At 34.8% G+C, this 124,561-nt stretch overlaps 5 protein-coding genes across 6 annotated transcripts; 3 read left to right on the top strand and 2 right to left on the bottom strand.

Moving 5' to 3' along the window:
• Positions 1-14,835: 14,835 nt before the first annotated feature.
• Positions 14,836-25,389, bottom strand: LOC113494119 (protein CASC3-like). 2 transcript variants are annotated; one of them, XM_026872270.1, is made up of 3 exons: positions 25,069-25,379; positions 24,728-24,805; positions 14,836-15,129 (listed from the first exon to the last, which is right to left on the bottom strand). In XM_026872270.1, the coding sequence occupies exons 1-3, from the start codon at positions 25,156-25,158 to the stop codon at positions 15,025-15,027; spliced, it is 273 nt and encodes a 90-aa protein (XP_026728071.1). In that variant the 5' UTR covers positions 25,159-25,379; the 3' UTR covers positions 14,836-15,024. The 2 variants fall into 2 exon arrangements, with proteins under 2 accessions (XP_026728071.1, XP_026728072.1); XM_026872271.1 differs by lacking the exon at positions 14,836-15,129 and adding an exon at positions 18,994-19,786 and having other exon boundaries at positions 25,069-25,389.
• A 424-nt stretch (positions 25,390-25,813) lies between these two features.
• On the top strand, positions 25,814-28,606 carry LOC113494118. The gene is made up of 5 exons (XM_026872269.1): positions 25,814-25,965; positions 26,048-26,161; positions 26,654-26,741; positions 27,150-27,236; positions 27,628-28,606. The coding sequence occupies exons 1-5, from the start codon at positions 25,958-25,960 to the stop codon at positions 27,697-27,699; spliced, it is 369 nt and encodes a 122-aa protein (XP_026728070.1). The 5' UTR covers positions 25,814-25,957; the 3' UTR covers positions 27,700-28,606.
• Positions 28,607-29,570: 964 nt separating this feature from the next.
• Positions 29,571-89,380, bottom strand: LOC113494117 (uncharacterized peptidase C1-like protein F26E4.3). The gene is made up of 9 exons (XM_026872268.1): positions 89,129-89,380; positions 66,546-66,688; positions 65,604-65,781; positions 42,384-42,556; positions 38,398-38,578; positions 34,514-34,648; positions 34,041-34,237; positions 32,146-32,285; positions 29,571-31,581 (listed from the first exon to the last, which is right to left on the bottom strand). The coding sequence occupies exons 1-9, from the start codon at positions 89,137-89,139 to the stop codon at positions 31,444-31,446; spliced, it is 1,296 nt and encodes a 431-aa protein (XP_026728069.1). The 5' UTR covers positions 89,140-89,380; the 3' UTR covers positions 29,571-31,443.
• A 22,454-nt stretch (positions 89,381-111,834) lies between these two features.
• On the top strand, positions 111,835-120,223 carry LOC113494114 (caspase-1-like). The gene is made up of 5 exons (XM_026872265.1): positions 111,835-112,740; positions 113,932-114,110; positions 117,437-117,591; positions 118,644-119,030; positions 119,522-120,223. The coding sequence occupies exons 1-5, from the start codon at positions 112,119-112,121 to the stop codon at positions 119,703-119,705; spliced, it is 1,527 nt and encodes a 508-aa protein (XP_026728066.1). The 5' UTR covers positions 111,835-112,118; the 3' UTR covers positions 119,706-120,223.
• Positions 120,041-122,100, top strand: LOC113493878. Its single transcript, XM_026871910.1, has 2 exons — positions 120,041-120,074; positions 121,026-122,100. The coding sequence occupies exons 1-2, from the start codon at positions 120,041-120,043 to the stop codon at positions 121,901-121,903; spliced, it is 912 nt and encodes a 303-aa protein (XP_026727711.1). The 3' UTR covers positions 121,904-122,100.
• The last annotated feature ends 2,461 nt before the right edge of the window (positions 122,101-124,561 follow it).

The raw sequence follows: 124,561 nt of genomic DNA, 5'->3' as shown, positions 1-124,561 counted from the left end.
TACGAAATTTCATAATTAGGTTATAACAACTTTGTGGTTCAAAAACTTTTTGCTCAACATGTTACTGTGGATTTAATTTGTTCAATTTGTTAAACGTTATTTGTTTATTCAGGCCTTTGTTCAATGTTTTGATATATTCGCTAACATTTGTTACTGTATGTGATATGAATTTGTGGTTATAAAGTTTCGGGGAATTTATTGCTGTGACTATTTCGAGCCATATTCGTGTAATGTGAATTTAGAAGTTATAGTTCAGTTTTATTTAATTGTGGTTTAAAGATAATTAATGTGGATGGGTTGTGTTTTGTTTGTGTACTTTGGACTGTTTTGTTGTAATTAGCGAGGTCTGTTTTTTTGTTTACATTACTCCATTTTTTATGCTGATTGGGGAATGAAGTGGTTCTCTTAATGTGGAGAAGGATTAACGATTTTTATTTAAATAGTTTGAAAAAGCTAGTTTGGAGATTTTGGTGACAAATTATGAACTACGGTTTCTTCATATCAATTTCCAGTTTTACGATATTTAATTGATGACTCCTTAACTGTTTGGCTCAAATAAAACTTTGGAAGACAATGCGAAATCGATTTTTATATAGTCAATTGTCCAATGTTCATAGTTGCAACAGACTAACTTTGAGAGCATGCAAAAAGGATAGATGTGTTTCAAAGAATCGTAAACCACTACAAACTTTCGATAAACACCTTATTTCGTTTAAATAAGAGTTTATTTCTTCCCGTTACTTCACTATTAAAATGTTGACGAGTTAAGCTAAAGTTGACCTAAGTCCTGACAGTTCAACCCGTTAGCAAAAATGTTAAGCGAGGAAAGGTACGTTTTCGTTGCCTCACGACTAGTCGGAGCTAGCTTCTGCGACAGTATTTTATAATTGTTTATTAAAAAAAATGGATTCAATTCACACACACCTAAGAAAATGCCAAACAGTATGACAGTTCAAGTGGCATGTTGGTCTAGTAGTAAGAGTTTAAAAAAAAAAACAAACATCCGACTTCAAATAAAAAACTATTAAGATAAACGTGATTACATGTTTAAGGCCCAAATGACAGGTATTTTACTTCAAATGGATAAATATTATAATTAACAATATCGGATTATCCAGTCCAAAGTACTGAGGTGACAAACATAAAAGAACTACGAATTGACAACGTCTTCGTTTTTCAAGTTGGTTGGTAAGGGACATAGCTCTACGCCGTGTAGAGCACCCTGCCACAGCTGCAAATCTTACTAGAAGAGACATCTCTGGGATGTAGAGTATCATGTCGCCACAACAACTGCAACTTTCACAAGTGATATGCCAGACGCAACTACGATCGGTCGTCATCACAGAAACTTACCTTAAGGAAGGGTTAGTAACTGTGGTTATATAAATACTAAAGGTCGAATGTCTGGCGTCAAGTGACATTCATAGGGTGACGCATTCCTGAATGTCACTGGCAGTTTATTAGTTTCAGGTTTAAGTGGAAATACCTGACTCTGTTTTTAATTTGTAAAGGTGAGAATAGAATGGAGTTTTATGTTTAGTATATTGTGATAGAAATTGGTTCGTTCCGGACTATTTCTTATTAATTTTTAAGATTCGCAGTTTATTTTTTAGGTCATATTTTAGAAATGAATTTTTGTTATCACTTGTCCTATATAGCCATATGCACGGGTAACAATATCTTAACTCATCTTACGTACGAACGGCACTTATGTAAGTGGTCTTCTGAAATGTCTGACTTTTAATTTGACTCAACATTGCACTTGACAATGAATGAAATATCACATGAGGGTATCATTTTGACTGATTGTTTTAGAAAAACTGTTGCTTTTAGAATTTTTAGCAGTAACAAAATATCTAGTCAAAATATCCTCAATCTATAAGATTCTTTAAGATGATAAGGTTTAATAAACTTGTCTTTCTTTCCTGCCTTCAAATATCTCTTGTTTGTTGGTTGGCCCACGAAGCTTTTTTTCATGAATTCGAAGACGGTGACTGGATTTGATCCAGCGACTCTTGATTTGGCAGCCATTGGTCATACCATTTGGCTATCGCTGTTGTGAAGGGTAAAAGTCGATATAACTTACTAAAAATATTTCACAGAAAAAGGATCAAAATAACCTGGCCAGTAATTTCGGGAAACGATAAATTTTTGTTCAAACTACGACTCTCGACCCCTGTTACAACCCCTTTTTAATTCATAGCGGCTTTCCTACAAATATAGGGGAGCATCTATATTTAGTCCGCTTGAATAATCCTTTTGAAAACAGAAAAAATATTTGAAAATACAGTTTTTTGGATATTTTCTTGAAAATCTATCGAGATATAATCGAGTTCAGTTTCGATAAGAATAGCATGTGGCGTTCGACAAAAACGTCATTAGGTAAGGCCTTGTTGCAGACTTTGTAAAGTCACGCCAATAAGTCCTTTAAAGCAGTTGACAACGCAAGCAAGCAATGACAGTGACCAAAAACCCAGGGAAATACAAAAAAAAATAAGACCAGTCAGTTAAAAATATGGTATAAGATACAAATAATTCTTGCCTTAGGCAGTTAGTTTGATTGGACATACTCTTTTTTAAAGGCATAACAATACCTCTAAAAGCAAATAGCTTCTATTGCAGTTGTAAAAGTGAGACAACATACTACACTGCGAACAGCAGCGTCACTCTTTCTCAGCTGCAACGGTATTACTATAATGATGGTTGAATGATGGCCTCTAAGCTGTCTTTTTTTTAAAGCTACATTTAGGTACAAGTTACAGAGACAAAGACACCCAAACATAGAGAAAGCAGTCGCGAATCACACAGAATGCTTGTCCTACGCGGAGATACAAGAAGACAGAATGTCTACAATTAAGCTGTCGACATGAACATTGATTGTATGTGATGTTGTCCGCATTTATTTATTTATTATTTATAATTAGTTGCTTATTATCAAAATTAACGATTAGCGTATTGTCTAAGGAAATTATTAGACTATAACTGCTAATTAGTTGGTCGTTGTATATGTCTGCCTTTACTGCATGAATGATTTAGATAATAGTTGAACATAAATTAGGTACTACATATATTATTGACATGATATAGGTTTCGTTTTCGGATCACATTTATGGGCAAAATATAGACTTTACGGGGAATCAATCACAGGTAAAGCTACGCTCGATATGGTTGGTCCGTAGATGGTTGACCATCTTTGTCAAAACGAGTTCCTCCGTGTTTCGGAGGGCAAGTTAAATTGTGGGTAATTTATTCATACACCTTTGGCAGTCGTTTCAGGTAGTAAGAAGCTTTAAAGTCTAACAACCAGTCTAACTAAGGGGTATCATGTTGCCCGGGCAACTGGGTTCAGAAGATCTGGTATGCAGTCGCACCTTGTAAAACACTGGTATTTAGCTGAATCCGGTTAGACTGGAAGCCGTTCCCAACATATGTAGTTGGGAAAATGCTAGGCCGATGATAGACTTTACGGTTAACAATGCTGCGATGAATTTATTAGGCATGCAGCATGTTTGTGCGGATTCATAATTATTTTATTAGACCAATGGTATTAATTTATTATTTATTCACAAACCAAGTATATAATCATTTGATTTCAGTTTACTCACGTGTATTTATCGGGAAAGCTCGACTAGTTTCGACCGAACCGCGACCTTGCCGCTGCCAACAATAATCGTGTGATCTCTATAAATACGCATGAGTAAATCATTATCAAATAATCATTTTATATACTTTAATTATCAATTTGTTTATTTACAATTTAACAGAGTTAAATATTTACAGTACAATCATTAGCTATATACAAAAAAAAATAAACAATAATTAAATCAAGGCATCAAAAAATTTATCGGCATCGCTGCCGGCTGAGAGTGTGCCCGAAAGGCTGACAGCATTGCCACGTTGAACGGCGATTATCAATGATCCTATATCTTCTATTACAAGTACAGGAGTAAAAAGTTTGTGGTCCAAGGTAGCAGTTGCACTCTAATAAATCAAATGAATGAGATCTTAAATTGTAAAAGCCTTTATTCTTCATGTAAGTAATAAGTCTGGGATTATTTATGCAAGTGACATGGATTTTTGTGAAGACCCCCGCGAAACAAGGATCAAATTCCTTAATGCGGGAGTTGTTTTAATTTTTAAAAGAATTAAATAATGTTTTTCGTAGTTCGGCAGTTTAGACATATAAGTAACATCTAAACAAACATTCGCATATTAAGTTTATTTTCTGTTCATAAATAAACCATACAAACATTGCAAATAAATATCTTTTATCTTTATACAGTGATCTTGATCAAAAAAGTCTTATGACGACAAACAACAGTTATTTTTTAATCGATTTAAAAGCCATTCAAATCTTTCATGGCGATGCTATTAACATCACTAAAATACACCCTTCAAACTACAGCATCAATGCATCACCTTATTTATAACTTGCAGACTTGTCTAATAAAAGCTCATTTTCGCCGCAACAATCACGCTGTGGTTGTCTCTGTCCAACTTGTTGGTTAAGTGTTGCTATCTCGCTCCGTCACTAGTAGCTGATCAAGCTTTTCTCGATTCGATACAGGTGCAGTTTGTAGTATATGTAAAATTATTGTATGCTTACAAGTCTTTTTGATAAAGTGTATTAATAACGAAATCCTATTACTGAGACATCGCTATCTGTCCGTCCGTCCATTACCAGGCTATATCTCATGAACCGTAATATCTAGAAAGTTGACTTTTCAAGTTTTCCGAGGTATTGTATTATAAATGATGGTACATCAAAAACAGGATTGAATTTAACATTGCTTTTTAGTCACGCTGTATTTATATACTGAGTTTAAATAAAAAAAAGCGTAAAAATATAGCTAACCATTTTTAAGCACATGAAAGAATGAATGAATGAAATATAGTATCTCGCCTTCGGACTTACATAGGCATATTTTGTAATACATCTTTATCTGAAATCTTACCATATACTGTGCTCTGCGGTTGACCTTGCGTAACTATGATGGATCAAGTTTTTATCTCTCGCTGCTCCTGCGTCACGCCTGACGGGTTCCGTATCTTATTTTATTTGTAAGCACTTGTTACATACCTTTGACTATTTGAGGCGACACTTTTATGGCACTTGCCGTACTTAACGATGGAACTAGCAAAAAGGGCATTGATATGAATAGATATATTGTAAGGATAATTAGGTGGATATAATAATGTTAAACTTATAAATAATTGATGTTTATTGGTCTTCTATTTCCTTTATTAAATCTATGTTATGTTAGTAATAAAGCACCTATACATAGATATTATATAAATTGAAAAGGCTATGTCATGTTGAAATAACACTTTATACATGCATATGAATATAGGTATATTCAGAAAATATATAAAAAAATCCTTAATATTTTTTTAGTCCGTCTGACAACCTGTCTGTTCCGAAATGGCTGGACCGTTTTTCACGGACTTTATTAGCATAAAACACTTGAATGTTTGACATACCTTTAAAACCATCTCTACAAACGTTCAAACATGGTTTGAGTCGTCCCAAAAACCTAAGTGTTTGACTCAATAATGTTTGATGTCTCAGAGGCGCTGTGCCCGGCAAAAAATCAGCTAGTTAATTTTCACAGCAAGAAGTTTCCAAACAAACTGTTCAACATCGAATTATATTTTATTATAAAATGGTCTATGACAGATGTAGGTCGAGGGTCAGAACGGTACAAAATTAATGCCTTACTTACCACTTAATGTTACTTAAATTGTAAAAGCGAGACAGCGCTATAGACGGCATAGAGCGGCATCTCTTTCCCACACCTTGAATGATATAACTTTAAACGGTTTTGGTAAGTCGGAAAAGTTTGAGAAATGTTTCCAAAGTTTTATTAAATAAGTACAAGGAATAACATTGTTTATCCTTGTTAACAAAATCTTTATGCTTCAGGAAGATAATTTTATTTTGTTTAGAAGAAATTTGCAATTAATGAGGCGTTTGTAATGGATAGGTAAGGAAATAAATCTATTTAAATATTTTTCGAAGTTTTTAGTAGAAAATACTTTGATTATTATCATATTGAAGAAATATTATCGTGGGCATGGAAGAGAGACCCTGTTTCATCATCATCAGGGAAGACTTCTAGAATAGACTTCTAGTTTAGGTAACCTTCTCGGACCTCCTCAACCCAGTTACCTGGGCAACACAATACCCCTTAGTTAGACTGGTCAGACTTTCTAGCTTCTAACTACCCGTAACGACTGTCAAAGATGTATGCATAACAGCCGGGATCCACAATTGAACATGCCTTCGGAAACACGGAGGAACTCGTTGTGACGAATGGTCACCCATCCACAGACCGACCGTGTCAAGGGTAGCTTAACCTATGATCGACCGATTTGTGCAGTTGAAGCTTAGCCACGAGCTATCATGCATCCAGAAGTGAAATAATGAGTTGGTCTAAACTGAATACTTAGTCATTTCATATCGAAGGAGCGGCGGCTGGCAGCGTTTTTATATCACAAATAATTTTGAAACTTATCTTCCTTAATAAAAAGGTCATAGTCATTTGAAGACAGGAGACGCCCGGGGTTGAATGAGCTTTATAGCAACTCGCAGCGCTTTTTTCAGCCACTGTTGTGAAGACTGATCTTTATTGTTAAAATGACTGCACTGACAGCCAAGAGATAAAAGATCACCACGCCAAACCCACCGCGCACGACGTGTCGTGGGTTAGAACCCTGCGTAGTACAAGAATATGTGTGATTTACGAATTGAACTTGCATGTTTTGATAGTAACTGTCGTGAGAATGATTCATTATTAAATGATGTGAGATGCGCGGCCGCTGACGTCAGTTCAACTCGCGATCCCGCCGCGTCTGCTCATGATTAAGGACTCCGGTTGGGTCCGAAACTAGTCGGGCTACCCCGATAAATACGCGTGAGTAAACCGTTACATCATTTAATAATGAACTTGCATGTGACTATTTTTTGCGACACAAGGATTAATTTATTTAGCGGTTAAATAAATTAATCAATGTGGTGCGGATTTTATCTTTAAAAAAATTAGCTACCTTGTTAGTCTATCTGTAGGTTAAATGCAATTGAAACAATAGCTTAATATGAAAACATTAAAATAAAGCTCACGTTGTCACGTATTAGCCTATGTAATTATGTTATATTACATAATTATTTAAAGTAGCTCCGTAGTTTTTAAATCCGCTCAGCAATCACGAAAGCTTAATTTAACTAATATTCTAAATACCATTTTTTTTGTTTTGAGTGTTATTTTTTTACCTGTTTACACTTAAATGGCTTCACAAATTTTGATGAAGGTTCATCAAATTTTGGCTTCATTTTATTTGACTGCGTTGAAAAAGGGGTTTTAAAGTTATATAACCGCGAGCGAAGCCAACACAAAAAAAGCTATGTAAGTGTAATATAATTTATCGATTGCTTAAAATCTATTTGCCATTTTATTTTTCAAAAATAATGGCTTTAATGTATTAATTTGTTAATAATTTAAAAACAGACAGATATTATTTTATAATCCAGATCCATTTTAATTTAGTACCTACCTTTAATTCTAAATCGCACAATCGCAGTCGCAATGCCTCAAAAAAATTAATTGTCCCGTTCTAAATTCTTTACTTATTGATCTAAATAAAATAATATACTCAACAATAAATTCCAAAAAAGTATTAATAGGTATATTTAATAACACCGTGAAATAATAACTTATTTCTAACTTCTTAATATCAAATTCTAATTCCACCATTAAAGAAATATTTTCACTTAAGCTCATTAGCAACTTGGCTTCTAAATAATATTATTATGGTAAAATAGTTGCGAACACGCTACCTCATAAACAACTAAACAACTTAAATAATTATTTACAATGTTTATAAACGCAATCTTGGATAAATCGAATGAGTCCTGCAGAGGGGAAAGGGATGGCTATATACGTTTTGTTGTAAGAGTAAAAGAGATGGCAAAAATGCATATGTCACAGAGTATATTAATAGTGTAGGCAAATATTGTTATTTGGTCGCTAGTTTTGGTTGTAAATGGTTGATTTTGTGATAAATATATAAATGTTTTTTTTTTTATGCCAGTAGAAGTTTATTTTATTAAAATATGTAGTGTATATATTATGTATTCACATGGAATTCCATATATTTTTAACTATAAACGCTTAATTTTATTGGAAGTAATTCAGAGGCAATTTTTGATAAGATCAATAAAGGTTTCTGTAAAAGTTAAAACGAAAGGACTTAATAAAAGTTATTTTTTATTTATTCAACTATTAACTTGAATTAAATACAAAAATCTGTACCGTAACAAAAGAAAATCGTGGTTATAAATAAACACTCGTTCAAAACAGCAGATTTATAAAAATGTCTTAATCCCATAAGTCTGAATTACTCACACCACTTCATTTTGAATCTAAACGCCAAATTAATGTCACCTAGAAGCGCCATTACCCATAGCTTCTTCCAAAACATTTAATTAACACGCATCATTACCCTTTTAAAAACAAAACAAAAAAAATGTCGCGTCTGTCATTCTAATGAATACTCTATGGTATAAGGGCGGGAAAACATTTAGTGCCCTGCCTGGCTTCGCGCCTTGCGGACGTCGGGTCGTCATCTTGTATTCTCGGAAATCGAACGCCGCGTTTGACATTTCGTGTTTTTTTTTTTAATAATTTGCGAAAAAAATAGTAATTGCATTGCAGCCATTTTGGATTTTTGGTGATTGAACTATTTGGCTTGGGGATTATTTGTTCGTGTTTTTGTATTGAATGTGTGGACATCAGTGAATTTGGATTATATGGTTTATTATTAATGGTAAGTCTGTTTGTCATATACATAATAGCAATTATGATGAAAAAATATTAATATCCAGTCATGTATGGTAAAATAATAGATTTTATTTGCGGCGTTCTGTAGACTAGATTCCGTTCTAGGATAATTAAGTAGTCGAAATTCTAGGATTATCTTGATGATAATTATGTCATCTTAATTTAAGCTATAATTACATATCCTAGTTGTCAGAAATTTTATTTTAATTGATAATTAATTGGGAACATAAAATCATCAATATTGCTTGATAACAATTTATCTAAAAAATAATTATTCTATTCGAAATTGGGTCATTAAACACGTAATCAAAATTGATTTATTTTACATTAGGTTTTACTGCGTGCGTAGCATTTTAACCTAACAAATCACAATATGTTTTACATATCTTTAGTTTTTGTAGCAATTACTGGCCCTTGGCAGGGCAAAGTTCTCCCTTAGATCATCCGCTCTGTCCGGTCTATTGTTTTTCCTTCCATTTTTTTGTACATTAATCTACAATATTGATAATATGGTTTCTATACCCAATTGGTAAAAACAATGCCCTCTTACTAATGCTCGCTATCGCATTTATACTTCAACATTTAAAAAGCAAAATCTCATGAACGATAATACCTAGATAGATGATGATAGTCCTAGATGATGATTTCACCGTATATCAAGTAAAGAAACATCGTAATTAAGCAACTTTGGTATAACAGGTGACTATTTATTTACTATCTTTTGGTATTATTAAGCCTGAACCTTAGTTCACGCATCTGATTCGTACTGCACCGGTTTTTGATGCACCTGTATACTATTAGGTCTATCATGTATACGTTTGGTGTAATGACGAAAGTAGATTGTGTGATGCTATATGTATAGGTATATAGAAAGGCAGAGTATTACATAGAAATAGGATAAAAGTTTAAAAAAATTATGTTTACTAAATATTAAAATAAATAGTAAGTATGTAAGTAGATAATGTCAACTAATAGTGAATTAGCGGCAGTAAAAAACTTTATTATTCATTTCAATGTGCCTAATATTTGAATAGCCTTAGATTTCATAGAACAAAGAATGTTATTGATATTTGTTTAAAACCATAAATATATAAAGATATCTCCAATTCTATCTATAATGTACGGTATACGTAGCGATTAGTGTACTTTCGTGTTAAGAGATGGCGCTGGGTGTCTTAAAGGTGTGAGTAAAAGAAGTTTAATGATTGAGGTACAAAAATATGGCATTGATTTATTGAGTTGTAAATATAAGGTATGATCCGGTCATAGTTTTATACCTGCCAAATAGCGACAATATTTTGCTAACTTTACAAAGAAGCGCAAAGTCCTTTGACTTCTCTAATACCTATAATTGGGCATACTTAGTTCTATATCTATATCTATCTATAATTGAACAATATAGCCTTCATAACATAACAATAACTAAATAAGCTCAACCTTAGCTTAAAGAAGCCAAAAAAAAAAACAAACCTTAAACCAAGAACATAATAAATCCAACCCATAAACACATCATGACCATTGTCAACCATTTTGCACTACTGCGGTACTATCGGCCATATGTATACGGCGATAACTAACGCAACTAAATTAATGACGTCACAAAGGTCAGTGATACAAGCTGTATGACCTCGTAAAGGTCGTGTCTCCATACGTAAGGGTAGGTGTACATGAGAGGTGTATGAAGGATTGCAACGCATTGCCATACACCGACACAAAAACGAGGATACCGTAGCACGGCGGTTCAGGTTTAGTCAGTAAAAGTCTGACACTACCCATTTCCTCCCCCGAGGGAGTGGGTGTCCATGAGGATTCCCCCGCCTTAATAAAAAAAAAGGTGTACATGAGAGTTTGATTCTGGACTCGGTAACTAACAGTGGTTATTAAATGATGTAACGGTTTACTCACGCGTATTTATCGGGGTAGCCCGACTAGTTTCGGACCCAACCGGAGTCCTTAATCATGAGCAGACGCGGCGGGATCGCGAGTCGAAGCGCGATCCCGCCGCGAGTCGAGTCGAGCCGATAAATACGCGTGAGTAAACCGTTACATCATTTAATAATGAATCATTCTCACGACAGTTACTATCAAAATACTAAGAGTGGTGTTTCAAAATCTAGGAAGGAAGTAGTAAAACCGGTGGAGTACGAGTGGGACTCGATGCGTGTAGGTTTCGGTACAAGTAAATTTGTTAAGAAAAGGAATCGGTTTGAAAACAAACAAATTCTGATGATAGGTAACCTGAAATTTATTTGTTTTAAATCGATTAAACAAATTTCAATTCATCTACCTTATAAAACCGTTGCATACTTACTTAATAGTTGTACAGATATGCATAATTTGACTATCCAGCTATAACAGTTCCTGAGATACAGCCTATTGACGAACTGACTTACAAATAAAAAGACAACGAAGCCAATCTTCCAGATTCCGTTTTAATCCAAACTCTAAAGACAGGATAAAACTATGTAATATTTCTTGCGTTTTATTGAATAGAGTAAGTGGATATAGTTAAGATGATGGCTGATGGTTATTCCATAAACTTATGCCCCCCATGTAAATGCACCTTAACAAATACCTATTCAAACGATATATTCGTAACACTATCCTGTATGCTAACACGATTCATCATACGATCACGATGTATCAAAGCCATTGTGTACAAAAATACGGTAATATTGACATAGAAAATAATACTTGTGGATTGACTGTTGGTTGACAGTTATGGCTGTATTAATTTATTGATTTGGTATTTCTTTAAGGGTTTACGGTACTGAACCTTATTATTAAAGCTTTGATATTTGTTTGTCTGTCTATCACTGAGTTTCATTTCATGATCCGTGTTAGTTAGCGAGTTCGTTTTTTATACGTAATTTATTTTTTTGCCGCGCCGCAATATGGTATGTTATCTTAAACTAAAAATAAAAGATCGACGTTAAGCAATGGTTGTTACGGTTATAGATTTGTCACCCAACCGACTTAATTTTTAGCCTTTTTATACAGGACTCTCGGTGTCTGAGTCGCACTTGACTGGTATTTATAATTGAAGCCAAATCGGGCAAAGACAGTGTTTTCTGTAAATAGGATTTTTATCCTATGCACATAACATATTATTTGAAATGAATTTTTTACTATTATTTGAAAGATGCAAATGATCGCTCTTACCTTCCTTCGCTCTGTTCCAGCAGACTATATATTAGACATTAAATCAATAGTCATGTCCTCCAATTTACCGTAAAGAAATAACAAAGTCCATGTCAAAATACATCCAAATAAAACACCAACTAATTTCATAAAAAAAAACACATTGAAAATCTCAATTTCACACCAGTATCAAGCATCCTTAACGATGGTGTAATCAACCCCTTATTCCGGAATCAAAAATCACAAACTTAAGGGCAACACCTATACATAATTTGTCACACACCGCGCGGTTTCACAAGACCTTAAATCAACTTTCCCTTAACCCTAGAAAGATAATCATATTGTGACGTACGTTAAAGATAATCATGCGTAAAATTGACGCATGTGTTTTATCGGTCTGTATATCGAGGTTTATTTATTAATTTGAATAGATATTAAGTTTTATTATATTTACACTTACATACTAATAATAAATTCAACAAACTATTTATTTATGTTTATTTATTTATTAAAAAAAAACAAAAACTCAAAATTTCTTCTATAAAGTAACAAAACTTTTAAACATTCTCTCTTTTACAAAAATAAACTTATTTTGTACTTTAAAAACAGTCATGTTGTATTATAAAATAAGTAATTAGCTTAACTTATACATAATAGAAACAAATTATACTTATTAGTCAGTCAGAAACAACTTTGGCACATATCAATATTATGCTCTCGACAAATAACTTTTTTGCATTTTTTGCACGATGCATTTGCCTTTCGCCTTATTTTAGAGGGGCAGTAAGTACAGTAAGTACGTTTTTTCGTTACTGGCTCTTCAGTACTGTCATCTGATGTACCAGGCACTTCATTTGGCAAAATATTAGAGATATTATCGCGCAAATATCTCTTCAAAGTAGGAGCTTCTAAACGCTTACGCATAAACGATGACGTCAGGCTCATGTAAAGGTTTCTCATAAATTTTTTGCGACTTTGAACCTTTTCTCCCTTGCTACTGACATTATGGCTGTATATAATAAAAGAATTTATGCAGGCAATGTTTATCATTCCGTACAATAATGCCATAGGCCACCTATTCGTCTTCCTACTGCAGGTCATCACAGAACACATTTGGTCTAGCGTGTCCACTCCGCCTTTAGTTTGATTATAATACATAACCATTTGCGGTTTACCGGTACTTTCGTTGATAGAAGCATCCTCATCACAAGATGATAATAAGTATACCATCTTAGCTGGCTTCGGTTTATATGAGACGAGAGTAAGGGGTCCGTCAAAACAAAACATCGATGTTCCCACTGGCCTGGAGCGACTGTTTTTCAGTACTTCCGGTATCTCGCGTTTGTTTGATCGCACGGTTCCCACAATGGTTAACTTATACGGTTCTTGTAGTAAGTTTTTTGCCAAAGGGATTGAGGTGAACCAATTGTCACACGTAATATTACGACAACTACCGTGCACAGGCTTTGATAACTCCTTCACGTAGTATTCACCGAGTGGTACTCCGTTGGTCTGTGTTCCTCTTCCCAAATAAGGCATTCCATTTATCATATACTTTGTACCACTGTCACACATCATGAGGATTTTTATTCCATACTTACTTGGCTTGTTTGGGATATACATCCTAAACGGACACCGTCCTCTAAAACCAAGTAACTGTTCATCTATGGTCAAATGAGCCCCTGGAGTGTAATTTTGTATGCACTGATGGATAAAGAGATCCCATATTTTTCTAACAGGAGTAAATACATCGTTTTCTCGAAGTGTGGGCCGTATACTTTTGTCATCCATTCTAAGACATCGTATCAAAAAATCAAAACGATCACGACTCATTACAGAGACGTACACCATTGACAAAGATCGATCAAAGAGGTCATCTGTGGACATGTGGTTATCTTTTCTCACTGCTGTCATTACCAGAATACCAAAGAAAGCATAGATTTCATCTTCATTCGTGTCACGAAATGTAGCACCTGTCATAGATTCCCGACGTTTCAATGATATCTCAGCATTTGTCCATTTTACAATTTCCGAAATTATCTCATCAGTAAAAAATAGTTTGAAGCATAAAAGTGGGTCATATATATTGCGGCACATACGCGTCGGACCTCTTTGAGATCTGACAATGTTCAGTGCAGAGACTCGGCTACGCCTCGTGGACTTTGAAGTTGACCAACAATGTTTATTCTTACCTCTAATAGTCCTCTGTGGCAAGGTCAAGATTTTGTTAGAAGCCAATGAAGAACCTGGTTGTTCAATAACATTTTGTTCGTCTAATATTTCACTACCGCTTGACGTTGGCTGCACTTCATGTACCTCATCTATAAACGCTTCTTCTGTATCGCTCTGGACGTCATCTTCACTTACGTGATCTGATATTTCACTGTCAGAATCCTCACCAACAAGCTCGTCATCGCTTTGCAGAAGAGCAGAGAGGATATGCTCATCGTCTAAAGAACTACCCATTTTATTATATATTAGTCACGATATCTATAACAAGAAAATATATATATAATAAGTTATCACGTAAGTAGAACATGAAATAACAATATAATTATCGTATGAGTTAAATCTTAAAAGTCACGTAAAAGATAATCATGCGTCATTTTGACTCACGCGGTCGTTATAGTTCAAAATCAGTGACACTTACCGCATTGACAAGCACGCCTCACGGGAGCTCCAAGCGGCGACTGAGATGTCCTAAACGCACAGCGACGGATTCGCGCTATTTAGAAAGAGAGAGCAATATTTCAAGAATGCATGCGTCAATTTTACGCAGACTATCTTTCTAGGGTTAACAAGATAAAAGAAAAAATACATATCCAATGTTTTTAGGAAATCTATTTGACGGGCTAAACAGTTCTGTCAAATACTCTATTCAACAGCATTGTCTAGACGTTCAAGCATTTTGAATCACCATATATAGAAACCGCACGGGCTGGTTCTATGAGGCCCAGGAGAGAGAATCGTAGAAGGATTTGGGGGAGGCCTTGGCCCAACAGTGGGACACAGTGGGCGAGATAAAAAGAAATATAGGATTGAATAGTTACCTCGCAGCAGTTCTATCGTCGTGCTCGTAGAAGGTCCCTCTCTTTGGGATGTACTGAGGGTTGCTCCTGTCCTCGTCATCGTCTACTCGACGTTCGGCCTCCTGAAATTATATAACATACAATTTAGTAAGAACACTAAACATATAAATGTACTATTGACAAACGTATGACTCATATAACTTCCTCTCATCACTTTGTAATGTTCCAAGTAAGGGACTTCCCCGTTTAAAGAATTACGACTAACGATTGGCTCTCAACAAGTACATGAAGTATCAATATTATTCATGCAAATTGCATAATAAAAGTATGCATATTAAATGCGTAATACAAGGGCATTGATGTCACAATACAATACAAATATCGTACCGTGTGAATATAGGCTAACAATGCTCGCAACGATTTCTAAAATTAGAATTATGATATGTCAGGAAACATTTACAGGGCTTTTATTACAAGGCATTAAAGTCCAATTTCATTATACTTTTTAGCTCTGATAGACAGGCATAGTACTTGGTTGAATTGCTTGTAGTAGCTCTAAAACCAGGACTTTCGGCGATGTGGAAGCGAGATGACGATACTGGTACTGTAGAGCATTGTCCTGCTTCCACATTAACAACAGTCAAGTTATAATAGCTCAGATTAGTGACACTACAATGAAAGTCAAACAAGTTGATACAAAAGTGAACCTTAATGCCTTGTATTAAAAGACATGTGATCGCAAATAGAGCTCAGATGAATAGTTTTGGGAATAACTTAGATAACAAATAAAACAAGCATAAAATTATCATGGCATTTAGATCAACATTTATCAATAAACTATTCTGTTAAGGAATTCATAGAATCTAAAATGCGTGGGAGATCCGGTAGCCCTCTCATTTTAAACGTCGGCATTGACCCAGGTACCATTCACAGGTATTAATGTATGCGAAAATAACATCATAGTATATTTGTTGCATTAACTTAGAAAGAAATAAAAGGACACAATATACTCGTATGCATATTGTATACTAACTAGCTGTTACCCACGGGTCCACCCGCTACATGATTCCATGGAAACAGAAAATCAGGATAAAAAACTATCCTATAAGTTAATCCTGGTTATAAACTATCCGTGTACCAAGTTTCGTCTAAATCCGTTCAGTGGTTTTTGCGTGAAAGAGGAATAATCATCCATACATCCATACAAACTTTCGCATTTATAATATTAGTAAGATATGGAGTAAGATAGTTACTTCAATTCTATAGCTAGAGCCAAATCTCCCTATTTAGTAAGTACAAAAGGACTGGTTCCCAAAGTTTAAGGGAGAAGCAATAGTTATAATAGAATAACAGTTGGAGCAAAGATAACTGGTCATACAGCCGTTGTTGAATGGACATCTCTATTCTATAGCGTAGTCTATTCACCTCTTGTTTAAACTAGCTTTTGCTACCGGCTTTGCCTTTGTTGATGTCGGGAATTAGGGCGAATAGTACCACATGTCGCCTTTTAAGTTTTAATATATTAGTTGAGGATAAGTTATGAAAGTGTAAATAGATACCTACAGACCAATTTTACTGTTAGTATGTTTATAATATACCGGTCACTTTACAATGACTACGAAGTACCTAGATGACTTACATAAGGCATGCATAATTCTAGATAATCTTCAAATTTCGAGAAAATTGAATAGGTTAGAATAAAAAAAAAAACAAGATGATCGGATATCATGGTTCCGATAAACTTTTAAAACGAATCCAAAGAAGAAACGTGCGTACAACGTATTTTTCATTCATTCATAGTCATTTTAAACTTTCCTTATTCGATCAAGACAAAACAATATAAAAATAGAGATAAAAAACTTAAACAGTAACGGTAAACTAATAAGCCAGCACAGTTAGTTAAATGTAGAACAAATACACAGGCAAAAAGATAATAAACGGATTCAACCAAAGACCGAATATGACTGAGACATCGTTGGTCTAGTGGTTAATGGTTCTGGCTACGAAGGTCGATGGTTCGATCAGCAACGAGGACATATATTTTTGTGGTTTGTCGTGTCTGGTTGTATTTTTTTAAGGAGGAATCTTTAGATAACTTCTCGGGGGGAGGGGGAAGCGGGCAGTATCAGATCTTGCTAGACTGCCTAAACCTAGACTGCCGTTCAACGTGTCTCGCGTTTGGCCAGTACGTGGCAATGCATTACAATAGTCACGCAACAGATTCTAACACCTATTTTTGATCTCATAGCGTCTAAGTCTCTAAAACTTAAGCGTCCAAACAGTCGTCTTTAATAAGGGAAGGAAGAAAAATTTCCCTTGGCTGCTTAATGTCTTCATAATAATCAAGAGGAATGAAGAGACGAAACACATTTTAGAACTTCGCTTAGTCATTTTTGCATTCGGGAAAAAATACGTCGTCGAGAATCGGAAACTTGCGTTGCCTCGTTCAAAAAAGCTTAAGGAGATACGCAGATGCGAAAGAGGATTGAATAATAAGGATGTTAAGAATTAATAGTTACGTTACGAGGGGAAACCAGTGCCCTTCAATAGTCAGGTGCCCGCGAATGGCACATGTCTCAAAATGCGAGCCGAAACGAGGTAATAATAAGTTTCGCACGTGGTAATCGTTAACCCCAGTTTTGTATTCACAATTTTTAGTGTAAGTATGGATATAACTGGTTTTAACGTCCTTTTATATGACGAGTTATCTGTTATGTTTTAATTTGGGCACTTAGAGTTCTAAATGTCACAGTATTTTACAGTTGGGACAAACATTACTGTGAATTTATATAGCGAAATTCAGTAATGATTGAATGAAGGACTCTGGATTCCGGCAAGTGTAACATCAATCGCACGTTAATAATTATTCCTGATTTCCAAACTTATGAGCGGGTTTACTTGTGTTGCTTGTGATACATTTAAAACCCTTGAAATAGGTCAAGCTTAAATTCAGCGTGGGTTTAAGTTAAAATCAATTTCAGGTCTTTTATGATGCCACGTCAGGTTTTTGAGAAAGTGTAAACACGTTGATATTTTTAAGAATCTTTGTATTACAAACTGGCATAGTAGTCGGGCATTCTATACGCATGAATAAATCAACTTAAGTCATTCTTTCGCACGCACTATTAACACTTTCCCTTTACTTAGTATTATCAACCGATCGTTGCAACGGTACTTGGATTAAGATGTGTGTGTATATTTATCCTACAACTGCAACCATATTTTTAGATTTAGACTTAGCATTAGAGGAAATTGGAGTAAAAAAAAACTAAAGGCTGTCTTCTTTTTGGTTTCATTCAATACTTCTAGTCTCAGAATTTAGATTACAAAAAGGTAGAATTTTAAGCTATTTTATAATAATGCATTTTGAATAAGGGTAGCAACACTTACAACATAGCACAGCATCAATATACAGATTCCCGTTACAATTCTCAGTAGCAAATCCAGCTTTGCTAAAACAGTCCTTATATCCACAACATTAAGATTAAAATTATTTACTTCGATAACTTCACGGGTAATTTAATCGAAACTGTTTCAGTGGTTTAATGCAATAAACAGACTTTGTACACTTTCTGATTCAACAAATTAATGGTTATGATATCAAAGTGTATATTTGTATAATTAATTATTATAAATAACTATAGGTCAGATACAAATTAGTAGTCATCTCAACGCAACTTTGCGCCAATCGTTGTGTGTGGATAACCCTTGTAATATACAGTGATGTTGTACTAATACAAGTTTTATTTTTATGTCACTGTCAAACAAATTAAATCTTCTGTAACAACCGTACGCACACATAACGGCGCGCGCAGAGACGAGTAAAATAACTAATTTGTATTTCGTCTGCCAAACTGCTTAACAGTTTTATCATCAGGTAATTTATATCTTATATAAATAGGGGAATAGGGGTTCATTTTTATAATTGTTCCTAATTATAAAAATGAACTATATATCATATCATCTCAGCCTATCGCCGTCCACTGCTGAACGTAGGCCTCCCCCAAAGAGCGCCAACCTTCCCTAATATCATATATCTTTAATTTATATTAAAATTTCGTATGTTGTACCGATTAGATATAAGTTACTGATCTTGATCATAAGTTGTTTTATGTGTCTATGAGTAGTGTAATTGGTTTTTACCGTTCTATTCTATTCAATAAATAAATAAAAATGAACCCCTATTCCCCTTGATCTCAGCATCACGAGTGACACGAATGGCACGACCGATTTCGCTAATTCTTTTTTTTTTTTTTTATTGTCAAGTTGGTGGGTTGGTTGGTTGGTTATCATGAAAGAAAATAACTAGCGCAAAAAAGGATCGAAAATTTTAGAATACTAAACCATCGTATTAAGTAATCCTGACTTATGTTACGATAGTGATTTATTGGATTCACCTCCGCCTCAAATAATATAAAGTCACCGAGAACGAGACCTACGAATTCACGCGGGTGAAACCGCGGGGCGCAGCTAGTATTACACCTATATATTTTTTTAAAGATACATCTAAGTAAATGATATCTAGGAATGTTTACAGAGATATAAGATTCTGAAGTGAAGATCTTTAAGATTGAAGACGCTTAAAAATAATAGAGAATGATTCATATACTAAGGTATAAGTAATCCTTCATATTGGTCAGTTTTTGTAGCTGAATCATTTGAATATCTGTATAAGAGTATCTGGACTCCCTTAGTTGACAACTTGTTTGTTTCTTTCTAGTATACACCGCATAGATCAAAGAGCATTGGTAATGAGGTAGTCGCGTGCAAGCAGCTAGTCTGCAATGAAAATAATATTTTAACATTTTCAATCAATCAATCAATCAATAACTTTATTGCATTCCATAATGTGTACAAAGCTGGTAGGTAAAATTAAAAGAAACAATTATGGACCCTGTCGGGCACAGCAAAATTAGTTTTTTTAGAGGAGAGGATGAAGAGCGCTTTTTAACATTTTAATATTAAAATCAAGGAAGAGAATCTTACTTTTACATATTTAATGTAGATTTATTTTATTTTAATTATTTATTACTTTTTTACTATTAATCTTTATTACATATTTATATATTATTAGTTTATACTATATACATTCTATATTATATATAAATCTTTATTCATTGTTTTATATACTATATGTATTTTTTATTAACTAAATAGTAAGTATATAATTATACATTAAAGATATGGCACGGTAAGTGAGGTAAATATATTAATGTATTAAGTATTGCTTGTTTGTAGTTAGAATTTTATTTGAAGTATTCGTCGATTGTGTAGTAGCTTCTATCTAAGAGAAATCGCTTCAGTTTATTGCTAAATATATTGTTTGATTCTGTATTTTTTATGTATTCTGGTAAATTATTATAGATTTTAATGGACGTAACAAACGCACTAGAGGAGTGCATCTTTAATCGTGAAGTTGGTAGATTGAGTCGATTTCCATGTCGAAGTTTATATTTTGTTTGAATGTCTTCTCTTTTATTGTAGAATTGAGGGTATCTTCTTACAAAATTACAAATTTCAAATATATAGAGACAGGGCAGAGTTAAGATGTTTAGTTCTTTGAAGTGTGGTTTACATGAGTCGGTGTCTTCGATGTTAGTAAGTATTCTTATAAGTTTTTTCTGTATTGTAAAGAGTAAAGGTGCGTCTGTACTGTTACCCCACAATATTATTCCATATTTAAGCCAAGCGAACGCGTACGCATAGTATGTTACCATTGCTGTTTTGAGGTCTGTAGTTTTCTTTATTTCTCTGAGAGCATATGCAAATTTAGATAACTTACTTTTTAATTTCTGTATGTGAGGTTTCCAGTCAATATGCGTATCTATATCTAGGCCTAAAAGGGTGAATTTATTTACTATTTCTAATTTCGATCCTTTGTATTCAAAATTAATATTTATGGGGTTTTTTTGTCGCGGGTGAAAAGCAATTATTTTTGTTTTATTAAAGTTAATTTCGAGGTTGTGTTCGTTCATCCAAAATGTTGTGGTGTCAAGTAAAGATGTTAGTGTTTGGTTTAAATTATGGTTATTACTACATGATGTTAGAATAGAGACGTCATCGGCAAATAATACGCTCTTTTCGTTTATGTGATTAGGGAGATCATTAATGTAGACTAAGAACAGTAGGCATCCTATGACACTTCCCTGCGGTATGGAGGCGTTTACGGGTATGTTTTGTGATCTGATTTGTTCAATATGTTGAGTTTGTGTATTGTAGTGTTCTATTTCAACGACTTGTTCTCTGTTTTTTAAATATGATGTAAACCAGTCATGACTTTTCCCGCGGATACCTATGTTGTAGAGTTTATTTAATAAAATATCAAATTGTACTTTATCATAAGCTTTGGTCATGTCTAGTAGTAGTCCAATAGCATAATTTTTATTATCAATAATTTTTAGTGCTTCTTGGATATACTTGTAGACAGCCAAAACAGTGGATCGGTTCTTGCGAAATCCATTTTGGCTGTCATTGAATACACTATATTTTTCGCAAAATGCATAAACGCGGTTACACATGACTTTTTCAAATATTTTTGATGCCGTTGGTAGTAGTGCAATTGGACGGTAATTGTTCGGGTCTGTTTTATCGTTTTTCTTGAAAATGGGTTTAATGAGCGCCTTTTTGAGTAGGTCAGGAAAAATACCTTGTTCAAAGGATTGGTTTATGAGTATATAAAATGGCAAGGTTAGTTCATTAGCGCACTGTTTTATTAGACTGGGTGGGAATTCGTCAATTCCGTGGCTGTTTTTGTTCTTCAAGTTTTTGATAATTATATGTTTTGATTTCGAGATAAATGTATCTGGTATCTTTTTGTAATTAAAAGGTTCGGCTGCATTATTATTATACTGGGTTTTAGCAGAAATAAAATATAGGTCATAATTAAAATAAATATTAAAAAAAAGAAAAGAAAGACATGATTTCAGTAAAGATGTGTTTTTTAAGAAACGCAATTTAGAATATTTTTTTTCTTTTTCTCCATTCCATTTCTGTATTCATATCAGATGCGTACCAAATATATGACATAATGTCTCTATGGATTGACATAAACGTTTTATTGCTGTAGTACTCGTAAACGTATTGCATAAACACACATGATTCATATACAAAATACATAAGTAATCAAACCAACTGTGTGTGTGGTTATAATCAGCAACAAAAGATTATAAACACCATCAGATATCAAGTTCCAAATACTTTATGGAGACAGTACAGGTTATGATTTTTTTTTTAATTAATACTGACACAAATCAGAATCTGCTACTAGAATCTAGTATAAGTTGGTGAATATCAGAAACGAAAACGTTTCAAACATTTCTGATAGACATCATTCTGCTCTATAGCACACATATTCTCCACAATATTATCATTAGACACTACTGTAGTACATATTATTTTCCGAAGAATCACGCAGTTGTTTGACATTTGAAGGAAAAGCCTCGCAAAGCACTAAGGTGCAATTTTTTTATTTTTTGTAAGAAATCATGCTAGCATTGCAATTCGAAATTTATTCATATTTATAAACTTTTTATCCAAAATGGTTAAAAGCGGACTTTTAGTTGTTTATATTTATAGATTATCGAATAACTTGACCCCTCCAATTCAGGTGCAATATTTATCAATATTATTGTAGGATCATTTAATAATCATTGTTAGAATATTCTAAACACTATTTTACACATATGTGTAAAATAATAATATGGTATTGAGGTAAATCCCGTAAACTGGAAGCCTGAAGAGAGATAAAGAAAGAGAGAGAGAGAGAGAGACAGAAAGGGTAAAAAAATATTGTTTAATGACGGTTTCCTCTCGCGTTTTAATAACCAACCGTCAAAAATCCTTCATCATAAACTCACGCCCTCCTAATTATGAATCCGTTCAACGAAAGTCACTACAATGAATTAGTAGATTTTTTACTTAAAGTCTAGTTTTCACAAAAAATAGTCTAAACTTTATTTTAATTAAATAAAAATGCTCTGCAATGTGTGCTTAGGTAATTATTTTGGTATTAAAGTATGTGTAACCACTAAATTATTCAGTCTCTGAAAAATATGTAGACCGTAAAAAATTAACAAAAAACCTAGACTACAATTACTTTTACTTTTTTATAATGGAGGTTGATGTTTCAAATGTAGGTCAGACTAATATTTATTTAATTATTTATTTTGAACAGTCAGAAGCAATATCAAACTAAACTTGGTTCAATGGTTGAATTACTTTCCTTCTGCATACAATTTTAAATATTACTTGACCTGATGAATTTAAAAAGAAATTTGATTGATTTCATTGCAGAGCTAGCCAGTTAGGCTGAAGCAATGGGGGACAACTGGAGGGATAGAAGAGAGGTGTTAAACCTGCAGTTGGACACTAATAACTAAAAAAAATAATGAATAAATAAACACTTGTAGTAAACAGCCACTGCTGATCATTTGCGTAAGAAATTAACCACATATTAATATTATTAATTTAATAGTACTAAATCATTTGCTTAATTAACCTGATTTATAATATTTGAATGTACATTTTTGCTAGGTCAGTGGCGGGATTATTATCTAGTCAGATATGTATGATGCTAGCTTGGGAAAACAGAATATTTAAAGTAAGGACAGGGAGACCTTTGGCACTAGTGGGTTACTTGAGCGAGCTTACTTTTACACACTTAGGTTCCAAATGGGACCATTGTGTATATTCTCAAATCTATCAGTGGGAATTTACATATAAGGCTAGAACTAAAATTAACACCAGCTGACGGAGAGACTTTTTGTACTTTAAATTCCAATAAAATTCATACAAGTATTTGTATCAATCTTAAAACATACTTTTCACAATAATATAGAAATCAATCCACAATTACAAGTAAAATCACACATCAATCATTATTCAGCCAAACAAACAGTTGAATTGACAACATCCTATATTTAAAGTTGGTGGTCAATGCCCAGTGTATGGTTGACGAGAGTTCATAAAAAAAAAAAATTTAGAGTGTTTTTTTTTTTGTTAATCTTTAACAAGTCATGTATATTACAGTAGCCAATTTGGGTTTTTGTATTGTATTTGAGTAGATAAATAAATAAATAATACAAGTTACATGATGACTTAAAAGTGCTAAGTTCTTATAGTTTGACCTACTTTTGATTCATTGTTTTCAATATGTAATGTGACATAATGTAATGCTATGCAGGTGTTAGGAAAGTTCAGGTCAAGATCAAATTGATGATTTTGTAGACGTTGCAAACATTCGGTTAATTTTAGTTTTTCTTATTGGAATTTTGGTATTGATTTGGTGTTGATAGTGACAGGTTTTGTTATTGTTTTTATATTTTAACTGACTGTTTGCAACTGAAAACTACCAGTCCTAAAAAATCTGAACATCCCAATATTGTAAATGTATGGTTTAAGTAATTAAATACACTAATGGTTAACAGAAATAGCAAGTAATTATATAAGTGTTTAATTAATTTGTAAATTGTAGAATTTGATTTGATATTAAATAAAGTTAAAGCGAGCTATTTATATTATTTGAAGAAAAATATGTCTTGTTTTAAGACTAAAACTTTATTATAGTTGGAAAACTGTTGTAAAATCGAGTATTTACTGTAATATATATATCTAATATCACTTTTTCTTATAATAATTATTTCAAGTAAATACTAAATACAGTTTTTCAAAGTAGGGTATATTGAAAACTTATCAAAGAGTTCACAAGAAAAGAGTATTTACCTTATTTTCAGGATCCTGGTCAGAATGTTCGGAGTCACTGCCCTGCGAGTCGTAATCAGACTCCTGCTGCCCTCCATCCTGCAAACACCCTTCCACTTTAAGCAACTGCATTTTACACACAACAAAACTCTTTTGTTTACAACTACGTGGCGGTAACGTTTCTAAAATTAAAGTCTAAACACATCGGCGGCGTTTCAGTGAGTGGTGCCCAATTCGTGACCTCAATATAACTAAAAGAAATGGACATTCCGTCACGCGAACCGCCCGAGAGAAAGTGAGCCGTAATACTTTTTAGCGCCAAAACGAAAGTTTACTCTATTGTGGGTAGCCTCTGTACTTACGTTCACGGAGTTATTGAGCTCGATCTCTTGCGATGCGTCCGAATACTCTCCGGAATCTTCATGTTCTCGTCTCCTAGTCACGGACGTCATATCGGCGTCCTCTCTCGTTACCTGAAGTACTTCCAGTTTGACGGCTTAATTATATTCTTAACGGATAAAATGCAGCGTAATCGCGCTCGTTATACCGTCGCTAATAAGAAATCCCCTCTCGTTTTACGAAAAATGAAATGAAAGAACGTCAAAACAAGGGGAATCTAGCGGCCATAAAAAAAGCTACGTTTCGTTGTATAATGTGCTAATTCTGGTAACCGACATTATTGTAAAACACCTGTTTAGTTACAAACGTATTTGAGAATAAAACAAAAAAATAATCAAAACTTCAATGTCTTATTTCTTTAAACTATATTAGAATAGTTCAACAGACGCTATTGTAACTAAATTATTATTTTCAAATATCTCACACGTTTTGTATAAAAGTAAGCTCTCAAAACGCAACAATAAGCTGGCAGCACTACGAGATTAACGTCAATGTTATGAAATTCTCGACATGATAAGCGAACTAAAATTATCCCTAAAACAGAAACAAATTATCGATGTAGCTCTCATATTATTGGAATGCGTGTGAATTGTTAATGCTTTTTACACAATACGGCTCATTGATTTATTGGAGGTCGAAAACGTCGTTTTGAATTTCTGAATACAAAATCAATATAAAACGTCGTTCTCATGTTGTTCCCTTGTACAATCTGTGGTGTTTTGATTTGTTGTCAGGAAATGTCACTATGTATGTCAGTTCAGATGAAAGTTACCAAGTATTCAATTTGCTGTAATTAAATCTTAAAATCCAATAAGAAAATAGCTATATCACAAGAAACAGCTGTATAACACAATGGAGAGGTACAAATAATTATAATGATAAACAAAAACCAATCTAACCTCAAAATATGTTTACTATTTTCACTTTTTATAATATTTACAGTTCAAGTTCTTCAGCCACTGATGATGCGAAAACAGTGCAATTACTTGCTAAAGGTATAATGGAGATGTATGAGCCACCACTAACTACAATAAATACTCATCTAAAGGAATTAACGTGAGTATCTGAGGAAAAAACAATAAAGTAGGTCATTGAACTGCTGAAAAATGTTTTGTAATAAGAATCCAATAATATTCTTAATTTGCTTAGTGTTACTATAGATCAAAAATTAATTTAGTCTTTATACTAACATAATTCAAACCTGTTTTGCATTTTCAAAAAGACTGAGTCTTATGAATTAAATAATACTATATCTTATCTTTAAGTGTCCCTCTGAAGTTCAGAAAGCATAATAAAAAACGCAATATTTCATACATATAACAAGGAAATTAAATATCTGACAAAACCCCATATGCAAATTACTTGTTATCAAATGAAGAAACAGTTTACTCACGCATATTTAACAGTATTCAACCAATTCGGACCCAACCAGACTCTTTAACAATGATCTGATGACGTTACAAGTCCAACTGAGACGTAAACCGATGCATCATTTAATAATGAATCATTCTCCCTATAATTACTCTAATAAACATTTGTATATTACAGAGAAAAGCAAGAAGCAGTCCAAGGGATGTTAACATCGGAAAGACGGAGACTTGAAGACCTACAGAATGATGTCATGCTTGATGCTTTGGTAATTAGTAATTTTGTTATTATACATAGAAGTGTATATCATCCCCTAGCTAATGCCACTGATTAAGTAACTTCTATCAATATTAAATCCTTAAAAAAAAAAACTTGTGTTGTATGGAACTTATTCCCTATCACAAATGGGTATCACAAATGTAAATATAACTGTAATGTAACACACTTCTAAATTGATAAGTTAATAAAATAGATTGTGGTTCATCATCATCATCATCGCATCACAGTCCACTGCTGGACATAGGCCTCTCATATTGCAGACCACTGAGCTCAATCTTCAGCTCTCGTGAAATCCCTGCCTGCTGCCTTTCTAAAATCATCCCCCCACATGGCTCCTAGACCGAGATTATAGTATGCAAAAAAAGGTGAGTAAATGATAGAATTACTTTTGTTTCAGTTGGCGGACATAGCCACAAACAGAGAGAAGTTAGTTACCATATCAAATTCCATGATGTCACTACACAAGAGGGTTCAGAGTTTACAGGTGATTATGAAAAAAAGCTTCTATACTCATACAAATTTACATCAAACTTTGATTCGCGGGTATATTCACAAACAAACGAATCACATGCTTAAGGATACCCAGATTCAGAACAAGCATTTGTGGTTCACACAAATGTTTGTCCTACTTGGGGATCGGACCCTCGACACGACGCGCACGATGGGTGATTTAGGTGTGGTGACCTCAACCACTTGACTATCCTTGCAGTCAAATTATCAATACAATTTAATAATATAATACTAGTTTATAAATGTTCGACTGCTAGACACAGCCCTTTTCCCATATAGGGAATGTTTAAGCATCAATTATGCTAGCTCTCTGTGGGTTTGGCTGGCAGATTGTGTAAACTTAAAATCAAAATTTTATTTTTCAGACAAGAGCAGCGAATATAGAAAAGGTAGCTAAAACAAAAGCCACAAGCAGACCTGGATCATCAAGCAGTTAGTGTTGCCACTAATTTTCTTGGCACTGAGCTGGCAACACTGTCAATGACACTACAAAATGACGTCATCAAGGGTATTTGTACTTTATCAGGCAGTAATTTTTAAGTGTCTTTTTGTCTCTACATTCCTTTCAAGTGATGGATATAGAATAGCACTTGGGTCTTTGAAGTATGATTTATTCATAAATGTGTTGATATGTTAATATTCAACCATTGCCTGTACTCTCTAAAGCAGGAATATTGTTATTGTGCAAGCGAGAAGCCACTATACGTAATGTAACACCGTATCTCGCTTCCACACTGAGCTCTTACTAGAGTCGAGTTCCTTAAGCTTAGTACTGTCAAGGCATCATAACCAGACCCGTCTCTAGCTCATGTGGAGCCCGTGTGCAAATACCATAGCTCCCCTAGCAAGCGCACTTTCAAAATGAAATGGGTGCAAAGTACAAATGAAATTTGTACGGCCGCTTAAGGGTAAGGACTCCATGTTAATATGGATCATTTATCCTAAAACCACCAGATGAACTATCACAGCACATTAAGTCACATCTCCAGATGCTAAACAAAATCTATGAAAACTGGAGTACTTTTTACGTTGGTCGTAAAGCGCGGTGGGAAAGCAAACGTATTTCTTTTCCTGTAATCTATTTCTAAGCCCCCAACGCTGCAAGTCCGACTGGCACTTAACAATTTATTTGCCATTCATATAATTTTGATGCCTGATAGTCATAGCAATGAACTCGTTTGTACAACTTTCGGTATTGTTTACCGACTAATGTCGTCAAAGATATTATCCATTGTATTCACTATACTCATACAAATATGACTGTTTCTTATGAATTCTTGTATCCTTTAATTTTGTTATGTAGTCAGTAGTATTGTTGAATATTTAAAACTATGTTTTATCTTATCTTGTTTTTTTTTTATATATTTGTAATGAATTAATGCAAATTAGAAGTATAAAGTTCTCGTCAAGGGCAGCGTAGGACCCACATACGTTTATTTCTATCTAAGCTTTAATTCATAACAAAGTTAAAAATCTTTTATATACCTATATAAATAGCTACTTAGATCTTTGTAGTGACGTAAAAGCTAGAAAATTAACAGCAATTTAAAGTTGAGTTGCTGTATCGACTAATGAGAATGTGGTCTTTAAGTCATCTGTGTTCTTGTTATGAAAATTATCTTCATAATTTGGTCTCAACTTAATTAAAATTGAGAAAGCGAGAGAGCACACTAAACAACGGATAGCGCTGTCTTGCTTTCACACGTGCAACAATCAATCTTGATAAGGTAGTGGTAGTCCCCCAGGATTCGATAATGTCCCAAATATTTCGTAGTCAGTACAATATGTGCTTACATGTCTGTTTAATTCGCTATCTTATTATACCACCGATAAGGTTGATATTCTTATAACACCTTTCCAACATTCCAAGTATATAATTTTTACTATATCTCTGCCTGTTTGAGAGTCTTATCAATTATAAGAGTGTATATTCAATTCAAGTCATCTTTGCGCGCGGCGCTATGTGTGTGTAACCCTTGTATGTATACAGTGCCGTTGTGTACTAACACAGCATTCATTTGTGTGTCACTCTCACACACATTGAAGCTTCAATAATAAACAATCGCTGTCAATCGCACGCACGCATAGCAACGCGCGCATAGATGAGATTAACTATATGTTTTATAGTTACTTAATTATTATTAATCAGAGTGAAAGATAGGAAGAAAAAAAACACCTATTATATTTAATTTTAAACTTTATTCACTTAAATTACAGTAAATCGTAAGTACTATTTAATAATAAATATTATATTTTACTTAATTAATAATAACAATTTTAAATACTAGTTATAGTACGGCTAGAACCATTTGGCAACTATTTTGTTTTTGTAAATGGCAACTGTATGTAGCGTCATTAAAACCTGATAGAATTATTAGGTTTTAAAAGAAGGTAATGATTACGTATTTTCTACTATTGTTGTTGATATTATTTTACATGGCAACACTGCTGATATTAAGTCGCAATACTACGTAAAGCCCAGTGTAAGAATGAAACTGTTTAAAAAATGTCGTGTTTAATAGAAGATCTACGAGTTCATAAAAATCTGACAACAAATGCTTAAAATAATATGTATCCTTATTATTCACCTACGATTTGAAAAATGAAATAATTGTGCTTTTTTTCAAAAATGTTATGATTAAAGAGGTTTAATACCTATTTATGAAGTTCCTGTTGACATTCCAGATTTATTTTTAGAAATAAACTCTATTACAAAGCCCTTAAAGAGCAAAATCGATTGGTAATTGAATAATCATCCAGATTTTTGACTGAACGATTCTGCGCAAACAATTTTACACTTTAATTCTTCAGCAATAGAGTTTACTTTTAAACTTGAATCCTTCAAATATTTCATATTGAATAAAATGTTACCTATTTATTTGTTATCTAAATTATTATTAATACAATTATTGTCTATAAGCATAATCTGAGATGATAACTTAATCTAAAGTTTAAATGTGCCTAAGACTAGTTAGATTTCTTTAAGTAACTTATTTAAGTGTCCATATCTAAGCATGGCAGTAAAGATTCACAAAAAAAATGTATTTACTGTACAATAAATATGAATAAATGAAAATAAAAGCATTATTTTTTTGGAATTTTAGTTTTTTTTTCTATATTTTTAAAAGTTACTTTTATAACGTGGCAACACTGATTTGATACTTTGACAGAAGCTGTCATTTTATTTCTTTGTTTTTACAACAGCTATGTCATTAAGTGCGATTTTTTAATTGTTACTTTTATATTTGTGTATGTTTTATAATTTATATAAAAATATAATTTTAATCTCTTAATACCTAATCGGTCGGAGATCGTACTCTAAGTAATTTATTAAAATCATTCGATTTTGATTAACGAAGATATTTACACTGCCCATTCATTACAGGCACTTTGCGTACTAACCATACGTATATCAATAGGTTTATGTAAATACTGAACAGTTGTCATAATTGTGTATTTTTGAAGAAAGATATCGAAGAAACATCGAATACGATTCTTTTTTCTTTCATCTCTTAACGTCAAAAAAGTAAAAGTGACGACACTTATCGGTACTCTTTACTGACAAGTGACGTTTTTACGTTCCACATCCATATGTTTCACCATCTTTGATGCGATTTACTTAGCAATATTAACTCAAAAAAGTATTCAATATTTTTAAAAATCCACCTGACGGACTAATTACTTTTTCTATACTCTATACAGTGTGTACTTCAACATGATATGTAGGGTAAAGAGGAAGGCACGATGGCAAGACATCTACTGGGTCCATTTTTACTGAAGTTCTACTAAATGCTACGCTTATGAAACTCTACTTCCATTGTCAAAGCGAGATGGCACTCTACAATATGTACGTATCGCTCTTACAACAGAAATCCTTGAAGAAATCATAGCAAGCTACTGATATAAATTCCTTATTAATTTATTTAAGACAACATGAAAGACTACAGCTATATCCATCTGCAGTAACTATAATTTAGTTTACAAAAAGCCAATTATAAGTCTACACTTTTAGACACAACGTAGTTTATATAAATGTGAACACACACGTCTGCAATGATCTATTTATCTCATAAATATTTTCGTTAACCAAAATCCCTGGTACTGTTCAATAGTATGTACCCTCTGTTGGTTTTCACCAGTTTGGTGGTCACACAAAGAGGGAAGACCAGGTGGGTCCTGTGTTATTTGCGGAGGTAAGCTTCTGTGACGTCACTCAGGACGGTGACGACAAACCGCTCGATGTCAGACTCGTTCTCGCCGCGGGCGATGCGGAAGTAACCGTTTTCACCCCATTCGGTACCCCAGCTGTTGGCGACAATCTGTGGAGATGGAAATTAAACTATTAGTAATGGGATTTTGGTAGATGGTCTGTTAAGGTATTAGTATATGTTTCCCTTTTATCCACAAGTAATAAAGACTTATAAGATAATCTGGTCAAATAATTAATTAATTAAATAATGTTTGAAGATAAATAAATTTATAATCGGGATGTACGTGGCCAGAAATCCTAAAAGATAAGAGAGTCGCGGCTGTTATTCATACATCCTTGGTAATCGTTAAAGGTAGTCAAATTTAGAAAGTCTGTCAACCAGTGTAACTAAAAACACTGGTACTTAGATGAATCTTAGACTGGAAGCCGACCCCAACATAGTTGTGAAAAGGTTAGGATGATGATGAATTCTATGAAGGATTGCAACGCATTGCCATACACCGACACAAAAACGCGGATGACGTAGCACGGCGGTTCAGGTTTGGTCAGTAAAAGTCTGACACTACCCATTTCCTCCCCCGAGGGAGTGAGTGTCCATGAGGATACCCCGCCTTAACAAAACAAAAACAAGGATGATGATGAATGCGGGAGTCGTTTGAAGAAATATCCTTACCCAATATTTCTGTCCATTCTCTTCTCCCCATCCAACGATCCTGACGCTGTGGAGTCCCTTCAGCTCGTTGTTCCCGAACCTCGTGCGGCGGTAGATACCATCGCGGTAGTGGAAGAAATCTTGGTACACTGTCATGACGGCTGAAAGAAGAAAAAGTTTCTTTGAATATACATTTCAGAGACTTCCCAAAAATCTGTTACCCCTTACAGCTTCTTCACATTTTAAAAAGGTACATATTTAACAAATTGCGCATCTATGTATAAGTTTTTCTCATTGGTGCATAAATTGGTTTCCAAATCTCAATGCTAAATTGTGGGTTCCGGCTGTTATCATACATCTTTGACAGTAGCTACGGGTAGTCAGAAGCTAGAAAGACCGACAACCAGTCTAACTAAGAGATGTTGGACTGCCCTATGTACCTACCAACCTACTCACACAATTATATTTTTTCTATTTACTTTGTCTTGTTTATACACTACCAATGCGTAATAGAATCGCAATAAAGAATGTTAAATATTTACCGCATTCGTGACATACTGGTCATGTTTATCAGTATGAATTGCAGGTTTAGGATAAGTCCTGAACACTGTAAGCTATTAAGAATGTCTTGTAAATATAATATACTGAGATAAGGATAAGTAGGCAACTCATTTTAAAAAGACATGCCACGTCATGTTAGTTCTTTAAATAAGTCTGAATGAGAGAGCCTGTGCAATATCATATCGCTTTAGCGTAGTCACACCTCCAAATATATGAAAACTCTAAATCTATGGAAAGGCCATGATTTTTCAACAAAATAGTGAGACTTTTTTTCTGAAATTAGCTCAAAGTTTATGCAAATGCGCAAAGATTGCGTTGGCAACGTTCACTAAGGACATCTTTGTGGAGATCAGGCCTCAACTTAGTGTATTGCTATCAATTTTATTTGAGCAAACAGCAAAAGAGGCGAATGATGTGACCCTGGCTTGTCAAATTAATGCACTCCAGCAATTCGTCGTATAATACACATCAATAATATCATCTATAACTTGGCAACACAAACCTTGAGCCTATTTTTTTACTCTTAAAACACAACGACCTCATTCATACAGATAAAAAATAATGATTAATCATGAGCACTTAAAAATTATCATTAGGACCCACTGTGCTTTGATTTTCTTATCTTAACAAACAAGGATCTATTATTTGCTAAAGTAGAGGTTGATAACAACATTAACAACACAAGGTCGTAAAGATAAAAATAGTTTATAATCTGTTACGATTGAAATCAGTGTCATGACTATTTTTCATTATAATCAGCTTTTGTAGTTAATTCCGGGTCTATTTTCTTCTAAAAGTGTATATGAGTGTGTTTTTGTTTTAAGGCAAAATTTCTAAATCACACCGTATTCGCGCTTTTTTTTATAAATTATGTTTAATGTCCAAAATAATATTGTTTAATAATTAATTTTACTAAGTTAATTATTAACTATTATTATTATAATTAACTTGAAATTTCTAAACCAAATAAGTAATGGCTAAACCAAAGTTTAACGTTTTTATGCACCCTGTATTTTTTTCATATAGCTCTTTAAGGGATCCTCTAAAAAGGGTTAAAAAACCAACATTTTTAACAATGAAAATATACAAACAACATTAAAAGAAAATCTTGATGATTTTTTTATGACCAAATGATAGCTATTTCTCGTAAAGTAAAAAAAGATTAAACAAAATCGGTCCATCCATTCCGAAGTTGTAAGATAAAAAACATAAAAAACTCCCCCTTTTTTAAATCGATAGAAACAATTGGTTACCAATAAATACTCTGTTTTTTTTAAACGTATTTTATTTTCAATGCCTTCCATAAATTCTAGCCATCCTAAACTTCCTCATTAAAAGCCAAATAAAATACCAACCTTGCACAGGCCCTGACTGCATAATATCGTACATGATATCGTGTTCCTTGATGAGCCTGCCGGGGGGTCCGACCTTGTACCTCGACGTCCTCTGTGGCACGATAGGTCTACATCCATCAGTCACCAGACTACCGCGCTTATTGAATGGGCAACGAGTGATCTTGGCTTCGTAAGGGAAGCATTCTTCGTCAACCAGCCTGGGGATTGAAAAATAAATGTTAGATTTTCATGTGTTTTTTTAATACTTTGCAAAAGATATTTTTTTAGAATCCTCTTCAATCTATTGTTTTGCCTAAAAGAGGATTTTGACACTTTGATTTTAATGCTTGCAATTTACCAAACGCAAAAAGAAATGAATTTAGGGATTTCGTTGGAGTTAATACCAAAACGCGTATCTAATAGATCTTTAAGTTTTAATGATAGTCTTCAATATAAATATATTTCAGGCTAAAAAAAGGTTTTGTTTTACTTACCCGTGGTTTTTAGCGAAGATCCAGGCAGTATCGATGTTACCCCCGCGACATCCTTGCTGGTACCTCACGTTACAAGACAACAGGGTTTGGGGACTGAGAATCACTTTCTCAGCTCCATTCGACTGAATTGCAAATCTGAGGACAAATATCTTGGTTTAAAACTTGCTTTTTTTCGAATCACACGGAAAGCGTTTTATTCTTATAACGCTAGGAGATCATTTTCAATTCAAGTCTTTTTTTGCCATACACATGTTCATGATATAGTTTTCATTCGTGTGTTACTGTCACTCGAATTAAAACTCCCATATCAAACAATCTCAAAAATTAAATGCGCTAATAGCCGGCATTGCCGGCAAGTTTGGCACTAAGCCAAACCCACCGTGCGACGTGTGGCAGGTTTGATCCCGCCTAGGACTAGCGCAAGCATTTGATCCCCGAACTTTCGTAACAGTCTTAGTGTGTGCCAAAAAGATTAGATTCCCTAAATAGGGGAAAATTTACTATAGAAAAATTAACACAGTCACTCATAGCGCTCGACACTCATATGAGTAGACCTAATTGCTTACAAATTAAATGGTCACAGTACACCTACAGATTTGATAAGCATTATTTTGTCCTTTGCGGGGATCAAAATCCTGTGGTGAATGGTTGGGAAGCAAAAGATTCGGCTATCCGCGCATCCGACTTCCCAAGTATTCCAAGAGGCAACAAAAAAGAATCTTTGATACACGACGTCGCTTATTTATCAGGCAGTTCTAAACTCCAGACGCTTGCAAAGAATGTGGTAACAAGATATGACAATAAAAGGAACGAAATAACGCATAATATGCATTTTATCTCACGGTCTTAGACGCTGGTTCTAAAAGTATTAGGACGATATACGAAAATGATTACCTTTAAAGTGTAGGATTGGGGTTCTAATCTTGTTTTCTATACCTGCTCCATACATAAATGTTATTAACAAAATTCGTGAAAACCCGAGAACAGTGCAGCTAATTGATAATGTCTAGTTAGTTCAGTAGTTTTAGTGTATTAGAGTACTGTGTATTAATCCAGTTTACAAACGATCTGTGTACCAATTTTCGTCTAAATCCGATCAGTGGTTTTTGCGTGAAAGAGTAACAAACATTCATTCATCCATCCATGCATAAAAACTTCCATGTTTATAATATTAGTAGGATAGCCTTCCTCAATAATGTCTATGTAGGGAACACTGAAATCGTTCAAATCGGATCCCCGCATACTAAAGATTAACGCATGGTCTACCTAACATTGAAATAATTGTTCAAATCGGATCTTGATTCTTGAATTTTTTTTTTTGTTATTTCTATATATTTACAAGTTAAAAAACAAAAAATAATTAAATTTATTAAATCAAAGCATCAAAAAATTCATCGGCATCGCTGCCGGCTGGGAGTGTGCCCAAAAGGCTTCTTGAAATTAGCGCTTCCGAAACAAACTCTTCAGCTTTATAATCATAGAATAGATTCCCAAGACGTTTTAAAACTTTGAGAAACAATCTCTAGACAGCCACTCGACCACATTCTATAAAGATTCGCTACACAAGCGGGTTGTCATCATCGCACATTAAATTATCATGTAGTTAAGCTTTGGTTTGCAAATTAACTTTATAGAACTCTTATTACTCGTTTTATACATAACTAGCTGTTGCCCGCGACTTTGCCCGTTAGAAGATATTAGTTAGGAATTTTTGAAGTAAGCCTTCGAAGATGAATATTTTTCCCCGTTTTTGCCACATTTTCCATTGTATCTTCGCTCCTATTAGTTGCAGCGTGATGTTATATAGCCTAAAACCTTTCTCGATGAATGGTCTATTGACCACAAAAAGAATTTTTCTATTTGAACCAGCAGTTCCTGAGATTAGCGCGGTCAAGCAAACAAACTCTTCAGCTTTATAATATTAGTATAGATGACAGAGATAAGTTGATTACAAAGATTGTGTTTAGAACATTTTTGCTCTTACTAAGTTTGATGGAAATTAATCTTTAAGTAACTAAGGTTTCTGGTTTCTTCAAGGACAGCTGGTATTATGACTATTTATGAAGTGCATTAGAAACGGTTTGTTCATTGTAACTTGACTTGAAATAAGTGGAGGCATTTTTTAAAGTTCCGTGCCAGTTTAAACGATACCCTATTTCTATGGTTCCGCTGTCTGTCTATCTGTCTGTGTTTATTATAAACCGCGATAGGTAAACAGTTAAAACATTCACAGATTTTAACAGACGACGTATTTCTGTCCGCATAATTTATTATTTAACAACAAAAATCAAAATTGAGGTTAAGCAACCTATGGATCGATCATAAATTTGATATATTATGATCCTTTTTTGGACCTACTCCTATTCCTCAGCATATTTGTACCGATACCTTCCGTGCTGCAAATCCAACTTGCTCTTTTTAATTTTGATTCCAAATGCTTCCATTTCAGATACAACCCTCCAGATTGCTTTATCCAGAATCAGCCAGTTGTTATCGAAGATACCTATCTCACGTCTCCACTGACTGATTTTGTCTCTTTTTTACCTACCTACCTGTGCCAAATTTTAGCAGGGAGTTCAAATACCGGTTTTCGTTGTAACCTGGTGTCTTTTGTTTTTCGCGGGAACGCAAACCAAGTATCCTTTGTCCGACGGCTATTCCTCTATAGGTACTTCGTCATGTCGTTGGAAACTATTATCTATACTATTATCCAACGACATGGAGACGTTCTATCACACAGTATTTCATTAGTCGCTTGGAAAATGAAATCTGAAGACTATTGTGTCAAAAATCAAAAGTCGGTTATTCAAATTATCGATTCACTGCGGTTATAGCTTAGCCACGAGCTCTTTTTTTAATAAACCAGCACATTTCTCAAATTGCACAACACGAATAGAGTTAGAAAACAAAAGAATAAAAAACAACGAACTCTTTAGTCGCGTTGCGTCTACCTGGCAGGCCTCGAGATGAGGGCTCTTTACTTATTTTTAGCTTCAGCTCACGTTTGCATAAAGAAATAAGTTTCAAGTATCATTCTTGTACTGCAACTTACCACGCCCTCTCAAACTAAGACTATAGCGGTTGTGGAAGCGAGACGGCAGGTTACATAGTGTATCGTTGTCTCGCTTCAACAATCGCGGCCATCTTACTTCAAGATTTCGTGGTAAACTTGGTCATGTCAACATTCCTGTGGGTCGTTTTAGTTTTAATTGGCTGTCAATCTTGGAATTGTAATTTGATTAGTTTTTGTTTTTGTGTTAAGTTAGGTTTAGGGTTTTGTTATTGTTAATTGTATGGGAGGTTATCAATGGTTATCGTATTACGTTTCTTGGGAACTTAAAGCGTTAATTTTTTTTGCTTTAAGAATTTCTGGAATTGGTATACCGATCTACTCGAAAATGTTAAAAAACCACCGTGGAAAAAGGAAGAAGATATTTAATTTGACAATCGCAAAGATCATTCCTTGGCCTTAACTTATAGCCCCCAATATCATAAATTTCATTTTAAGTAAGTGCTTTTAATCTTCATAACTTTTTAATGATGTGAAAAAATACATATTTTAAGAAACCTGTCTAACGGACTACTTAGATTATTTTTAGTCAAATACCGTATCGGTTTCCACAGGTATAAGCATTTTGATATTATAACAAGTTTAGGATTTCTTTTCTAAAAAAAAAAGCTCCCCACTAAGCAATTTAATCCTTGTATCGCGGGGTTTTTCACAAACATACAACTCACATGCACAATGACACCCAGACTCAGAACAAGCATTCTTGGATCACACAAATGCTTGTCCTACGCGGGGATCGAGCCCGCGACACGACGCGCTCTGTGTTTTGGATTGGTGACCTCAACCACTCGGCTATCCGTCTTTTAAAACTTACCTATCGGATACGATAGTCGCAAGTGACACGGCCCAGTCGGAGCCACACCAGCCCTGGTCCACGATAGGTGAGATGTAGTCCTTCCAGTGGGTCCTGGCGTCAAACTGAGGAGGGTATGCGATCTCCTTGTCCAAGTTGATAGGCCCAAGACGAGCGGTCTCGCGGCTAAGTGGGAGCGTTCCTGTAATTAAAGATTGCTATTTAGAAAATTGAACGGTTGTGTGTAATTCGTTTAATTTAATTTAATTATTTTTAATTATAAAGGGGTGAAGGGTAGGCGATACGACGTTCAATAGGGATGATGTCATATTTTTTGCAGTGTCATTCTTGTAGTTTTTTGTATAATAATGGATACGTATTTTTAATTTGTCCCGTAAACATAAATTGACCAAATTACAGTGAATGAAACTTACGCGTGACGTCACGATTGAGTATAAATTTTACCATAATATATCGTTATGTCACAAACCTCCTCTCCTAAACTTTAAAGCAGTTAATCTTTGTCAATTCTAGTTTGTCAAGTCTAAAAATACGTGTCTAATTCTTTTCAATTATCTAACTGAGAGACTGATTTTTTATTTTTATACCCAGTCATCATCCCTATTAGTGCTACTTTGAAGCCTAGTTTGAATAAATGAATTTCGATTTTGATTTTTTGAAAGGAATACGTGTACAAGACATGCTAGAGGGAGTTGGGATGGCTGGATTGACAGATTCCCATACCAGTCGTATTTATACATCGTAGCTACTTCAGGCTATGTCTATTCTTTTATATAACAGGGGTGGATGGCGCCTGATAGATGCCCCATCACATTGAAGAGTTTGTTCTCAACAAGGCCTCTGCATGTTGGACCTGTCCTTGCGCACGCATTAAAAAATGACCGGTTCTCTTCTCATGCGATTATCCCGTGAAAATAAAGAGATACAAATGACAATATATTTGTCCGCTTTCTAAGAATACAGTAAAATTCCGTCCACAAAACAAACAATTGAATTCGTATACAGTCCTTTTGCGCAAGTGTACCAAATTGCAAATATATGCAACCTGCATACAATACATTACTAATACACTTAAATAAATCACTGTATGTATGTTTGTATGCTGTATCCGAAGTTAAATAAATCAATGGGCCGTCGTATTAAATAAATTTGCTTCGGTAATGAGACATTTACGTGACAGAATGTTAACAATTCTCTTTTTAAATTTGATATTTTTTGTCTTGATCTGAGTATGCAGATTTATAGAGTCCCGAAAATAAGGTAGCTTAAAATGAATAAGTGTAATTATGTTTATTCTTACTTATGTAGTTTAAAAACATTAAGCAGTTGACAGCTGTTATTCTTGACACTTGACAAAACCTAAGTCCACTAATAGATGTAAAATTTTTCAAATCAAACAGCGAAATTATTTTTATCATTACTTAATAAAAAAAATATATAATCAAAAGAGTAGCAAATTCAATCCTTGTATCGCATTTTCTGAAACATTCAAGTCACTTACACAAAGACCCATACATGAATAGCACACATCATTGTTCTGCGAGGGGATCGAACCAACGACACGTCTCGCGCACAGCTGCAGTGACCTCAACCACTCGGCTATCCGTGCAATTTCACCGTGATCTTGCCAGCTAGACTCGCACTTTCGCCTTTGTTAATCTGTCTAGATCGGTCTACTTTCCCAGACTGAATGGGCCTTTAATCTTAATGCTTTTGTTTGCACTGTCGAGCGACTGAATTCGATTGTATTTGGATTAGCGGAGTTAAACGCAAACCGTTGTTATGTTTTAAATGGAGAGCAATTCGCAAAAAAGCATACAGTTTCGGAGATATGGTGTTGTTGATTTTTATTGGAATTTTACTGGTTTGTTTTGTTATAGGTACTTAATGGATAAAAACAGAATCCTACTGCTCTGGTCGGTCCGTTAGTGTGTCAACATGAATCGTGAATCGTGATCGCAAGATAATTGTTTTTTTTTGTAATGTAATGTAATAACAACAAATACTAAAAATAAAGGACGAGGTTAAGCAACGGTTGTTACGGTTATGATATTATTGGGTGACAAATACATTTGTGCGTAAAGTGTTTGTACGTAACCTTCAGTGTGACGAATCTGACTCGCACTTGACCGGTTTTAATAAGGGTTTGAATGGTACGTTCTTTTATTACGCTTTTTCGTTAAAAAAACGCTTAATTCGTTTTAAAATCCAAGATAATGAACCCATCTGGAAATAATTAGAAAATAAAATATCAAATGTGATCTACGAAAAAACAATACTCAAAATATAGTCACTTCTAGATCTTGCACTTTAACGTCAATAGGAGTTTTCGTTAAAACAAAAATTCTCAACCATTGTATACTCTTACAAAAACATTTAATACGCTATCATGATAAATACAAAAATAAATGGACAATTTATGATGCGATTAAGTAGTATCAGCCTAAAGAACAGCCTGATTCACGATCTAATAAATCTTCAGGACAGGGATCCTTAATCAGTTTTTATGAGGGGCCGTTTAATACTTTTTGTTTTGTCATAAACTTCCAAATGCACCCACATCAATATGCTAATTGGTAATGTCGGCCAAGTGTTGAGGATACCTGCTTTTTTTCTTTTTCTGGCAGAGGTTTTAATATGCAAAAATATTTCTTTGGCAAAAATTTTGGGTAGTAAAAGTTTAGTATAATGAGTATATGGTTATTTTTTGTCCAGTATTGTGGTTGTGGACATGTTATATTTAAATAGTGACTTAAAATTTTAAGTCTTTAATGTCTGAATATTAAAACAGTATGGCAGTATTGGAAGCAAAATCCTGTTCTTCAATTGACATTAAACAATTTCAGAATCTTTGGAAAAACGTCTTTAAGTTTATGTAGGTACACTTAAAATAAATACTTAAAACAAAAACAATAATTATAATAAGGCATCACCAAAAAGGTTTCAAGTGAAAACCGAACGCATTCTTTTATCAAATTCTTAAGAAAAAAAAAACTGTTGCAAACCTCTGTATTATAAATGATTAAACCAAATGTAAATTCACTGCCCACAGCATTTAAGTGTGATTTATTATGTCAGAGTAATTTAGACCTAATGTCCGTTACATAAGAGTATCATACGGAAGTTGGTGACGAATGATATTCTCCATTTAGATTGTCAGTTATTTTAATGAATCTGTATTGGATGCTGTCTCGTTTAATTGAGACGTAAATAATACTATTTATAAATTTTGTTGTTGCGAGTTTTTTTACATCAATGGTATAAATAGCTTATAAGGAGGAGCTTGTGGCTAAGCTACTTCATCTTTTTATTTATTATCTCTACTAATATTATAAACGCGAAAGTAACACTGTCTGTCTGTCTGTCTGTTACGCTTTCACGTCAAAACCACTGAACTTATTTTAATGACATTTGGTACAGAGATAGAGATGACCTTGAGAAAGAACATAGGATAGTTTATATCCCGGAGTTTTGAAGAGTTCTCTTGGAGACGCGGGCGAAGAGCTAGTTATTTAATATTTTAAACATTGTTTAATACCAATTAAACAAAAAACATACATTTTATAAACCTACCAAACTGTTATGACAGTTTGAAGGCGGGTTACGTGGCGTTACAACTGCACTAGTTGATCGATCACAGGTTAAGCTACGCTTGAAACGGACGGTCGCAGGAAGGGTGACCATCTATGTCATAATGGGTTACAGCTTGAGTCCTTAGGGAGGAGTAAAGAGTAGAGGAATCAGGATGCTGTCCATGGTCCAGTATTAATTGATTTTGTCTATAAAGATAGTCGAGTGCCAGAGGTTACCAAGTCAGACCTAGCTCTAGATATCTTGGGCTTGCTTCACGGGGCCGGACAAGTATTTCATCTGTTTGTTTGATCAAATTCGTGTTGTGAATCTCGGTGCGTTTTACATATAATTTGAATATAAAATCCACCGCAACAGGTAAATGCCTTAATATAGAAGGTTTTAAACTTTCTTACCTAATTTATAAATGAGGCCGTCTTTGAGCTTTTTGCCGTGGAACTGTGAGTAGTTAGCAGCTCGCCATCCGAATCGCGACTGCCTCATCCCGTGCAGGACATCTTCGCTCATGATGCACGGGTCCTGGTCGCACTGCCAGTAGTTGTCACCGTTGGGTGGTTGAACGCATTCACTGTGGACAAGAGTCAGGTTGAAAATTGTATTTAAAACTTTGGGGTAACTGTTTTACCGACGGAGTTTCGAGCTCTGTCAGTAAAACAGGAACAAATATTTGTCGTAATTTGCCAGTGTTTTTCATATCGGTAGACAGAGAGTAGAGCAAAATAAATGGAAAAATATGATCTTGAAGTCTCGTTACTATTTTAAGTTATTCACATAAAATAGAATCTAGTTTATTTAATTTAAAATTGTAATACCCGGTTTTTCTATAGCTCATAAATACAAAGAGTTAGTTAGTATTTGTCTGTCATCATCATCAGCTTAGCCTTTTCCCAACTATGTAGGTGTCGGTTTCCAGTCTAACCGGTTACAGCTAGGTACCTAGTATTTTACAAGGAGCGACTGCCAATCTGACCTCCTCAACCCTGTTACCAGGGCAACACGATACCCCTTAGTTAGACTGGTGGTCAGATTTTCAAGCTTCTGACTACCTGTAACAAATACAGCCGGGCCACACAATATCGTGACTTCTGAATCACAGAAGACCTCGTTGAGACCTAAACACCACCCATCTACGAACCACCGGTATCAATCGCTGCTTAACCTCTGTTCAATTTGTGCAGTAGCTTAGCCACGAGCTCCTCATCAATTTGCTCTGGCCACGTATAGACAGACGTAAAATATAAACAGCAAGTACATAAGTACTTTAACATATTACAATGTATGATCATGAATGGCCCATGTGCGGTACAATTTAGATTCATCTGACAATAAAAGCTATATTTATCCGTCATTCAATACTGGTGACATCATTAGGTAAGTCTCGGCCTAGTAACAAATGAAGATCAGTAAAACCGAATGTAGTAAAGACTTTTTTTTAAACGGCAGCACTGGGTCCCAATTATGCTATTTTTAATTGGCGATGAATGAAAGCACACAATAATTTGATGATTAGTACGGGGGTACTCACTATCAATACAATTAATTTCCAATTATTGTGTTGTCAAAATCCTGAGGATAGGAATAGTGTCAAATTTAATCCAATTGCCATTAATTCATCGGCAATTTTAAATAGCGGGATTATGGTCCAGAATTAATGCATGTGTCGTTCTTTTTACTTACATTCAAGTCAGATTAGGAAATGCTTTCGTGAATCAGATAAATGTTTGTGTTACGAAGGGATTCTTCAACGCATAATTTAATTCAAAGTTACCGTGATTAGAAGACTAGTCTGTTTTTAGGCTCAAAGAATTAACAAGTGAAAGTTGTAGAATTCCTACTAATATTATAAAGGAGAAAATTTGTATGTATGGATGTTTATTCCTCTTTTACGCTAAACTACTGAACGGATTCAGATGAAACTTGGTACACAGATAGTTTATAACCTGGATTAACATATAGGAAGAAGTAGGTAAGTTAACCCGACTTTATGATCCCGTGGGATCATTTTCGATCTGCAACGGACAACAGCTAGTATATTATTACTTTAAGTATTACTAACATCACATAAATAATTTCAAATTACTCATAAACCTTCTGTCTTCATTAACAAGTGCTAGTCTAGGGACGTGACATATCGAGGTCGATACTCGATAATGACATTGTTTATCGATCGTAGGCGTCTGTTTATCGATACCTCAGCATCATACTTCTATATGGTGATAATTAAACGAATGATGAATTATGTTCAATGATACTTGCGTGTTTTCTTATTGTTCTGTTTTATTGATGTAACGCACTTCGGTTTTATGTGATTTTAATCGAGATATTATACAGCCTACGGATTTCTGAATATGGTGTTCGATTATAAGAGTGATTTAGATTTAGATCATTACTCATAGGTGTGATGTAACTGGCGCCTCACAGTAAACTCGAGAAATGGTTATTACACATGATTTTCAAGCTTCCGTACTCAAAGGGAGAAAGGGAAAGGGAGAGGGGGCATGGTGTCTCTCTGTTTGCCCGTCTATGACCAAGCTGTTTCCCGGGAGCTAGTGAACTAGTCAGACAAAAACTAGGAGAAATTTAAATCGAGACAAGACTGCCGTGCTTTTTTTTTGACCCAGTTGAAATCCCCATGGACTTCTTTCGCTCTGGGGAAGGCATGGCGTGCCGGACTCCTTCCGACTAAAACACCGGAATTGCAGCCCGATTTTGGGCAGAAGCATTATGGCCACAGGCCATGCATGATGAGTCACAATAATATTGTAAATGCAGACTTTTTCTTTTATTAACTCAAAACCTACTTTAAAAAAACGGCGAAACTACGAGCAACAGCTGTTAGTCAATAGTTTTAAGATTAAAGATAGGTTTAGCCGTCTCAAAGGCAGTATACCATTAAAATATTAGAATCCTTGAATCTGACGCCTTGTTGCTAAGGCAAAAGTCATTGACATGTTTCTTAATAATTTACGACGTATTTTACTGTCAATGTAATGGATTTTATTGCTATAATAATGTATTGTTTTCTAAGTACATGTTTAGCTTGACTCGAAAATGGCATATGCTATGTGTGAAATGATTGATTTAATATATTATGAACTGTCATTCCCATCTGTGAAGAATATTGGAGTCGGTGGAGATTCATTGGCACTTGACTATTTATTACTATTTATTATTATGTTAAGACTAAGTTCTTCTTAATAATATTGTAAAATCACTTGACCATTTTTTTCTTGAGCTTTTTTCGTCATTTTATTTTGACGCGTGGCGTTTCACAAACATTAAATTCATATTCATGCATCCAGGGCCCCGATTCGGATATATTACAATGGCGGTTGAATTAATGGCAATTGCATTAAATTTGAAATTATTCCTATTCTCTTAAGCATTTTGGAAATACAATGATTGGAAGTTAATTGTAGGTATTGACCTTTATTTATTTTACCTGGACGGTATACTACGTACCGTCCCGTATTCAATTTACAATTATTGTGCAGAAAAATGCTTAAGAGAATACGAAAATTGTCACTTTAAGCCAAATTTCATTCATTCATCGGCCGTTGTAAATAGCAGAATTGGGGCCCAGACTCAGGACGAGCATTCAAGGGTCACAAAAACGATAATCCTTCGCGAATTTCATTTCAATCGGTTCAGCGGTTCAAGTGTGAAAGCGACACAAACAGAGATACTTTTGCGTTTATAATAATACTAGCAGTTGCCCGCGACGTCGTCCGCGTGGTTGTAAGATATAAGTTATGACACCTTGGGTTACAATATCGCAATTTTCTTACGGAACCCTAATATTTTTGAAATAAATTATAGCCTATGTTCAGCGGGGATAATGTTGCTTCTCAACCGTGTAAGATTTTTTCAAATCGGACCTGTAGTTTCGAAGCCTATTCGTGTCAAACAAACAAACAAATATTTCCTCTTTATTATATTAGTATAGATTTAGTATGGATTATTCTCCTTAAGAATTCTAATACAATAAAATTGTTATATTTTCATGTAGCAACATTCCCAGTGTATTATTGATGCACATACTAATTGATGTTGTTAAGGTCTTTTAGCAGTTTGACATCATCTCAGCGGTGACATTTGATCCGCAAAGAATCCTTGAGCCCAGTTAGTGAAACTGAAAACTGATCGGAGTTCTCAGAACTACTAATGGCTTTATCAAGAGGTTTACGAAAATCAACTTTAATGTTATGTGGTTAGAGTCTTATTTCAAAAAATAGAAAGTACTTAAGAAAATTATGTCAGTTTCGTTGTGAAAGAAAGAGGAATACAAGGGGTATAGTGGTGTCTCTCTTGCACGATTACAAGAGTCTTAAGGGTTGGTCAAGGTCGAATGCTTTAAGGTGCGTTGCTAGGCCGTTGGTAAAACCTTTTGGAAAATACCGCCTTAAACTAAAAAAAAATAGAAGAAAAAGATGGCCTTGTTTATTAATCATAAGGTATAATATTATAATGAGAAAAAGTTACAAAATTTTTCTATAACTTTTTTCTCGTGCATGTTTATCGTGATAACCTACATATGTATGTATTGCAAAGCGTTAGCTACCTCCACATCAAATTTCATCAAAATCTGTCCAGCCGTTTGAGCGTGAACAATCAACAAACGCACTAACATACATTCGCATTTACATTAATAGTGGCATTATATTGTCAAGAACAATAATTAAACATTCAATTATAACAGAAACGTTTATAAGTTAAATAAAATAAATAGCAATTTTCTGAACTAAATTACCAGTAATTACTGAATGAGGAAGCAGTTATAAATACTGTAATTAAAGCTAGTTTTTAATTATCATTACAATAAGTTGTTTGTCTATTTATTTACAGTAAAAATGCCGCTTTTTATAGGAGAACTAGCTGAACCAGCAAACGTTGTTTTGCCTAATAAATTATTTCTAGTTGTATGTATTTTCAATGCCACATTATAAAAAAATTTCGTCCTATAATTTTTTTTTAATGTGATCAACCCTTAACTCTTAGGGGTATGAATAATAGATGTTAGTCGATTCAAATTCAATGAATACGCGAATAAAATTTGGTAAAAATCGGTTAAGCAGTTTCGGAGGAGCACGGTAACTAACATCGTGACACGGGAATTCTATATATTAGAGAGATAGTTAGAGGCAAAATAAATGGAACAGTTTTTTATTAACACGTAGTTTATTCATTTTCTTCAATGTTACGAAAAGAAGTTTTAAATCTTATTTTTGTAACTTTTTTGGTCCGAGTTTTTTCAGAATTTATGACTGTTTTAAGACATTAGATGGTTTCTAACGTTACACGTTTTTGCGTAAGTTCAGTATCCGTTACAGCTAAAAACTTCTAAAGTAAAAAAAAATAGTTACAAAAAGCTAAAGGTCTTTGACCGCCGTTTGATCTAAGTTCTGTCTAGACTAACGAATTTTATTGTACAACAAAAGCTATTTAACAAAGGCAGACTTAGTGTGATATGACTGGCCTGTTGGTCTAGTGGCTAGCGGCCCTGACTTCTATACCGGAGGTCGTGAGTTCGATTCCCAAACAGGACAAATGTTTGTGTGATAAGCACGATTATTTGTTCTGTGTCTAGATGTAATTTATCTTGTGAAACCCGTGACTTTAGAATTAAATTCCTGAGTACGGAAGTCGTTTTGAGGACAATTCCGATGTTTAAACTAATTTGTTTCACAATCCCAATATTAAGTTGCTACATTTTGTTATTCTTCTTTCACGTCTAAACCACTGAACAGCTTTTAATGAAATTTGGTACAGAGATAGAGTGGACCTTGAGAAAGAACATAGGATAGTTTTTATCCCGGACTTTTGAAGAGTTCTTTTGGAAACGCGATATAACCGACCTCGACGCGGGCGAAGCCGCGGGCGAAAGCTAGTAGTAGATATGAGTGTGTTAATGGACTTTAATTGTCGAATGTAGTTCACGGTGTAATTCCTTTAAGATATTTTTTCTTTATTCAGTTGGATTTGTGATTATAATTATAAAAAAAAACAAAATGCAACACAAGTTTATTGATCATTGTTAAAATATATATTATTTTCTAAAAACGAACACGATTTCTACATTAAATAAACGTTAATAGAAACATTCGTTTTTTTAATTATTTGTGAAATTTGACACAAATGTTTATTTTTATTTAAAAAAAAATAAGGATTTTTTAATTTTGTCTTCAAAATGGCATGTCTAGAATTCTAAATTAAATAAAACTGTATTTTGTCTTGTCGCAAAATACATAATCATTCAACATAATGAAAATAGATATCAAAAACTAATATTAAATGCAAAATGAGTCATAATTATTTATACCTAAGGTTAAGCATTCGTTCATCGATCTGGTTTTAATAAAAACATATTTATGAGTTAGATATTCACGTTATTTATTGCCTATTTAGACAGCCATATCGTTCGAAAACAGGTGTTCAAACGGGAACTGAACTGGTATTTAGTCATCAGAAACTGTAGAATGACTATGACATATGTATTATGTATGTTACAATGTCAATAATATTTTTTTTGTTGGACGTAGGTCTTTTTAAACATGGACAATGTTCTGAGTTATATATCTGAAATTTTAATTCAAGGTAAGTAGGTATTGCATAAGGAGAAAAAACATCCAGGTAAAAGTGGGAATGGGCTAGTCACGTCGCACGAATGCAGCCTGACCGTTGGGCAAAAATCGTCACCCTCTGGACGCCGGAGGAAGGACATCGTCGACGAGGTCGTCTGCGACGAAGGTGGTGTGACGATCTAGTCAAATAGGTACGCGGGGCGCATGTGGCCAGAAATCGCAAAGGATAGAAAGGTTTGGAAGAGAAAGGGGGAGGCCTTTGCCCAGCTGTGGGATCCAAAACAGGCTATAAAAATTACGTATTTTTCCCTCACGAATAAACTGAAATAGGTTACGAACCCGAATTGACTGATTCTTATGCTATAAACAGGTGAGAAAGGAGCCTACTTTTATAATTAAATACATTTGTCAAGAATAGTTCATCAGTTTTTGAAAGCTTGTTCTGAGTCACTGGGTGCTATAAGTGACTGGAATGTTTGTGAAGCCCCCGCGATGAGGGAATAGTTTTTTTTTTCAAAAATATTCTATTCAGTTTAAATTATGATTATGTTGAATTGAAAACAGTGAAAATACTATATTCTCTCGAATCAGGATTATTGCCTGTGAAAGTGAGATGCCAATACGTGCATTGTATATCTCCGTCTCTCAAAACGCATCAATTCTGCTCATACTAAACACAATTTAGGCAAAAGATGACCTCATCAGTCCTTTCAAGTACCAATTTAACTATATTTCCAAAGCCTAGCCCAGTCTAGATTCTCTTCAATTATAAAAGTCCGGACAAACACATCCAATGAGTTCTATAGTTAATTTCCGGTAGCTAATGTGTCTGAAGGTAATTGTGAACTAAATTAACTATATGTTACTGAGGTCAGTAGGAAGAAGCGCAGAAATCAATTTACTGTAAGAATACTAGATTTTAATTGTATGTCCTTGTTATTGATGGTCACAAGATGTATATGGACTAGATATGCATTCGTAGATGCAAAAGTAGGTAGCTGATATTAGTAACGTCACTAATCTAGACGACTTTAAGTATTTTGTTGCCGTAAGAAATTTCATTGAAACATACGATCAGAGAGGTTGGAGCAGACGAGTCCTAGAATGGAGACCGCGGCTCGGCAACCGTAAGGTAGGACGCCCGCCCGCCAGGTGGACCGATGACCTGAGAAAGGTCGCTGGAGGGGACTGGATGCGGAAGGCGGAGGACCCGGTGTTGTGGCGTAAATTGGGAGAGGCCTATGTCCAGCAGTGGACTATGATTGGCTGATTGAATGAAAAAATACGATCAGATGTCATTAATGTTAAATGTATTATATAATAATATCATCATTGGCCTAGCCTTATCCCAACTATGTTGGGGTCGGCTACCAGTCTAACCGGTTTCAGCTAAGTACCAGTGTTTTACAAGGAGCGACTGCCTATCTGACCTCCTCAACCCAGTTACCTAGGCAACACGATACCCCTTGGCTAAACTGGTTGTCAGACTTTTCAAGTTTCTGACTACCTGTATCGACTGTCAAAGATGTAGGAATAACAGCCGGGACCCACAATTTAACGTGCCTTCCGAAACACGGAGGAAATTGTTATGACAAAGATGGTCACCCATCTACGGACCAACCGCGTCAAGCATAGCTTAACCTGTGATCGTTTCACTTATGCGGTTATAGCTTAGCCACGAGCTCCTCGTCGTATTATATAATAATATATGGATATATAAGCGTCTTCCTCCCAAGGGAAACCTCAAAAGTCTTTTTTCCAGATGGGAAATTATCGAATGACTCCTTGCGCTTTGGGCTGAGCGGAAGGGGCTGTCAGATCCACTGACTAAAAAGCCCCCCAAGTTCCTACCGTTGCCCTTCGAGCAAGTCATGGTAAACCTTTCAGACACTACCGCTGCCATGGAAGGAACCAACCCCTTTTTAATGGAAAAAAGTCCTGCAACGAAATAGTCGCAAGTTGAAAAACTTTATCAATTACAATGAATGACGCGTATTCTTTAAATTCGACTTTGAGACTGAGAGTCTATGTGCATGTGACTTGAATGTTTGCGAAAACCCCGCGACATAAAGAATTACTGTAGGATATAAATTATCAGAAATAAAAGGATTAAGCCAACATTTGCCATATAGATACGTCGAAAGTTGTGCCAACAGTCCAATATTGGAACCAATATCGGCGAAGCTTTGTGTAGGTATGTCAGACATCTGACGTAACTTGTCAATCAGCTGACATTGTGACTGTTGCCGGTAGTCGAATTGAATAAATAAACAGTATTAACATTATTGTTGATTTATTAAACAGATTCGAAGAATAGTAGGTATCGTATGTACATTGTTGGTAATATCCTACTAATATTATAAACGCGGCAGTTTGTATGTATGGATGTTTGTTCCTCTGTCACGTAAAAACCACTGAACGGATTTAGATGAAATTTGGTGCACACATAGTTTATAACCAGGATTGTTTTTATCCGGATTTTATGTTCCCGTGGAATCATTTTAGATTTGTAGCGAGCTTGCCCGCGGGCGACATACGCGTTAGATTTATTAGAACGAAGTTCCTCCTTTTTCATAAATCGCTTCATTTAACTTTGAATTTAATTGTTATGTATAAACAAGTAGGTTAAAAGTTTTAAATCGCTTGTTTTTGTCTTCAAATGTGTTCAAATTTGAAATTGCTCAATTTTTTTTAGAATATTTGTGAAAAACAACAAAATACACACGCAAACAATCTTAATCTCGGTAAACAAATATTTATTTACAACGATGACGTATCAAGTTAAATAGAAGTCCTTCGAAATAATCAAAGCTCAATTAGAAATGATGTCACTGTCAGTGACATTAAGAAACTTGATCAACTCCAATGATGTATATAATTATAATTATATTATTTCCACACAAGTTCAAATAAATCTAAATTTCCCAAGACGCCAAAAAAACAAAAAATGACACGAAAAAAAATTAGGTTGACAGAATTTTTTTTTTTTTGTTATTTATGCATACTTATTACTTACCTTTTTTATCAGAACCTAATTTTTTTTACAAGTTAATTTAATTATAATAATAAATAAAGATAACAAACATAAATAGATATGTCTCAATAAAATTTATTTTAACCGTTTACAAAAAAATCTTCGTAAAATAAATAATAGGCAAATATTTCAGAAACTCACGTCTTTTTTAATAATTTATGTATTTGCTAAATAATGGAGACATATATTCGTATTACAATTTTGTTTTGTAGGACATGAGTGTTGACAGCCCGAAGCGTATAATGTGGGCGATCAAATAGCAAATAGCACTAGAAATACTCGGATTATAGATAATTCTACTTTGCCCTATATTATTAAAATAAAAACATAAACGAACAAATAATTCAATTAAAACATTAGTAGAAAAATAGCTTTTCAAGCTGAATGTTCCGTACAAATAATAAATAAATAAATAAATGCGGACAACATCATGACATTTTGCAACCGAGCGCCTAGAGTCATCTTGGTAACGTTTAAAAAGTGCCTGGGAAACGGCCTAATTGATATAAAATCTTTTTTTTATTTTGATATTGAAATAAGTCAATTTGAGGCTCTATTTTTGACTAGATATAATATTGATCAACGTCTAACTTTATTTAGTATTTATTGTTATATAGGTACCAGAAACGAATCTGTGAAAATTCCAACTGTCTTGCTATCACAGTTTTGGGATACAGCTTTGTGAGAGTAGGAAAGACAGCGGAGCGCCTAATTTCGTTTTACGGAATCCTAAAAAATGTCAGGCGGTAATACAAGTGTCAAATTGAAATAAACAAAAACTAGATTCAAGGAATATTGTGAAGAAACATGAAAGTGAACAAAAGTAGCTATAAGAAAGAAAAAATACATCTCAAGTCTTTACAGTGACAAAAAGTCGACAAGCGTTACAGGGTTGGCACACATTTTTGATAAGAATTCCAATTTCATTCATAAATTATCTGTGTGTAGTACGAAGTTAAAAAAAATGGAAAAAATAAATAAATTTCGGAACATTCACTTTACCTGTCTTTCGTCTTATTAGTATGAGCTAAATAATTAGCTAAATATAAAGTCTATTTATTTCGAAAACTAGGTGAACGTTTTTTCTATCAAATGAAAAACATATTTGTATTCTTAAATGCAAGACTAATAATTTTCTTAAATTGATTTATTTAAATTTTGAGGTCAAGCGGTCAACCCTAGCTTACAAGAAATTCGTACTGAAAAATATAATAAAAAGAATAAACGTCAATTTTTCTAGAACACCGTCCAATTTATAATGCTCGGCAGTGTATTTATAATAAAAAGATCGTTGACTCTTTGTGGTGACAACAAGTGTACGAAAATATAACATTATTTAAGAGTTCTGAATTCAAATCGCCAGGTGTAAATTTATTAGCTTAACTATTCCACTTTTGACTATGACATATTTATATTGTGTATAGAATAAAATAATAAATATTTAAATGTCTGTCAAAATTGTTTTTGTCTATAATTTATCATGTTTCGGACTAAACCTGTGGCTTCAAACTAATATTTATAATTATACCTTTGTTCTTCTCCATGTTTCTGCGCTTCGGAAAATATTCAAAAGATCTGGATTTGCTTAATTAAAAACATAGGGACAGCTCGTATAGGCGAGTGGTCCCCAAGATCCCTGCGTAGGAAAGGCATTCGTGTGATCTATAAATGCTTGTTCTGGTGTCTTGAAAAAAAAGGTATCGTCAAATACTAGCGGGATATTAGAGGCTTATAGACTTTTAAACCATTCCAGCATTAAGGAATTAATTCTTGTATCGCAGAGGTTTCACAAACATTCAAGTCACATGCACAAAGACACCCAGAATCAGAACAAACATACGTGGATCACGGAAATGCTTGTCCTACGCGTGGATCGAACCCGCGACACGTTGCGTTCAGCTATCTGTGCAGTCACTGCAGTCAGTAATAAAATTCCACGATACTTAGAATACCGCGAATAAAACCATGGGAACAAGATAGTATGTAATAAATCCCTCATAATTACCATACAAATTAAGTTCGGAAAATTATCATCATAAACATATTATATGATCATTATTGCAATATTTCTCTATTCAATATTTAAATTAATGCGATCTCAAAAGATTTGAATTTTGCGCCATGACGTTTTGAAAGGACTTTTGTTATTTAAATTTAACACATGAAATACAAGTGTATAGAACACATGAAAACAAATTGGAGTGAATGTAAGTTTAATACCCAACAGATTGTAGAGGTCTAAAAATTACATTATTTCAGTTGCCATTAAAATAGCCGTCAGATAGCCGAGTGGTTAAAGTCACCACGCCAAACCCACAATGCGCGTCGAGTTGCGGCTTCGATCCTCGCGTAGGACAAGCATTTCATATGATTCGTAAATGCTTGTTCTGAGTCTGGGTGTCTTTTTTGAATGTTTTGTGTGATTTGTAATTTTGTGAAACCTCCCACGACATAAGGATTGAACTCTATACTTGCGGGAGGCGTTTTTTTAATAGTTCCATTTTCATCTTTTGGATTCGGAGCCCTTAAAACTTAATTTTGCGTTTTTAACGATCGTCGAAAGGTTAATACGAGTATAGGATTATATTACTCATACCTATGACTAACAATGTGTAAACGCAATAATTATTATTCACCTTATTGTGTCACAAAAATGACGTTATATTTACGCAACAATGATTAATGTTGCGCGTGCGCACATCGACAATTTAGTGACGATTTGAATGTCACTGTTAATTTCGTACAGTGATGGGCGTACAAGGCTGAATTTATCGATAGAAATTTCGATCTATCGAATTTAGCTAGATCATTTCTTTTGACAATGATATATCGTAAAGCGTTGTCAAGTATATAAAAATTCAAGTCAATTTACTACGTTTTTGTATTTTTAATCAGTGTTAAAGTTCGGTGAAATGTCGCTTCTCTACTTAAACTGTATTTGTTTATTTAACTTGAAAAGTAATAACAGATTTAAAAAATCTAAATACCCACGTTTTTAAATGCCACTCCAATAAAATTTTATCAAAATCTGTCCAGCCGTTTTGAGAGTTGCATTGATTGTAAGACTGTTAACCTTTTTTGAGTAAGTCTAGAGTCCATTTGTTTAGTAGCCGTCTAAACAAATGGAGTATAAGACTTATTAGTAAAGCCTTTGAATTTATTTGCTCTTTGATAATCCATAGTAAATAATAGCATTGTTCCTCCAAATAAGTCTATCTTTCTATCTAATAAGCCAGTATTGTCTCACTGTAGGTCAAAGTCCTCTATTTATCTAGGTTTTGCTACTGAACCCGTTTCTATGGTTTTGTAGATAAAGAGTAAAATTAAACCCTATTACTGAGGCACCGCTGTCTGGTACACCGTCTGTCACGCTGTATCTCATGAACCGTGGTAGCTTATCAGTTGAAATTATCACAGATGACGTATCTCACAGTTTGTAAAGACATACATTTGATAGGTGACCGATTAAGAGAAAATTTTGTTTTCTTTTTCGTACGGAAAAACTGATTTTAAAACGTCACACTAATATACAAATGCGAAAGTACCTACGTCAGTAAGTTTGTATGCGTGTTTACCCTTGTCTCTAGCCTCTTCACGTCTAAACGGCTGAATCGATTTCGATGAAATTTGACATGGAGCTGACACCTTTTTTTTTTTTCCTGGGAAATCCTCATGGACTTTCTCCGCCCTGGGGAAGGCGGAGAGCTGAGAGGTGTGCCGGACTCCTACCGGCTAAAACCACCGGAGTGCTTCACCCTTCCCTTGTAACTGATTAACACATATCCAACTTCGTTAAAAGAGGGTTATGTTTTAGCCTAACCGTTGTAACCAGAATCTAGGCAAGTGAAGTTACGGGCAACAACTAGTGTTAGTATAAATCTATAGTAATAATATACTACTTATCTACTCGATTAAATAATTCTGAATCGATAAACATATCGATTTTTATTTATCGTTTAAACCAAACTGTTAACTTGTCAGTTAGCCAACTAACTGTCTCATTAACTGTGAGTTACTGACATATTCATTTGACACACATTAGTCCGTTATTAACACTAAATTTCTCTTTGTAACAGTTGATTATAATAGTAAAAAAACTTGTGAAAACCGGCTAAGTGCGAGTCGGACTTGCGAGACTTACGGTCCGGTATAAATAGGCTAATGATAAACAAATCGGTGTGGGGAACATAATGTACCCTTAAAATTATTTGTTATGATCCAAATTTATGGCCGTAATAAACGTTGCTTAACCTTGACGACCTTTTTTTTAGCGGCAGCATACATCGTATCATCGGTCAAAAATGTGATTGATGACCTTTTTTTATTAAGCCTATATGTATGAAACCGCCAATCTCGCGAATCAGACTCGCACTTGACCGATTTTTTAACTTAGTCAACAATTAATTTATTATCAGAAATGCATCTGCTAGACAGGCATTTGATAAATAGGCCGCAGGTGATATAAATAGGTCAGTTAAGAGTGATGGGGTAAATGAAAGATGTTTGCCTAACTATTCAGGTCACGGCAACTTTCATTTTGATTGATTTGTTGCATACATCTTTGGTGACACCTAAAATACGTAATTAGATACTTATCAAAACTTTAACATTATAATAAAAAAGAAACGACACCGCATCAAGGACTTCAATCCTCATGTCGCGGGGGTTAAAAAACATTCAAGTCACATAAACCTTCGTGTCGCAGAAACACCCATGTGCCCAAACTCTGGACACAGATTACTAAATAGTTACTACATAACTCTGCACAAGCATTCGTGGATCACACAAATGTTTGTCCTACGCGGGGATCGAACCCGCGACACATCGCGATCTGTGATTCCAACTCCTACAGGATAGAGTCTAGAGTCTGTTGCCTCCTGTTCTATATGTTTAATTGAGTCAAAAATGGAAGTATCTGTAACATAACTTAAATGTCACAATATTTTTTTGTTCTGTTTCCTATCCCTAGAAATCAGCACGCTTTCAAAATTGCCACAACAACCAGTCGACACCATAGATTAAAATTAAGAAGACTTTTTATAGCAACAACCAACATCCTTGCGATACAAATCTCGGTCAAAACTGGCTTTACATAAAAATATGACATGACAAACAAACCCAACCTATGACGTCATTGGTCATGACTACCCAGGCGCCATCGCGACACCATGAGATTATTGTCAAATCCCCATTAATTCTTATTAACCCTGACATGCTTAGAAGTGGCAATTTTTAGGGTTCCATAGTTAAAAGATAAAAGCCAAATTATTAAGTGTTAGCTGTCTCTCTATACGTCCGGAATCTGTTTCTCATGAAGCTTGATAGACAGTAGATTTTTTTTAAAGATGGCTTAAGTATGACGGTAAAAGGTGACAAATTTGTACGAATGTATTTGTCACCCAACCGATTTGTAATATCTGCCTATTTACAATTTGATACAGAACCCTCAGCATCGCGAGTCCGACTCGCACGTGACCGGTTTTTTTATTTGGTTTTTATTTATTTATTTGTTTATAATGTTACACAGCTTCCGTGTTATATCTGTGACTGTTGTCATGGGCATAATCATATATGTTAATGTGTTTATTGTTATGCGCATGGGCATAAGTGTTAATGGTTATAGAATATAATTCGATTATGGTTTTTCCTTTTTCTATGTGGGTGGGTGGCCTTCGAATCGTTATTGTTCTTTGACAGACCGCTGGTATTTTTTAACCTAAGACGCAAAAACAGAGGTGTTTTACAAATTTGACGTGACTGAAATTTGGAGCATCATAGCTCCTGAACGGATTGACCGATTTCAATTAAGTTTGTTTTTTTCGTGTTAATTTAGTGAGTATTTTTAGACATGTTTGATTAAAATCGGTCCAGCTATTTAAAAATTGTTTCGGGTAATAGTATGCACGGTCGGAGTTTTATTACTTTTAATTTTTTTCTTGTATCAAAAAGGTCATAGTCGGTAAAAAGGTTTTTTTGTGGTTTAACAATGGAATTCTTATGACTATTCACTTCATCGAGAGATGCAGCATCTAGTGTCAGACTCTTATCGTGGTTGAGTTACCTAAAACGCCATGCAACGTCTCCCGAGTTTGGCCGTAGTGCGTAGCAATGCAGTTTATCACGAACAAGGAGTCTTATAGACCGAAAGGTATGTAAAACCAAACATGCCTCTACTCTTTATCTTGTTTTTTGGTTTTATTTTCTCTCTCTCGGTTTTTGATTCGATTTTGTTTCTTTCTCTATCTAGAAAGCTCTTGCTTAATTGCCTAGACATTGTTTATTGAAACATCTTTATATTAAAAATAATTAGAAGAGTTAAAGGGCGCAGATTTCGTTTTTCAAAAATTTTATAACGTCTTAAAGCAAATCGTAAAAAAATCGTTCAGATTTGTACCCATAAAAACTATTAAAAAAATACAGAATTTGAAATATGGTTGAAACAGGTCACTGGCGAATTTAATAATCAGACTAATTAAGAAAAATAATTTATTGATTTCATAGAATAGTTTAATTTCTAATCATAATTTATATTTTTGTTTTCTGAACTGCTGATAATTTTATTAAGATTAAATATTTTTTATAGTTTTGCTCGTAAATTAGAAATATGCTAAATTAAATTATGTTAAGTTTTATATCCTTTGCGACGCCAAAACGCTACGTAATACTTAATTAATTTAATTATTAAAATTTTAAATTAGGTGTACATTTTAGTCCCGGTCAGTGGAAATAAATAGGATACTTATTCTACAAAAAAATAAGTTTTTTTCGGCAAAAAGATTTCCAAAAAATATTAGTTATATACTTCTTCTTTTATTTCATAAAAAAGGGATACAGTGACTTAAATTCTCGTGTGACGTCACTTACCAGTACGCTTTTTACTAGCAAGTGATGTTACTAGCCACACTACCATATTTACGAGCTTTTTGTCTTCCTTTTTAAAGAATGATAAAAAGGACAACGTGTTGAATATCTTTGGAAATCTGTTTGACGGCCTAAACAGATTTACTGCCGATTTTTCAATTGCCAAATAACTTTAATTTGACGAATATGTTCGACATTTTGACAACTTTAATATACAAATTGTGACAAACGGCCATATTTATTTCTCAGGTGGAATAGAAGTTAAGTAACCGATAGTGGAGACCACGTTTAGGCAAACGTAGTGTAGGACGCCCTGCAGCACGATGGACCGATGATTTGAAGAAGGTGGCTGGCAGCGGATGGATGCGGGCTGCCCAGGACCGGGATGGTTGGCGCTCTTTGGGGGAGGCCTACGTTCAGCAGTGGACGGCGATAGGCTGAGATGATGATGAACTGATGGTTGAAAACCCGGCCCTTAGTGAAAGACCTTATTGTAACGTTATGAATATTTCAGTAACCACGTGATTCCCCGCCGTAACCGAGTCAATATAAATCAGTTAACAGTACAATCACGTTCTTCTTGATTGCACAATATGGGTTTCGCCCAAGATTTATACCTTTACTCGCTCATGGGTATTTCTTACTATTACGTCCTGTGCGCGATTGTGGATTATGAAATACATAGTAGCTGTTGCGATAGGGCCCACCCGCTAAAATAAAAAAAGTTGCCAATGATATATGAAATCAGGAAAAAAACTATCCTATGTGTTAATTCTTTTGGTTTTGGTTATTAACTATCTCTGTACCAAGATTTTTTAAACTGTTCTGCTTGTAAGAGATTTATGCACACGTTTGTAAACGCGAAAGATTGCATATTTCGCGTTTATAATAGTAGTAAGATGTGTAGAATTCATGTGAACTCGGATTAATTTGAAGCTTTGCTTGAAATGAGTTCGAAGCTTGTTGGGCGATTCCAAGGTTCAAAATTTTGACAAATACCCTAAATATGGGTTATGTTTTGACACGAAACTAGCTTTTTTGTTACAGCAGCAACAGAAGTATATCATGCGTTAAAATTTAAATTGTCTATTTATCACAGTTCATGAGATACAGTATAGTAACAGACGGACAGACAGAGCTTCCCCTTAGTTACGTCACTCTAAGCCCTACCCTTCTTCTCCAAGTTAATATAATTTTAAACGTACCATATTATTAGTCTTCTTGAATCAACTAGAACTTAAACAATTCAATCAATCAACATATAACAGATCAATAATGTATTAATCAAAATTAATGATAATAATTATATTTAGAAACATCAATTTCTTATAAGGAATAATTGTTAATCCTTAATTATAAATAATTATGTTCCATTTTATCAATACATTCACATAAATCATTTTAATTGCATACGTTTATATTTAAAATGGCAAAGTGATTTCGATCTTATAGGTATTTTAAAATGAAGATGTGTTAATGATATAGTTTTTAAGGTCAGACGTTGGTCTATTGTAACGGACTTATTGATATACAACTAGTTGTTACCCGCGGGCCCGCCCGCTACAAATTGAAAATGACGGGACATAAAATCGGGTTATAAGCTATCCTACTTAAAAACCATATGTGTAAAAAGTTTCGTCTTTTTTCAGTGGTTTTTGCAAGGTGATGGGCTCCTTTTTCCGCACGTAGACTCCAAGTCGGCCCATTGTGCGTCAGGTGGCTTTGGGAGGCTGTCAGTCCAGCCATCCCAACTCCCTTCAGAAGCGCAAAAGTCTCCTGGGACGTTCTGTGACGGAGCTCGGTGTACCGAGGATCCCTGACCGCGGTTTTTGCATGACAGACGAACAACTATCCATACATCCATTCATATAAACTTTCGCATTTTTAATATTAGTACGATCGACTAAGAAAATCAAAGACTTTGACCACTATCTTATCATCTAGCATGTGTTATCCAAACGTTTCAGATAAAACAAATTCACTACAACGCACATTCATGAAAACAATAACAATGATATAAATAAACAATAGATAAAGTAACATTCTTTTATTCTTAGCGTCTGTTTCACAATCTCTGATTAGCCGCTATCTGGCAGACAAATTGTAAAATGTGACATTCTTTGTATGGAAAAATCTGTCAAGTAATTTAACGGGAACTTACGTGGCGATTGTGAAACAGGCCTTTAATCTCCTTAAAAATGTATCGTAATTTCCATATTCAAAACGTTACTCATATGTCACGTCACGCGACAGTGACATTTTGGCAAACGAAACGATTACACCTTCGCGAAAACAATGTGATTGCATCACGATAACTCGGCGCATATTTTTAAAGTTTGTCATTTGTTTAATGTGCTAGACAGAATGTCAAATAATGTCGGCCTAGAGTTGGTAGGATTCTCACCGTGTCATACATTAAAAGCCGCGCGCCGTAAATTAAAATAAGAGAAAAATTTATAGATTAAAAAAATCTGAACACCCACGTTTTGTAAAGTTACTCCATTCAAATTTCGTCAAAATCGGTCCAACCATTTTTATAGTTGTAAATTGCATTGTCATCCGGTTTGAATCTACCCTGAAAATGTCAGCCTGCTCGCATATCAGGAAGCGCCTCAAAATTGAGTTACAAAAATCCAACCGGAACGACAAACAAACAAGAAAGTGAGTGTATCTTTGCAAGAAACTTGAGGAAAATATTGAAAAGAACAATTTTAATGATGTTTTCAAAACGTCAACAGATATAAGAATGACAGCCTATCAGAAGAAAGAGCCTTATAATAGTAAGGGTCCATTTTTCCTCTTACGGAAATGGATCCCGAAAAATGCTTCAAAGGGAGTCATAAGCTACTACTTACTGTATCAGAAAGTATTTGAAGCGTCCCAAAACGATGTCATAAGCATGTTCACGGAAACCGCAAAGTTGAAAACAAATCAATACAACCAATACTACGATTGGAATTTATTGAATTGATATAACATTGACACAATTTTTTAACAATCTCTGTTATGCGATATTAATATTGACATTGTTTTATTGCAGGAACGGCAACTGCCGATTGACGTCAATTCTTTGGTCGTTGTATGTGATGATGTCATACATATTCTTTCTCCTTTTCATTCTTCTTTTTTAAACGACTCCTGGTCAGGTCATATTCAGCACGGGGCGAAACACTCACGGTCAAATCAATAAGCTCCAATTATTATGGCAAAATGCATAGAATTCAAAATTGGAACAGAGTGTCAAAATTGATCCAATTTCCATTAATTCATCGGCTATTGTAAATACTTGTGTCGCGGGGGTTTTACGAACATTGAAATCACGTGCACAAAGACACTAAGACTCAGGACAAGCATTTGTGTAAAATAACTAAAATAAGTACATGAACTCTTGTCCTACGCGAGGATCGAACCCGCGACACGTCGCGCACAGGTTTGGTTTGGTGATCTCAACTGCTTGGCTATGCGCAGTTAATTTTGGGCATATTCTGCGCTTCACTTTATCCCGAATTTTTTCCCATTCATTACGTTGTATTAGACAATAACTCTGTCTACGCTAACGGAAAACACGGCCGCGTTGTTATAATCGACCCCCGCCTACTTGGCAACACTTCTTAATGTAACGTGGGATAATGCCCTGTTAACACCTAGACTCGACATGCTTGTTAAATTAACTGAAAAGCTTAGTGAGGGACCTATTCTAAAGAATTGTGGGGATTAGTAATTATGTATTTAAAAGTAAAGGTTCTTTTTGTCTCGAGTTTTTTTTTTGGATTCTTTAACGAAAATACCGCATTTCTACCGGACTACGAGTAGGTTGTTAATTGCCATTGAAGATATTAAAATAATAAAAACTGCATTTAATGTCACTCAGGAAGAATGTGGTTATCATCCTAGCCTTTTCCCAACTATTTTGGGGTCGGCTTCCAGTCTAACCAGATTCAGCTAAGTCCTGAATGTGACCTCCTCAACTCGGTTACCTGGGCAACACAATACCCCTGGTTGTCAGACTTTCTTGCTTCTGACTACCAGTACCTAGCGACTATCAAAGATGTATGAATATTAGCCGGGTCCCACAATTTTACGTGCCTTGCGAAACACTGAGGAACTCGTTCTGACAAAGATGGTCACCCATCTCCGGACCGATCGCACCAAGCATAGCTTAACTGATAGTGATCGATTCAGTTATGCAATTATAGCTTAGCCACGAGCTCCTCAAGACGAGGAACAAACAAAAGACAGACGAGTTGAGAACTTCTTTTTTGAAGTTGTTTAGAAACTACCCACCTATTTAAATCATCGATAGCTTTAGACATGACTATGAAGCCCGCACCTAGGGTATGGCGGCCTGCCAGCACTAGCCCACCTGGGTCACATCTAAATATAAACACATAACTACGTGCAGTTACACTCATTGTAAGCTGTCATAATTGCATTATGGATGGCGGGATTGACGATTTATAATAGACCCAGTTCTCTTCAATTAATCCCCAACGCAATAAGAGGGTTTTTGTAAGTTGCCGTGTCAGACGTGTCTGTCTACTACTCTATTCGTCTGTCTGTGGCACCATAGCTCCTGACCGGAGTAAGTGATTTATTTTTTTTATGTTTAATTAAAATTGGTGGTCCTTTAAATGTTGCAGGGTTTTGATTTTTTTCGATTTGGTCATGGTTTAAACTCTATCAACCCTCCAGAATTCTAGCTAGCTGTCCTGTCTTAGTCAATTTGTCACCTACCTATTTAATTGTATGGAAAGGTGTTATTAATTACGTGGTTATCATATTAAATGCCTGATTGTACCTTGTTTCCAAAGTTAAGACAGAAAACAGTTGAAGTTTTTCTAACATTTATATTCTTAATCCGTGCTTCTTCGGGCTTCTTGCCAGAGCCAGATGGACGAGGAACACTGCCTCAATTTGTAATTCACTCACGTTCTACATCTGTGGACTCACTTTCTATTTACTGTATTTTGTTATAGTAAATACATTTATTTTTACAAAAAAACTTGGAAACGGATCTTTTTTTAATAACTTATTTAAACTTTTATATACAATGGAGTATTTCACAAAATCTTAGAATATAAATCTGTATGTATAGTCCGTCAGAGAGATACCAAAAAAAATTGAAGACGTATTTTTCATTTTATCACAAATCATTAAAACGTAAGGAAGATAAGAAGCACTTAAGTTTGATAGTGGGGGTTAAAACATCACTTGCAAGTAAAAGCGTACTGGTAAGTGACAAAGGCAGGGTAAAGGCTTCCCTTCTCTTGCTAATCAAGTTCGCATTCGACCAATTTTATTCAACAGCTTAACGGCTCACTTAGACGATGCGAGAAACACCATGCAAGTTGCAATACATTGAACGGATGCGCAGCTCGGGTATATAACGTAATATAAATTTAATAGATAATAAATAATAATAAATGCGGACAACATCACATACATTGTTCTGAACCCAAAGTAAGTTGCTAAAGCACTTGTGTTATGGAATCCAGATACAACGAAGGTACCACAAACACCCAGACCCGAGACAATGTACAATGTGATTTTTTACATTGTCCCGACCGGGGATCGAACCCGGGACCTCAGAGCTAGCTACACCTTGAAACCGGTGCGTACGCCACTCGACCACGGAGGTCGTCTATCAATGTAGGTATATGATCGCCAGAAATGTACTACAACTTGCGGGATATTTCCCGCGTCGTCTAAATGGGCCCTAATTCGTAACGGTAGCATTGGAACCCAATATAAAGAGATGTGGTCGTCATATCTATTGCAAGTATCGTGTTACTACTTTCTCAGAACATGGTCTACGTATTAAAGTAATATTGATATGGCTGTAGGAGCGGGACAGCGCTATATACGGTGTAGAGCGCCATCTCTCTCCCACACCCGCGATAACAACACACTTTTAGACGCGGTAAGCTGCCAGTTGACTTTCATTACAAGGTCGGTATATTAATTATTAATACTCTTTATAGGTTTTTATAGATATCTAGATATTTTAAAAATAAAATCTTGATCTAGAACTGCGAGGTTCGCCGAGTGGTTGAGTTACCACGCCATACCCACTTTGCGCGATCGATCGCGGGTTCGATCCTTGAGAAGGACAAGCATTTGTGTGATCCACGAATGCTTGTTCTGAGTCTGGGTGTCTTTGTGCATGTTAATTGTATATGTACAGACAGAAGACAGAAAAGACAGACAGTTTTTAATCTTTGGTAACGCAAACCTAAAAAACTATTTAAAAACCAAAACCAGGTATAAAATGTTCTAATTTCAAATCCTCATTTTAAATAAGAACTAGCAACACCTGCTACTACAAAATTTATTACCTGTTGACAAAATAAAAATGACAAAAACTACTAACCTATATAATCAAACGGCTTTAAAATTGGATTATGATTAAGCCGTGATTCATGGTGTAATGTGGAACAAAAACATCGTTTATTTTGAAAAAATATCTTAAGTATCAACACCAGAAATAAGGTTATTTACACGAGATGAGAATAATGTGAGAATTGAGATACATTGCTGGCCATGGTACATCACTTTTGAAACCAGAACCGCGTAGCTCCGCAATGGATTGCAAATCGCGTATTATCGCTGGCGCCTTTTTAATTAGCCCTAATTTTTTGTGACAAACGTTAATTCTTGTTTACGTTGTGTAAATTTTACTGCTGAGAGTCGTTTGTGCGTGTAGCTATTAAATTGTTTTGAATGGGACTCTTTGGATTAACTGCTAGACGTGTTGGCTAGAAATCAGAACTTTTTAATTGTAGTGTCAATATTTTTTACGATAGGAATGTTTCTATCAGAATCTGTGACAATTCAGTCATCATTTTTGATATAAAGGGCGGTATTTGTTGCTTTCGCAGTTTTTTTTATTGGGTTGATTTAAAAATATCTCCATAGATCAGCCTAATTAAAGGTTACTAGAGAGATCCGAGGATTTGCGAATCTCCTCCTTAAAATATTTGACGTAACGATTTGCCGTCGCGTATTACTCGACTAGCCTCCGACCCAATCGCAGTTCTTAATTTTGTGACAGCAGCATTAGCTGTTAAACTCCATATTCGAACCATTTCGACTTCCACGATCAAGATTATGATGATAAAGTAAATTAAAAAACAACTCACCACACATGACAGTCTTTAATGACGGTGTCGCCTGGAAAATAGTACTTTTTCTCGTGCTTGCAGGCGTTATATAGCGGCTTGGAGGGCACCTCACCGAGGCACACTTGAGGGTAGTCGGGACAACAGTCATCGTGACCTCTCGTCCTGTTGCAGAACTGGTCGCAGTAGCATTTGCTGTCTGAAAGAGGATGGACGTGTGTGAAAATTGATTGACGGTATTTGGCAGTATGGTGTCGACTGTGGGTGACAAGACTGACAAGTATTGTCTATATTATGAATATACAATTTCAAATCCTCATGTGATAGGTTGAGTCCTTATCGGTAACAACACAACATACATTGTTCTGAACCCAAAGTTGCTAAAGCACTTGTGTTATGGAATTCAGATACAACGAAGTTACCACAAACACCCAGACCCGAGACAATGAAGAAATATAAATTTTTACATTGACCCGACCGAGGATCGAACCCTGGATCTCTGAGCTAGCGACACCTTGATACCGATGCGTACGCCACTCGAACTTTCTCTTAGAAAGTGTATGGCAAATAAGTCTTTTTCGCCCGGAATTTTCTTAAAAGAATGTCATTGTCTCCAACCTGCATGATCCTCTTTAACAACTCCTACACTTACTTATTTAATTCTTATGTCGCGAGGGTTTCACAAACATTCAAGTCAGGTGCACAAAGACACTCAGATTCAGAAGAAGCATTCGCGGATCACAGAAACTTGGACTATCCGGGGATCGAACCCGCGACACTGGGTTTCTCCCGAAATTTACCTTAATACCCTGAATCCTATAATGATCCATTGTTAGGATTTTAGGACTATGACTGTATATTTTTGGTACATTTGCGGTGTGATAAAATACTTAACAATTAGTATCTACTGCGAAGCATAACCGTTGCCATTTTCCCGTCAATTTCTTTATGCCCCTGACTCACCAAGAATCCTATGTGAGCAGGCGTCCTGCCTGTCCTTGCAACACGTGTTGGAGATACCGCAGTATGGTCCGGGTGGTAGGTCCGGACCTGAGTAGCAGAGACTTAAGCCCACCGTCCCGCAGAACAGGAGCACGATTTGTAATCTGTAACAAAGGTGATAGAAAATTAGTTTGCTATCAGACGTCAACAAATTCCGAACACCACGCTGCGTTCCAAAACTGGGTTTATAGACGTCGGCAGAAGGCTGCCAGGATAAAATGGGTTTGGGTGGGTCATGTCAGCGGCATGGAGAGTGAGTGACCGCTGGGCTAAAGTCACCACTCTATGGGAGCCAGCGGATGGACGGCGTCGCCGTGGGAGGCCTAGGAAGCGGTGGCGAGACGATCTTAACGCTTACCGCGCGGGCTGGTTCCATGAGGCCCAGAATAGAGAATCGTGGAAGGATTTGGGGAAGGCCTTTGTCCAACTGTGGGACACAGTGGGATAGATAAAAAAAAATCAGACGTCACACAATATAATATGGATTCTTGAATGGATTGGAAATTTGAATGTTTGTCCGTGACGTTGCCGCGTCGGCAGCTTAGATGGTTAAGCCTGTGTGATTAACGAGAAGACGCAAGATCGTTCCCTGTCTCGTTTACGATTTTTCAATGTATTATTTGTATTTAGCTGCAAACATAATTCTGCTTCACAGCGCTTTCTATGTATCCAATAATAGTGAATCGGAAATTATTTTTTAATTAAAGTGGTAAAGTCATTTCAGTTTTGTGTTATTGAGTCCGTCTGAATATTATTATTAAAACCGTCCCTGTTTTCATCGATGTTTAAACAATATAATGGTTTCGTATTTGTTATTTAAAAATAAGACAATTTTTAGCGAATTACTTTATATAGTTTAGCAGTTTTAAATTAAGTTTTTTTTTTAATCTTCTTTTTTCATAATCCCTGTATTTTAGAGGTATTTCCTTTTTTGAGACCAAGAGACTAGAAAAAATCGCCATAGCTGCCAGTTATAATAGAAACAACACCGCTTGCCCGTTATCAAGAACATTTGTATAAATGGGTCGTGGTACTTCATATTATGTTCAATGACTATTAACAGACGTGGCATTTGGCATAAAAGTGTTGTAATGAAACTGTTTTAAAAATAAATGGCTTATATATTAATAATCGTATTTGGATCATACTTCCATTCAAAAATGTTATAATTGCTTGTAATTGTTTTTTAATTGTAATAACAGCCGGGACCCACAATTCAATGTGCCTTCCGAAACATGGAGGAACTCGTTATGACAAAGATGGTCACCCATCTACGGACTATACTGCATAAATGTTCCAGTATCCACTCTGTAATTACATAATCTTTGATCAAGTTTACGATTTATAAATTGCTCGAATCGTGGTTAATATTGTAGTGTTTTTCATTTGTTTTTGTTATTAAACCATTAAATCTCCTTCGTGTTTTATAGTTTAGCGTGAGTGAGATTGTTTTGAAGATTCTATATGAACTTTCATTATTAAATGATGCAATGGAATAAATACGTTATATATAGCGTCTTTATTTGAATTATACGACTAGATTCGGATCCTTGACATTTAATAATACAGGTACCTACTAGTAATTGTTTTACAAAATGTATCAGAAGCAAGTTAATATTTTTGGAGCGTACGTTTTTAAATATACTATCACGAAAGATGTCTCTTTTTTACGAATCTGTATCTGAAAGTGTAAAAACGGGACAAGTACCTATATCTCCCGACTGTATCTCATGAGCTGATACTCAGATAGTAAAATTTTCTTTAAAATATAAAAAAAAATGAAAAACCTAATTTAATAAAAAATTAATTTATATCATACAACGTTGATTCAACGAAAAGTACTTAACAAATTGTTGTTAAAGATTCACCGGCTTTTAAATTTGTCTCGGGATTAAAAAGTCTGCCAGTAAAAAATATTCATAATTGAATGTAGTTCATACTATAACAAATAAGGGCTACGGCTAAACTAAGTTGAGCCGCTCTGTGCGCCTTTGGCTGCCAACAGATATACAAACTATACATATTCGTTAACATGTCACTAACAAAAGCATTATGTTAAGTGGGTTAGCACATTTTCAATGTTTACATAATGACAATAACGGTTTAGTGGAAACAGAAATAAGTTGTAAAGACAAGAGGTTGTTTTATGTGTTTCTATACAATTGTGGCCCTCAGAGTCTAAAGTATTGAAAACGTAGTTGTGTTAATTGATTTCAAAAGCCTTCACATTTTGGAATAAATAAGTACATTCATATTATTTATATCTGATTCTGTGCCTAATCAGACCTAATGAAAGTTTTTTAAGACTCGTATTTCAAGAAAACTGGAAATTTAAAAGTTGAAAACACACACAACCCATGTAAATAAAATAGTTGATTAATTAAACTATTATTCTATAGTATAACTATTATTTGACGACCTCCGTGGTCGAGTGGCGTACGCACCGGTTTCAAGGTGTCGCTAGCTCTGAGGTCCCGGGTTCGATCCCCGGTTGGGTCAATGTAAAAATTCACATTTCTACATTGTCTCGGGTCTGGGTGTTTGTGGTACCTTCGTTGTATCTGAATTCCATAACACAAGTGCTTCAGCAACTTACTTTGGGTTCAGAACAATGTATGTGATGTTGTCCGCATTTATTTATTTATTATTCATATTTGAATAGTGAACGAAAAATGTTATTAATTGTAAAAAACTTTTAAGTGCACCGTTTACTAATACAGCGCTGTCAACATCTGTCACAGAATAAGACTTAAGTAATTAATAAAAGCTGGCAACAATAAATATTACAGCTGGCAACAAAGACGTAAATTGCTGAAAAAAAACAAAAGACCGTGCGAAAACGGTCAAACAATTTATTTTGTTCACACGTCATTTATCTTTCAAGTAATTACGGACTTGAATTTTAGGTTAATTACCTATTACTCTTATAATAATTTGTCATTAGTCTTAATAACCTAATTCATATGTTTATATTGTCTGGGAACATATTATTATAGGTCTATCCAAAAACATAAATTTTATCCGTTAAATATTGTGTCATTTTATTAATCGGTGCTCATTTAGTTTTTTTTTTATTTGCATTAATCGGATCATTCTGCCATTAAATTTTATATGTCAGCAATCAAAATGTCAGATGCTACACAAGTAAAATCTAATTAGTTTTAAGTAATTATGACGGATTAGTACTCAGCATTAAACTGAATTAAAAAACCGGTTATGGTAAAGCAATCTAGTGATTGAATTAATTATTACATAACTGACCTTTATTAAGCGTCTAATCCTCGATAATATGGCTGCACACATATCTACATATAAAATACATTTACGCGTATACAAACGTCTCTCTGGCTATGACCTCAATTTTATATTATTTTATTTCATTTGACAACATTTACTGAATATTAATAGATATATCAATAAAATATATCATCACTATTAACAAGAAACAATAATTATAAAATGTAATTCCATTCGCATTTTGAAAATTAGTTAGAACCACATGAATTTTGATTATTTTCGTCTACTTTTAAACTGCAAGACTGGCTTGTGACACAATAATAAAAAAAAAACTGTAGGTGGCTGAATGAACGATATAATTTTAAACTTGGAGCTTCTTCGGTTGGCGCCAAATTTCATCAATAACTGTCATGTGTTTGTGATTGAGCAAGAGCGAAGTAAGACTGATTTATGAAGCTTCGAAGAGTAAGACACACTTATTGTACGCTACGTCATAGCGTTCACTTTACTATGAAGGCATGGTAAGTCACAATATACGTTGGATTATTTAGCAAGTTTTGGAAAAAAATTATTTTCTTGTCTTATTAATTACGCAATTTCAGATATTTAAATTTATTTACTAAGTGTTTCCTCTATTCAAAAATTCGTAACTTTAATTCTTTGGTATTACTAAATAATATCAAAACCCACTAACAGCTTAAGCCAAGTTCAACGAAATACAAAAACTGTGCAAGTCCGAAAAATGTACAAATATGGTGTCATGTGTTGCCAGTATGTCAACACAGAATTATATAGCTACCCACAACTCACAAGCTTTGCCCTTGTCTCAAGTTCCTAACAAAGCCTTAACAAACAGAAAATAAATCATTCGTTCATTTAACGTCGATTTCCATACAAAATTTACGATACTCAACTTTGACAACTTTAGAAGTGCGGTTGCGAAAATCACTTTACTTTAACGAAAGTATTGACAGGTGATAACTTTGAGTGTTTATGTTAGTTTGTGTTTTTCATGTCGCGTGTTTTCATTAGCATAATGTGAAGGGATAAAGGTCTTTTGTTTTGAATGCCAGAGGACTGTTTTAGTTAGATATGTGTGGCGAAATGGGACCAAAGACTAAGGTCTAAAGTTCTAAACATTATAGTAGAACGGGCCAATGCAAAGAGCTCCTATGCCAAAGCAAGCATTATATCCTTGATATAATTCCATACTTCATACTTATGTTCTCTCTAGCTTTCCGCCCGCGTCGAGGTCAGTTATTTATTTATTTATCATGGAAGACTTACAGCTAAAGTAAACATAATAAGAACAGTTTGTGAGACTGACAGCCAATTAAAAGTCTTCACTTCTACAGAACAGATTGATAAAGTGTGTGTGAACAACACAATACAATACAGCCACCAAGAAGAAACAGGATAACAATCAAACTTGACTTAATACAGTTCAAGCAAAATCCCAGAATTAAAAGTCCATTATACAAAACTTAAGTCAAAAAGCTAAGGCTCATGCACTTTCTGGCCGAGAATACACTTGTCACGAAAGGATCAAAGTCATATTGTCTGCACATGTTATTAAAATTATTACTTGCACGCACTATAAATGAGTTTTGCCTATAATTCGTAGAGGAAAATGGAACGCACGTTATATCGCGTTTCCAAGAGAATTCTTCAAAAGTCCGGGATAAAAACTATCCTGTGTTCTTTCTCAAGGTCAATTCTATCTCTGTACCAAATTTCATTAAAATCTGTTCAGTGGTTTAGACGAGAAAGCGTAACAGACAGACAGACAGAGTTACTTTCGCATTTATAATATTAGCAGGGATTCTGAAATACGCGACAATGTAAGTATGAAATGTGGTGAAATTCAGAAATCACTAGAGAAATAATCAGATTTCATTTTTTTAAAGTCAATGCAATTAATTTTAAAAAATCGCTTTTATACATATTCCAAAATAACGTCTTTAGTTTTCAATAATATCCGGTCAAACCTCTTTTTTAATTTACATTTCCATGGCCACAAAAACTATCCTATTTCAATGGTCAATGTCATATGACATAATATAAGACTACCTTTTTGTGACGTCACTTGCCATTACTATAATTATCATATCAGTGTTAATTGCTTAACAAGATATTAAGATCTACGGTAAGGTAAGGTTGTATAATAATAGATTACTTTTTAACTGTATGTGTGGATGTAGAGTTAAAAAATCTACTTCTACTCTACTAATATATAAAGAGAAGAGTTTGTTTGTTTGAACGCGCTAATCTCAGGAAGAAATGGTTCAAATTAAAAAAATCTTTCTTGTTGAATAGAGCATTCATCGACGAAGGTTTTAGGCTATATACCATCACGCCGCGACTAATAGGAGCGAAGATACAATGGAAAATGTGGAAAAAACAGGGAAAATTATTTTCTTCGAGGGATTTCATTTAATAATTCCTAACTTATATCTTCTAACCACGCGGACGAAGTCGCAGGCAACCCTAGTAAGTGGATATGTACCGCACAAATAGGCTAAAGATAAAGAAATTAGTGGGCCTTCAAATTTTATCCATTTCTTTTTTTTAAGACAAAATCCTCTCCCGCTTTAAGGAATTTAATCCTTGTGCCTGCATACACAAAAATTTTAGTCACATGAGCAAAGACAACTGGACTCACAAGTGTAGTTTGCTCCAATCCGAAAGTTCGAATAACATGACATACTCATTTTTTATATATTTTTCTGTGGGTACTTACAAACTCCATCGGATCTCCCAGTAATATTATAACGGAGATCGTTTTTATCACAATTTCACATAAAAATTATAATCATTTGACCTGCCCTTAGAGTTTCTCATGACTGAAAAGTCAAGAGAAAAGTATAAAATATTTTATAGCTAAGCAGCCATATAAACATTAAAAACATGAATAGATTTTATGTGATACACCCGTAATCGTACTTTCTTTCACTGGCACAGCTTACACTGGCTTTGACACAAGTCATATTTCTCCGATCTAATGCTGTCGAAACACTTACTTGTCGAGAATCAATATTTTTCCAATAAGTATGTTTTTTTCTGATCAAAAGAAATGAAATTGTTTAATACACCTGCTCAATCTTTCAAAGCGTGTGATGTGCTAGTTTATATGGAAAAAGTCTAGAAAAGGTCTTGTCTCTTATCCAGTTTTATCAGCCTAGCACCGTCCAAAAAAAAAACTTTAACCCAAGAGACTTTACCATGCTGGTGGAAATATCGGTTATCATTATATTCCAGACAACGTTTATGGAATATGATGAGCTACTACTTACTCCTACGAACCTTGCTAGCCTTGTAAATATACATATCTTTAATTACTCCCGCATTAAGTAAAGAAATCCTTGTATCGGGGTTTCACAAACATGCCATGTGCACAAAGACACATTAGGGATAAGCATTCGTGGATCTCACAAATGCTTGTCCTACGCAGGGATTGAATTCTTATTAATTCGTAAGACGTCGGGCACAATGGGTTTGGCGTGGTGATCTAAACCACTAGGTCACAAATTACTTTAAGAAAACCAACCTTAGTTCTAAGATAGCTTAGGAATGCTACTGCCCTTGTGGCCTAAATGATAATTTGAAATGAAGCTGCACTATCTCGTGAGTCATTCACACATGTTTAGGTCAAATAGTCCCAAATGTTTAACTGGTATCGTCACTTTTACAGACCACGTCTTATCTAAATTATCGTTTAACGCTGCTTGCTGATCTTACTTTGTAAACAGTCCTCCTTGACCAAGGGCTTTCGAAGAGCTAAGATTTTTTCTAAAATAAATGCCTTTTCGGAACATTTGGACTGAATGCACGGATGGTTGAGGTCACCACGTCAAACCCGCTAAGCGCAACCTGGTGCGGCTTCGGTGTAGGATAAACATTTGTGTGATCCACGAATGCCTGTCCTGTATCAGGGTGCCTTTGTGCATGTTTCTTGAACGTGTGTGAACTCCCTGCTTAAAGTGGGAGTAGTTTTTTTTTTTAATTACCTAGTAATCTGCAACCGGATGTATAAATTTCGTTTATCTATGAAAAGTGTAATTTTAATTGTATTACAAAAAGCTTACTTAACTTAAAAACGTATTTCTTGGCAATTGGAATAAGAATATTGAAGCCGAGCTCCACTAAAAGAGGTTCTAAACAGCTGGGATAGTTATAGAAAAAATAACAGTTTCCAAATTACATATCTTCATTACTCATTGGCGACATTCTAGATAGTAAGACTTCTGAGTTTCATTTTTTTATATCAGTACATCTATTTTTGAATTTTGATATTTAAAAATTATTGCTCAAATTCCATTCATTCTCTTTACTTAGACGTCTTATTTTTCTTTTCAACTGCCCTTTTAATTTCTACCTACCAACGGAGTCTTATATTAAAAGATTCTACCTCATTGTAATTCAATCTGTATCTTCAAAAACATTTGAACTAGAAACGTGTGGATCATACAAAATAGAAAATACCAAGAAAAGTAGAATCCAATTAGACCTCCTTGTATACGAGGAATACATTCAATCTCCAGCAATTTAAATATATAGTTCCTAGGTGTAAAGGCCAGTGGTTTCCAGGAACGCATGCTGACCTAAATAGCAGATTGATTCTAGGGATCTCAAATGAACGCCAAGGTAATTATATCGGCCATTTCCTTTGTACAGTTAGGAACAAAATACAATAAAACGCAGAGGACTCTTGTTATAAGACAAGCATTACTACTGCTTGATGCAAGTTTCTACATGAAGCAAATGAATACCACTTAGCTTGGTTCGTCGCAGAGAAATGAATTTCGAAATGTTAAAAAAAATGATACTAGCTGCTGTCACATGGTACAAATTGAGAATGATCCCACGGGAACGTATTATCAGGATAAAAACTATCCTGTGTGTTAATCCAGATTACAAACTATCTGTATACGAAATTTCGTAAAAATCCGTTCATTGGTTTTTGCGTGAAAGAGTAACAAATATCCATCCATACTTATAAAGTTTCGCTTTTATAATATTTGTAGGATTGGTGTTGTTATTTTTCAATTGAATTCTGGTGTTTAAACCATTTATGTCATTTTTGCATTATCTTGTAGTTGTTCATCACATTTATATCTGACTGTACAATGTCATTTGACGTACATTGCGGATTAATAACATACTTTATTGATGTGTTTATTTATACAAATGGAGTAATGTATAGTGCCAATTTTGTTCAGAATATCGATTGCACATTACTTCTTCTATTTTTAAATCTTATATTATTATCCAAATCTTGTATTACGAGTACTAGACATCTGATGGACATACTTATGTATTTATTTATTTGTAATTATTTAATACAGGAAATATAAAACTTATGTCAGTACATTGTATGCCTTAACTTGTCCTGAGAAACAAACCCATGACCAGTCCAGTTAACCAGTCAGTACTAGAACATCATGCCAGTCAAAAGACAGACCCGAATCCAGGTCAGATATTATTACAATAGTACTATAAAAGCAGTTCCATATTTTATTTAAACCCGCTGCCACATATCCTCGTTACATCAACTCCCTTTACTTCCAACAAATCAATAAACCATAACTGAAAGCTTTCGAAATCGCTATTTATCAATATTAAGGGCCGATCCCAATCTCATTCAGTCAAGTTAAATTGAACGTTATTATAATATATTACAGTTCCAATTGGATTGCAATTGATTTGCATATGAAGTGCACTTTTGATAGATGGGGATATTAAAATAGATGGGAATAGGGGTCTACCACGCTCTTAACGTCTGTAGCGGTTGTGAGAGCGAGATAGCACGATATACTTCGTAGAGCGACATCTCTCTTTCACAACTAAAATAATCTTGCGTTAAGAGGTGTTTCAGCCTCTGTGATTGAAGATGCCGATGGTTTAGAGATGTAGGGCTTATAACATGGCTCGTAGCAAAAGCATAACTAATAATGCTATATAGACTTTCTATCTTAAATATGTGCTAAGTTTATGCAGTTAGAATCTCTTTGAATATATTATAGATATTTTACAAGGTGTTTTAAAATCATATTGCGATAATGTTTTGTATCCTTTTTTAGTAGTTTAGTTCAACAACTTTCACACAACGCCATCTAGTCTCAAACCAAGTATAACTTGTATTACAACTGATAAAATACTTATATATTTCTAAATACATACATAATATACACAAATTACACCCAGACACAGAACTAATGATCGGTGCTCATCATACAAACATTTGTCTCGGGTGGGAATCGAACTCACGACATCTGGTATGGCAGTTAGGGTCACCAACCAAAAGACCGTCTATTGTGTATGTAAGGGAAGATTTCGAGTGGCCGTCATTTCACTTTCAATATGTTTTTAAGAAGGCATTTTTGGAGCTAATTTCTGGTAAATTACGTCAAAAAAGGCATTATTACACAAGCAACAGCCAGAATTACTATAGGTTAGGTTAATGCCATGCGCTAATAATTGACTATTCTATCTGTCTACTATCTGTTTCTGAAAAAAAAACTAACCTACATTTTATTCAATTATTCAATTGCTTTTGTAGTATCTACTCCAAATACTACATACATGGTATAATTTGGCATTTCATTTCCACTGACCCAAATTTTTGAAGGTAAAAACGTAATATTTGTGTTATCCAAATACGTATGTGTTTCTAGTTATTAGTTTTATTTACACAGCTGTAGATTAATAAGGTGATTCGTTGTTACGTTTTTTTACTTAGCTGAAACTTATTATACCAGCCTATAGACGTCCCCCCGTACATAAGGAATAACATTGATCACCAGGCTACTTCAATAAAGCTTCTGAGTCAAACTTGATGATATTTTTCCCACGTTTTTATACACTCACTTTTCTTCTTTGTTGGTTTGTCGTTCCGGTTGGATTTTTGCAACTCAATTTTGAGGCACTTCCGATAAGCTATCAGGCTGAAATTTTTAGGGTAGCTTCAAACCCGATGACGACGTAATTTATAACTATAAAAACGGTTGGACTTGATTTTGATAAAATTTGAATGGAGTGACCCGAATGACGAAAACGGTGGGTTTTAGATTATTTTAATCTATTAATTTTATGAGATATAATGAAAGCTATTTCACTTTAAATGATATAAGAATCAGCAAAATCTGTTTATCCAGACCGAAGTTCTGAGGTGCCAAACAAAATACATACGAATTGAGAACCCCTTGTTTGAGGTCAGTTGAAACAAAATACGCTTCGTAATTTTGAATGCCGCAACTGGACACCGAACCCCGCTATCTCAGGTCTAATTCTAGAGAACACATCAATAAATCGTTGTCAACTGTATGTAGACTAAACAAACGCTCGACTAAACGGATATCTTTGTAAATATTTACTTGTCACATTTTTCAGGCATTGTCTTACAAATTAAGATTATTATTGAGCACCACTGTTTGTACGCAACAAATAAATAGCAATGTTTCTGAGAATTATGTGAAATTCTAATTAAATCGGATTGTTTATTTTCAAGTTTCCAAGCTTACATATTTCAAGACAAAAAAGAAACGAACCTGCATCGTGTATTAGGTATGGAAAGGAAACGAAAACCTTCATGACGAAAAAAGGGGCCTTTTGGTGCTAAGGAATCCATAACCTGCAATTCTGACTAAAATTAAACTAAAATTATTTTTCCACTTCATGCTATTTTCCGAAAGGCTGTATGCATTAACCACCTTAGCATAAAAAAGTAATACGTAGTAACCATAGATATTTTTATAAACAAATTGCCTTAATCTCTGTTTCTGTTTACATTGTCTATGGCATCCTTGTTACGATATCTGATAACGCATGGCAGCTGTTATTGCTGCAATCGACCTTGGAATTCCATCTTCAATTACTATTAGTTGTTCTCAATTAGAGTTCTATTTCTGTTACTATGGCAACAGGGTGTTACTAGAAGGTTCTTTAAATCTGTGATTTGTTTTTTATGGAAAAATGGCGAGAGAGATTTTGGGCCAATTGTAGATTATTTGTTCTTTTTTAAAGTTAGTCAATTTTTTTTTAATTATAATTCAATTAAAATACAATTCTGTCTATTACTCGCCTGTGCTCATTAGATGTTACAATACTCCAAACGCCAACAGTAATTTTAACGCCCCAATTGTATTGAACCGACAAGTCAAAGTTAGGGCACTTGTTGAAAAGGAGACCTAAATAATAATGTCGGGACTCTCTAAAGGAAAATCGACGGCTATCTAGTTCAAAATATCGCAGCCCATGAGAAGTGGAAGAATGTGTAAGTAATATTTTTCCCAATTTTGAGACATTTTAACCTAGAAATAACCCTAAACACAAAATTTATCTGTTATCACCTTAAAACCTTAAATTCAATAACAATGAGAGCTAAAACCATTCATATTATAAAAGTATTCAAAACAAGCTATAAAAATGAAAGTGTATTTAATTTAATTCAACGATCAGACACGTCAAGACAGCCGATATAATTTAATTATCTGTCAACATGAAAAAATGGCGGACGCCAGTTCTTGGCGCCACCATTACCGCGCATGCGCGTTTAATCCGTCTTAAAGGACCGGTTTAAATACAGAAAGGATTTTTTTAGGTTAGTAAAAGTGGTGGAGTATGGTCGGTAACGAAGGTATTATTATGTAGTTATTATGTATTTCTAATTTCGTAGAAAACTTCTTTAAGAAATAAGCAGAATAGTACAACTTCTAAAAATAATAGTACTGTATTTTTTTTATTTAATATTTATATCCTGGTTCTTAGTCAGAATCGAGGCCCTGGTTTGTGTTTCAGCCCCGCTACTAAGTTATTATACTAAAACGCTTGCATTTTCAGAGTTTCCAAAGGGTAAAACGGAACCCTATTTCTAAGGCTATCCGACAGATAAAGTATTTCGGCTAAGGCCTAAGATATAACAACACATCGAGATGAAATATTGAGCAACGGTGTAACGGTCAATTTTTTGGTATGCAAGAGTGTTTTGTCACAATATACTCAGTGTCGTATTATCCATAAGGCACTTTAGGCTAGTGCCTAGGGGCCCACTATGACCAGGGGCCCACCACCAGAGAAGGTATCTTAAAAAAAGCTCGATAAATTTTTCACTGCATGGAAACACTTGAACGACAACACTTTAACTTGAACCAAGGGGGCCCCCACTCCCTTATTGCCTCCCTGGGCCCCTAGATCCGGCCCTGAACATACTTGTTTATCTTTGGCTCATTTTGTTACGTACCCTCAGAATCACGAGTCTGAATTGTTTTTTTTTTTAAACTTTAGTTTTCGTAAAATATTTGCGATTTTGTTTCTGACTCTACAAACGTGTCTCAGTAAAGAATCTGTAACAGTTTATTTTAATTTAAGGCATTCATTTGAAGACGCTTAAATCTTATTCGTTTTTGCTATAAATAACACACTTTCTCTTTCAAGGAGGGAGTTGTGTATTTTTGTACTTATATTTAGGAATCAAAGAAAACAAGATGCCTGATTTCTTTGTTAATATTCCTTATGGATACAGAAACCTACGTACAAGATAGCGAGATATTAGAAGTATAGATCAGTACGCAACATTTATGTGGCGACGTGAATCGGGTTCAATCCCCGCCTTGGACAAGCATTTGTGTAATCCTCAAACTCTTTAGCTGAATCTGGGAGTTTTAATTTCATGTTTGTGAAACGCCCCGCTATATAGGGATTTAAGTACCGGCCAAATTGATTTTTTTTTAATGTACAATTATAGATAAAGAGCAAAGGAAGAAATATGGGTGGGTTTTAGCTATATAGTCTGATACTCCTTTCCGCTCGACTCGAAGCGGGAGGAATCATTTGAAGATTTCCGATCCGGACAAAATGCTATTTGTATATTGATTTATTTTTATTTAATACTAGCTGTTGCCCGCGACTTCGTCCCGCGTGGTTAGAAGATATAAGTTATGATTTATATCTGCCCTGTTTTTCCACATTTTCCATTGTATCTTTGCTCCTATTAGTTGCGGCGTGATGATTTAAAGCCTAAAACCTTCCTCGATGAATGATCTATTGAACACAAAATATTTTTTCAATTTGAACCAGTAGTTCCTGAGATTAGCGTGTTCAAACAAACTCTTCAGCTTTATATATTAGTATAGATTGATTCTTAATGCTAGCCTATAATAATTATTCAACGCACGATTAATTGAATACAGGTTTTAAACTTATTAGCGGGTAACAGCGATTCTAAACAGAAGTTTGCAATCTCGTAAAAAATAACCTGTTTCCTTGAATTGACATTTACGATATGAAGTGATGAATTGTGTGATAAAGTCTTGTTTTTTTTTCTATAATTATTATGTTCTATGCTTAAGTGTTTATGTTGTGAACACGTTGTCATTTCAGTTCTTAATAAAAAAAAATTCTAATGTTATAAAGAGGTACCTATAGTAAATTTGTGTTATTTTTGGGGTAGTCTCAGGAACAACTGAACCGATTTTGAGTTTTTTTTTTTATTAATGGAAATATATGTTGTTTTGTGAGTGTCTTAGACCATTCATTATACGACAAATACGACCCAACGAGTTAGGACTAGTTTCAAATATTTTTAGCTGGTCAGAATACCAAGTGCGTAGTACAAAAGAATAAAAAAAGATTGAGACAATTTTGCTCTTACAAAGTCACTGACAAAAAGGAAAAAAAATCAAATGAACATAAACTCTAAAATAAACATTGGATTCTATCATATCACCGGCCATGAGTAATCTAGATTAAAGGATAGTCCTATTGTATACGAAAAGAGCTTGTTTGGACAGTGGAATTATTAGATATAAGCTGGTGTTACTATTACTCAAATCTTTTACGTAAGTCTCAAAAAAAATAAGATTGCGTTACCATGACGTATCACCCGAATGACGCGTCTACACACGCCACGTCACTCTATTGGAATTTAGTTCGTAATACACAAATAGCAAAATAACTGTCTCCATATTCAAATTATATGTCTAATCTATGCAAAAAGGTTTGCGAATAGGTATACCACTTTTTCGTTCAAAATATCAAGGACTCTTTCTTTGTATTGAGCAATATGCATGACTAATGCTTGCGCGTGAGTCTTAAAACAGTTGAATAGAAATATATAGAAGAACTATGTGTTCTTTTTGATACTATAAAATGGAATGCAATATATAATTCTAGATCAAGAGCATGTTTGAGAAGTGCACTTACCGCTATGGCTCAAAATATGGCAGCCGAATACAGACAGGGTGTTAAACAGCGCCTTGCTTTACAAACCGCATTTAAGCAAGTGAGTGCAAGATTTAACTGTTTCACCTTACAATCAGATTGCGAGATCTTTTCATTTGTACGCATACTGTGAGTGATGGGTAGGTAGCTAACAATCCGACCAGGCCAGGGGGTTTTTTAGGGACTAGCCCGCCACACATGCCCGTCATTGCAACTCCTGTAAGCCAGGATCTACAATAAAACCAACGAAAACTACTGAAACACTTAAGTTAGGTGTGTCCCAGGGGGCACAATTAACTGCCTTCGAACCCACAACTAAATTAATCAGCGGGTTTGTCAGAAAGGGTTACATGGCCCCAGAACTCAATGGGCATAGGAAGGAACATGGGTGGATTTTAACTGTGGTTTTTGTCAGTAAAAGTCTGACGTTTTCTTCCGCTAAACCAGGCAAAGGAAGGTATATGGTTGGGCTTTAGTCAGTAGAAGTCTGACTCTCTCTTCCGCTCAACCAAATGCGAGGAGTGAGAATAACTTTGTTTTCAAGCACTTTTTAGTCAACAATTAAAGTTAAAAAAGTTATTTAAATAGGATTTCCTTCAATTTTTATCTTGATTTTAAGGCTAAATTACACATTGTTTATGATTTTAATTTAAACATTTAAAACGATAACGATCCAAACAAAACTATCAACTTTTATTTATTTGTTTTTTTTTACGAGTTAAATTTAAATAAAATGATTCAACAATGACATCACTCGGATACACAAATAAAAGTAATAAAATAATTTTAATGTTATCTATGGTACGAATTGAGAACCGTGAAATTTTTTGTTAACATTCCTAACATAGCCATGTTTTATTCGCTAGAACAATACGTAGGACAATAAATAGGAAATATTATGATTGTTATCTAGACATACATTAAAAAAAAAATATTAAAATATTTTCGGAACTGATAGTGTCTGTTTTTTTTTTGGTTCCGTATCCAATGAGTAAAACGGAATCCGATCGAGGTTTTGCAAGGATAAAACAAAATAGGGAATTTGTCACTGAACCGATTTCTTTATCATTACCTTTTTTACGGAAACTTCAGAGTCACGACCCCGACTTGCACTTGGCCGGTATATTGGCGTCTTTTCAAGCCCATAAAAATAATCTCACTACAATTAAAAACACGAGTGAAAAGAAACTATTCCAAGTCACAAAATTTAAAAAAATACTTCGCATAATACGTCTTTTAGTATCATAATAAAAAAAGAGTAGAATAATATTATTAAACTATAAATCTAATATGAAATAGGTCAAGTGTTTTTGTATCTGTGGCACCGTGTTCGATCTGACATATTTATTTTTATTTCTATTCGATCAAATCGTTTAGATACAAATATAGGTCACATTTTACCGGCCAGTGTTATCAATAGGTTTGATTCTTAACAATTGTTTTTTCTATTGTTTTTTTTACGACCTATTGTATGCTATTGACAGTAAATTTGTCTATCATCAATTCTAGAAGAAGATCCACTTTCCAGTTTCTGATTGAACTGAAATTTATCAAGAATTCGTGTAATAATGAAATAGGGAATTTTATTCCGTGGCCTAAGTAACTAAAATGACATCATGATTGTGACGTCATAATATACCCCCTTCTGAACTTTAATTTATTTTATTTAATAAGTTATAAAATTCTCATTTAAAGATAGCTAAGAAACAAAAAAGTTACTTCGATAACGAGACAATAGACATTGATATTCTGCAAAGATATACAATTCGATCAAAAATATTTATAACAATGTGTCTCAAATCGTATTTTAGGGTCAATCCCCATTGAAAGAGAAGCGACGAGTAATGGCCACGAGCACAAAGGATTTGTTTTTTTAACGACGTCTCTAAAAGCAGAAACCTTCTGTTTCACTGGACTTTTGACGATATTAGGTGACTTTTGTGCTTCGCCTAGAGTTCATACTGTAACGTTTTAAAAGTGTCTGGAAAACGGCCTGTTTAAACAAAACTTTTGATTTTTTGATTTTGATTTGAGTCGCTAGAAAGCTCTTGCATCCTTGCGACATTACAAACACGCTGCCGACCGCCGCTCTTTCAGTGTGAATCGACCATAAGGCTGCGTTTCCAGCACACATGTGCGAGGATGCGTAATGAGGGATGTGTTTGGCAAAGAAACAATCATCATCATCATCTCAGCGTATAGCTGTCCACTGATGGACAAAGAACAAATAGAACTGCTTTATTTATTATGGCCTCGGTCAGCACAGCTCTGGTGGAAACGCAGCCTTATAGTACATCCTGCGCAGCTAAAACCGGAATACAAAAGGACTTTCACTCTTTTAAACGAACTCGCTAAAATCCTTGGTTTTTGTGTGTGGAAGAATGGGTTATACGAATTGCAAACACCGGTTGATATAAAGATGGTGTGTGACTGAATTCAAATTTCTTCGACTTTAAATCTTGGTTAAAGAAATTTATATTGTGTTAAAAATATATGCAGGTACATAAATATGAAATTGGGTCCATGCAAATAAGAGATTGGTAAAACAACAGTTCACCGAGAGTCCACCAATTTATTTTTTGCTAGAGTGATGCTAATTCATGGGCGACATTTTTTTGACATCAGATGCAAGAGAAAAATTCAAATGTTTTTCTTTTAAGTAACTTTTGAAAACCTATCTTAAAATAATTTGTGTGTGAAAATTACAGTGCTTTTACGACTCCGCGAAAATATATTAAGATTTGTCGCACTAAAGACTAGTAACACACCACCCGAAGCGACAGGAAAAACCGGGTTTCGTCATATCAGCCAGGATTCCTCTGCCCACCTGAGAGCCTAACACCAAACCATAAAGTGAAACAAAGGCAGGTGTGAAAGGGAGACAACGCTATTCACGATGTATCGTGCTGTCTCGCTCTTCTACAAATCTTAGAGGCAAAGGCACGTCTCTATACTGCCCACCTGATTTATTTATTCAGATAAGTCTTGCGACAAAATCTAGAATGAACGTGAGATATAAAATGAATGAATTTGTTTCAAATAACTTCGATATTTATCAATGAAGGTGTCAACTGCTACGCCTGTCTCTCTATATCTGTCAAATATAGATAGAAACTGGTTTAAACTGGTATTTATGCAGAAGTAACCTGTCATTTTGTTGCATTAATTATATTAGTTGAAATATAAAACGGATTTTTATAAAAAAATAATAATTGACTTTTCATTTGAAAAAAAAATATAACTCACATTATAAATGCGAAAGTATGTTTGAAAATATGGTGTGGAGATGAGAGCTGACACCTTGGGATTAACACTAGTTTTATCAGAACTCCTTAAAAGAGGGAAATGCTTTTGCAGCAATACTGACAACCAGGCGGCTTAGTAGTCGATACGCCCGCCTCGGGCGAAATAATGGATTTTAATTTTGAATTTTCTTTTTAGTTGGACACGATTCGCCAGCTGTTAAATTTGTCTCGGGCGAATCGACTACTAAACCTCCAGGCAGGCAAAGCCACGAGCAAAAAAGAAAAACAACAAGTTTAAATATCGATACGCGGTGACGTCATATGTGATTCCTGGCAAAATAATACCCACAAACAATTCGGAATTTGAAATTGAGTTGTGAATAAAAGAATTCAAAACAACATAAGCTCCTATTGTTTAGATTTTAAACGTTTGTTTTCGTGTTCCCTTTGCCATGGCCTCGTTTCAAAACAAATAAGAAATATATCAAAGATACATTTGAGTATTATATTTCATAGGGATCAATAAATAATACGTAGAGGAATGTATTTTAAAAACATCGTTGTAACCAAACAAACACGCTTTGAGTTTGAAATAAGAATAGTGATGACCCTGTGACTTATTTCGACGTTACAGCTGTCAAATGGCTTATTTATGTATAAAAACATAAAAGTGGACAGGTATTATATCATTACGTTGTTTTTAAATTAGTCGTTTACTTTGTTTACAAGACGTGCTTTATCCCTAGAGCTGTAAGTTTTAAGGCGCTCATTCATTAATTTGATTTGTTTAATTTACAGACTTCGTCAAAGTTTCAATAAATATAGTCACAAAATAATACTATAATATGTAAATTAAAATGGCGTTAGTAGTAGCTACAACATGAAAAAAATCACTTATTAAAATTCTATATTACATAAGAGTTAAGCGCAAAAAATCCAAGATAAATACATAGGCACTTAAGCACTTGAAATTACAATTTAAATTCGTAAACGTCAATGACCCTTCACAAATAAATCCTCTTTGCATACAAATCAGAGTGTTTGGCTGATAAATGAAGACTCTTTGCCATTAAAATCGATACAGCGGAACATGAGTTTAAAAGTTTATTTGTCTAGACCACGCATTATCCGCTGCCTGAATTACGATTGATAAAAAGAATAGCTATGGCGCCAAGTCCGTTTTTAATCTGTGATTTAAAAAGGATATCTGTCAAACTGTTCGATACTTGTCAATGACATAAAAATACATTATCTAATTTTAAAAACATGATTTGATATTCGAATAGAGAACAACTAATCCGATAAGATTTTGCATGACATATAACTACTTTGATCAATTAATTAGAAAAATATATATATATTTTTAATATTCTTCAATTCTGGTGATTGCTTTTTTCTTACCTCTTAGTCTATTATATTTTTCTTTGACAGTGAGAGTTTAGCACATAACAAAGATTTAAAAAAAAAACAATTTATTCTTCTGGGCTGAACATAATCACTACACTCTTCCGCGTATTTAGTTGCTAAGAGAAAGGTGCAAAGATTCAATAAGTTCTAAATAGGTCAGCATTTCCAATCAGTGAGGACTCGAAGCAAACGATAATACAGCTTATCTCCCGACTTGTGTTGTTAAACCCAATGGAGGGGAACACTGACCTTTTGTAAACGTAACTCTGGTTTAATTTGAAATAACGTTAACTTATCGCGATTTCGTCCTTAGAGTTCAACAAACAGACGCTTAGATGGACAAGTTTGATATCGGGGTGACGCAGACAAAGACTGCAATCAAGCTTAGTGTACACTTATGTAAAAAAGCGGACAGCACCCGTTTCGTTTTCACCAAACTCAAAAATAAATACATAAATTAGAATACAAAAAAGAGGGTTAAAATGTATCTTTTAGTTTCAAAATAAATTGAAATAATATTCTAGTAGTAATCTATAAACTATAAAACTTATTATTAATTTGGCATAAAGTATTTGGTCGCCGCGTCGTGATCCGTTTAAAAAAAACCTGTCAACTGTCATTGAGAACAGTTTGCCGCCAAAAAGTAAAATTATCAAGGGGTTTATAAAACAAAATCTTCTATTTCTAACCTATCCCGATTATGGTAGATATATATTATTAAAATATTATCCTTCTCTGTAGTAAATCCTTCGAAGTATTTAAATAGATCATATTATTTTGCATAACGTCAAGGTACGTTGACGTGTCACGTCAGAATCGCCTATTGTAATGTTAATTTCGGTAATGGCTGAAAATAAATATTCTTACGACGCATCCTTCTTTGTTATCTAGATTTAAAGGTTGTTTAAACAAATAATTTTAATACTATTTAAATAAGTTCAATTTTAATGTGATGCCTTGACGTAATTATTTTATGTAGATAGGTACGTATTTATCACTTTATTAATTATTATGCTCCACTTAAACTAAAAAAAATAGTGAATCGATGTTTGTTCAGAATAAAAATACGTCACAATATCTAGTATTTTTTGGCAAATTATACTTCTAAAGAACTGCCAACTAAAATTTATAGCGCATTTTAAATTTAGGCCGATATCATTTTAAAACATATTTTAGAACCATAGGATCATACTGAAACCGATGACTATAGACCAGTGGCAGTTAGGTTTTCTATTATATTATAAAGATATAAAAAATATTTCTTTACATTGAGATGCAGACAAATAAACGGATTAAAAAAAATGCCTTCAATTTATGAAAAAAAATATTACTCGCTCTTCTTTGCGCCACATGCCTAAGTGAAACGATTCTAAAATTCAACGCGGAATAAGGAGGATGATCAAGGCTACTAAGTAGATAAATAGCTCTAATTGAGCTATCTCAATAAGTACGCCTGAATAAACTGTTATTAAATAAATATGTAATAGGTATATATTTTCTTTTTATTTCTGGTATTCAAGATTTTAGTGTTGTTGTCATCTTTAAAGTCTCTGTCTTGATGATGCAAATAAAATGTAATGTCATTTTAGCTGATTGTTAATTAATCATAATTACTTTAAGTAACATTATAGAGACGAGCATTCTAGTTGTGTATTGAAGAGCACTTACATATATCAATAACACAAGCCGACAAAACTTTCCTTTAAAAACAATCAATTTCACAATTTATCTATTCCACCTTGTATATCAACAAAACATCTGATTTTACATAAAAAAGAAAGATTTTATCAATTAATTTGACGTTTCTTTGTTTTTACTGTCTGTATTAACAGCTGTTACTATGAAACTGTCGCTATTGTATGAGCGAGATAGAGCTAGTCGTATGTATAGCGCTGTCTCGCTTTTCATCGATAGTGACATTGTGTTAACTGATCGTGGCACAGGCAAGAGTTTCTCAATGTCAAAAATATATTGTTTGTTTATGTGTGAATACAATAGTTATCTGTAATATCGTTTTGTAATGTTATCTTCGATAAGAAGCTATTAAGAGATAGTCTTTGATATTACGCTTGCTTCCGCTGTGATTAATTGTAACTACTTAAAATTCCTCACATTAAAACAATTCTTATTTATGTTTATTGCGTAATTAGAAGTATTTAATATCGATTCTCGGGATTGATTGTAATTAAAAGTCGGTAATTTCCCAACTTGTCAATCTAAAGATATCGACACATTTTTTTTTTAAATTCATGTTTCGAACACTGTTTGAAAAATTGAGCCACAATATAAAGACGACTTTTGTTTTTTTCAACACTCGTAATTATATATGTATCACAGTTAACAGATTTTTAAAGTTTATTCTTACTCATTAAAAATCTGTACAATCGTCAAACTCCCTGCTAAATATTTAATTTCTGATCAGCCAGGCTGGATATAGAAGCTGATTCCAATTACAGACCTTATCGCTTATTTAAAAAACCCAAATAGTAGGAAATAACTAGCAGTCTGTACATGGATTTTCCAAATAGAAATAAAAAAATTGACAATATGAATAAACGTAAATTCAAATTTTAAAAAAAATATTTTATTTTGTCCACATTAGTTTTAAACAGGAGGTCCACTGATCGTAATCACTCCTTTGAGAAAAGTGGAAAATCGGATATTCAATATCGTTATTTTGCGTAATAATCGTTTTAATTTTACATAAAAAAATACTTACTTCTTGGTTGTAATTATTAAGTGCTTAAACGAAAATATATAAAGGTCCTTAATCTCGTTAAATCTTTAAAAAAAGGTCGACGTCTTAAATTTGGATAATGGGCAGTGGCTGTCTGGGAATGTTTTTTTTTTAATTGTTATACCATTGGAGCCGCGGATAAAAACCAATTTATTTGATGACGATTGTGACTATATTCAACAATCGATCACATTATTTTTGGCTTCACATTGCTATGCGAGACGATAATAGTTGACCTACCGTTGTTGTATTTTTAAATCTGAATAAGGGTCATATTTTTTATATGTGTTCATTTGTTTTAATTTTTTTTGGGTAGTTAGGAAGTCGTTGAATAGTCTTTATATTTTTTAAAACAATCTGATAGCGAATTTTTAAGTTAAATAAAATTTATGTGATTCATACACAATATAGGTACTAAAATCTAAATAAAAAAGAACCTCACAAGATTTCACTTATAGTATCACTTTATACTTTTAAAGAATAAAATGAATATACGATTACCTTAACATACTTTCTAAACTTTTTACAACTAAACATCAGCATTTGGGTTGTGTTTCAACGTGAAATAATGCAAAGATGCGGGCATTTAAATTCAATGCCTGTCAAACATATATTACACAATACACCATAAGAATCCGTAAACGGTGTTAAAATAACGCAAATCTTGAATACATTAAAATAAATACTTGAATAAAACTTACGTGTAAGCCATGACACTAGCACTAACACTAAAATACTAAAAAACAAAAATGCAATTCAATGCGAACAAAGTCTCAAAATCACAGAGTCCAAACTACTTAAAAAAAATATAATCAGCTCATTTTGTTTTAAAAGTACATTAAAAAAAATTAAAAGTAATATAAACTTCACATTCAAATTTCGCGATTCGAATTCCCGCGGAATTAGTAATGGCGGTTGCGCTGTCGCGTTCGCTCAGTGCGGCTGGCGGTAATACACTGCGCTGGTGCACGGCAAACGAGATTTAAATATGGCGCTACGTATATTATTGTATCACAATGTAAGTCATTTTTTTAAGGATGTGCGCTTAATTGTTGCTCTATACTGAGAAAAACTTATCATGTTATTATTTAATAAGTAAATGTTTATATGACGACCTCCGTGGTCGAGTGGCGCACGCACCGGTTTCAAGGTGTCGCTAGCTCTGAGGTCCCGGGTTCGATCCCCGGCCGGGTCAATGTAAAAATTCACATTTCTACATTGTCTCGGGTCTGGGTGTTTGTGGTACCTTCGTTGTATCTGAATTCCATAACACAAGTGCTTTAGCAACTTACTTTGGGTTCAGAACAATGTATGTGATGTTGTCCGCATTTATTTATTTATTTATTTATATTGGCGGCACATCATATGAGCTTGCTGACTAATTTGTTTATGTTAATTAATTTATGATTGTAAAAGGGTGACGGGTTCTTTCTTTTTTCATTACAATGTAGTTATTTGAATGAAAAAATAACGATTTAATTAAATATTAGCTTTTGTCAGAAAGCGTTTTCCTATGACTTTCCGTATGAGAGCGAAATGTAAAGTCGCAAAATTGAGCTATTTAATTAAAATATTTAGCTAACTATTTGATTCGTAATGTCGTGGTGGGTTTGCCTTTCCATGTACGCGTCTCTATGCACGAGGTTGCAGGTTTGATTTCAACGAATTTAAAAAGAAGACAGACGGTGAACGGTGAAAAAAAGAGTAAGAGTAGAAAAAAAAACAATTTCCTTAACGGTGGGACATTTTTAGGCTGTTCTTATTAATTACTAGATTTTTTCCGCGGTTTCGCCCCCTACAAATCAAACATAATCCCAGTGGAGCATAAATGGGGAAAAAATATCCTTTGCTTCAATCCAGGTTATAACCTATCCGTGTACCAAATATCATCCATATCTGTTCAGCAGTTTTAGCGCAAAAAAACATGACATCCAAACACACTTTCACGTTTAATATTAGAAATACTATTATTTTATCATTTTTTTCTGTCGTAAATTTTCTACATAATATAATCGTAGTTGACTTGTTTTGGGTCTTAAAAGTACTCTTAATACCTTTTAACAATTCGTAAAGTTCAGTCCATACACCAAAGTCTGTCTGCAAAAGGCCTAAATACAATTCATTCATAAGCTTCTATGAATCACATTTCATTGAATTGTATAAACTTTAATTGGCCATGTAATCGTATAATTAAGAGTTATGACAAATACGCACTATGTCATAGTTATTTTAGTAAATAGTCGCGATTCAGGCCTTTTCCTTAATCCAATTAATTATTCCATAAACTGATAAATTGACGGAATAACGGGAATCGTATTTAATTATGGAATTCATTAGCATTGTTTAAGTTTATTTGTGACTTTAACTTGTAGGGAATTTTATTTTGTAATGAGGACGAGGAATTACATTTAGATTATCAAATTATAGAAATCTCTAGTCTCTACCAAATTTAGATTATTTTTTTCTTACCTAAGTGACAGAACTCTATATTTTAAGGCGGGGCTCTATATTTTAAACTCTATATTTTAATGCTCATGAACACCTGCTCTCTTGGGGAAGGAACGGGTAGTGTCAAGTTCGACGCACAATAACGCCACAGCATCAGCTCATGATTAATGACTCTAGTTAGGTCCGAACTAGTTTGGCTATCCCGATAAAAACGCAGAAAACCGTTGCATCATTTAAAAATAAGTCATCCTCACAAAAGTTACTATAAAAATTAATAAGTAGAGTTAAAAAATATAAAACCAACGTTTTTAAATGTCACTCCATTCAAATTTTATCAAAGAGAGTTCAATCGTTTTTATATTTGTAAATTGCATTGTCATCGGGTTTGAGCTACCCTGAAAAATCCAGCATGCTAGCTTATCGAGAGGTGCCTCATATTGAGATACAGAAATGTAATCGGAACGACAAACAAACAAGAAAAGTGAGTGTATGAAAACGTGGAAAAATACAAATACATACTACTATAAGACTTGGTTTGTCTCCCGGGGCCTACCTCAGCGTCTAAGAGTAATATTATTGCGGATGTAGCACAGAGATGTTGCTCTACATCGTGTATTGCGCTATCATGCTTCCACAACCATAAGGTATAATATTACATATTACTTAACATTTAAGACGTAGTGGTAGACCCCCTGGCCTCCTTGAAACCAGGGTCGTACGGAGCAAGCGTGAGCGATCCCGTGACTCTGGCTTAGGCAAGTGAAGGGACCCGGAGTACTTTTATTAGGCGAGAATCTGACTAACGCCATACCTCATAGCTTTTCACACCGGAAAAAAAGATCCGTATTTCTTTAGAGGGTAGAAGCAGACGTCATTTAATTATTTATTTATTTATTATTAGGTATACCAACAGCATAACCTACATTTTTAACAAATTAGAAATTAAGTAACATAGTGTCTCGTATGCATGCCTATTATAGGTACACACAGCATTTATATTATAGGTGTACTAATGTTTTTTTATATGTATTTATATTAAATTAAAATTAACTACGTCATACATAGATAAATGTTTCCCAAATAAGAATGACAGAACACTTCTAAAAATAAGAACAAAAAATCCGTTTCTTTTAATCTTTGAATTGAATTGACAATGTTTTGATAACCCCAAGATTTATGTAACCCTGAGAATTTATTAAAAGTACGTTTGTTCATTAATTATTTAATTACTTGTGAATCAATACGAAGTGATAAAGTCTTTTGGGTTTATACTTGGGGAAAACATCGTCATGTCTTTGACCCATTCCATTTTTTGTGACTCCATTATGCCGACTCCGGGGCGAAACGGCGTTTTTCCGTGGTGAAACGCTAATGACTTCAACCCACGTCGAGGGCATGGCGTGGGGATATGTCGTACTTCCACCGACTAAAAACACCCAGTACCCCTTCTACCTACTGCTTAAGCCAGAGTCACTGGATCGGTCGCGCATGCTCTGCGCGACTCTGGCTGGCAATTGTGCCGACTCCTGGCTACGCAGTACGCACCAGTCGCTGCGACCGAGGTTCTCTAACCAAGAATTCGAATTTGCTCCTTGCATCATAAAACATCTTGGGACGAGTGTGATACATTAAAAGCTCCTTGTTCAAACATTTAATTTTGTACATCTACTATGTAGCTCGTGGCTAAACTATAACTGCATAAGTGAATCGAACACAGGTTAAACTACGCTTGATACAGTTGGTCCGTAGATGGGTGACTGTCTTTGTCATAACGAGCCTCTCTGTGTTTCGGAAGGCACGTTAAATTGTGGGTCCCGGCTGTTATTCATACATCGTTGACAGTCGTTACAGGTAGTCAGAAGCGAAGTTAGACTGGTTGTTAGAAAATCTAACAACCAGTCTAACTAAGGGGTATCGTGTTGCCCAGGTAACTGCCTTGAGGAGGTCAGATAGGCGGTCGCTGCTTGTAAAAAACTGGTACTTAGCTGAATCCCGTAAGACTGGTAGCCGACCCCAATATAGTTGGGAAAAGGCTAGGACGTTGATGACCTCTACTGTGTAGATTCCTCAGATTAAACACAAAGCAACAAATGCATATTAAGTAATTTAGTGATATGAGTCTTGAACTCATTTCAGCCAGAATTTATTAATACCACTGTCACTTTTAATTAAAATACCCTTGTTAATTGAAGGACGGTTTTGTTTTTGTGTCATATCACTTTTGTAGTGCTAGGATTTAGAAACGGAATAGTGTCCGTGCCTTTATTATGAGCTTTTAGAGGTTTTGTGGAATGGGTATGTGAGAGAGAGCAATACACTGCGAGTACCGCTGTCTCGCTTACGACGTTTACACTTAGTTTCGTATTCAGACTTTTCAAATTACAGGAGCTAGGTAATGAAGCATTAAGTTATAGTGTTTTCTTTGAAGTCTGAGAAATTCAGAAAAAAGTTCTTTAAAAATCACGTGTAAAATATTTTTCCAAAATCATTCCTATTAGTTGTAAGGAGCTTGTGAAGGAGTTTGAAAGTCTGACTGAACTTGGCCCCAAAGATTAATTTAAAATAATTTTGAAGTTTTTTGCTAAGTTCCTAATATTCATATATATGCAGAGGAAGTCGCAGGCAACAGCTAATGTAGGTACAGTCAAGCAAAAGTGGATCAAAATCAGAAATACAACACTGCGTGGTACTGCAGCCAAGAAAAACAGTATTACTGAACTTTTAATCAAATTTTCCTGTTGACTGTACCCACGCGCTCTACAAAATACAATGTTTATAAATAAAACAATTACAGGCTGCAATCATTAGCGCGAGTATCTGAAACATTGATGAATGAACGTCATCGCTTAAAATAATGAATGATCCAATAAACGGTTTTATAAGAATGCTAGGTATTTACAAACCTATATATATTAGTATATAAGGCGGTTTTACATTGGCATGCGGCTTGATTTGCACGATTTGCTCGTGACGTGTACACTTGTAGCGATAACTGACAGGTTCCGTAGCCAAAGGTTAAAAATTGAAACCTATTATTAATTCTATGTTGTTTATTTGTCTGTCCGTCTGTTATTAAGCTCTATCTCATGAACCGTGATAGCCAAGCGATTTTACACAATAAACTGATGTCAGTGACTTCGTTCGGATGGAATACAGGGCAGATTTTTTTGCAATTCCTTTTAAACTTGTTTTCTTAAAATTTGATATTAAGTACTTTTTCTTTTATAACCGATCGGCATGAAACAAAATCCAATTTTAAGTGAGCTCACATTACATCAGAGAAAATTGCAATTGAATAAGGGCTCCTGCACACGGGCCACCGGCCACAATCTCAAAACGCCGCTACTAGCATATTAAATGCACTTTTAACGCAGTTTATATAGAACAGCGAGCAGTGTCTTGTAGCGTGTGGCCACCACTAGCTTCACTCTATGCGGCGAGTCCGTATAAACTACAGGAAATATGCTTGTAGCGGCGTTTTGTATTTGTGGCCGGTGGCCCGTGTGCGACGACCCTTAGATAAGCCTTCGCTGTGATCATCAAGCACGAAGGCACAAACTAAGAAAAAAAAAATTGGCTTCAGCATCGTTTGGAGAAGACGATCAATTTTTTTAAGCATTTATTGTCATGACTTTTTTACGTTTTTACTCTATATAAAGGTCAATTGTTCTCCCGTGCTCCACCTGACTAATGCCGGTCGTAATTACTTAATAACAGTTCGATCCCCGCCTAAGTCTGGCACTTGTTTGATCTTTTACCACCATTTTGACAACGTGTAACGAATAAAATTTCGAGTCATGAAAAATGTACATAGAAATACATTTTTAAACATACAACATGTACTTGGACAGACTTCTGGGCCACCCTCTCCAATAGGGTTCCGATTTGACCCTTTACGTACCAAACCCGAACTACCGAACTTGCCGTAAATTCTCCTCTCAACCTCCGTAAGTCAAAATCCGTCTACAATTTTCAAGAAAATCTTATAAAAATAATAATATTCCACAAGTTTCACACAACGCCATCTAGTCTCAAACTAAGCAAAGCTTGTATTATGAGTACTAGACAACTGGTGGGCATACTTTAATATTTCATTCACATTATAGATAGACACAGAACAAAATCATCTCGGCATAGTTTTGTTCTAGTATCTGTTACATCCCGCAACAAACATTGTTTCATACAAATTTAACGTTCCTTGTAAATTGTTGAGCTAAACCTGATTCAGTGCACATAGAATAGCTCTTAAAGTCTTAAATATGTCGTTACACCTGATGCCGAGTAACGAGTCCCATTTAGTTGCCAAAGCGTCAGTTTCTATTTGCGCTTGAGGAATGCGTTCGTTTGTTTGATATCCTAAGTTTATGAGGCGCGCAGGTGATGCATTTGGTTATTTTTGATGGCATATTCGTTTTTAGTGTAGTCACCTTGAATTTGACAGTCAATAAAAAATTGACTGTCAAATTCAAGGTGACTGAAGGTCTGGCTCGGCTGACTTTGGTTGAAAGAGTATTGGAGATTGAAGTATGAAACTTGATATTTCTGATTCGCAATTTACGGAAGTATTTAAGTTACATTATCACAGGAATAAGGTCAGAGTTAATTGTAACTAGCTGCTGCATGCGGCTTCACCTGCCTAGACGTCGTTTAAAGCTGCAAAAACAGCTACTGAAATCAGTCCAGCACATCACAGGTAACAAACATATATACACATACTTCCCATTAATAATGTGATTCATGTATCTCCAATAAACATTTTGACACTTTCAATTAAAAGGATTGTCCAACCTTCACCTAAATGTTGAAGCATAAAAATCCGATTAAGATCGTTTATCTCCTAACGAATAAAAAATACCCGATACCACATCTCGGTATAGTTTACGACTTCTCAAATTGAGTGTGGCATACGAATCCAAAAAATAAACCGTTAAATTTAAGACTCATAAACATTTCGTCCAGACGAGATAATAAATCAGGAAGAAAGACTCGCTCACACATATGTAATAAATATCTCTATAAATTATCTGAACAATGTTTCGATTCTGTACATAAAACTGGTGGATTAGGTCCACCAGTTAGTAGGGATTACCGAAATAAATCTCAATTCAATGTCCAAAAGATCAAATACAGGTATCGAAAGATTTGAATTTTGATTTTAGGACCTGTAGTTCCACTTTTTTCTACGTGAAAATGCTAAGCCAAATGCTAGTTATTCATAATTAATTATTTTTATAGACAATTTGACTTAACATGCGGTACTGCTACACCGTTGAATCAAATTAAGTAATACAATTCAAGATATTTTTATTGAAAGTAGGCCTTTTTCAGGAACTTTCCAAAATAATAATAGTTTTATTTGTTCGATGTCAATTGAAGATTCGTCAAAAATTGTATTATATTTGAACATATTTCAAAAATTCAGCTTGAAAGCAAAATGCATCAATAATTTTACTATTTATGGCCACAAAAGCGAAGATACAAAACTTTTGGCTTAATAGGTCACATAACATAGATGCAAATATGCTTTTAAGATAGCCGAAAACAAATTTAAATCCCTCCTTATATATCATGTTAACAGTGTATCGACAACTTTATTTCTCCTGTCCTACTGACCCAATAACAAAAATGAGGTCCTTTTTATAAATAAGTCTGCATCTGAAACAGTCGAGTTAGTCATTGTGAAAATTTTATGTAGCACTTCATTGGAACCGTTGATACATTTGGGGCTATTTTTAAGATGTATGTACTAAACACACATGGACCAGAATTTGTTTTTTGGGTCAAAAATTTTATGGATGACTAGCTGTTGCCCGCAACTTTGTCCCCGTGGGTAGAAGATATAAGTTATGATACCTGCCCTGTTTTTTCACATTTTCCATTGTATCTTGTCGCTCATATTAGTCGCAGCGTGATGATTTATAGCCTTCCTCGATGAATGTTCTATTCAACACAAAAATAATTTTTCAATTTGGACCAGTAGTTCCTGAGATTAGCGCGTTCAAACAAACAAACAAACTCTTCAGCTTTATATATTACTATAGACTATAGATATGAGAAAAGGTTTGGTAATGGTAGTATATACCTAATATAAATCTCCCACTGTTGGGCTCAGGAGTATTCCTATATATAGGCATGGTTTCAGCATTAATAGAGCAATGTTTGCATACTGAAATCGGAGAAAAATATGCTTTATCTTTTTTTATATGATACAGTGATGAAAGTCTCGTGTGACATGACTTACCACTACGCTTTTAACTAGCAAGTGACGTTTTTTAGCCACCACTACCATACTTACCTAAGTTTTTGTTGTCTTCCTTACCTTTTATTGTGATAAAATGAAAAATATGTATCAAATGTCTTTTTGGATGTCTGCCTGATGATTTTTTGAAGTGATTTTCATAACTCCTTCTGGCTATTCGGCCCATCATTATTGGAATAAATATTGATACTTTGTTGAATGTGAAAAGCAGGTACTAATGCTAGTGTAATGAAATAATTCAGGATAATATTTAAAGGATGTGTCTAAACACATCCTTTTATTCCTAGTGTACTATGTAAGTGCAATGGTTCCCTTTAACTAGAAATAATGTGTTTAAGAATAGATCTAAATGCCGCCAATGTTAAACTATATTTGACCACAAGCGGCTCATTCATAAAGAAGCTATTTCAGGACACTTATACGAAGTAATATCTAGAATAGAATGCCAGAAATATCTAATTTAAATCCGTGATTATTGTAAGACCATTTCTGTTGCCGCTTTAAAACAAAATAAGGTTACGAGAAAGTATTTTGGCCAGGTGGGATGACGACTTGCGAAAGACTGCAGGCGGATGCTGGATGCGGCAAGCCGAAGACAGTGCGCTATGGCGCACATTGGGGGAGGCCCATGTCCAGCAGTGGACCACTAAAGGCTGATGATGATGATGAAAGTGTTTTGGGAATAAGTTTGATGTCGACCAATTTTTTTTTTTTTTTCCATTTCTATAGAAACCTTACTGTCGCAAGTCATTCTTGCATTAGACAGATTTTCTTTAATGTCATCGATTGAGCCAGCAATTTCGCTAACCAACATACTTCGAAATGTCTCGCAAAGGATACAAATTGTAGTAAAGGATAAAAAAAATCTCAGGGCACTTCAGTTCGCAGTGAATCGAACTAGCGACAATTTTCTCTTCCACAATAGCAACAGGTCGCTCAAAGAGCTCATAGTAACCGCAGAACCCATACCTGTTAAATATTTACGATCGCCGTTACGATTCATGGCGCCAGTGTTACCCAATGTCCTCAGGAAGTACGCTAAATATAAATGTCTTACAGTAGACTAGAACTTATTAAATGATACGACGGCTTACTCAAAGGATTAATCGGGATTGCTCGATTACTTTTGGATGTCGCATCAGCTCATGGTTAAGGATTCCGGTTGCTTGGCAACTGGTACTTTGTTTTGTTTGGTTAGGCATCCTAATCGACTCCCACTTTGTCGGGAAAGGCAGCGGGTAATATCAGACTCTTCTTGACTGAACCTGAACCGACGTGCAACGTTTCCCGCATTTTTTCGGTGCGTGGTAATGTGTGTTGCAATTTATCATACCAAGGAGCACCCTTAGCCAGAAGGCAGTGCAAGGAAGAAGTAAATATCCCTAACCTTGTTATTTACTACTTCTGATAATCTTCTGATTATGACGACCTTCGTGATCGAGTGGCGTACGCACCGGTTTCAAGGTGTTGCTAGCTCTGAGGTTCCGGGTTCGATCCCTGCTCGGGTTTGTGGTACTTTCATTCTTTCGTAATCTGAATTCCATAACACAAGTGCTTTAGCAACGTACTTTGGGTTCAGAACAATGTATGTGATGTTGTTCGCATTTATATTTATATTTATCGGAGCATCTTCCAAGAAGGACGGGGAAATGTATTCAAGGTATCCAAAAATGATAATGATTGCCAAAAGATTAATTAAACATAGTTCTAAAACTGGACTTAAGTATTTCACAATTCGCATTACGCATACCGGATTACTTTGTCCGGTACTGACGCGATTGTCCCTATTTCATGTTGATTGGCCCCATTTCGAGTGCGTCACACCTGACGTTTATTTCAGATGTGATTATATTGTTACTCATTTTGTTTACGTTTCGCAACACTGTATCATCACGACTGTGCTTGGAGAGTAGGCAGGGTTTAACGATTGAATGTTAATAGTAATTGACACTCAAGTGTTGTCGGTACATAGAATAAGAATATCAAAGTAGTGATAAAAGTCAACTCAACGCATACTTTGACGCAAAGTCAAAAACATTAAGGTGAGTTCGATAAGAAATACAAAAAAGAAGGCACTTATTTTTGCCTTTTAGAGAATAGTTAAAATTGAGAAAGACAATCTGCTTTATAGCTTACGATGGGGCTTGTGACGTAACGACTAAGCAAAATGTGTACATAAGAGTGTCGTCACGTATAAATTGATCAATTAACGTTTGCGAGACCGAAGAAAAAATACGTATTCAATATTATTCATTGAACTACCTGAAAAGACATTAAAAAATCATCATCTCTACTGAAACGTTATATTATAAATTTACTATGTCTAATTATTTCTAAAGTGCTTGGCGTTCATACTGAACCAATTTAACAATTAACATAACACACTATCCAACGCTATCAAAAAACTGAATGAATCTTTTACTACCCAATATTATCTGGCGAACTCCAAAATTTATTACTTAAACCTCTTTGATCCGAACCAAATAGCTGGTATGTATACCTAAGCCTAAGTAACCTACAGATGGCTGATGAAACGCTTTCATACTAATTGATTTATTGTTAGCCGCCATTTTGTTGCATGAGTAATAAATGTAAGATGGTGAATTAATTGGGGCGAGTATTATTTTTAGAGTTGCATTCACCTGTCACGGTTTTTCATGCCGTTTTTTATTCTTGAGATTTTTTTGCTCTAATTGTTTGACTACTTCAGGAATCTACGGTTAAATACTAGTCCATTTCTGTCTTTAAGCATCATCTACAATACAAAAACTATCACCATCTTTCTTCTTTCACTTCCAGACCTAGGAAATTGACCAGAAAAAATTAGATTAATTTCCCCTATTGGTCAATTTTCTTTAAAGAAATTTCAATCTTTAATTGCTATCGTTTAATTAATTTGATTGTCATCTTGTTATTTAATAAATGTTACGAGATAAGTATAAATATACTTTTAATTAACTCGAAAAGTCATTTAAATTTCCCCAGAATTTAAGAAATCTTGTTACTCGAAATGATTCCAACTGTTACTGTTATCTAAGAAATTTTCTATGCCGTTGAATTACAAATGACTTTGGCATTCCTACAAATATTTAAAAGAAACACTTCAAAGGAATTCTCGGAATACCTAGATTTTGAAAATTAGTTCTAGACATATTTATACTTTAAGCAACGAGCGTGGGAGATGCCCCAAAAATGTCTAAAGAGACAGACATTAAAACAGTTAGACATTTAAAGAGAATAATTGGTGTAGTTAAGATAAAAAGATTTGATCTTGGAGAGGACAAATCTATCTCTAGGTAGGTACATAATCTTGAATTAATTGCTAATCGATAAATTGCCGTCCTGGCCAAAAACTTTGCTATAAGTAAATAAAAAAACAAGAAAAAAAACGTAGGAAATAAAAGGGATACATTGATTAAAAAATCTCGTGTGACGTCACTTACCAGCACTTTATACTGGCAAGTGATGTTACCAACCCACACTTTAGAAAAGGATATTTATAGATTTTCCACTGTCGTTACACTAATGTCAGAGTGGTCTGTCGCCATTCCTCATATATTCGTGAAGGAGACCATTAAAGCAGCCTTCACAAGTTATGTTGGTAGCCAGACACATCACATGCTAGTAAAAATCGTAGGTACTTGTAAGTGACGTCACATGAGATTTTAAATCACTGTATCCACTTCAATTTTGGTTTTCCTGATAAAAGAAAAAATAAGGATCCAATATTTTTTGGGAACCAGGCTGACGGAATAAACAGATTGTTTGTAAACTACCCCACTGATTACTATCAAGCTATTTTTTTTTTTGAGTTACTTTATTTTGACGAGACGCTTTAGAATTTTCATTTCGGAACTCTTGAACTAAAGAACAGAGTTAACGATGATAAAATATGTAGGTGCAATGATTGCCAAAAATTTATGACTAACTATGATCGTCAAAATACCGCAAAACATCAATCAGTTCTCGTTAAATATCCGCGAAACATTAATTATAGTATTCATCAACTTCAAAAGAAACTTCAAATAGACTTGCAAGTTTTACACTTGAAAAGATTACCTAAATTTCACTGTGATTTTCTAGTGTATTATTAACGTTAATTCGAATCGAAAATTATCCTATGTGGTAATCAAGTTTCGTCTAAATCCGTGCAGTGGTTTTTGGGTGAAAGAGGAACAAACACCCATATAGCTGATACAGCCATTTATTAAATACAAACCTTTGCGTTTATTATTATTAAAGTTTATACTATTTACTTCGTAAATTTTTAATACTGTATTGCAATCGTCAATGCTTTAATGTCTTGGATATACAATCAGGACCCGACTCTCCTATTTTACAATGGCTAATGAATGAATGGCAATTGGATTAAATTTGAAATTATTCCTATTTTGTAAAACATTTTGTCAATACAATAATTGGAAGTTAATTGTATTGACCTTGAGTTTACCGCCTCGTAATGAATTTCCAATTATTGTTTAGAAAAATGCTTAAGAAAATACGCAAAATAGTCATTTTAAGCCAAATTTCATTCATTCATTGGCCATTGTAAATAGCAGAATTAGGGCCCAGTACTCTGTCGGGCATAGCAATGGGAGAGGGCTGACTTAGATATTATTATTGTCTTGCAAATCTGAGCCCTAACACTCATAAACAAGAAGCATATCCGAAATTACTTGACCGTTATCACCATGCTTAATAACCTTAGCACCTTTGCTGAAGATCTCTATTTAATTAATATTTATTTTGCCATAGCGACAACATAAATAACTCGTGTAAATTTTAGCTATCTGGCTATCACGGTTCACAGTAGCCTGGTCACAGACGGATGGACAGGCAGAGAAGTCTTGTTAATATAGTTCTTTTTTTAATCTTTAAACTTTGGATCCGAACATACCTAAATTAGCAAAAACGGGACCCTATTATTACCTAAAATAAGAACCCATCAACATAAACAACCAATGACGTTTGAGAATCCGCCATTACAGTCCGTAAAGTAAAGAAACACATACCAAAAGATCTGTCCTGAAATATCCTGAAACGAAAACAACAAAATAACGAATAAAGTTTATTTACAAAGATGAATGGTAATGCAACCTCCTTGCATCTGGATATCCTCAAACCAGCAGACGTCATACAGTAAACCTCGTAATGACAGAGAAAAAACAACCTTATCTCCTTTAAAATAACGGCGTTATTATAAAAGTATTTCTTGTCATGGTAGAATGTACAGTCAACAGCAGAAGTCATTTTAAATAATTTAATTCACAAGTGCCAGTATTTTTCAGTGCTACTTTATATTAGCTGTCATAGATATCAAAGCTATTTTTTTCTTTAAAAGTTGAAGAAGAACTAATTAATTTTGATTGTATCATAAAATGCTTTTGCAAATGAGTTAATCACGATCGTCAAATCTTCACTCCGTACATTCAAATTGTTCAGTTAACAACGTAATATTTTTTAACAACAAAAATGTCTTCAAATAAAACCCAATAATCCAAAGTTGAAATTTCTTGATCCAAATGATAGTTTAAAACTATTTGACGTTAAATGAAAAGAGAATCAATCAACAAAATCGGTTAATTCAGTCCGAAGTCATGATGTAACAAAGTAAATAAAAAGTCAGACTAATTGAAAATATCCATGTCGGATAGGTCCATACGCGTATAACAAGCAATTAATTTTATTTTCTTTTATTCATTTTTGAAGTTTTGGAATCATAATGACATTGAGACAGTAATAAACTCATTTGAAAAGTAAAGTAGTTTTAAAATGAATTGTCTAAACACTTCTGTTGCTAACGGTACGATCAAAGATGCGTTTTTCGGTTAAGAGTTTTTTTGAAGTTTATTTTAAATGCATTTTTATAGACGTAACTATATTCTTTGTGTATTGATTTTTATTTGAAGATATAAAGTTTATAGATTTAAATTTTAAGAGTAAATAAGGAACTATTTGAAATGTTTAATACCCGAAACCAAATAAAGTTACATCCGTTTACATAATGGCTGGCGAACATAAGACCTGACAGTCCCCATTCGTTCTGTCACCAGGCTGTATCTCACGAACTGCGCTAGCTAGACAATTAAAATTTTCCCGTTAATCCCATCCCACTAATATTAAAAAGACGAAAGTTTGTGAGTGTTTTTACTTCTTCACGTTAAAATGGCTGAACCGATTTCGATGAAATTTGGTATGGAGTTAGCTGACACCCTGGATTAACACATAGGCTACGATTAAGAAATTATCTTATTTCCTAACCACGCGGACGAAGTCACGGGTAACAGCTAGTAATGTATGAATTTGCAATTAACAAAAAATACGTTATCAAGATTAAGCAACGATTGAAACGGTCATAAATTTGACAGATTACAGTTTTCTTTGCAAATAAATATTTCTTTGGCCTCTTTGAACGAAACAGTCTGTGTAGCAAGTCTGATTCGAACTTGACCTGTGTTTATCATGTGTTGCTATCATCATCATCTTAAGCCCATATTCATCCACTGCTGGACATAAGCCTCCCCTATTGCACGCCAAGATCTATCTTCGGCTGCTCGCATCCAGCTCTTGCCAGCCATCCTGCGCAGATGATCACACCACCGTGCCAGAAATACTGCTACTGATGTTACTGCTTCGCTTCATATATATATATATATTAAAAATCTAACCTCACCATAACGACTTTCACTTCATGATATAAGTGGGAAAAACAAACGCCATATAGATCTATCTTCGGCTGCTCGCATCCAGCTCCTGCCAGCCATCTTGCGCAGATGATCAAACCACCGTGCCAGAAACACTGCTACTGATGTTACTGCTTCGCTTCATATATTTCTATAAAAAATATAACCTCCACATAACGACTTTCACTTCATGATATAAGTGGGAAAAACAAACGCCATATACCTACATATACTACGTCAGCTTACTCAACAACAACAATAATCAAAGCAAATCGTTTTCTAGAATCGAAAACCATAAACCACACCACAGATAAAATAAGATAGCAGACATAGACAACACTTGAAATCGTTTGTTTTTTAAACGATTGACTAAAGCCGACCCACGCGCTTTGCTGAAAATAACTATTGATTTGAAGTTACAATTGGCTGCGAGGTATTCTTATGAATTTATGTATTAAGGTGCACCTCACATGAGGAAACGAATTGCACCAAGAACTGGCTTAGAAGCCCAAAGATATTTTTTTCAGGATGGGAGACCATCAAATGACATCTCCCACTTTGATCAGTCGTATGCAGAAGAAATTATGGGCTGAGTGTCTTTGGGCATATGAATTTGTATGTTTGTGAAACCCACCGCGACACAAGGAATAATTCCTCAGTGCGTGGGATGTTTTACAGAAGAAAAAATGTACTGCAGAGACAGTCGAGTGGTATCACCATATTAACTAAAAGCATACGTCGAGTCGCATTTTCGATTACCGCCAAAATGCCATAGATAACATTTCTGTGTTTTATTAGTCTGGGTGTCTTTGTGCATTTGACTTGAATGTTTGTGAAAGCCCCAGCGACACAAGGATTATATTTTTTAGTGCGGGAGTCGTTTGTAACGAATGTCAAAGATGTAAGAATAATAGCCGGGACCCACAATTTAACGTGCCTTCTGAAACACGGAGGAACTCGTTATGACAAAGATGGTCACCCATCTACAGACCAACTTACCGTTATAGCTAAGCCGCGACCCTATAAGCATTTTATAAAACGATATTCAATTCTTTAGGTCTTAGACTTATTGGTATTGTAACCTAAATACCTGACTATTACTAATCGTAGGCAACTCGCCAAAAACCTTTCTAGTTTGATGGACGATTTTTATTTAACAACTTGAACTTTTACATTATTTATTTGGCACTAACTTTGATCATAACTCAATTATTAGGAACGAATGATTTTATGAACCGATATAAAAATATGGTATTGAGAACTGATCTACATAATATCGTCTAACAGACACGGCAAAAGAGGTTTTCGTGAAGGTTAAATAAACGGTGATGTGCTAGTTGGACTCTCGACGCCAAGGGTTCCGTACGAGAGCTAAATTGCTATTCAGGACTGTTCCTCTCTCCTAAATTTTTGCGTGTTCCACAGGGTCCATATCGATCTTTGACTTGTTATTTTTTTTCCACCATCTCTGTAACATATGGAATGCCATAAATGATTGAGTTGGCGATTTTGATTTTGATTGACTGACAAACCGGTTGAGTTGCAAATAAATTTGGTAACAAATTTAAGCCCTTTTACAACCGTTCTTTATCTACTTTCTGATATCCGAATAACTTCGAATACACGGTTTGTCAAGTAGTTGATACCACGCCAAACCCACTGAGCGCGACATGCCGTTTGCTTAATCCCGCGTAGGAGAAGCATTTGTGTGATCCTCTTTTTTCTGTTAGGCCTAGGAATCCTCATGAACACCCTTCCCTCGGGGAATGGAACGGGTAATGTCAGACTCTTAAATCTTGGAGCTAGTGTATGTGCACTTGAATGTTTATCAAACCCCGACCAAACTTACAAATGACGTCACTAGCCCATTCTTACTTGCATCAACACACACGCTCAAAATATTTCAAGGTCATTCGAAAACAAACATCTCGCAGAATCATATATCAAAATTAAGTTCACCTTTAATCGTATGCTTGTGGTGTGAGCTAAGGGGTATATTTAGAAATGAAAACGATCGTCCATTGGTATTTTAATCGTTTTAAAACCGGTCAAGTGCGAGTTGGGTGTTTGGTTTTTGCGGCTGACGCAAGCAGACTATGTGGCGCCGGTCCTTAAAAGGAGCTTAATAATATTTTTTTTATTCCTATGAATTATTCCTAAATATCCAAAGTTAGATGTTGTACTTTTAACCTTTTCGTGTTGTACTGTTTTACCTATTCCAGTTGCTTCTCCATTTGACCGTAAGGTTGACTGGTAGATTACGCACACAGTCACAGCTTTCATGTTTCGGAAGGCACGTAAAAATCTGGGTCCTGCGTACGACTTATGTATATCTTTTCGGTAATGCTTAATTGCAGTCAACCCGTTACTTTATCGCGATTATTTATTTTTAGTATATATGTTCCTTAGTGGGAACAGAAAATTAATTTTCATGATTAAATTTCATGATTAAGGACTCCGGTTGGGTCCGAAACCAGTCGGGCTATCTCGATAATACGAGTATAAACTGTTGCATCATTTAATATGGCCATATATTTGATACTTAGGCTAATTTTAACACTAACGCCTTAACGCCGCATGAATAAACTGTCATGGTATGGGCATGTTATACGGAGGAATGAGAGTCATGTGGTGAGGAAGGTGTTGAGTATGGATGTGGATGGATATAGGGGAAGAGGACGACCAAAGAACCGACGCTATGACTGCACTCTTTGTTTCTTGTAAGAAGACGTCAGATAGAAAGGTATGGAAGAAGAAGACATGTTGCGTTGACCCCAAATAATAATTGGGATAAGGGCAGGGGAATGATGATGAAGGACTAAACTCCGCAGTAATGCCAGTTTATAGAAGTCACAAATGATCCTAGTTTCATATTTATGCTTGAAACAGACTTAGCAGTATTTAATTCTATATAGCGTTTACAAATTAAAAGCCTACCACTAAACTTAAACACCAATACAGGCGAGACAGAGTACTACATAACGTACAGCGCCATCTAGTTTCACAACTGCAGCTAAACTTTAAGACATAGTTATGGATCTGAAGATACTAATACCGAGTTAACCTCGGATGACCTTTAGAAACTAAACGTCAGTTTATGGCACGCCAGCTAATCATAAAGAGCTGGTGACCTGCGGGTTAAAGGAGGGTTTGTTCTAAGCTGATCTACTTTCATCAAAATGTGGAATGTACGGGACTGCATTTTGAATTAAAACGTCTGCAATGTTATAGTCACTTTTAGCGTTTCTTTTCGGATAGTATATCTTCAATCGAATTGAATCGATCACTGGTTAGGCTTCGCTTGACGTAGGTGACCTTTGTAATTAACGAATTCCTTCGTGTTTCGGAAGCCACGTTAGTAAAGTGTAAAGTAAAGTCTGACAACCAGTCTTGTATCAGTGTCATGTTGCACAGGTAGCTGGGTTGAGGAGGTCAGATAAGCAGTTGCTCCTTGTAAAACACTGGTACTTAGCTGAATCTGGTTATTCTGGAAGCCGACTCCGGCATAGTATCGAAAAAGGTTAGGATGATGATGGTATCGGCAATCGCCCCCCGCTTTGATCAGCAAGGAGTATCAGGCTTTTACTAGCTGAAACCCACCCATGTTACTCTCTTTGCCCGTCGTACCGAGGCCGCGGTAATCCTGTCGGATTGGATCTGTTTAGACATACCTTTATAAAATTTCCGTGTCGGTACAGTAATATCGGAACCTCATCAGAAAAGCGCAAAATTACAGCAAATAATTATTAACTGACTCGAAAAAAGAAGTTTTTCTTGTTACCTCAGAATTGGGAATAGACGGACAAATTTTGTTGATTCATTTGTCATTTCTCTTTAAATAGCTAGCATTTGGACCCCTCAAAATTTTTCAGTAGCTTTTTTTGTTGTAAAAACAATATTATTAAAAAGTATTTGAGTATCAAACGCAGCATCCCAGTCCAAAACAATCAGCCTTACGTTTTCAATGTAAAACGGCTTATAATTTCCTTTCTATTTACGCTATTAATATCAAAACTGATTTATCAGACGGTTTTATGATGGTAACTAACGCTCTAGGATTATTACATTGCTAGCTGCACTGTTAGCTTAGTGGTATTACTGTTGGACTGTCAAGTAAAACGCCGTAGCTGCGTAGGTTCGAATCCACGCACAAATATATTTTCGATTTAAGAATTTAGCGCAGAAGTGTAGGTATTAGTAATTATCACTTGCCTTAAGCAGTAAAAGATAAACAGAGAAAATTAGTCCAGAAAATTTTGCAAGGGTTTGTCAAGCTAAGTTTGAAATGAAGTTAAAATTTTGAGTTGAAATATTTTCACAAACGATGTTCTCTATAACAACTTTCGAATTGGGTCGCGAGTTCGACTCGGCCCGCTGCCGTGTCAGCTCCTGATTAAGGACTCCGATTGGGTCCGAAACTAGTCGGGCAATCCCGATCACTATGCTTAAGTAAACCGTTGCATCATTTATTAATGCAAATAAATATCAATAAAGCTAAGCAACAGTTGGCACGGTCATAGAATTATGGTTGACCAATTGTTGTAGAGTGATCAATCATCGTTTTTATTTATATGTGTACTAGCTGTTGCCCGCGACTTCGTCCGCGTGGTTAGAAGAAATTGCGACTATCATTTGAGATTTAAAATATCCTATCTCTCAAGTTGAAGGCACTCGGGCACGAGGTAGATCGCCTATGAGGTGGACGGACCAGATAAGAGCAGCTGAGGACAGTTCCCTGCACGTCTGCACCAGAAAGGCGGCCATTAGACAGGAATGGCGGCGTATTGTTAGGCGAGCCACTAACAGCTGAAATGACGACCACGACCACTTTGCCAAGAGTGCAACGACTAAGAAGAAGAATCTCTCAAGTTGGATCGAACTGCACATGGTGTGCGAATTTTATTATAATCGGTTTATGTTCAGGAGTCCATTGAGGACAAACATTGTGACACGAGATTTATATATATTAAGATTGTATTTATACGGAACCCTCATAGTCGCATTCCGACTTGCTCTTGACCGGTTTTTTGCTTTTTTATTTTTTATGTACGAGTATTGTTATCAGATTCGAATTTTGATAAATCTAAATAAGCGCACAAGCTAAAGAACCCCACAAATGTGTGGGATTTTCAGTACTTATATTGCATCAAAACACACGTTAATTTAACGCGAAATATTTTAAAACAACCGAAATAATTCAGATTACACAGAGATATTTTTGAATCAACAACCAAAAAGTCTTAAGTACTGGCAAATTGCTGATCAATTTAAAACCTTATTCCAAGGGTAAAGAGGATGTGTCATTGTGTTTATTTTCGGTGGCGAAATGAGTCAGTGTACACAATGTATGCAGGTGCTATGCATCTGAAGACTGTCGGCTTATTTCGTAATCTGTTTAGTTTCGTTAATCTCGAATTTCGAGCGGTTTAGCGTTTTCACTTAGCTAAATGTCTGGGAATGTTATAAACATGTTTGATTTTCGCTAAGTGGGATCAATGTTGAGTACCCCTGGCGTCATTGTCTTGTCTATGATGCTACTGATTCCTACTTGGTCATAATAATGGTGTTACCGTTTATCACATAAATAGCTTTACTTTTTTTAAGCTATACATTATTTTCCATCAGATGTTAATTTTAGTTTTTTTTATATCCCTTTTTAATATAAAAATTTAAAGTTATGGATATGTTAGTTTTTGAAGATATTTTTATTTAGTATTATTTACATATCCTGTTTAAAAGGCATGATTAGCTATCCTACGTAGTCTAGTCATTCATTCAGGAACACACGCAAACTGTGTATCATAACATTGACAAATACTAAGATTCTGACGCAGAATATCTTGAATTCGAAAGCTCTAAGTATACAGGTGAATGCCTTGAATCAACATAATATAATGACATCAGAATCACGGCAGACAATCTAACAAACACCTACATTTTTGTTAGTTGATGTCATAGAAACTTAGACCGACATACACCGTAGATGATACTCTACGACAGTCAAAAATATACTTCAAAGCTTTTACGATTAAGTTTAAAATCAATTAGCAGAGACGCACCAATAATAGCAGACTCGCCAGAGACTTCGATGTTCAAGCTTTTATGACTATTATTCCTAGATATGTAAGGTATAATTTGGAATGATACAAAGAGGTGTTTTACCATGTGCTTGTCTATAGTATCAAGAAAACCTCGCGTATTGCCTTGATGGTGATTAGCGTGGCGCTAAGTTCGGTCTGCTTCGGAATCCACTGTATTATCCGACATAACTTAATAATGACGTTATTTAAAAGATAATTTTTTAGACGACTTTGAAATAGGTAAATTATTACACCTACTAACAGCGGTATTATCTGAAAGCACAGCGGGTTTTACCGTTGCGCTATGCCCGACACGAAGGACAAAGGAAGGAAGGAATATGGATGTGTTTTAATCAGAAGATGTCTGACAGTTCCGCTCAACCCAAAACGGAAGGAGTCGTTCAATGTTCCCATAAGGGAAAAAATGTATTCTAAATACTAATCCACTGATAGTGATGTAAAATTCTTATGAAAGCATTCTTGTATTACAAAAATGCGTATCTAACGGTATGATCGAACCCGCGACACGTTACACTCAGTGGCTTATGCGTTACCACGCACCTACTCGGCTATCCGTGCAATACTCAAATTAATTCGAAAAGACATTGATGGTTTACGGGATTAAAAGATAGACCTTCGGAATAGAAAGAAAAAAGAAAGAAAATAACTTTTATTACGTGCTTGTGACCCAGAAATACATAAGGACGAATTGTACAAAAGTGAGACATTAAGGTAAGAATATGCGTCGCAAACACGCAATCTTGGCAATTGGAATCTTGGCAATCCAAAGGCCTACTCAATTCTTGACACTATAATGTGCATAAACACAAGGAATAAAGCATCATCTATTTCATTGAAGGTCGTCCCAAGGCGCCCGCTTTAATTTCTTGATTGCAAGCTTAATTAAAGCTAATTAATCTATACGCGTAAACCAAATAGAGATTGTTGAATGCCATTGTTCTAATTTCGTTTAATAAACAGTCTGGTCATTAACACTGAATCATATGTTTCCAGGTCTGGTTGGTCTAATGGTCAGTGGCCCTGACTGCAATACCGGAGGTTGTGAGTTCGATTCCCACCCAGGACACATATTTCTGTGATAAGCTCGTTCATTTTATGAATGAACATAAAATAAACTTACAAATTACCAATAGTGTAATAGCAATTTATTTATTAAAAAGTTGACATTTGAAAACAAAATACCGGGCAACAAAAGATTTTTAATTTCTCTGCTCAACACACATTCAGAAAATAATAAATGTCACAACAACAGGCAATAACGGAACTGTCATTATAATTACGAAATGTGTTCCAACTATATTTAATAGTTGTGTATTTTATAAAAGATGTAATTTAACATTACTCAATAAAAGTATGATGCAATTTTTATTGTAATAGTATGAGCCACCGATAATTTCCTCAAGCCTTATAATTTTCTTGTCAGCTGGGTTTTCCGCAGGGCTACAAAAAGAGCAAAGTAAGAAACATGACCAGGTTTTAGTCAGTAAAAGTCTGATGCTTCCACTTCCGCTGAAACCAAGCGAAAGAAGACTTTTGATGAGTTGCAATCCAAAAGACTTAAAATATATTAGCTATTGCTCTGTACATCTCGAAAAATAACAGTATAAAACCATTAAGATGGACATAATCATAGTATCCAAATCAAAACACACAATTACAACAGTTTGCTAATAAATTCCTTCAGGCGTTTTAGTTTTTGTATTCATATAAATGCGGTAACATAACAATCATTTCCATATTTGGAATTATCAAAACGAGTATATCAGTAAAGGGCTACCAATGCCCAAAACAAGATAAAGATTATTTTAAAATAAATAAAACATGATGTCACACGAAAAACCGCACGATGGATGCATTATCGAATTGATAAGATATAAAATAATAGACCAGAAAGATAAATCGATATTGCAACATACACAGCAAATATACAGTACCGATTGGTTGTGTAAAGTGTGTTGAATACGTCAAATATAATTAAATATTTTTTTGTGTAACATACAAAACTAATTCGCTTGTTAATTAAACATAACGGCGGTAATGAGCTAGCTGAAATACAAGAACACTGTTTCCCAACGTGTAAAACATTTAAAAGTGTAGTGCCGATAATTTTCAAGGCCAAATGTTGGCTTTGTCATAAAAATATGTGATTAGTTACATTGTCGATCTAGAGTCTCGATAACCAGTGATTGTAAACAACAAAATGGAGAACGATCTTCATTTAAATAACTCAGTTTACGAATACGTAGCACGAAAGAATCGTAACAAGAAGAAAAGGAAGCAAAAGACTCTACATCTTTCCGCTTTCCTTAACAGTGAGGACGGGCCAAGTGAGTCTGAAAACTCAAATACCTCAGAAAGCGTTAATCCTGTTACTGAAAATGGAACGGATGGAATGGAATCTGAAGATGAATCGAACAGAGACGACAATTCAATCTACTCGAATGAAGAAGGGGCAATAAACCATACTATTGGTAGAGTATCAACTGATGCTTCAGTATCAAAGCCAGCAGAATATAAAGCTAAAGAAACCGAGGATGTTAATGTAATTAATGAGAGTATTAATTCTGAAGAAATCCCTGAAGAACAATTTACTGTATTTAATACGAGAGCTTTAACAAAAGATGCTACAACATACGAACTAGAGAAATTTCAGAAAAATGCCCTGATTATATTTAATCAGGAGAGAATTGATGGATATTCGCCAAGAGTAGGTACTGAGAAAGATCTGGAATCTTTACAGAGAACGTTCGGGAATCTAGGGTTTGAAGTCGATCCTCATACTGATTTGACCAAGGACGAGGTTTTTAGTAAACTTCAAGAATGTAAGTTCTTTTATTATTATTTTACCAATACGGTTGATTGATCTAAAAAAAAAAGTATTGTCATAGTTTCTGATGATTAAAAAAGGCATGTTACGATTAACAAGACAAAGTCAAGGAATACCTTTTCATTAGCCTCTAAAGTGGGGTTTAAAATGAATCGATTGAGTTTAATAAGCGCTAAAAATTTGAACCATAAATCGCATTTCTTTGATCAAGTTTGTCTCAGTACTTTTTATCTGGGGCCTGTTGTATGTTGTTGTTGTTAATAAAATTGATATAGGTTTAGAATGATTTTACAAACTTCTTCCTGTTATAATCATTTTTATGGCATCGAGTAGATATACCGATTTTGATGTCTTCGTTATCTTAACCCATGCCGGCATCAAACGATAGATTAGGCGTTAACATAATTTAATATTTACATCAAGTGATATTAGACATTCAACTGTAGAACGATAAAATAGATTAGATACCGTTATTATTGACAAAAATATAACAACATATGCTTTGATTTATAATATCGTATCGGGACATTTATGCAAATATGTTTTCTTATCACGTGACACTTAATTAGCATCCAAAACCTATCCTAATCCGAGCCCCTAAAACGAATGCTACTGAAACAACATTCTTATCGGAGCGTGCGTGGGGAATCTACTCTCACAATAAATGATTTCTGCTCAAAGTCATATCTTCAATCAAATACAACGTTATAGTTGAAAATAAACGAACAATTTGGACAAGCTGGGTAATTCTTTAAGTGGGCCAAGGTTTGACTATCAAATCCAACCTTGGCCCTCTAAAGGGATCAGGGGGCAGCTCTAAGGGGACAGTCATCAGACTGCAGACGTTATCCGAAAACCATCCTAATGATCCAAAAACTTTTCCAAAACACCTATTTCTAGCTCTAACTCGCATCAGCCTTTTTTTATCCAAACTTTTTTGTGTTCCTCCTTCTCTTGGCGGTGCCTCTCCAACTACTGAAGCTTGTTGTATGCCTCCTTATCAGTAGACAGTAGGGAGAGGTTCATTCCTTGTTCCTACTATTGGCCGTAAAAATATTTTGGTTTAGGAGCAGAAAGAAAGGAACGGAACTTTTATCTTTCAGATTTTGTGACGGGACTATTGATCTCCACTAAGCTTTTTATAGATTAAAAATATGATAAACATCAGCTCTTTCCATATTTCCAGTTACTAATAGAGATTTCACGGATTACGGTTGCGTGGCTGTTGCGGTGATGACACATGGATCCAACAACGGACTACTCAGGGCAAAAGACCAGCAGTACAGCGAAATTGAGATCATCAACATGTTTAAGGACTACAACAAGCCAACTCTAGTGACGAAACCTAAAGTTATTATCATCCAGGTAAGTCACAAAACGATTTGTCCAGCATTTTTTTTAAATATTCCACAACCTTCAGACATCCAGTCTCAAACTAGGGAAAGCTTGTATCATGAGTAGATACTAGACTAGACATACATAGATATGTCTAAATACATACAAATTATAGATAAATAACACCCAGACCTGGAACAAAAATGATCGTACTCATCACACAAAAATTTGTCCTGAGTGGAAAACGCCAATACAGGAAAGTTTGGGTGTCTTTTTGCATGTGACTTAAAAAAACACACCCCGCGACAGCAGGATTAATGCCATGCCAATGCCATTAAGCCACTGACAAAAATGAACAAAATGAGCTGAGAACCACAATTTAATGTCTTCCAAATATTTATGATAGTATCTAACCTGACAGTAGCCACTGATTTTAAGTTTAGCTAATTAATCTAATCTATTCAGAAATCTGTGATTAATTCTCCAAAAGATTAACAGCAAAGTATAGCGCTTGATGCGAGTGATAAACTATTTCAATCAATTTCACATTCAATCGACCAAATACCGCGAAATTCTTATTCTTATGGAAATACTTACTCCAAGTGGACTCGAAGAAAACCTTTGCTTGAAAAGAGGTGTTTTTTCATCCACTCATGCACTTAATTTTAACGCTAACTATGCCTGTTAATCTAGTGGTTTGCGGCCCTAAGTCGTGGGTTCGATTTCCACCCAGAAAAATGTTTGTGAGATGAGCGCGATAATTTGTTCTATGTCTGGGTATAATTTGTATGTATTTATAAATATGTAAATTTATCAGTTTTCTAGTATTCATAACACAAGCTTACTCACACTACAAAACCTAGGTGCTATTTATCTTCTTTATTTATACTTTATTGCACGTAAATACTCACTTGGACAATACGTTCTTAAAAAGTTCATGTTCATAGGCAAGCTTTAATGATGCGATAAAATTAAAAATACGTATCCTATATTTTCTGGCAATCTGTCTGTCGGACCAAACAGTTTTTTTTTTGGCAAAAAACCTATTAAACTAGTTTAAGTTGAGGACACCACTCAAAGCAAGACATGTAGCAGCTAAATGGCAACAAACTGTCACACCTCCACAACTCCAATATATATATCTATAAACTAATATATAAAGCTAAAGAGTTTGTTTGTTTGTTTGTTTGAACGCGCGAACTATTGGTCCAAATTGAAAAAATATTTTTGTGTTGAATAGACCATTCATCGAGGAAAGCTTTAAGCTATAAACAATCACGCTGCGACTAATAGGAGCGAAGATACAATGGAAAATGTAAAAAAAACAGGGCAGGTATAAATCAAAACTTATATCTTCTACCCACGGGGACGAAGTCGCGGGCAACAGCAACAGGCAACATTTAATAAACCCCAAGACCTCTGAAACAGCCTCCTCATAATTAACACAATGAGCATCCCTTAAGGTAGCCTCGACGCAGTTTTGATAAACATTAGTAAGATTATCTTTTCAGGACATATTACTTAAATGTTGCGCAATTGATTGCATCATATTTAGAAACGAGAATATTGCGCAATTTCAAATGAAATTTTGACAAACATAATTTATATGCCAAATCATTTTGTTTCTTAATCGGTGTGAAAATGAGAAATTAATTTGAAAATTTTTGATGTTAAAGTCCCCATCTTAATTGCACGCATGAAGCAAATCCGGGGTAAAAACTGTTAAAAGGATTCTTTTTCATTCTAAGATTTATGGAATTAGTATAATCCTGTACAAACTTATTTTTGATAATCTAGAGTACTTGTCAAACTCACATCGAGCCATTATAAGTGAAACAGTGCTTTTCTAAATCCTGACTACTCGACGTATAACTGCGTTTCCACACCATCATCAGAGGCCTCTAACGTCTATAACACATGATTGATACAGCAGCCGTGTTAGTTTATCTGATTTTGGCATTTTTGCTGATGGCAAACAAGACATAGGGAAGTGACAACGCCGGTCGCAATGTCTGCAGACAAATTGTGTTGACGATGAATGTTGTGCCATTCGTTAGTCCTACGTCTCTTGCTTGTTGTTTTCAGTTATTTCTTCAGCCTGAAGCGCAAACAAGGATTCATTCTACCTTGCCGTAAAATTATTTTCAAAATGACCGATAGCTATATCTCTATAGATAATAACCGGTCAAGTGCGAGTATGAATCCCGACAATGAAGAGTCCTTACGAAGGCGAAAGAAAAAAAAATGTTCATACATCATATTATTATAACCAATCAGCTCCCCGATTCTGGGTCCCAATTCTGCTATTTAAAATAGCCGATGAATTTTATGAAATTTTGCTTAAAATGTCAATTTTCGTTTTATCTTAAGCATTTTTCTACACAATAATTGGAAATTCAGTGTGGGACGCTAAACTCAAGGTCAGTACAATTAAGTTTCAATTATTGTATTGGCAAAATGCTTAGGGGAATAGGAATAATTTCAAATTGAATACAATTGCCATTCATTCATCGGCCATTGTAAAATAGCAGAATCGGGGCCCTGCTATTTACAATGTCCGATGAATGATTGGCAATTGGATTAGATTCGCACTATTTGTATTATTTTAAGAATTTTTAACACAATAATTGGAAATTAAGTACGGGGTGCAACACTTACGGTCAATACAATGAATTTCCAATATTGCGTGTGATGGTCATCTTTGAATATTTCTTTTATTGTATTGTCTATATTATGCATACGCAAAATAATTGAACGTTTTTTCTATCTTTATTTTAGACGGACAGGACGCAACGCTATAAAACAGCGCGAAAACTAAAACCCACTTCAGATATTTCTTTGGCCTTGCATTTTCAATCAGCCTTCATTCCTCATTGACAGTTCAGTGATCATCTATAGATAAAGGAATTACTCATGTTACCCGCACTTGAGTTCCGGGATAATGACTCATTCTTTATTATCGAACATCCTTTGTTATTATAAATAAATTCGTTATTTTAAATTCGGCTCTTATCATTTATTTATTAAACTTTGTAATGCGGATTGGCACATTGTTATCCAAGGGATTAAATTATTCATCGATCGTTCTAACGTCATGATTTGTTTGTAAAACTAAAAGGTTTACTCAGACATGGGTAATGGCTATGAACTTTTGTAGGTAGGTTTACATACTTCATTTGGATCAAAAAAACATTACTTTTAACTGCCGATGCAAAACGCTGTGTTATAAGTTTGACGTGTCTGCCTGTCTGCATCAAGCGTAGCTTAACCTATGAGCAATCCACTTGTGGTGCTGTAGCTTAGCTACGAGCTCGACAAAAAGTAACATACATAAAAATACATGTTATCTTTTTCAGGCATGTCGAGGCAGCCATATCACGCAGGGAGTTCCAGTATTCCGATCAGGAAGAATTCACAAAGATCTCGACACGGACGTTGAACCTTACATCTTGCCTGTAGAGTCTGACTTGCTGATCCTCCACAGTTCCTACGTCGGCAGCCCTTCACACAGGTATACAAACTACATGTAACAAAGATACATGAAGAAAAACCAGAAATATATGGTCTATTTCCCAATCTACGTTACTAGTTTCCCACTACTGGTTAAGTCGGTTACCTCCTGGCCTAGAACTCTATCATAGCATTCTAACAACTTATGGAGCCACACGGGATTTAATGATATTAATAATCTTACAAATTCATCTAAAAACATGCTCAGACCGAAAACATATCCGTAGTTGTTTATCATTGCATGATTTCGGAAATCATAGGATAGAAACATTTTTTGCTAATACGCATGTAGTTCATAATAAGAATGCTAAAGAAAATTCATTGTACAAGATATAAGATACAAGCCATAATAACTAGAATTCACGCATCACAAGCAAGGTAAGGTTTTTTTTGGTCCGGCTTCCCTTCTAAGAAAATTCACCCTTCGCCACTGCTTGATAGAGATGGTAATCTCTACCAAAAGCTGCCGTTAGAGATTTTGTGCTCGCTATACAGATTAACAATTTTAAATACATCATGAAAATGTTTCGAGTGTTCGCATCAAAACGTATACGTATTTTAAGGTATAGTGATGCATACATACATCCACTCTTTCAACTTAATCTTTTTTTAAATTTGTTACCTAAAACCGAACAAAACTATCCACAAATACAGTCTTATATGCCAAACATTATCCTTAATCCAATGTCCTTCACCATATCTATTACTAGGGCCCATTTAGATGATGCGAAAAATATCGTGAAAGTTGTAATACATTTCTGGCGATCATATATCACGTTAGATACCCGATCTCTGCGGCTGCACAATGTATTGCAACTTGCTTGGCATTTATTCCTCGCATCGTCTAAATGGGCCTTTTAACTAAAATTGCAATAGATAAAGACAGACTCCGCTTAACACCATATTCATATTACTTAAAGACCCTTCAAATTCTTCCTTTTGTGAAGTCTGTAATTGTAATTTTGTGCCAAAGGCTTGTCCAACAAACTTAATATATTCTTTCTTTCATCTAAATTTAAATTCTGATGTACAACTTTCATAAACAACTTTCAGGAACGAACTCCACGGCAGCTGGTTCATCCAAGCTCTATGCAGTAAGATCGACAGCCTATCTAACACGCACGATCTTGAATCCATCATAACGGAAGTCAAACGGGATGTAGCCATCGACAAACAGCACGAAGAGTACAACAGACGAACCTTCGAAATGAACGTTAACAAACAAATGCCGGTTATGACGTCAACACTGATCAGGAAACTGTTTTTGAAGAAGTTTGGGGATCTGCCGAATGTGGAGACCTTTGTCGATAAGGTGAAAACTCCGAATGATTCAAGGAGAGAAGTCCTGGACACCATCCAGCCTAGTACCCCACTTCTGGTGCAGTTTGGGCCGTGTTCCTGCTTTTTGGGGCATTTTTCGTATTTGAGAAACTGTTTGAGGTAATTTTTGGGTTATTTTTAATTTCTGGTAAAAAATCATGGGTAGAATGAGGAAGGAGGTTTTAGCACATAAATAAGTATTTATACATATGTAGAATTACTAGTTATATGATTTAACATGAAAAAGTATATTAGTTTATTAATATTTATATTTTTACTGTACTGATTTCCGAACGGCTTAATTAATTACGTCCGCCTTTGACATGCAGTGCATACAATAATCATAGGTCATATATTCTATTTTTTGTAACATATCAAAATCAAAAAGATTTTTTATCAAATAGGCAATTTTCCAGGCACTTTTAAAACGTTAAAGTCATTCCCCAGTGTCTGTTATTTTCCTATGGAAGAGAACTGTCAAGAAAATCTGACCAAAACCGCTATTATACCGTCCAAAGCTATCATTAGTTTTGTGTAAACTTTGATACACAAAAATGTAAAAAAAAAGCACCTAACCAACCACATTATTAATTCTGCATATCCATTTCCAGGTACTTCATCGAAGAGAACCCTAACGACGAAGCAGCAAAGTCTCTCCTAGAAGTCGCGAACGCATTCGAAGATAGCGTAGACTTCAACACATCCAAAGAGAAAATGAGCAAAGCTATCAGCAAACATTTAGACACGAACGCCCAATCCAGTAGATATTATAAGTTCTTGCATTTATACAAGTAACGTTGCATTTATTATACGTAGATAAACAATTAAACAAATGACAGTAGAAGAAATAAGTAATAACGAATGAAAACGAATGAAAAAAAAAACGATTGATCTTGCATTTATTATACGTAAATTAGTTTATTTTGAAACAAATGACAGTAAAACAAATTAACATGGAAATAAGAATATAAAAAAGAATGAATAATAAACTTGTTTTAGATACTAGACTGATGACTAGATATTTGAACAATATTTTATCACTCTCGCATTTATTACAAAACAAAAGATATCACACAATCTAAAATTGTCTTGTATTTTGAGTAGGACCCCAATTCCGCTTTTCACGGAACATGAATGAATTCAGTACGCGGCAGAACACTCACGGTCAATAGCATAAATTTCCAATTATTGCGTTGGCAAAATATTTTATTAAGCGAATACGAATATTGTCAAATTTAATCCTACCTCCATGCATTTATCCGCCATTGTAAGTAGCGGAATTGGGACCCTGAGAGAGAGACTTTAGGAATGAACAAAAAAATGTTTTTCTTTATTAAAGACGGTATTTGAACGAAAAATAAAAGGGAGAAATGAAATGAAATGATTCTATAGAATTTTAATAAACAACATATTTTTAATTTCTGCGTTTCATTGAAAAATATATTTAAGAATTTAAATACCTACTTTCTTGATTCTTCGGTAAAGTTAAAGAGTTAGTCGTAAGGTTTTTTTTGTGCTTTTGAATGAATTTATTTTAATAATATTAATTGTTATTTTATCTTTTCAATACATTTTTTTTGTAAGTATAAACCTTATGCAGGTATATTATCAATTCCATTGAAATACTCTGCATTTGTTTATGAACTTAACTCGAATTTTAAAATTGTCTGGACTTTAAACGACACTAGGACCCCTGAGTTTGTTTCGACATTTCTTCTCAGAGTAGTCAAATAGGAAATGTTAGCTAAAGCGTTCTAAAAAAAGACATGTAAAAGTGATAAAATATCCTATTTGCAAAATAAATCATTTCATTTCATTTTATTTCAATAAATGCTATTTTTCGTCAATAGCCCTACAATTACTTTACATTTACTTACGGGTGAGAATCTCGTCTACATCTTCTATACCTACTACTTACTCTAAAACTAGCTGTCGCCCGCGACTTCGTCCCCGTGGGTAGAAGATATAAGTTATGATTTATACCTGCCCTATTTTATTCACATTTTCCATTGTATTTTCGCTCCTTTTAGTCGCAGCGTGATGGTTTATAGCCTAAAGCCTTCCTTGACAAATGGTCTATTCAACACAAAAAGTTTTTCAATTTGGACCAGTAGTTCCTGAGATTAGCGCGTTCAAACAAACATACAAACAAACTCTTCAGCTTTAGCAGTGTGTCGTGGGCAGCCTCTAGCTCAGATGTGTATCAGTCAGAATGCGGGGTGAGACAAGGGGGGTTAAGCTCGCCACGGCTCTTCAACTTATATATTAACCAGCTAATCGTTGAGCTCAGCAACACCAAAGTCGGATGTCATATTGATGGAATTTGTATAAATAACATTAGCTATGCAGACGACATGGTGTTGCTGAGCCCGTCGATCGGCGCACTGAGGCGACTGCTCGCCATTTGTGAGTCATACGCATTGAAACATGGTCTCAAATATAATGGTATGAAGAGTGAATTCATGGTGTTTAAGGCAGGAAATGTAACGTACTCTGATGTTCCTGATGTGTTGCTTTCTGGCTCACCACTGCGTAGGGTGAACAAATTTAAATACTTGGGGCACTGGGTCACAGAAGATTTAAAAGATAACTGTGACATTGACAGGGAACGCAGGTCGCTGGCTGTTCGCTGTAACATGTTGGCTCGCAGGTTTGCAAGGTGTACAAAACCAGTTAAAATAACGCTCTTCAAAGCCTACTGCCAATCTTTTTACACATGCAGCCTGTGGGCCAATTACACTCAGCGAGCATACAGTGACCTGCGTGTCCAATATAATAATGCACTGAGAGTACTGTTGGGGCTACCATGGCGTTGTAGTGCGTCAGGGATGTTCGCAGAAACAGGTGTTGACGGCTTCACAGCCATCATGAGAAAACGTTGTGCTTCCCTGATGGCTCGTATGGGTGCTAGTGCCAACACTATACTCAGTGTATTTGCTGAGCGGTGGGACTCCCCAATGTTAAAACGCTGGGTCCACCTACATGTTCAATAAATGAATGGCTTATGTATTGTGACTTATATATTATGATTATTATTGTGTTTAAATTAATGTAATATAACGAATGTAATGTACCTATATTTTTTATAATGATTTTAATATGTACCTACTAACACTAGATATTAAGTTAACATTGTTACTAACACTATGGACATGGTCTGAAATAAATGATTTGATTGATTTGATTGATTATATATTAGTATATATAGATATAGATAACTACCTTGCCAAGAGATCTTCAAAATTATTTCTGCGTACCTATATTTTCAGCCAACACCCAGGGAATATAACGCCCGAATTGGTTTTATGAATCAAACTACGCAATATGAAAAGAATTTTATACCCACGTCGCTTTACACAAAACATGTCAAGGTTATCTGAAAAAAATAACTGCAAACTAACCCATTTACCAAGAATTTTATTGTTTCAAATTGCTTTCAAATCATAACATTTTTTAATATTCGTTGACAGGTGGACACAAGATGGCGGGCCCTTTCAATGGTGTTCTATTTTTGAATATTCATTGCTGGGAGGAATGTGCTTTTGTTACTCACTTATATTTCCTTATGGATTTTTCAGAAAATTCAAAATCGGATGTTCGTATGGTACCTAGTCAGATTTTCCAGTACGTACGTACCTACAATTAGATTCATTGTTTCAAGGTAGAAAAAAATCATAAACATTTACAAAGGCATAATAAATTTCAAGTAGATAGATTTCACAATGATAGAAAAAAACAGTTTCGAAAAATAACTACAACGACACTGTTAACGTTAACATGCCGTTTAAAATTTTGATACTTGTCTCAACTATTAATAAATAAATTTTATGATAATAAAAAAAACAGAATTGAACTGTTTACTGTGTGTACACCGTTAGCAATGAGGTGAGATAATGATTACCTTACTGTTTTTTTATTGCTATTAGTTTTTTTTTAATTATTTCCTCACTAAGGTATTTAATCCATATCTAGCATTTGGTTTCAATAATATTCAATTCACATGCACTATGACACTCAGACTTGGGAAAGCATTACGCGGGGATCGAACCCGTCAGACCCCAACGACTAGGCCATCCTAATAACCCTCCTAAATTCTAAAACTAAAGTTAGATGTAAATATTAATTAAATAGATAGTAATATTTATTGAAATTCCAACTCATCATCATTGGCCTAGCCTTTTCCCATCTATGTTGGGGTCGGCTACCAGTCTAACCGGTTTCAGCTGAGTACCAGTGTTTTACAAGGAGCGACTACCTATCTGACCTCCTCAACCCAGTTACTTGGGCAACACGATACTCCTTGGTTAGACTGGTTGTCAGACTTTTCAAGCTTCTGACTACCTGTAACGACTATCAAAGATGTAGGAATAACAGCCGGGACCCACAATTTAACGTGCCTTCCGAAACACGGAGGAACTCGCTATGACACAGATGGTCACCCATCTACGGACCAACCGCGTCAAGCATAGCTTAACCTGTGAGCGTTTCACTTATGCGGTTATAGCTTAGCCACGAGCTGTAGTTGTAGTTGAAATTTCAACTATGTTCTAATTTAAAAACTATCACAACATCATACAAAATAATCTTTAAGCTAAGCAAATACTCCTCGTGCTATGAAAATATTTAGTTCCCCTGTTGGTATTATATTCTAAAAGGAAAATTGATAACAATGTGCATTGAAAACAGGTAAGTTAACGGTGAAAGCAGTCTCGGCGGAACTACAACAAATACTGATGTTATCCTTACAATAGAAATTGTTTTACGTATTCATATAAAGTCTGTCTGTCTGTTTGTAAACGAAAAAACAACAAAATTGTATAACATGCAGCTTTATAAAAAAATACTAGCTGTTGCTCGCGGCTTCGCTTGGTTTTAGGTTACCTATATATATATTACAAATGAAAATTTCAACTTTTTAGCTTTATAGGTTTATGAGGATTTTTACAGCCTAGTGACAGACTATCAGACAGCGGAACCTCAATAAGTTCAGTTTTTAGTTTTTACCCATTTGGTTTCAACACCCAAAAAAAAAATCCCTAGCCAATCTAGTAAAATCAATAAATTGTTGAAATTACTACTTAATCAGCCAATTAAACTAAAATGTATTATATCAAAGGCATAGCCGTAGGGCAAGCTAGTTATTAAGAACTTAACAGCAGCCACTAAACGACTTCGAACAAACAATGCTCTAGTTAGCAAACACACTTCTTTTGTATGTAAATTATTTAAACATGTCATTTTACTTTTCTCAAGCAAAACTGTTTTACCAGGATGCGTCTAAATTAATATTCTTTTGTTTTTAACATATATTTGGATTTGTATTATGTGTTGTTTAAAGCCATGAAGTTTTTTTTTTATATAGTTCGATTTTGAGATATTGCAACGACACGGCTCTTTATGGCAAAATTTTTTTTTCTTTTTTTTCCGGCGTCTTTAGTGTCTGTACCTTATGATGTTTATAAATTGGTTTAGTTTAAATTAAGTGACAAGTATCTACCTATTATATTATGGATCGTCAAAATTGTTGTCTCTTTAAAATGTTGCCCTATTAAGATTGATACAAGATTAACCATAATAGAGAAATATTTCATGAAATATGTTCTTGAAAAAAACCAAGTTTACACTTCCGTGTGTCTGAAAAGTACTTTGTA

Source organism: Trichoplusia ni, chromosome 5 (genome assembly GCF_003590095.1).
Source record: "Trichoplusia ni isolate ovarian cell line Hi5 chromosome 5, tn1, whole genome shotgun sequence".
Classification (NCBI taxonomy): Eukaryota; Metazoa; Arthropoda; class Insecta; order Lepidoptera; family Noctuidae; genus Trichoplusia; species Trichoplusia ni.
The sequence above is the reverse complement of the archived record's forward strand: the minus strand, read 5'-3'. Positions and strand labels throughout refer to the sequence as shown.

Excerpts from the sequence above, each read along its gene's own strand:
- LOC113494117 (XM_026872268.1), bottom strand. Across the intron at positions 65,782-66,545 it reads CTGCTCACATAGGATTCTTG|ACAGCAAATGCTACTGCGAC; the intron begins GTGAGTCAGGGG and ends ATCCTCTTTCAG. Across the intron at positions 38,579-42,383 it reads CGGCCTCATTTATAAATTAG|GAACGCTCCCACTTAGCCGC; the intron begins GTAAGAAAGTTT and ends CTTTAATTACAG.
- LOC113493878 (XM_026871910.1), top strand. The coding sequence starts at position 120,041 with ATGAATGAATTCAGTACGCGGCAGAACACTCACG. Across the intron at positions 120,075-121,025 it reads TACGCGGCAGAACACTCACG|TCCTGAGATTAGCGCGTTCA; the intron begins GTCAATAGCATA and ends TGGACCAGTAGT.
- LOC113494118 (XM_026872269.1), top strand. Across the intron at positions 26,162-26,653 it reads ACTCATCTAAAGGAATTAAC|AGAAAAGCAAGAAGCAGTCC; the intron begins GTGAGTATCTGA and ends TGTATATTACAG. Across the intron at positions 27,237-27,627 it reads AGAGGGTTCAGAGTTTACAG|ACAAGAGCAGCGAATATAGA; the intron begins GTGATTATGAAA and ends TTTATTTTTCAG.
- LOC113494114 (XM_026872265.1), top strand. The coding sequence starts at position 112,119 with ATGGAGAACGATCTTCATTTAAATAACTCAGTTTACGAATACGTAGCA. Across the intron at positions 112,741-113,931 it reads TTTTAGTAAACTTCAAGAAT|TTACTAATAGAGATTTCACG; the intron begins GTAAGTTCTTTT and ends CCATATTTCCAG. Across the intron at positions 114,111-117,436 it reads CTAAAGTTATTATCATCCAG|GCATGTCGAGGCAGCCATAT; the intron begins GTAAGTCACAAA and ends TATCTTTTTCAG.
- LOC113494119 (XM_026872270.1), bottom strand. The coding sequence starts at position 25,158 with ATGACGTCCGTGACTAGGAGACGAGAACATGAAGATTCCGGAGAGTAT. Across the intron at positions 24,806-25,068 it reads AGCTCAATAACTCCGTGAAC|GATGGAGGGCAGCAGGAGTC; the intron begins GTAAGTACAGAG and ends GGGTGTTTGCAG. Across the intron at positions 15,130-24,727 it reads ACCAGGATCCTGAAAATAAG|GAGGCCGAACGTCGAGTAGA; the intron begins GTAAATACTCTT and ends ATATAATTTCAG.